General features: G+C 38.2%; 2 protein-coding genes across 3 annotated transcripts in view; one reads left to right on the forward strand and one right to left on the reverse strand.

The window, feature by feature from the left end:
* Window positions 1-19,748, forward strand: part of lrch4 (leucine-rich repeats and calponin homology (CH) domain containing 4) — a 45,609-nt gene extending 25,861 nt beyond the window's left edge. The window contains exons 2-18 of one of the 2 annotated variants that reach the window (XM_057337446.1): window positions 1-134; window positions 3,496-3,625; window positions 3,815-3,920; window positions 4,461-4,707; window positions 4,837-4,933; window positions 5,066-5,174; window positions 5,272-5,366; window positions 5,487-5,545; window positions 9,223-9,360; window positions 10,826-10,906; window positions 11,183-11,237; window positions 11,316-11,379; window positions 12,658-12,753; window positions 12,829-12,926; window positions 13,035-13,172; window positions 13,305-13,382; window positions 18,170-19,748. The exon at window positions 1-134 is cut by the window's left edge and continues 11 nt beyond it. In XM_057337446.1, coding sequence (XP_057193429.1) covers window positions 1-134; window positions 3,496-3,625; window positions 3,815-3,920; window positions 4,461-4,707; window positions 4,837-4,933; window positions 5,066-5,174; window positions 5,272-5,366; window positions 5,487-5,545; window positions 9,223-9,360; window positions 10,826-10,906; window positions 11,183-11,237; window positions 11,316-11,379; window positions 12,658-12,753; window positions 12,829-12,926; window positions 13,035-13,172; window positions 13,305-13,382; window positions 18,170-18,337 — 1,893 coding nt within the window. In that variant the 3' untranslated portion in view covers window positions 18,338-19,748. Of the gene's footprint in view, window positions 135-3,495; window positions 3,626-3,814; window positions 3,921-4,460; window positions 4,708-4,836; window positions 4,934-5,065; window positions 5,175-5,271; window positions 5,367-5,486; window positions 5,546-9,222; window positions 9,361-10,825; window positions 10,907-11,182; window positions 11,238-11,315; window positions 11,380-12,657; window positions 12,754-12,828; window positions 12,927-13,034; window positions 13,173-13,304; window positions 13,383-13,903 lie in introns of both variants that reach the window. The other variant, XM_057337437.1, reaches the window with a different exon arrangement.
* Window positions 19,749-31,780: 12,032 nt separating this feature from the next.
* On the reverse strand, window positions 31,781-121,481 carry adam19a (ADAM metallopeptidase domain 19a). The gene is made up of 23 exons (XM_057343615.1): window positions 121,112-121,481; window positions 112,462-112,541; window positions 97,748-97,824; window positions 73,496-73,571; window positions 69,347-69,423; window positions 66,250-66,433; window positions 63,845-63,910; window positions 63,209-63,280; window positions 62,885-63,051; window positions 61,475-61,559; window positions 60,087-60,229; window positions 55,147-55,324; window positions 53,748-53,837; window positions 53,376-53,571; window positions 49,687-49,795; window positions 49,023-49,227; window positions 48,317-48,394; window positions 46,352-46,460; window positions 43,903-44,044; window positions 36,933-37,029; window positions 35,921-36,172; window positions 35,481-35,662; window positions 31,781-32,543 (listed from the first exon to the last, which is right to left on the reverse strand). Exons 1-23 carry the CDS (start codon window positions 121,233-121,235, stop codon window positions 32,492-32,494), a joined length of 2,841 nt encoding a protein of 946 aa, XP_057199598.1. The 5' UTR covers window positions 121,236-121,481; the 3' UTR covers window positions 31,781-32,491.
* Window positions 121,482-121,896: the final 415 nt, after the last annotated feature.

Raw genomic sequence — 121,896 nt, forward strand, 5'->3', positions numbered from 1 at the left:
AACCGGCTATGTGAGGTGTCAGAAGAGGTGTGCCAGTTTGTCTCTCTGGAGACACTCAGCTTGTATCACAACTGTGTGCGATCCCTCACGCCCAGCCTGTGCCAGCTGCAAGTCCTCACCTACCTCAACCTCAGGTACATACACACGCATCTCACCTGCCTCAACCTCACTCACACACACACTCTATCTGCAAGCCGAACCAAGTTCAGCTTCACATGCATTTCACTAAAGTATAGAGGGTTTCATCGGACGCACGCGCCTGGCCCGAAGCTAACTTCTGGTCTGTTTGTTGATTGGTCTGGCTAGTGGCTAATAATATAACCATTTATATTTTATATTAATTATTTTAATTCATTAATGAATTTAATGAATTTATAATAATATTTTATTGTATAATAATTGTATTTAACAAACAATTTGTTGAATTTTATTGTATATAATTTTATTAAATAAACAATTTGTTGAATAGGTTGTGGAACTTTGTTGCATCTAAGTTTAGCCAAGTAACGGTTCTTCTACTGGTAACCCAAAATAATACTGGCTAAACATACTTTTAACTTGCTAGCGAATGTAATTTGTTTGTTATTTTTTTTGCTTGTTATCAAATACAAACTGCAGGGACTCTTTTATTTGCAGAAGTGTGCCAGAAACTTAAGTTTGGGTCACAAAACCGTGCATTCGCAATAACGTTTGTTTATGTTGTTGCTTTGAAACCGTCTATATTAGTAAGGGCATCCCATAGACTTTAATCGGGCTAATGATATTTTCTAAGCTCTTAAACAAACATATTAACATTATTGAATCAAAAATAAAACATGATTTTTACCACACTATAAAAAACTAATTTCCTGAAATGTTACTCATTCATTTTACAGAATTTTCACATCAAATGCAATAAAAATATGTCAAATTAAAGGAATAAACTGCAAATTACAGTATGTAATTTACAAAAAATATATTTTACAGGCTTTTTTCTTGCTCCCCAGCTGCTGGAATATTATCGTTTTTACAGGATTTCTTTTTTTTACAGTGCAGTGAGAACTAGCTCAGCAACTAGATTTTTCACTACACCATTATTGTTGCCAAAAGATTTAATGCTATCACGATCTGTTGGTTTTTATGTATTAAAAAATGCTAGCAGTCAAATTAATCTTTCACTTTGTTTACATTTGTTTTCTCAGTTTTTGGCCAGTGAATTATACTCAAAGAAAGAGTGTTTTTAATCAAAGCAAATGTTAAAAAGGTTGCCAAAAAAATCTAATTTCAATATTATCACAGGCAGGGCTGTACGTTAACTTTTATTGCACATAGCACTGGTGCCACAGAGGTTTAAAATTTTGTAGCACGGGCCAAACAGTTGTAGTATGAAGCGCTTTGAAGTATATATAATATACAGTTGAAGTATAAAACGTCTGTTGTCATCTTTAAAAAAACAAGTGCAGTTTATCACACGAATAGGCAGGTAACTGACAAATTAAATTAATGTTACATACAGATGGATAAATTAGGGCTGTATAATTTTTAGTTTACCTAAATTAGTTTTCATTTTTCTAAGTTCTGTACTATACAAAAGTAATGTATTTGTCCACATAAAAATACAGTAGTATACAATACTATAGTATTTATTATAGTAAACTGCAGTAAAAGTCTAGATACTATAGTGTTTTTTAATCTTACTATAGGATACTACAGTTTTACAACAGTTTATCAATTTACTACAAGGGTACTACAATGATCTATTGCAAATACTATAGTATACTACAGATTTTTTTATCCGAGTGTTCAGGTTAACGGGACTTTTATTTTGACGGGTCCCCCCGAAGGCGTTTGAGTTTCAGTGTGGTTGACTGTAGCTTTCCTCAAACTGTGAAATGCTTGTGAAATAAACTCTCAGAGAAACGCTGGAGATGAAGTTCATGTGCTCATGTCTTCATACAGTGAACTGCAGACAAGTCCACTGTCACGCGTGTAGTATGTTCAACTAAGCAGCTCATTCACTCACACACGCAGAACAGCGAGATGACATATGTAAACAGCAGGATTCTGAGTCCGCATCTACAGTAGTTATATGGACTTAATGCAGCCGGAAAACAAGTTTCACTCGCAAAATAGACTAAAATGAAGTAAAATAGCGGTGAGCCATTGATTAACGTCACACACAGACAAGCACAATGAAAAACGCACTTCACACAAACACGCGGCTCTGTCACTGCACTTACCAAACTGTATCGCACGTGTGCTACACCGGGAAATTTGTCCTTCGCACAGACCGATGTTTTTGTAGCACGTGCGAGTAGGGATGTGCACATCGATGCTGCAGTATCGATACATCGATATTCAAAAGCTGCTATTTAGGTATCGATATTTTCTGAAAAGTATCGATTATCTTGTTAATTACAGTAATAGTTTCAGCATAACTAAATGTTAGCTCTGCGCATGTTATGAAAGTAGCTCTCGCGGCAGTTTGACGTCACACACGGATCGGTCTCCGGCTGCGCAGCGCCAGCGACGTGGTCACGTGATATTCAGGCACGTACACATACACAACACGCATGCATTGCACAATTCCGCATCAAACAGAGGAGATGTTGACATGTTGCATTTCTTAAACTCCAATCTACAATTTAAAGATTAGGAATTCTTAATCAGCAATTGAAGTGAAACACAAGTGAAAGTATGCACAGTTTATGTTGTTTGTAATTTTGTTAATTGTATTAAGATTTTTGCTAGTTAATCAATATATAATTTTTTTTAATACTGTATGTAATAGTACAAAAAGAATGTTAAAGCCTAAGAAAAATGGCCTGTTTAAAAATAAGACAGTGAAAATATGCACATTTTTTGTTCATTTTATTAAGATTTATGTTATTTATCAATATTTTTGTAAGAAGGTTGTTTAAACATTGTATTTATTTGTTTAAATTGCTTTTTTAATAAATTTGTTATTAGTAGCCAGTACAAGTATGTAATTTGTTTTTTTTAATTGTAATTAGATTTTTATTTAAAAAAAGCATCAGTATCGGTATCGGCATCGGTATCGGTAACATTTCAAGAAAAAGTATCGGTATCGTATCGAATAAAAAAATTGTGGTATCGCCCATCCCTACGTGCGACACATATGTTGCACTGAACAGCCCTGATCAGAATCAGGTAGAATTATATTGATAAACATGCTTTTTATATCACAGTTATTGTAAATACTGGTGTATTGTTACGCCCCTAGTGAGAACAAGTTGGTTTATCAAAAACGTTTCTCTCACAAGCTAAAACTGTACACAGCCACACACACTTTCCAGTTTTAACCTACCTCACCCTCAAGTACGACCAGTGCTCTCCCCGGCTTAAATATCTTCAAAAGAAATTAAATGGATTGGTTATAAATCTGTAATTTACTCTCTGATGTTTGATTGCATTAATTTATCACAGTGATACACACTGGTAAATTGCCTCTCTCTCTCTCTCTCTCTCTCTCTCTCTCTCTCTGTGTGTGTGTAGTCGTAACCTGCTGTCCAGTCTACCGCCATCAGTTTGTCAGCTCCCTCTGCTGCGAGTGCTCGTCGTCAGCAACAACAAGTTATCAGTCCTGCCGGCCACCATACACACACTCACACACCTACGACAACTGGTACATACAACAAACACACTTCTCACTGGTGCTCTCTACAGTCAGTGTGTAGCTGACTGTAATGTTGTGCTATTTGCAGTAGTTCCATAAATTAGTTCATCTAATTGTGGTATATATTCACACAACATTATTCGGTTCCTCATTTCTTTGTTTCTTTTGTGTTCTGGTCTGTTTCTCTCTTGGCATCAGGATGTGAGTTGTAATGAGCTGCAGTCTTTGCCCGCTGAACTCGGCCAGTTAGAATGTTTAAGGGATTTAAATCTGAGAAGAAACCAACTTACCACTCTGCCTGAAGGTCTGTATCCCAAACAAACTCCTTATAACTGTAAATGAAACCTAAATTAAAGGGACACATCCCCCAACTTGAAAATTCTGTCTTCATTTACTTACCCTCTAGTTGTTCCAAATCTGTGTAGATTTCACTGTTCAGATGAACACAGAGAAAGATATTTGGAAGAATGCTTGAAACCAAACAGTTCTTGGCCACCATTGACTACCATAGTATGTAAAATTGCTTTATACATTTCTTGTTGCTGTTGAACGCAAAAGAAGATATTTTGAAGAATGTAGGAAAGCAAACAGTTGGGCCCTTTTGTAACTTTTCCTACTATGGTAGTCAATGGTGGCAAAGAACTGTTTGGTTACAAGCATTCTTCTAAATATCTTTCTCTATGTTCATCAGAACAATTTTGGAACAACTCGAGGGTGAGTAAACGATGACAGAATTTTCATTTTTGGGTAAACTGTCCCTTTAAATGCTAAATTGTTATTGCATTAGGTTAAATACATATCGGATATTGTACACTCACTCCAATTGCCATTTCTTTCACCTCAGAGTTGTCCGAGTTGCCGCTTGTTCGTTTGGACGTGTCATGCAACCGCATATCACACGTGCCTGTATGTTACCGCCATCTACGCCACCTCCAGTCCATCATCCTTGAAAACAACCCCCTCCAGATGCCCCCCGCCCAGATCTGCTCCAAGGGAAAGTTTCACATCTTCAAATATCTAAACATGGAGGCCTGCAAAAGGACTCAGGACCAGTTTGAAAAAGCTCTCCGGCCCACCGCCTTTAACAGCTGGTGAGAAAGAATGCCAGGGTCAGATTGTCAAGGACAAAGAGTCTTAGGGTGTTGAAAATCTGTAATCACTCAGTTCATTGAAAACTCTACTCATGTTTCTGCTTGTGTGCTTGTGTGTGGTCTCTCCAGTCTTTTGGATCAGGACCTCTACCCGTGTCAGTACGGCGGCCTGGACTCTGGGTTTAACAGTGTGGACAGTGGGAGCAAAAGATGGTCTGGAAATGAGGTATAAGGAGAGCTGGGTATCTGTCAAATATTGAACCATTTAGAAGCTTTCTAAACGATTATCAAGAATGGGATGATTTAAGTGGCTGTTTTTGTGTGTCTGTGTTTCCTGATGTTGACGTTCATGCTCCAGTCGGCCGATGATTTCTCAGACCGGTCGATGCGTTTGACAGAGATTTCCCGTGAACACACAAATTTTCAAGAGGAGGAGGAGAGGGATACGTTACTAAACACACCCAAAGGTAAAAATGCATACAGGGCATCATAATTGTCAAACTTGGTTTTCTATTATAAAATGCTTTTAAATGTTCTATAACTTTGGTTTATCTTGCTGTGTAGTGAATGGAGACGTGGAGCAAGTAGATTTCATAGACAACAGCATAACAGAAGAAGAGGATGAGCGGTGTCTCCCTCCGCTTACGGAGACCCCTCAGGTCAGGGGTCTCACATCAGCAAATCTATTCAAGATGAAAAGCGTTTATATGTTGTATTCTGTATATTTGCTGATAATGATATTTAGCTAAATTAAATGATGTTCACTCTTTTCATGACAGGAAAAAAGCAAAAGTCCCAGTAGCACCCCATCCCAGAGCCCTGAATCTACAGGCACCAGGTGAGTTAACAAATACAAAACACATTTACTGCCTGTGAAATGTATATTCTTGATTAAAATACATAATACATATTAGGGAGACAACCGGGAATAGTGTTCATTCAGTTTTTTTAAACATTCTGTCAGGATACCTAATTTTAGCAAATATGTGATATTTTTTAACTCTGACATTCTTCACATAGGATGCAGTTTGATTTGTTGCAGTTGTCCACAGTCATGCAAATGCTGACTCTTAAAGGGATAGTTCACCCAAAAAAAGAAATTTCTTTCAGCATTTATTTACCATTTATTTACCATCATGTCATCCCAGACCTGTATGAGTTTTTCTGCGGAACACAAAAGAAGATATTTGGAAGAACGTTGGAAACAAAATTGCCGCCCCCGTTGACTTCCATTGTATAGACACAAAACCACTGAGATGTTTCTCAAAATATCACAAACAAATCACAAATTCTTCTGTGTTCCACAGAAGAAAGAGTCATATACAGACTTCGGACGACATACGACAGAATTTTAATTTTCGGGTGAACTATTCCTTTAAGATAATCATCATCTCTCTCTTTAAGATTGCATGTATAGCCTAGACGTAGACTGAATAGCCTATTAGGTCACTGACAGTGAAGCTTTTAGATACTGACTGATTTGCTTTTTATTATTTGGATCAAATATTTAACAATCTGTCAGACAGATGGAAGGGAAGTTTTGGCTGACATTGTTTCTACATAGATCTGCTCTTAGCATTAAAGAGTACCTAGGGATTTTTAAGGTCCTACTTTGGTTTATGAAGTGTCCAACAACAAGTTTATGTACATAGAATGTGTAAAAACACTATGATTTCGTTATAATAGGCAGTTATTCTTACCTTACTTCTTGACTGACTCTCAAATGATTCGTTCCGCAATTCATCTGTCTAATCCCCCCCTTTAGCTAGCCTAGTCTGATGTGATTGGTCAGATGGTCTAGTCTGCTGTGATTGGTCTACCGCGAATGAGGCTCACAGCTACAGTGTTTGGGGGAGAAGAGTGAAGTTTTCGCATGCAGTCCTAGCAAAAGTAGGCGGGGACTATATGTAGTGACGTACATCCGTGGCGGTTCACGAATCGGACTAGGGACGAATCGTTTGCGTGATTCGGAGTCGACTCCCTTTTTTCCAAGCCAATAACTTTGTTATTCATTCACCTTCGGATTTGCAACTTGGCAGACTGCTACCTTTCAAACACGGCAACATTACACACTGCATGAAATGTCATTTTCATGATCTCATGTTATGTACTCTTTAAGAAAAAGCATCATCAATCATGCATCACATAACAAAATCGGCTATGTTGACTGATAAGTATACAACCACACTGAAATTAGAAGTGAAATTCAGGCACCAGCAGCAATGTCACACATAATGTACAGAATGAATTCAAAGCAGAACATACACAACAAATAGAGAGAGTAATGAAGAAGTCAGTAGCTCAGAATTTGAATGTATTTGAATACAGCTGGTGATGCTGTTGACAGTAAGATCATCTTTTGTGTTGATATGTAACATGTACATGTCTCATTGGTGTAGATTAAAGATGGGATAACACACGCAGTTTCTGCCAATCTCATATTAATCTTGAGTACCTATACAATAGTATTGCATACGTTGTATGTTCGAAGAGTATTTTGTTTGCACAAATTTATAAAAGAGAGATACAGCTGTACGATTATTTCCGGAAAAAGACGAGCTGCTGGAGGCAGGCAAGGGGGACAGAACTTCAGCACGAGCACACAATACATCATTGCATTATCCCTTCGTGTTGTTTACATTATGCACGTACACGCCGATTGCCAACAAAACACAGAGATATGACTTAGTTTGACTTACCACGTGCAGTTCATGTCTGTCATGTTTTAGCACTGGGACCGCTCCATCTATCAGTTTCAAACGATCTCCAAATCCAGCGTTATGTCCACTGAACATCCATCAATGAAATGCCGTGAATAAACAAACACACCTCAACTTCTCTCACTATCGCAAGAGTAACAAGCTGCAGCTGCAGGCCCACAGCGCAGCCAATCTTGACGCAGCCCAGCCAATCTTGATAAGCGGGTCTTCCTATCCCTCGTCAGTTGGAGCGTGGGTGGGCTATTTCTTTCACCTTGCTGTGGGTGTGCTTTTCCGGGACAATACGCCCTTTTCACATGACGTCACGCATCTTCCGTTCTGCTGTGAAGCAGTGTATCGTTACTTCCGCTAGCACTCCAGTTCATAAGGTGGCGGTAATGCACCTATAAGCTGGTTTGCCAACCGGCAGTAAAACTCAAGAAGAAGTTACTTCCGCTAGCGCCTCAGAATGGAGTTTACCAAGTCCCTTGCACATCTGCCACAAATACGGCTAGATGATGTACAGTACAACGTCTTGCAGACAAATTTTCGCTAACGACAAGATCAAAGCTAGAGAAAGGATACAAATTCTTCGTTGAACAGTACCTGTTTGATTATGAAGGTAAGTGTTTTGTTTTCTTTTTGTGTTAGCGAAGGTGCTAGGATAAGTACTTGAATACGAGTTCTGTCAATTTTTTTTCACTGTTGTTAAATTCCAGCGCAACGGCAAAACGGAAGTTCTTCTTCTTCTTGTTTGTTGCAAGACGGATGTTATGATGCACTGCTTTGCGAAAAAGCGGAAGTTAAGTGATGTCATTGTGAAAAGGGCCTATTGCCCAATAAAAGGAATAGACTTGTAAAAAACTTTCCAAAACAAGTTGGAGTGCTGGGGGTGTGTATCGAGCACAGAAATACTATGTCATACGTCCAACTCGTTTTTTAACAAGTTGACCATGTTAAGCATGAGAAGCCAGCACATTCAACAGTGTAAAGAAGTCAGAATGCATGACAGCATTTATGTTATCCCGGCTTTAAGAAATGTCCAGTAGCTGTTCAGGTACAAATTAATCCAGAGAAAATGAAGGGCACATTAACAAAAAATTGCTACATTTCTGTTAACCTACATGACATATTGCAAATTGCTAACAATAGTTTGATAGTTTTGGAGTATATTATAATGTCACCATATGCTGTTGTTTTTCAACAAATGTGTTTACAGTATAAATGTATTGCAGTCATTGAGTGTAGAACGTTTTTAGCAATCATTACAAGTTTTTTGTTCAACTTTATTTCAGACAAATATAAAAATGTTGCTGAAACTTAAATGTATAAATTTTGTCCTAGAGATTAGTAAATATTGGCTAGATTTAAATATTGATAAGATGTAAAGTACACCGTGTTGTTCAGTTGATATATTAGATGTTCATGTCAAACAGTCTTTTAATTAACTGATGTTGGACATCCCATCCCACCGCTTTGGTTGTGCGAGGTCACTGTGAACGAGTGCTGGGAAAAGTCAACAGAATGATACATGCCAGCTTCCTCCCACAGTACAGATCAGTGTTGTTGAATCACTGTACTGTCTGAATCACAGTTACTCAGTAAACTCATCTGCCTGGAGCTTTACCAACAGACCTGATTTTTAACACATAACATCTGTCTTGCTTTCATAGTCATTCCATGTCTGTTGAATACAGTGTTGGTGCCTTTGACACTACTTTTGACGTGTGAGACGTCTCTGCATACACTTCCAATATGAGAAAATCGATTAAAGAGTACAATAGCTAAATGTCTCTCTGACCCTCTCTTGTGTCAGGATATTTGTGGTGGGAGATGGTTCAGATGCTGGTTCTCCATCCAGCCCCACTCTGGAGGAGAAGAGGAGGCCTGGAAACCTGCTCATCTGGCAGGAGAGAGAGAGAGCGCAGCAACAGCAGAGAGGCAGAGCCAGCACGTGAGTTTGAAGGGGGGTGATGGGATTGAATGAATTGAACAAAAAAAAATGTAAAGGGCCGGTCACACTTGTTTAGGCATGTGGAATGAACTCCATGCAGCTTTTTTAAAAATCATAAACACAAGCCTCTTTTTTTCATCCCAGAAGCCATTTTCTTACTCTGATATGTGTCAAAATAGGCTTTAGAATTTGTTTCATGCCGACTTTGTTTCGTTGAAATATTGTTTACTTAAGTTTCTATTAGTTTTCTTAAATAACAGGATAATGTGAATTGTCGATATGATATTGACCACTGAAAAGCAAACTTGAGGGAAACTGTAACACTTTAGTTTTTGTTATGTTTTTTTTCTTAAAGATTATGCAGGTCAAGAGTCACTGAACTTAAAGTCACCATGAAACGGAAGTTGCGATTGACTTCTTTTCCATATCGTGATGTATATCTGAGTGAAAGGGCTTCTGAAATTCGAAAAAATGTAGGGCGGGACTTTATTTTGCCCTTCCCTTTTTGATTGGTTTGTTGTAAGTTGACCCTGGAAGGGAGGGCTAAAAATGCCTGGCTATTGGACAGTCAGTATAGTCCAACCTCTTTTTTGTTGCTGACGTCATGTGGTGAAGCGTTGTTGTTGAGAGGGGGAGAGGAGCTTAACGTTTTTGATTAAAGATTACAAGGGCAAATGAATTTTGGAAAAATAATGCACGGATAAATCATTTATAATAATCACTGCAACACTGTAAAACACTTAGAACTTTCCTTTTTACTTAAGCAAACTTAATCAAACACACCAAACCTAAATCTATTTCTAAAATCACTTAATGCCTTTAAAGTACATAAAATGGCCTCTATGCTGACAGCTTTCATCAAAGGCTTGTGGTTTTAAAACCACTATTACCCGCCGTCATGCTATGACTTCATTAGTGTTTGAAAGCTCATTTAAAGTCTTGCTATGTCAAGTGAGATACAGCCCAGATAGCACAATCCTTCTGGTTTACATCTATTTGACGTCTGCATTTACATCTGCAAGACATCTACAATACATAGTTTGCTCATCTGCAATATGTCTCGGTGACGTCTGAACGTCTGTAATACGTCTGCTAAAGATCTGGAGATCTGCTGATTAAAAACATCTGCTAAACATCTTAGAAAGAGCTGTTGTACATCCATTCTAAATCATAAACATCTTACAGACATCTTCTAGATGTCTATATGACGTCTGACAGCAGACATCTCCGAGACGTATTGCAGATGAGCAAACGATGTATTGTAGATGTCTTGCAGATGTAAATGCAGACGTCAAATAGACGTAAACCAGATGTATGTGTGCTATCAGGGAGCCATATGAAAAGCACAGCCAGAGGAAGAACATCAGAGGGCTATCCCAGGATGCCTCTCTATAAGAACAAAGAGCGATTTTTGTTTCTCCTGCATTAGGAAGTTATTGACTAATGAGCGTTCGATGTCTTACAGTTTGCAGAAGATGACTGTAAAAACAGGAAGTAACTTGGCGACGACGACGACCAAGCACGGAGGAACAGGAAGTGTTTCAGGGTAAGAGTGAAACGAATGGGCTGCATAGGCTTTTTGTTTTGTTGTGGTAATCTCAGTCTCTTTAGCGAGAAAAAGCGAAATCTAATTTCGAGAATCAAATTATTAACTACGGTAGAAGTCAAATCTAACAACCATTAAAAGTCATTTATTTTAATAATGCTTTTTTGTCTGAAGTGTTATAATTTTTTTTGTAGTGTTATAGTTTGTAAAATTTCCACTCTATTTGGTTGGTGTTGTTTTTCGAGCTGTTTATTGTTGATCTCTGTCTCTCTCTAGTGGTGACAGCTCAGATAGCAGCTCTCCTCCCAATGGCTTGAAACAGAGGAGTGCTGTAAGTCCATTCTTCATATCCATCTGTGATGTGCTACATCTTAAACACTCGTTTAAAGTATCTTGTTTTTTTCCTCAGAGTGTAGATCAGCCGTCTCCCACCTCTCATGCAGCATCTATACAGCGCTGTGTTAGTCGCACAGGTAACGTCATATCAACATATTTCAACTTTCGGTTACATCACGGCTCAGTTTCAAGGCCGTTGCTAATGCTGGGTCCATGACTAAAATGCATGTCTGAGCTGTGCATTGACATCATCAGTGGTATCTTTTGTGTCAAGATGCTTTTATAAAAGCTATTTAAATGGCCTAATTTAGCCCTATAGCTGGCTAAACTTAAGCCCTGTCTGTGAAACCAGGCGTGTTTATAAGATCAATTCTGATTTATTAAAACATTAAGGCCCGGTTTCACAAACAAGGCTTAGCTTAAGGGGACAGTGCACCTAAAAATGAAAATCCTGTCATCATTTACTCATCCTTGAGTTCCAAATCTGTATACATTTCTTGGTTCTGATGAACACAGAGAAAGATATTTGAAAGAATGCTTGTAACCAAACAGTTCTTGGCCACCATTGACTACCATAGTAGGAAAAAAATTATATGAGAAACGTATGAACCTTCTGTTTTGAATCAGTTCTTTGCGTTTTAACACTTGATTGAACCAGTGAGTTTTAAATAAATCAGGCTGATTCAGTTATGTTTGGGATGATATACAGTCAATGATTGTAACATTTGCTGTCTGTACTGTATATCCTGCTTGTATGCACCCGAGTGGTTATAGACTTTGAGGTCAATAGAGGGCGGATGGTAGACATTAGTGGTCCATGACTTAGCACAGTTACAATTTCATACACATACTATTTTTATAGATTATATAAAATGAATAATGTACTTTTTACGTGTAAAGACAAATAATTGCAGCAGTAGCTGCTTTTGTATTTAGTTTTCCATTGCATTCACACATAATTGGCCTGCAGATGTCCCCATCGTGCAAAACACCAAATCCTTTCACAAAGCAACTTAGTTTCTATTTATAATTATAAATAAATAAAAATGAATAAATAAAGACATTCACAATGTACGGTCTTATATGCCCCATCTCCTTAAAAACTATATTTGAGAAGACCTGCATAAACTGATTGGTTTGTGAAAGTTGTTCCTTACTATGGGGGTGATGGCAGGTTGTTAGATGGAAGGCGATGAAAGGGGATTTGTGAACTCAGCAGAAAAGGAAAGTCATTTCCAAAGTAAAAGCAAGTTATTACACTTTGATTAAAAATAACCAAGACAAACGCTTTTTTATTTGGAACAGCATGCACCGACGAATCGTTCACAATATGACAGGATTGTGTATTAAGGAAAATGTAAGGCGAATGTTGATTTAATATTGACTTGAAGGAATTTTGTCGTGTCGCGTTCCAGATGCGTCATACGTGAAACCCTGTTCTCCCACGGGTTCTGCTCCCAAACCCAACAGCTTCTTGTTCCGCACATCCTCACGCTGCAACGTCAAAACAGGTACACACACACAATCTATAAGATCTATAATCTTAATCAATAGTGTCTGTTATAAATCTTTGCTCTTGATCTCAGGTTTAGGAAACAGTTTGGCTGATTCCGGCCGTAGTGAATCTCGCTCCACGCTTAAATCCCCACGCGAGGAAAGATTAGACGTCCTGCATCTGCGAAAGGTAAAACGACATTCACCACAAGTTCTCACATGCTTCACCCCATTGTCTTTCTCATAAATCTTAAAAACTTGGGCTCACATTTTCAATCATGGCTTGGCTGCGTTTCAGTCTCTGGAGTCACGGCTGAAGATCACCCTGCCTGAAGATCTGGCAGAGGCATTGTCCAATGGCACGGTCCTCTGCCAGCTGGCCAATCACGTGCGACCTCGTTCTGTGTCAATCATCCACATCCCCTCACCGGCAGTGGTGAGCTAACGCTTGACTCTTGTCTCATAAAACAAAACGTGGATCATTGTCTGAGATGCTAATTTATGGCGATTTGAAGAAAACTGATTTTAAGTGACCTGAATTTCTAATGCATCTTTTTTATTTATTCAGCCCAAACTGAGTGCTGCCAAGTGTCGCCTTAATGTTGAAAACTTCATTGCTGCGTGTCGTAGACTGGGAGTCCCTGAGGTAAACCTAAACCTTCTTTTATTGTTAGATTTCATTTTCTTTTATAGGCTCTCAAAAGTACCAAGGTATCAAGTCAATACTGAATAAAAACGTAACAATACAAGTATTTCCGAGTATTAACTTAATTCCTCACCCACACGCCCGTAATAACAGACGGCTTCTGTCAAACGCTTACAAGCGTATCCTCACATATAATTTTACTTTTTGGTAACGTTCCAACCCTAATCCTCTATATTATTTGTTTTCTTGAGTCATGTTTGTAAGTGAAAAAAGTACCCCTATTGACTTGTTTGTGACTGTCTTACAATACTGCCTTCGCGTTTGTTTGCTTCAAGCTCGATTTGCTCCGTTTTGTGCTCTCTGTCAATTTGACATCAAACGATCCTGCCTTCTCTGTTCAACCACGTGTCCAAACATCTTTGTTTGTTCTCCCTGCATTGCCCTTCTTCTCTTTGTACGTCTCTCTCTCTCTCTCTCTCTCTCTCTCTCTCTCTCTCTCTCTCTCTCTCTCTCTCTCTCAGATGGAGTTGTGTTTAGCGTCTGATATCCTGTGCAGTAAGCTGCCCGCCGTGCATCGCTGTGTGAAGGCACTCCTGGCAAAAACAGGAGAGGAGGAGGTGATGGAGGACAAGAGCGGCACCTCTTCCTCTGTGTCTCCTTCCTCGCCCTTCTCCACTGGCTTCCTGCTCTTCTATTCTCTCCTCATGGCTTTGCTCTATTTGTTATACTGCCAGCTTATAGCATAGTGTGTGCGCGTATGAGAGTATTAATCTGTAAATGGATTTTAAAGTCCATCATCTCTGTTTTGTGTACACGGTTACACACAGTCGAAACCTTGCTGTTAAGAAAAATCCCCTTTAATGGCTATTAGCAAATTAATCTTATCATAAATGTATATGAGCCACATACAGCATATCAGATGAGCTCCTTACCCATAATGCTGTTCAGGTTACATATTAATACTTATGGAACATAATGGTAGTTTAGGTTAAGAACCTGTTTTTTCTACAGTAGATATGGTTATGTATTGCTGAAAATAGCTATGTGTGTTTAAGTGATGCTTTTTTGGATTGCAGTCTTCATAGAAAATCCACATTTTGTACCTCAGTTTGCCAGTGGAAAGGATAATAGACTTTAACTGGGCATATGCATGGTTTCCACAATATGAAGGGCTTTTCCACATGATTGCCTTAGCATCACTGTTAATAATGGGATAGATTTGTATACCTTTTAGCAGGAAAGACTTTATAAGGGTGTATTATTATCCTTAGAGTTTTAAGCACTGGCACAAACTCCCCTCGCCAACCTCTTTTCCTTGAGAACATAGGGCTTTAAAATGACTAGTATTCGCTCTAGCCAAAGTGCCTCTGCAGCGAAAAGTCAAACAGAATGCTTGTAGTCTCCAGTCTGCATCTGGGAAACATGTTAACAGGGTGGTGATGGTACTTCTAAACTGTATTTTGTTTAATTCACACATGTAATGGATGAGGGGCCGAGTTGTTTTTCATCTTTGTCTTGTTGACTGTGATCACCAGAGGGCAGCGCTGTTACAAAACTGCCCAACACTTTTGGACGGTACTGATATGATTCAAAGCTGTGTTAACTGTTACATTTTTGTCGTTGAATGTTCGTTTTGGTCTTCTTTAAAGCAACTTAATATAATTCTTGTATACAAGCAGTTCCATATAAGTTATTGTTTTATTTATGTTTGCTTTGTGTGTTCTGCTGAATCTGCATTGGTGGAAATATGGTCTGCCTTGAGCAAATTATCAAAAATCGACTAATGACTTTTCCTGTCGGTCAGAATAATTGCCTAATACAATTAAGAGCGCTTGCATGCTCATTTTGAGCCGGAAAGATGATGGAGAATTCAATAACTGGGCATTGGCCAAGACAGACAATTACATTTAAATATTCACATTTGCCCATCTGCCACAGCTACTGTAGGCACATTGTGGATATGCAGGCGTTACCCAAAAGATATATGTATCCAAAATAAACCAGTTGTGAGTTATGCGTCTCAACAACCTTCTGTTTCCCGATTCTAAATGTGGCCATAGTGTTTTTGTCGTTCTGTAATGTGCCATGTGTACCAGCTTCCCCAGTGCTATATGTTGATGTTGCTTTTGTGTTCTGTGCCTACTTAATGTGATTTAGGAGCTTTGCTGACAGTTTACTAATGAGCAACCTCTCATCTGGAGAGAACGATAAGAAGGAGAGAAAGAGACAGAGACTGGGAAGAAAGGGAAGGGAATACGCTTTAACTGGTTATGTTACCACACAATTCCGAAGGCTGGGATGTCTTAAACATGTTTTAAGGGGGTTTGTTGTAAGTTGAGAATGTTTTGTAACAGTGTACATTGTTTGTTGAGGCTAAAACTAATCATATTAGACATTACGATTTTAAAGGCCACTTTATAATATACTCCAGATGACAGACTTCACCAATAGAGTAGATCAGTCTCCTCCGTCTTTTGAAGGGAATATTATGAAAAGAGGATGCTCTTACAGTTTATGAGCGTCAAAAGGCTTTTAAAGGAGTAATTCCACCCTCTTTCTGATAAATACACTAAATGAAACGCTGACAGTTTAGTGGGCAATAGCATTTCATGAATGTTTTCCGTCCACGTGTAACGCAACACACAAAATGTATTTTGTAATATTTATAAAATACTGTATTTAAGAAGTTTATATTGATATAAAGATTTTTTGTCTGTAAAGAAATGATTAAAAAGGAAATATTGATTCTTGTCACGTGCTGCTTTACCTGTGCTTTTGTTAAATGTTCGTGACTGACTGTGTTGCTGTTGTTCATGATTAATTCTGCTTTAGTTTTATTTTTGTCTCTCTGTTGGGGATGAAATCCTCATGTCAGCTCATCTGTGTCGCTATTCTGTGCTTCCTACCGGAAGGTGAGTATTCATTCTTTGCGGATTGTGGGACGTATATACAGTACTATTTAAATATTTTAAATATACAGCTGCGGAAAAAAATTAAGAGACCATTACAAAGCACCATTTCAGTTTTTCTGAATTTACTATTTATAGGAACTCTATGTTTAGGTAAAAAATTATCCTTTTTTTGGATTCTGTGAACTACTAACAATATTTCTCCCAAATTTAATTCTATTTGCATAAGTTGAAAACTCTAGAAACAGGTCAGAATAACAGAAAAGGTGCTCTGTATTTTTTCACGCCTCAAATACTGCAAAGAAAACAAGTTCATGTTCACTTTTAAGCAGTAATATGTCAATCAATCAATCAGGCTTGATTTTGATCAGTTTTCATGTGTCTTGTCATGCCATGTAATTTCCGCGGCTGTATGCTGTACGTAATTCAATATGTAAATAGTTATAGAAATTTTCGAACCTTCAAAGCAAAGTTCTGACATATGAACTAAGAAATATTGAAGTTTATGTGCTATTTCTAGATCACTAATGACATGTAAACAAATCGGTGACATCGGCAAAAGGTCAGATTTTCTTGCTTTTAATGAAGCACGTGGGATTCTCAAATCATGGTGGGTTAGTGTAGACCATGAGGTTTCGTGCACTCTTTACCGTTCTGTTCAGTAGCTGCAATAAGCAACACTGCCATAAAATCATCTGACATCTGACTCCAAATAAAACATTTGGAAATATAAGTCACAGATCAAAAGTGTCATTGCTTTGAGCAATCTCCAACGGAGATTTTTAAAATAAAATATATTCTTTTCATTACCAGATTTAAATGCACTAATGAGGATGTTAAATTGATGTGTATTTTTCATCTGCATATGGGTGTTCTCTATTTGAGACATTGTATGAGAAGAGTTCCTTTAGAACTCATTAAACTGTCTTAAGTAAGAGAGTGTGTTTATTGTTTTTAATTATTTATTAATCAACTGGCAGGCTCATTTTTACATCACAAAGTACTCTGCATGGCAAAGGTTCTTTGTTAAATATACATCACATTTTTATTTTCAACTGCTATTAACCTGGGGTGAAATTTATATATATTGCACATGCGCTGGATCGTTTATGCGGAAATAACAGACGTGATCATATACAACTCGTCCGTAATCTTACCGTTAGGGTTGGCTGAATTGAATAATTGGAATGCATGATGGATTTTCAAGATGCTGAAGTGTTTGTTTGTTACAGTAAGCTGAACTCAGGCTGTACTTCACCTTTAGATGAAATGACATTCTCCCTGTAAAGTTCTATGACTGCATGGCTGCTTTGTTGAGACACTGTCTGTTAGTCTGTTAATAAACACTGGTGCTTCGTTATGAAGTTGGCAATTTAAAGGAATGATGTTGTGATTGTGTGTTGTGCTGCATGCATGGCTTTGCCCTTTCTGTGACTGAGCTGATGTTTGCTATTGCTTCTGAGTTGAAGTGTATCGAGTGCCATTCAGCCTTGGTTTACGCTTTGCGCACAGAATTGCATTCTGTTTATATGTGAGGAATATTTGATGTTTAAAGGATCTTGCGTGACAGATGCGTTCCTCTTTAAACCGTAGTCTTTGCATGCCTCAAGCACATGTGGTTTCTAATGTGCATTGAAAGCGTTTTGAAATCCTGTTTACCCAAAATACACTTCACCCTGGAAACGGAGTTATGTCTCAAAGGTCTATGTTTGCAGATTTTTTGGGTCTGAAATAAAATATGTTCCTGGAGCAGTTTGTTTATGCCAAGATGTTTGTTTATTGCTTTTACTGCGTTTTATTGTTTTACTTCTCCTTTAGGTAAGCAAACTTACAGTGGAGCTTACTTGTTTTCTTTCTTCCCCCACCAAACCTCACCAGGATGCACTTTGTCCATCCCAGCTGATTCTGGAGGAGGAGGGACTCACGCGCATCGCTCAGACCATTCAGACCCTGTTGGAGATACCTTCATCTGGTGTCCGTCGCTCATCCCGTCAGGACCCCTCAGGGTTGCCCTCTCAATCCACGACTCAAGACGGCACCTCCTAGTTCACTCCAAAAAAAATCTGGCTTGTTTTAACCCATGGTTGGGTAAATATGGACGAAACCAACGGTTGGTTTAAATGAATCTAGAAAATATCCATATTGTACCCAACCATAGGTTAAACCTACCTAGAGTGTATTATCTTCAGCCCATTTCACATAGCAATGGAGATTTTTTTCAAATGTCAGAAAAAAAGAATCTATCATGTATTATTACAAAAAACAGAAGTGATATTTTATAGTTACTTCCAGTAACAAATGTACAGAGGCTTTTATGTAAATGACACAATTTCTTCTGGAAATCGTGTGCATCTATGGCCGTCGAAGCATAAAATACCAATGAAATGAAGCACAATAAAGTGAGCTGAGTTTGAAACATGTTTTTTTGACGTTACGTTAATGAGTGTCGATGCTGAGGTAGTTGGCAGTTCCTGTGTCATCATTCTGTTGGTGCTTCTTCATAATTGGAAATTAATTACGTTTGTAATCTCGTCGTTATTACAATGCAAATTTAATTGGTTTTTCGCAGGTAATTACTCTTGCAGAGAAGCGAAGGCGACAATGTGTGGATACGCCGTAATCCTGTGATAAGCTAGCGACGGCTCATGGGCTTCGGTTGTGACATTTTGGGAGCGCACATTTGGAGTGTTGGACAAACACTGTGGCGCTCTATTGCTCATCGCACCTTTATTTAGCAAAACACACATTACACAACACTGCTCTGATCCCAGGAAATAAATATATGTGAAGTGAGCTATTTAAGTATTAAATTTAAAGTAATTTGGTAGAATTAATTAACCTTTTTTTACTTAAAGGTAGTTTGGGGATTTTCAAAAACAAGAACATTTCCACAGGGACAAGAGTTGAGAACACATTTGTGTGACCCAGTAAAAAAAATCATTTTTTGTGATTTACTGTTAAAAATCATCCTTCATAATGTAAAGAACATTCTTCGGAACATTAATTGATATCTTTAATATTAACTAGGACATGACAAAGATTGAAATTATAGTGAATTTCAAACTTTGATACTCATTATCTCAGATTTTGAGACTTAAGCCTGGGTCACATTTGTGAAATCATTTGTATTTCTGCATGGAGTTGATCTTCATATTGGTCATGATATTATTAAAAGGCTAAAATAAAGATCACTTCACAGCACTTTAGTTGGAAGGGGTCTAGTGGTGTCACTGTGTTTTGTATAATTGTTTCATGACTCAGACTTTTGTTTTGATGTTCAAATGTTTTCCTGATATAGTTTGGAGTTTCAGTGAGTGCAAACTTGTTAGGCCAGAAAAGCAAAAACAAGCACTCCCCACAGTACCGTCACCATTTACATGACCTCACACCGGCATGCACTGGGATGTTTGTTAAAAGCAAAAATTGCCTGTTGGTGCATCTAAGTGAAGGTCATATTACATTTATTAGGCACTATATATAATAATGATCCTTTGTTGCAATGTTACTTTTAAGTTGCCACACTTTCTAGTAAATATTTTTTAGAATATTTTAATTTTTTGAACTTTTAAACATACTTGAGGACATTATTAAATATGTTTGCCATTATTGCCCAACAAGACAATACATTTAAACGCTGACTGCACGTTTGTCCCCAGTGCAGTCAGATTTTCAGACAGTCGCACAGATTTTAAAATGCATTTGTTGTAAAAATGATTTGTTTTTATCTCATTTGAAATTGCAATGCGGCCGTACGTTTCTTTATGATATTTCTTTAAGAATTTAGTACAATTGTGTTTTAAATGTCCAGTGTATGAAATTTAGCAGCATCTAGTGGTGAGGTTGCGAATTGCAACCAATGGCTCACTCCACCGCTCACTACTCTCTTTCGAAGCACATCGGTGGCTGACACAGGACAAAGATGTCATCAAGTTTTTGCTTTTTATGCTAAAGGAGATACGCTTTTTTACAAACGTGCTCTGTAGAGCTGTTTGTCCATTTAGGGCTACTGTAGAAACAACATGGCGAATTCCATGCAAGGGGACCATGTAGATAGAAATAGCTCATTCAAAGATAATAAAAACATAACACTTAATTATGTAAGGTCTTTATACACCTCTGAAGACAAAGTTACGTATATTATATTTCATTTCTATCAGTAGATCCTACAAAAAATTACATACTGGACCTTTAAAACATCAAGTATCTGCATATTGTGGCTAAGAAAATTCCCAATTTTATAAAAAATAATTTTGGGTGTAGGGAGGCAAAGAGAGTTTGTAACTATTGTGGTTGTTGGGGTACATTTTTAACTGGTGCGGAATTATTTATGATGGTAAGTGCTTAAAGGAGTAGTTCACATTAAAATGAAAATTCACGATAATTCCCTCACCCACATGTCATACAAGCCATCCATGTGTTATTTATTCTGTCGAAAGCAAATTGAGGCTTTTGAGGAAAGGTTTCAAGGCTTCTTATCTATATAATGCACTTAAACGGGGGGCTGTTGGTTAAGGTCCAAATTTCCGTTTCATTGCAGCTTCAAAGGGTTTAAACGACACTAGTCAATGAATAAGGGTGTTGTATAATGAAACAATTGGTCATTTTCCAAAAAAACTAACAAAAAATGATATACTTTTTAAACATAAACATATGGCTTGCTCTGCCTCGGAGGTCCTCCAGGATACACGTCAACAAATTCCGTATTACGTAATCATGTTGGAAAGGTTACGTGTGATGAAGATTTCACGTTTAAAATGTTTAAACATCCCTGATACACACGACCATTTTAAACCATAATCTTGCTGAACAAAGACATATAACGTGTCATTCAACATCCAAGAACTTTTAAACGGTCTTCTTTCTCCACACTCATAAACACTAGTCAGGACTTCCGCTTACGTCACGCGCGATCTTTCCAACGTGATTGCGTAATACGGAAGTTGTGGACGCGCATCCTGTAGGACCTCCGAGGTAGAGCAAGCCATTTATTTATGTTTAAAAAGTATATAATTCTTTTGTTTTCTTGGAAAATGTCCAATCTTTCACTAGACAACACACTTATTTATCGGCTGGAGCCTTTTGAAGCTGCAATGAAACTGAAATTGGGACCTTTACCAACAGCCCCCCGTTTAAGTGCATTATATGGATAAGAACCCTGGAAAGCTTTCCTCATAAGCCTCAATTTGTTTTCGACAGAAGAAATAAACACACGGGGGGCTTGTATGACATGTGGGTGAGTGAATTATCATGAAATTTTTATTTGAAAGTGAACTACTCCTTTAACATGGTTATTGTCAATACTGTTTTATATACTGTATGTAAACCATACATAATATATAAAAATGTTACAATTCCAAATGGCCTTTAAAGAATATTCATTATGCTGAAAAAAATTTTTCTTAATAAATACCCAAGTACCTAAATATATTACACTATTGCTGCGCCGGTCAATGAAGCCACAAAACGTTGCTAACCTACTCCATACTTCTATCTTAAAAACAGTTAAAGAATGAAGAGTCACCCTACAGAGGAATCATGGTAGATCTTACATTTGCTGCTGATGATCTGGGGGAGGTTGAGGCTCAGAAGTAACATATCTGAGCTGCTATCCAAAGGATTAAAGGTTTGATTCTGAAGCTGGGTAAAACAAAAGCCAGCTATTGAGATCAATCTCGTCCTGTCACCCTTGAGCGGGAGATCTTAAGTTTTTAATTAGGGATAGGGCAAACTGTTTCTTGTATGTGGCTTTGATTTCAAAAGAATGCGAATTTACATTTGGCACCAAAACAGTCGCGGCAAGAGCATGCTATTTTACATTCAGCCTCAAATGGAGCTCTGTTGAGTCCAAAAGCTGATGTGTACTATGTAAGACGGACCAAATTGATTACAGACGGCTTGCATCAATTATTAATAAGAGGCACTTTCTTCAAAGTGCATCTTTAATATGGAACACACTGCATCTTCCAGACCCACCTGACCAACAGTGGCTAACACTAGCTTGCAAAAGCACGCTTTATGGTGCCAAACTTGTCCTTGATGAGGTAACGGGTGGTTTTGGTCCTGCGTAGAATCGGCAGAACTCAAAAGGAGCAGTCAATATTTCAACCAACTATAATACAGGTTGATTCATTGATATTGTAGATGTTTTATTCCCTGACAAATGGAATTAAAATCAAAGCTGAGTGCCCTGCCCGTGAGCCACTGAGGACTTTCTGATGGAATATCCAAATGCTAGTCTTGTGAATATTACTTTGCATCAAGAAAAAATGTATAAGCTGTAATGCTCATACTCGACCATTTCCATGTTTGACCCGAAATGTAATGACATTTCTACCCTTCTTACCTTGCAATTTGTTCTAAATTCTTGTATCATGTTCTGTTCAATTTAGTTGAATGCCAATGCATTACACTTAAATGCAGGTTTGCTTCGTTCTATTGAATTACTTCTTATGTTCTACGGCTTCTTAGCACAAAGGTGGTATAAAAGAGATTTGACTATTGCCAATGATATCATGAGCATCCCTCAGTGCATATCCTCTAATTGAAGACACTTGAACCAAGCGGCTTATGTAGGGTCTTCTGTTCTTGTGCATTCATTTGTGCATTGGCCTTTATGGGATATGATATAAATCCGATTAGAATCAAGTTAAGTGCTGTTTAATTTTGGTGTGCAAAGGCTTATCAGAGCTGGGCGGCTACATCTGTACGGTCATCAGGACCTTAAGAATACCAGGCAGTAAAACAATTCAGGACACTTTTTAAGAATAAGGGTACAGTTTAGTGCACAATTTGAATTGTTTGCACAGCATGGTATAACATGTTCTCACTTTTTACACAAAATGTAGTGTTGGCTGTATTCGAGTTCAGGTTATCCTTATTTTAATGGAAATATGTTCACAGCCATTATCAGCCCCCAAGCTATCGCTAAATGTCTATTGGCATTGTTTAATTTGAATGTTTAATACAATAACATACGTCACAAAATGTAGGCTTTTAATCTGTATTCTGTGTTAAAAAGAGTTACGGTCCTTGATTCTGATTGGTTGAGCCGCATTACATCAGCAGCTGCGCCACCGCCTCTGTGTTGCTGCCATTTTATACAGTCTATGGTTGCTGCGTACAGCGGAAGAATATTTTTTATTAATATCATTTCGTTGCCGTGGGTTTGCTGCCTTCACGTGCTCTCTGAAATTCGATAGTTCCCACTTCAACCCGGAAATAATTTATGGAACTCATCATTAAAAATATTAATGTTGCTAAATACTTTTAATGTTACTAAATCCAGACGTTACTTCCCGGTTGAAGTGGGAATTATAGAATTTCAGAGAGCACATGAAGGCATACAGGTATACATGAAATCATATATGGAATAGTTTTTGACCGTACATCCTGTAAAGTTTTGCTGACTAATCTGGAATGTTAAATACATGCTATTTTTGCAGCGTATAAAACATACAGTATAGGCTATGCTTCAATTTATTATTCACATATGTAAATATGTACTAATTTACGACAATACAACGAAGTTGTTGCGCTAAAAAAACTAATAAATCATATCTGTCACAGCTGAAATCTGTCTCCCATCCCCCATGTTTAAAGGTTCTGGCCCGCCCATCTCGGGAACTCTGGTATCAAAACTATTTCCCAACTTCCCAGTGGGAACTGCCACACTAGAAGGCGTTGGTGTGCGATTTTTACCTCAGAAATTCACATTTCCGATAATTCCGAGAGCACGTGAAGGCAGCATAAGTAGGCCTACAGCTATGGTGTTAGGCACGACGTGGAGTTCACGTGCTTATTTAACGTATTCATTGAGATTTGTCATTTGTAAATAACGTCATAGTTGGTAACAGCAAAAATATAAACCAGAATAGAAAATAAAACAGCTTGCACAAAATATAGGGAACTTTTGTGTTTCAGGCCCTGTGTGCCCGAAAGCGCCGCAGACCGTAATTTGTTCTGAGCATTTTATGGCTGTCTCATGGTTTAAAGCCCAGTAACTTAAACTAAGAGTTTAAAACGTCCTCTTCAATTAAAGAGGTGCTGATACTGAAGTTGATTCACTCGGATTTTCTGCCGCACTGCTCGATTTCCTCCCGACTTAACAGTCTTTTACCTTTACGTCCATAATGAATCACACAAGATATCTCCTCTTAAACTCGCGAGCGATGGACTCAGGGCAGGAACTCGGGGAAGCTAAATTTAATTAAAACCAATACAATGCAACGCACATGTCCTGCCTGCTCAGCAGACTACACCGAAAATGGCCATGACACCCTGCAGGTTTAATCTAAAGTGAAAACAAAAATTGAAGCGTAACGGTTGCTCGTCAATTTGGAGCTATGCTCGTCCGTGCTGACACACTGAATGTAGCAGCCACGGCTGTCAGCGCAGCTTTTATTGGGCCGTATGAGGAGCTGAGGAGTCTGACTGCTGCAAATCAAACACACGTCTCTCAAGGGTTTGTTGTTCAGTTGCCACCATGAGCCACTGTTTCATGCAGGTGGGTACTAACAATTCAGACTCGATTAACTTGTAAACAAACTAAACTAAATGTTAAGAGTCATTGACCACAGAGGCCAATAATGTTGCACTCTGAAAGTTGAAAATATCCTTTGCTAAACCAGATGATACAGTATGTTGTGGTGTTTTGTCAGATATAAGAATTAGACTTCTATTTATTATAATCATGGGGTATATGTATATATGAATTCAAAATAAATTCTATAAATGTATACTAAATTTACTTTAAGAATATTGGCCCTGCTTCTGTAGGAGCACACAACAAAACCAGTCATAAGGGTAAATTTCTTGAATTTGAGATTTTAACATAATCAAAGCTGAATAAATAAGCTTTCTATTGATATATGGTTTGTTATGATAGGACAATATTTGGTCGAGATACAACTATTTGAAAATCTGGAATTGATGGGTGCAAAAGATCAAAATATTGAGAAAATCGCCTTTAAAGTTGTCCTTCAGAGGTGCTGTAGCAGGCCATTGCTCAGAAGAAACAGTTTTTATAACGCTCTCTATTGGCCTACAGCTGTAATGACGTTGTGGAGAGTAGATGAACCCGAAAGCAGAAATTCTAAGTTCACTTTCGAACATTCGCTCGGTATGTCACTATGGGAACGCCTCTGGCACGACAGATCCTGGAAGCACCAATGACACCAAGTCTGTCAGCTGACAGACCAATCACGACAGTGATGCGGGAGTCCCGCCTCCCTGATACAGTATATATACCACTGCCAGTGGCCCCTACTTCATTCTTGATCTCTTCCCTATGAAGATCTAATTTGGAAGCTATCGCTCAGCAGGCACCATCAGGAAGAAATTAGCTGTTTAACTGCTCTTAGACGAGCCATCAAGGTACGTCGCTGAACCCAGCGATTTTTTCACAGAAAATTATTGCTGCGCTTGATAATTGTAAACTGCACGTTAAGGCGTTTTTCTAGCTAAGTGGCATGTTGTGGTGAACTATGGCAACTTCTGGGTCGGCAAGCAACGGGACGAAAGCGACTTTGCGTCGCTGCGCATGTGGATCTATAATCTCCGGCAGATATTCTCATCCCCTCTGCATCGTATGCCTGGGGGTGAAACACTCGCAGGCGGCACTCGCTAACCCCGAGTGCTGTACTCACTGTTCTCTCTTCTCATCAAGGATGTTAGAGAGAAGAGTGCGGGTGGTGGCCGCTAATAAAGATGACCCCTGCCTTTCTGCGACGCCTGCGGAGGAGACTAAACAGCCCACTGTGTCAAGCTGCCTCCTATCTTCGGATCCTTAACAGATGACGGAGAGGAGGATTATGATGATGAAGCGATCGCTACTCTTTTGGAGGAAGGAGAGGAGGATGAAGATGACATGATCCTCCCACCGACTCCCAGCCAGGCAGCGCGTTAAGTGATGGGGCCCCCTCCCCAGCCCAGGTGGAGTTCGACCTGCTCGAAGTGTGCTGGAGGGGAGTGGCAAAACTCTCCATTGACTGGCCGTTACATCAGGCGGACCTGAGCGGAGAGAGATCTGTATGACAGGAAGATGCTGCCGTCACGCCGGCCGTTAAGCAGCTTTTTCCCGCAGTCCCAGCGTGCGTTTCAAAAATGAAACATTTCTGGGATAAGCAGTTTTCCCATAGAGTACCAGTAAAAGGATTTTCAAGGCTGGATGTTGGTAACATGGACGAGTTAGGGATGTCGAATCCCCCTCCGGTGGAGCCGTCAGTGGCGAATCACCTTAACCCCACCCTTAAAGCAGCCTTGTCTTCTGCCTCAGCCTCACTGCCAGGATGCACTGAACGCTTAGCGGCCTCGGTTTTTCAGAAGATCTACCGTTCTTCTGCCCTGGGGGTGAGGGCTCTTAAAGAAATGGATGCTGGGACACCTAACCCAGCTCTCTGGGAAGAGATCTGCATTATTGCAGATCTCAACCTGAGAACTTCCAGAGGTGCGGTCGCAGAATGGGCCTGGCAGTGGTGGGGGAGCGAGCTCTCTAGCAGGGCTGTCAGACAGAGAGAAGTGGACTTCTTGGATGCTCCGGTTGAACCTGAAGCTCTGTTTGGGTCGTCAGTCACTGCTCTGCGGCAGCGGTGTGACCTCAAAAAACAGGAGGGTGAGGCTTTCCACACCTGCCTCCCTCGTAAGTTCCTGCACGTGCAGGGTTTGAGAACCCCCAGAGAAGCACTCAGTGTTCAGGGGTCCCAGACCTGCTCAGCCACAACAGACTGAGCCACAGCCGAAACCAGCTCAGCCGAAGGTAAAGCTGTCCTTCGCTGCAGCTGCAGCTCTGGCAAACCCTCAGGGAGGGAAGAAGCGGTGTGCTACCTTACCTGTTGTTCGGGTCAGGACAAAAGGATTAGCATCAGCACTCACAGAGTATATGATGTTATCCTCCATCAGAGACAGTCAATTTCTCCCCCTCCTGCCAAGAGAATACATCGGACTCGGGAATTGTTTGAAGAAAGTTCTCTCTCAACCAGTTTTCATGTGAAGTTGGCACCAGTTCCCCCAATGCCCCACAGAAAAGTTTTCCTCCCTCCACCCACGGGGTTGAAACAGAGTTCAGAGAGCAGTTTACACAAAAGCATGTGTGGTGTAAGAATAAATTCATTCCCTGTGCATCCAGGCAGTGTGCCGTGCCACTAGTGAGCGAGAGTTACAGCGGCCCGCTCGCTGATCGGGCAGTGAATTGGTGCACATGCGCAGTTCACCCCTGGGTTTTATCCACAATAAACCAGGATTATCGCCTGCAGTTTACTGTAAAACCACCACTTTTCAACAGTGTGTTGATGTCAACAGCAGTTCAGATTTTGGAGGGGGAAATAAACTCTTTATTGAGCAAAAGAGTGATTCGGAAGATAGCCATCATGGCTTTTACTCCCGGTATTTTGTCATTCCCAAAAGTGGGGGAGGTCTCCGTCCCATACTGGATTTGCAGAACCTCAACAAACACCTCAGGAAGTACACATTCAAAATGCTCACGCTCAAAGCCCTGTGCCAATTTATTCGTCTCAGAGACTGGTGTACATCAGTCGATCTGAAAGACGCATATTTTCACAAAAGCATCCATCCGGCACACAGAAAATTTCTCAGGTTTGCCTATCAGGGCACAGAGTTTTTGACAGTTCCTTTCAGCTCTCATTAGCCCCAACAGTGTTCAGCAAATGTGTCATAGCAGCGCTCACTCCGCTTAGAATAGCGGGTCTCAGATTGTCAGCCTATTTGGACGATCTTCTCCTCTGTGCCCCATCACGGCAACAGGCAGAGTTAGATACAAAAGTGCTCATGTCCCATTTGGAAAGCTTAGGCTTCAAAGTGAGCGAGACAAAGAGCTGCTTAGTGCCTACATAAGAAATGATCTACTTGGGTCTCAGACTGGACTTAGTCCTGTATCAAGCGTTGCTATCGGAGGAACGCATCAGGTCAATTCACAGCTGTATCTCCCTTTTTTGGAAAGAGAGCAGAGTCCCATTCAGGCTGTGTTTACGTCTACTGGGGCTGATGGCCTCGACAGTTTCGGCCATTCCACTGGGACTGTTGCGAATGAGAGAGTTTCAGCACTGGATAGCAGCGCAGCGCTTGTGTCCAAATCGTCACCTCAACCGCAAAGTAATAGTGACATCACTTTGCATGCGCGCTGTCTGTCACTGGAGAGATCACCCCTTTCTCGAGTCAGGGACACTGACAGATGTGTCGCTCACAGGTTCGGGTGCAGTGTGCGAGGGCAGGATAGCGAAAGGGAAATGGCCTGTCTCGCTTCAGAATGTGCACATAAACTTTTTGGAACTGTTAACAGTTTTTCTGGCAGTGAAACATTTTGTGCAGTTCCAAAGAAACCACCACGTTTTAATCAGATCATACAATATGACTGCGGTGGCATACATAAATCGCCATGGGGGCACATGCTCCCCTTAACTTCACAGTTTGGCTCAGAAACTGATAGTGTGGAGGGCAACGCATGTCCCGGGAATAATGAATACGGGGGCACACCTCCTATTCAGAAGAAATCTTCTGTACGGAGAAGGGACTCTCCAACCGCAGGTGGTGAGCCAGTTGTGGGAGAGGTTCGGCCGAGCTGCCGTAGATCTTTTCGCCTCGCACGAAAACAATCATTGCCCTCTGTTCTTCTCTCTGGCGAGAGAGCACCGTCTCTGGATTCTCTGGCACACCCATGGCCAAACGCACAACTGTACGCATTACCTACACTGAGTCTGATTGTGCCTACTCTAAGAAGGGTAAGAGAGTGCGGTCATTCAGTAATTCTGATCGCCACGAACTGGCCGGGGAAATTGTGGCTGACGGAGATAATACAACTCCTTTATGGCCAACTTTACGGCCAACCTCTCCCGTTGAGCAGGGACCTCCTCTCACAAGCATTAGGGGAGATTTTTCACCCAGCCATGGACAAAGTAGCTCTCTGGGCCTGGCCCGTGAGAGGTTGAACTTGAGCGTTACGAGTCTGCTCCCGAGGGTGATTGAAACAATTCAGAGCACTAGAGGTATGATTGGAAAAGGTGCGTGTTTAAGTAGTGGTGCGCGCACAGACATATCGTTCCTTTTCTCTGCTCGGTTGCGGATGTGTTATGATTTCTGCAAGATCTTATAGTCAAAGGCAGATCCTTTTCTACAATAACGCTATTTCTGCGTGCCATGTGGGGATTGACAGAAATACTATAGGGCAACACCCGCTCGTATGCAGGTTCATGAGAGGTACGCTGCGTCTGAACAGGGTTTCAAAGCCGCTGATTCCGCAGTGGGATCTGTCTGTGGTCCTTAATGCATTACCTCCAGCCCCATTCGAGCCTATAGAGACTATTGATTTAAAGCTTCTTTCGCTAAAGGTGGCTTTATTACTGGCTCTTTCAACTGTGAAGCAGTTTAGTGGACTTTGTGCGTTGTCAGTTCATGAGTAACTCTCAAAACTGATCCAGCGTTTGTGCCTAAAGTCAGCAAGTCAGCTCTCACGTGTAAGCAGGTGAATTTGCTGTCTTTTCATCCACCGACTTTTTCCTCAGCGGAAGACAAGCGGCTTCACTGCTTGTGCCCTGTCCATGTGCTGCGTCGCTATGTGGATAGAACGAAGGCACTAAGAAAGAGTAATCCGTTATTTGTGTCATGGGCTGATTCTCATAAGGGCAAACCTATGTCAAGTCAGCACCTGTCCCACTGGGTAAAGGAAGCTTTATTGTGTTATTAAGCAAAAATGAGCTATTAAGCTAAATTATATTGTGTTATAATAGCATGGGTCTAGGAGTAACCTAACGTTTTACATAGATACCAAACTCCCAAACAGGGGGCAGTAGTGAGCAAAATTTGTAGGTGTGTTTCTGGCCAGTTTTGTTCCCGATTTTGCTGCATTCACTCACAAAAATAGTTTTGATATATTTACGGTAGAAAATTTACAAAATATGTTCATGGAACATGATCTTTATTTAATGTCCTAATGATTTTGGCATAAAGGAAAATAGATCATTTTGACCCTTACAATGTATTGTTGGCTATTGCGACAAATATACCTGTGCTATTTATGACTGATGTTGTGGTCTGTCACATATAGGTGTGTGACCCAGTCTTTGAGGTCTTTTTTGTGATTTATTGTTTTCTACATAAAATCACCCTACATAAAGGACGATATCCTAATGATATATAAGTAATGCCATTTCGATGCCATTGATTGAGATCAGTGTATAGAAAACTAACTTCAGGATTTTTTGCAAAATGATAGTCATTATTGTGATAGTCAAGTATTGTATCTCTACAGATATATTTTCTGGATTTTTTGCCTTTATTTAGACGAGATGACAGGAAGATGACAGAGATGACAGGAAGTGAAATGGGAGAGAGAAGGGAAATTAATACGAGCCGGTGTCATGACAAATCGAGTCCCCTCTCGAAATCGGTCCCCTTTAGAACCCCGCATGATTCTGTTGCTTAAAATAACTTCTAATGGGTACTCTTTTTGGTGCCTCATTGCAATTCTTACAAAATTACATTACGACTTATGTCGCTAGTACTTTGTTAAAATTATTATTGTCATTATTGGCTTTTTTCACTAAATGCTTCATATAATAGTAAATAAATGAGGCTACGGGTAGTGAAATAAAACAAATCTTGTTCTTAGTGTGTTAGTTATTTACAATAATAAAACCATGGTAATTTTAAAATATCAAAAGTGATGTTTTTTGTTTGTTAAGCAGATGTTGACCCAGAAATACTGGCGTGTATGTTACATCAAGCTGAGTATATTCTCATATGTTTTTCATAAACCTAAATTTTGATGTGTCATTTTAATGCTTTTATTCTACCCAGCGTATTTAGCTCGCTAGAAGCGAACGCAGCTTTGGTTAGCCATACAACAACATATCAAGATAACAACTTGATCAGGCATTACAACTACCTACTAAATTGGGTCCTAAGCGGACACAATTCACACAGGACCGAATTTGTTACCTTAAAACGCAACCGTTCCATATGTCAGAAAACATAGTCCACTAGGCCATCGGCTCCAACAAGTATTGCATTTCTAAATCTATAAAACTAATCTATGATAGTCAATATTCAAATGATTAATTTCAGTATTTATCATATCATAAAATATAAGTATTGTATCTATTTTTGTCATTTCTAATTCCTAATCTCATAATTATGATTAGACTATGCGATTTAGATAATAGATTATGTGCCTTTAGCCAGGATTTCAAAGACGGGGTCATAGAAAAGGCAAAGTAAAGTTATTTTATCAGGTCTTTTTGGACATTTGTTTGCAATGACTTGTTTTAAGACTTGGTGTAGTTGTCTAGTCGATTCTGCAAAATAGGTTTTCAAGGGTGAATCGACATTTTAGTGTAATCTCATGCAAAACTAAACCTAATATTTATTTAATAAGAAATGCTTTGTTTAAATGTTTAAAATGCTCTCAGTTACTCTTCAATAATTCATTATTGTTAAACAATATCACTGCTACCTTTAAAGAATCTTTTATGATCAAACATGAATCCAAATCCAAGAATGCAAGTAGGGTTGTTCTTTTAGATTTCACCATTATAAGGCTATTTTTACGACATTAAAATACTTTCACCTAGGCCAGCTTAATGTGCACAGACAACTATTAGAAATCCATTTGTAGACTAAATTATCCCTCTAAAAGTGAAAACACCGTGGACCAATGGCAAGACTATCCATTTTTACTTTCATTTAAACACCCCTTCAAGTCTCTGTTGACTTTTGACCTGACCAATTTAAGAATAGGGCATTATGTAAACCCTCTGATAAAGTAATGGCAACAACAACATCGTGGTGTCTTTACTAAAAACATATAACATTATTATTTAATGTAACAAACACAAATAATCGTACAGCACAGAAATGAAACAATCAGAGCATTAAACAAAACATCTTTGGCACAAATAAATGAAAAAATGTAAACAAGACAGATGCATAAAACAAAGTACATAGTACAAAAAATTGCAAAGTGAGAAAAAGTCGAGATTTTGGCAATGTGATGGTCTATCCGAAACGTCCTGTCTAAGTTTGCATTTGTTTCCATGCAAAACCGCGTCAGTTATTAAGGGCTCATTTACGGACCCATTCACAGACCCTTCCGTGGACCCAGAACCAATAGTGGACAGCTCAATAGTACCAGTCGTCAAGGGTCCTTATATAGTGCAAATAGGCTGACTGCAGTCTTTCAAAATGAATCCAGGGTCATTTTCGGAAAGGGGATGGAACAATGAGTGGTTTGGGTCCTGAAACAGGCCTGAAAGAGAAAACAAAGTATAAAGTACAATACAACTACCGTACATGGATTCAACGCACTTCATATAGAGTACACTAGTGTCTAAGTCTGTGATGTTTATTTAAAATCGCTTTAAAAGCATAGATTTGATAGTCACTGCATCTCTTTGTCTCTTTCGCTATATTGAGTGACTTTCCAAGGTTACCCATCATTTCAAAACTACTCACGTGCGCATTAGTTTTCGTGTGAAAAATCGTGATAAACATAAGCCTTATAAAAACACAATGCACTGCTGAGTCCGTAAAGTACAGTTTTCTGAATATACCACATTCTTCACCTTTACGTGCTGAAAATGTATGTCTCTTTATCACAACACAAGACAGAGCTTTCCACCATTGGGAAGCTACAGATTCCTCTTTACGGGTATAAAATTCAATTCTTAGCTCTTAGAGGAGGAACGTGTGGGCTACAAAAGCAGAAATCAGGCTTGAATATACTGTGTACACAGTTATTTAGTAAAGAGGAAAATTGATGCTTTTATGTTCTGATAACAGACTGACACTAATGTCTAGACTCAAAGACACAGAAGAAAGTTTCAAATGTTTTGCTTCTCACAACATTCCCCCCAGGCATCAGGAATTCTCTAGGTATGCATGACCACAAAACTAGAGATTGCAGTTTTCTTTGCCGATTCCGGTTTCCGATTTTATTACAAGTGAAACTTGCCGATTCCGATTTTTGCCGATTCCGATTTTCTATCCACAAACTCAGAGGTGGGTAGTAACGCGCTACATTTACTTCGTTACATTTACTTGAGTAACATTTTGGAAAATATGTACTTTTTAAGTAAAATTAAAAGTGTGTACTTTTACTCTTACTTGAGTAAAGATTTTGGCTACTCTACCCACCTCTGCACAAACTATAATTGACAGTATACTGTATATAAAAGCATATGAACTTTTCTTCAATACACATTTTGTTTTATTACATAAATGATTGAACATTACAATTTCCCCAAATTTCCCTAAATGCAGTTCTCCAAGCTGCATTAAATTACAGAATCTTCTCTTTCCCAAACAACTCTTAAATTGAAGCACTCTGTGACTGAAAAGAAGTACAAATAATAAAATATAACTAAACATGTCACTTAATTTACCTTTTTCATTTTTGTACTCATCTCACAAAAGTCTAAGATAACAATAAAATACTTCAACTTTAATCTCGTCTGTTTCCGTTTATGAAACTAACATTGCTTTATTTCATTTTTTCTTAAATGTAAAATAAATTTTCTTTATCTTGTGTCTGTAGGATTAAAAGAAGTGGGTTGATTTTTGCTGCAACTTCAATAAAAAAATTAAAAATCTTATGAGTGAATTCTACTCTAAAGATGTATACAGTATGTATTTGCAGTTTTTTGTTAGTAAAGAACTCAATCAGATATATATCACATATATTGGTTGATTTATTCATTTTTTATATTTTGGATTTTTAAAAACAAGTAGAAGTCGTGTTGAATGTCATTTTACCTAGGTGAAATGACCACAGTTTTAACGTAAGACAAGGAGTCAGGTTGAATAGAATTTACATTTGTTTTACACCGAGTGAACGACTTCAATATGAGTTTAGCATGTGTCAGAGTTTAGCATGATGCTAATAGCATCACTGTTAGCATACATACCCCATGTAGACGGAGCAGCGAGAGATGAACTACAGTGCACCTTTTTGTCTGTACAGTACATGATGCGTGTGCACGCGCGTGCAGTCAGCGGACATGAGAGATGCGCGTCAGTCAGCAGAGACACACATGCGAGTATAAATGAGCCGTGAAAGACAGGCTGTGCGCACACACGTTTACACATTTACTTGCGGCTTTGAGTGTACTGATGGCTGTGACGTTCTTGCCCGCATCACGGGCAACAGAAGATCGGCAACATTTGAATTTAGAAGAAAAAGAGAAGAAAACTGCTGTGGTGTGTGAAGATAGGAAGCATTAGGGGCGATTCACATTTCGTGTCCAAAAACCACGCGGAAAACGCGAGCCGCACTGCTTTCTCATTTGGTGCGCGTGCGGCATTCTGAAAAGTTGAACTATTTTCATCTCAATGCGGTGCACCGCATGCGCGTCGCGACCGCGCCGCTCCCTATTTGCACGCGCCTGCCGCGTGTCTACATTTAAAATAACAAACTGAAGACACAAAATGTGAATCGCCCCTTAAATAATCAGAGCAAATAGTTGCTATAAGCATCAAGCCTGTGTATAATGTAGGTCTCCTTTTTGACTAAGGAATAGCCGTTTAGTAAACAGTTGTATCTGCTTTCCGAATCACAGTTTACACATTTTGAAAACTGTCAAAAATAGTAGCAAGAGGAAGAGATAAAGCACGGATAGAGAAGCCCCCAGTCTGCTGTTTGGGAAATTGAATGTCAACAGTGATGAGCAAAACATTGCTGACACCTGTGGCATATGCTGTAAGATTTGCTAAACCATTTGACATCATCCAAAGCCAACAGTGAGAAATCTGAACCAATGTGGCTATACATACGAGACAGAAGAAAAATCTGATACTGTTAGCAGAGACACCATTGTCATCAATTTATCCGAATTACACAAATTGAATTAAACGTTAATGTGGGGAGCAAGTGGATATTTGCTTTGCAAATGGAGATAAAAGCATTTATTCCATAATTGTGACACCAATAGAACATCTTTCAGGTAGTGATTCATGCATATAGTCTGCACCAGTCTTTACATGCAAATTGTTTCACTCCAAAATACACTTCCTCAGGTTGGGCTGACTCACATTTGTTTTATGCAGTAAAATGATTAGAGCCCTTGAAGCTGAAACAACATCAACCGATTCTCAAACATTTAACTCCTGCACCAGCCTCACAACATTCATGATACTGACCACTGAAAATATACATTTTTTCCTGACGCTATGTAACGTGTTTGCTCACCGGAGTGCCCTCAGAGGGGGGACGGCAGTGACCTTTCCCATTGGCTTTGGGCTAACTGCAGGGGGCATCATCACCAGGAGTCCCCCACCGGAGGCTTTGGGTTGTGCTCCACGTGCAGGGCTGAGAGGAAGTGGCCTCTGGGGAGGTGTGGAAGGGGGTCTGGTCTGTTGTTTTGATGCCATCTGTACGATGACGGGAAATAAGAACGCATCAGGGAATTTGTGTCGTGCTGTTTTTGCCACAACAGGATATTTTGCAAAAAAATCTTCATTTGTTATTTAACATCAGTCCACATATGAGTTTACTGTAGTTGTGAAGAAGCAGGAGATTTAGGCAAAAGTCTTTGAATAAATCCCAATTTTCGTTTTCTTTTCTATGAGATCCAATTACTGTACCTGTGATTTTGATCAAATCAAAGAATAGCAGGACTAAACTCTCACCAGTGGTGTGCGTGAAGGGTTCAGAGGCAGAGGCTTCTTGGGCGGACTGAGTTTCTGAGGTGACGCTACAGATTTGGGTGTGCTGGGTGAGTTGGGTGGCTTGAAAACAGGCGGGGGAGGACGAGATCCTTTGGCGGCGCTCGGGGATGGAGAAGGAGCCGGCCGAAGAGGACGGACAATATTAACTGGCTGGGTGCCGTTGGAGACTGGGTTTGGCCGAAGAGGAAGCACCTCCTTGCTGGTGTGAGGTAGCTGGAGAAAAAAAGTAAAAATAAATAGATTGTTACGTTGTAACTAGGGCTGTCATACGATTAATCACATCCAGAATAAAAGTTTTACTGTAGGCTACTGTACATATTAATTTTGTATTTATAAACACATACACATACCTGCATACATATATAAAATATATATAAAAATATAAATGATAAAAATGAATAAACGTTTATATAGTTTTAAAATTATTTTTCCAAATATATACATGTATGTGTATGTTTTTGTGTTTATAAATACAAAATCAATATTCACACTACATAAACATATTATGTAAACACTTTTACAACTTATATTCTGGATGCAATTAATCGCAATCAGTCGTTTGACAGCACTAGTATAAACAGTTCCATTAAAAATATCTTATTATTAATAATAATACTTCTGACTTGAATTTGTAAATATGCACTTTAAAATACCATCATAACTACTAAAGATAATCAACATTACATTTTTCTCTCATCATAAATGTACAAATTTAAAAAGCCACATAAGGCCTTTTTAGGTGGAAATTGAATATCAAATGGTTGCTATCTATTTATTTAACCATATCTGGCATCATGCATTTTATTTTATGATGTCTGTTAATAATGCCTCTTTATTGTACTGTGTGTCTTGGTACTTTTTACCATAAGTCTATACTGTAGTTCTATATGGAAACATTCACATTGCGATAAAACATTCATACCTAAGTGCATATACAGTATGAAGCTTCTAGTGTCATATTAGCTGTCTATACCTTAAGGTTAGCACTTCTGTTTGATGGCCCAACCACCTTTAGATGGAAAGCATGGTTTAGGTGTCCATTCTTCCCCTTTTCAGTGGAGACTTCATTTCTGTGAACGTAACAAAATCACAATTCAGATAAACATTTTGTTACTATGAGGTACAACAGTAGGCATTATTTAACAATAAACATTGCAAAAAGTAATATTCTACATTGTTGGTAGATGCCCTCCTCACTACATTGACCCATGATCACATTGCACATTTCTTGACAATCCGATCAATGAAATACTCAAGTGCTAAAAAAAATGAATGCCATTAAGCCTTATTATATCCAACAGTGTTGTAGTCGAGACCAGCTCATTCGAGTCCGAGTCAAGTCCAAGTCCAGAGTAGGTCGAGTTTGAGTCAAGACCGAGTCCAGAGTAGGTTGAGTTTGAGTCAAGACCGAGTCCAGAGTAGGTTGAGTTCGAGTCAAGACCGAGTCCAGAGAGGGTCGAGTCCGAGTCAAGTCCGAGTCCTAGGACAAGAGATCTGAGACGAGACCTATAGAAATCTTCAAGAATATGTTAAATGTTTGGTGGAAACAGTAAAACTGTTTGTGTCCTGTTGTGTTACACGAGGTTAGCATAACATCAATCAGCTAGCTCATAGAGTGCTCAGTGCATTAAATATACTGTACCATGGCATGTACACTGTGTTTTATTTACTAAAAATATTATTAGTTGAGGGCAAAAAAGGCCACATAGTAAGTGTTGTAAAGGTAATTTTATTATAATTATGACTTCCCCCTGACCAAAGATATGTCCAAAAGACGTCTTTTCTGCATCTTTCGATGTTGAAAAAGACGTCCCTTTATTGGCCCATTATTAAGTTTTCTGAACGTCTGATAATGACGTACAGGGGACCTTGGTACAATGTATAAACTGGTTCAAATCTGGAGTTTATCAGACTACTTTCAGTTTTCACATGGAAATAAATGAAATGAGACTCTGTGAAATGAGTTTTGTACCCACAATAATAACCATTATTGTGATAAGTGTTTGCTTTAGTTGGGCTCTTGATCCTTGACTTTTGTTAAATTAATTCATACAGGTCATGTAATAGTGTTAAACAAACACTGGTGCACTGTGAAAGACAGACATGCTTTTACAAAAGTTGGGGTTGTTCAGATGGAAATTGTCAGGCTGTAATAAAATGTATTAGTTTTAAACATTATTGATCAATTGATGACTGGTCTGAGTGCTCTGGCTAGTCAATGCACAAGTATTGAGAGAAAATAAACAAACATATTTCACTGACATCAACCCTCATCATACAACCCTCAACAATGATGACAATCGTCAAAATAATTCCGATGAACAGATCACCCAGCATGCATTGCAGCATGAAGCTTTCTTTGTTGATTGTCACCATTGTTGAGTTTCATATGCAGATTCTTGATGTCGTTGTGTGTTAAAGTGGTTTAACAGATTGCGAATATGTTAATTCCTAAAAAATCACAGTATATCAAACTACAGATCCCAGAGCTGACACATTAATAAAACAAACCCAATTATTAACAGTGATCTAAACAATTTCAAAATGCATGCATTACCATTCAGAAGTAATCATCTCTTTGCTACAACTAATTTATTTTAACACACAGTTATGGCTGAAGGAAACCTAATTTAACATTAAAATAGAAGAGCTAAGAGCTCAACTAAAGCTAAAAAAAGATCACAATGATGGTGATTTTTGCAGGTACAAAAGTGATACTGATTCATTGCAATGAACATTGACAAATCATAACCTTGATTCAATGGTTGCTTGCTATCTTACTGCACTCAAATCATTCAACTCAGTTTATTTCAAAGAGTCTCACTTAATTTATTTCCATGTGTAAACTCAAAATTTCAACCAGTTTTTACTTTGTACAGACTGGACATTAATATTAGACAATCAGGAGACGCCATGAAAAGCTATAGAAACAACTTTCATTTTTGGCCCATAAAGGGACGTCTTTTCAATGTATTTAATATTTTTGATGGGACTCGAGTGGACTCGGGCATAAATCCAATTCCGAACATGTTCGAGTACGAGTCGAGACCGAGTCAAAATGCACACAAGTCCATGACAAGACCAAGACCATTAAAATAGGGTCTCGAGACCGAGTTCAAGACCGAGTCCGAGTCTCGAGACTTCAACACTGATATCCAAAGTCAACATCCAAAATACCTCCTCCTCATTAATATTCGGGTCATATATCTATGTAACTGCACAGCTGCTGCCCGTGTCCCAGCCTCAGTTCTTCCTCTCATTCATACAGTACAAGCTTTGTCAGATTGGTGGCGGACTCCAATCTTCATGTTTCTAAGGGCTTTGTGTATTTGGCTGCATCATTCAAGGGTTTTGGAGAATATTGTCACAAAGCCGCTCCAGCACTCTTGGCTGTGTGCTCTGGGTCATTCTCATGGCGAAAGGAGGATCTTTGCTCTTGTCAAAGGTTGCGTGTGCTGCGGAGCGGCTTCTCCTCAAGGATCGCTCTATATTTGGCTCTATTCAACCTCAGTCCTGTTGCCTGCCAATCCTGCGAATAATCCCGTAGCGTGATGCTGCCAACATTGTGCATCACTGCAGCAGCAGTATTAGCTGATGGTAAATAGTCAAAATGCTTACTGGTTTTCTTGACGTTGAAAAAAATCTAATATAACAGGGTTGCCAAAACAAAAATATTCGAGTAAAATTTAAGACTTGTATCTTAATAAAAAATCTTTCAATTCTTCTGACAATTTGAGTATTGGATAAAGTAATGCTATCAAGAGAGCCTGCCATATGCCCCAGCTACAAAATCCCCCATCCGCGGTTTCAGCTATGATACAATAATCTACACAGCTTGATTCTGGTTAGTGCAGGTAATGAATAGAAACAGATCTGTAATTAAATTCATTCTCCTTCAGCTAAACTGAAATGAATGAGTCATCTAAGAACACATCCTGAATCCTTCTGATCCCTTTATTGAACCATAGCTGTAGAAAACTATTAGTGAGGCATAGATGCATGGATTGGCTACAGTAGTCATGAAGGTCAGAGTCTGCTCATGCCCTAAATAGATTCTGCATTGAAATCGTCCTTGTAGAGCGCTATTGCTTATTGGATTATTTGTGTCCTGCTTGTTCAGGGGAAGCTATGCGAATCTTAAAGCAACCGATAGAAGATGAGTACTATAATAACAAATAGTTTTCACTGTGTCATTATCAAGTAATAGTAAGTACGGCATCTTTAAAACGTGCTTTTCAAACATCTGTGGAACAATTGTAACCGAATTATTATTATTTTCCCCCACACTACTCTTCTTTGATGCAAAAACATCTTAAAGGGACAGTGAAAGATATTTGGAAGAATGCTTGAAAAATTACAATGGTAGTCAAAAGTGCCCCTGAACATTCTTCAAAATATCTTCTTTTATAAAGAAATGTATAAAGTAACTTTTTCTACTATGGTAGTCAATTGGTGGCCAAGAACTGTTTGGTTACAAGCATTCTTTCAAATATCTTTCTCTGTGTTCATCAGAACAAAGAAATGTATACAGATTTGGAACAACTTGAGGGTGAGTAAATGAAGACAGAATTTTTATTTTTGTCCTTTAAATAAACTAAATCAGGCTGTTTTCGGGATAAATTTGGTGCTGGATGCTTTTCAACCTGGAAGTGACTTTAATGCCCAAAGGAATCATTTAAATGAATACCGCACTGCTCTAAATGGATAAAGTTGAATCTACATCACATGTTTTTTAACCTACTGTAGATTTAGGAGCACCGGAACTAATTTGTCTTACTAAACAGAAGTTAGTTGTATCACAATGTTTCACATTAAAGCGTATAAGGTCATATATCCTTCATTGTGTGTACATAGAAGTGATTCTGTTATTCTGTTTTGTTCTCTATTGGAGCAGAAAATGGTTATGGATCAAAGATGCCTTAATCATTTGATAAATTGCAAACTGAAAATCTACCAAGTCGGTGGTTTAAGAGCAGTTCCTTGTGAACAGGAATTCAGACTTTATTGTGGATGAAAAAGACATTTTGAGACACTCAAATGTATTATTTAAGAACTGTCACTACTGTCATAATGACATTATTCAGCTGAGCAGTGGCAAAGCCTCAAGGATCAATGGTTTTCCAAAAGAATTTGATAAAATATTGAAATACATTATGCAATTTCTTAGTCTCCTTATAAAAGCCACAATAAATGTATTACTGAAAAAATGACAAAGATCGCACCAAAGTGTAATATGTAACAACCAGTAAATTTTACTAAATCTCATAACTAAAGGTGCAGTGTATACTTTTTTGGAGGATTTATTGACGGAAATGCAATATAATATACATGTCTATGTCTTCAGAGGTGTATTAAGTCCGTACATAATGAAGCTTTATGTTTTTATTACCTTAGAATGAGCTATTTTTATCTACATACACCGCGGGTCCCCTTACATGGAATTCACCATGTTGTTTCTACGGTAGCCCTAAACGGACAAACTGCTCTACAGAGCGTGTTTCATAAATACGTTATCTCCTTCAGTAAAGAAGCGAAAACGTTACGACATCTTAGCCTCCGTAGTGCTTCGAAAGGGATGGGTGAGCGGAGGAGTGAGCCGTTGGTTGCAATTCGCAATCTCACCACTAGATGCCACTAAAATATCCACATTGCTCCATTAAATACCTGACCACAGTTTGAAAATGTCCCAAATATTACAGACATTGACTAGTGAGGTTTCATTTCTATCAGGCCAAAATTGCAATTAATATCTTAACTTGTCATATACAGGAGATTTACATCCATTCACTGGATGATTATGAAGTATCTGGTCATTTTGAACAGTGATACAGTAAGTATTTAAATTATATCACAAGGTTGTTTATAAACTTATTTTCCATCAGCTCTGGCTTAAAGAGCCCCTTTATTGTGAACATCACGCATAATTCATACTATTTCTAAGAATTGTATTACATCCCATGAGTTAAAATGAATTTATCAAAAACTTCTCCCAAACAACACTGATGAGTGACAGATGTTATTTGGAAAGCAAAAAAAAGTAGTTTTGGACAAAGTAAAACTAGGATTAAAATGTGTCCCAAGGCTACACCTACTCATCTGAAGTGAATTACACATCTGCAGAAAAATCTGATAGAAGATATTGCAATAGTCAAATTATCACAGGGCCTCTGTACTGGAAGCAGTCTGCTATTCAAGAGAAAGAACTTTATCCTTGAACATAACTGATGGTTTTGAGGAAAGAAAGAATATTATATTATTGAATAAAGTCTAAAATACTCAACATACCCACAGGTGGTAATACAGTAGAGAAGTGCAAGGTCTAGAGGAAACGGAAACTGCTCATTTGTGTAGTTATTTACTCACACACAGTATGAATTCAGTGGGTGCTGGTAGGATCTAGGACATATGCAAAGACTTCATGTTTTGAATACGTGCTCTGCTGTGTGCAATATGTACGACAAAAAAACAGGTGTACCTTTCTAAATTATGTTCAATCAAATACATTTGCACAAGGGAACTGAACGAGTTCAGGGAAGTTTAAAAGCAATGATACGTGTGAAATCAACATGAACATAATGTAGAAATATTAGCCCTTCATGATATGCTCCAGTGTTGACAAAGATGGGGGCATTCTGTTGAGATGTCTAATGATATGTTAATTATGATGATAATGATGATAAATGATGAAAGTTTTCGGCAGGCTTTTTACCCAAAAGAACACAAAAACTTAACACAAATTCTCTCTATATTATTGCCTATTTTGAGAACTACAGTATGACATTAAGATTTTTATTTACAACAAAATGACAAAAGACAATTGTACTAAAGACACAATGCAGTATTTCAATGTTTTTCTTTTTTAAAAGAAAGGTAAAAAGTAATTGCTGGTTGTACAGCTGTAATTTAAAATCTTGCACAGGATCTCTGAGAACAAACTTTGATCTTTCCAGAACTATGAAAAGATTTGAGCACTCTAAGGATGAATTGCTTAATTTTCACCTCCTCTTTTTAACATGATCTTCCCAGGTACTTCTCATTCTGTGCTATTGTTTCTCTTTCTCTTGCAAAAACACATGACAGACAGCAAAGAATGGAATTTTCTACAATAACACCACTGCCATTTTGCTTTACTATAATGCTTTGAGATGTCCTTTGGTAGTGATTTCGGTCTTTATATTTTTTCTTATTGTTGAGTCATGAACACTGAAACTTTCTGATGCTAGAGATGTCTACAGTTCTTTCAAAGTTTTTCAGGGATCTTTTAAAACTTCCAGCTTGAAGTGCCACTATGCCAGTGAAGAAACTTGGGACGGTTGGCCACATCTAAGCAAAATAACTTTGAGTCATCGTCAATGGTAAGGCCTTATACGCTGGTTCAATGAGGTCCAAGAATCTAAATAATGACTTTTTAACCCTTTCTAAATTCACGTTTTAACCACATATTTTTTCTTCAGCTGTCTTGGAATGTTCTTTAACGTTCTGTGTACTCTTTTAAGAAGCCACTTCTCTTTGATTAAATGGTTTAATATATAAACCGTTTCAATTCACAGGACTGACAGCAGTAAACCCTGCTTGTGTTCAGTCTCCTAAATTTAACTACCAACTCAAATTTTCCTGCAAGCCCTTTTTTTACAGGGGTAATACGGATAATTGGCGACTTTTATCTATTAAATACATTTAGTGTTTTATCAGATCTCACCAGCCAAAGTATTTCATTAAACATTTTATTTCATGATCAAACCTTCCCAATCAAAGGGAGAAAGCAAATGCTTTTTCACTGCACCATATAGAAATGCGAAATGTTACTTTAGTTCAAGTTTCCACCTTTTAACTGTGGAAGATGCACATAAATGTAATTTGTAACAAATCAAACAGAAAAGGTCTCTAAAGGCCTTTAAATATTTAAAGATGCTATATGTATGTGAGTTTTTCTCGAGTAATACCTGCTCGCTTTCCTCTTCTCTCTCTGTGTTCTCCACTTGTGGTAGTAGGAGCTTTTTATCCTGATGCAGTAGAAAGCAGTAAGTACAGCGGGGAGAAGCACTAGAAAAGCAAAGAGCAGCCCAACAACCAATCCCACCTGACCTGAGAACAGATATAGAATGTACAGCGACTGTTAGACAAGGGTCAAGAACAATCACACAGAGAAACGCTTACCAAACATCTCTCCTCTTGAATAATTGATACAAGACCCTGCATGTGTGCAGCACTGTATTCACTCTGGACTCTTATAATATCTAAAGCTGTCTTTGGAATAATGCACTTTTATACTACTCTCTGAAGTATACATTATGTATAATGTGCATTGTATGCGATACGACATTTGCCAAAATGTGCTTTATGACTGCGCAACCAGAACACAATGAATACTGCATCCCACAATGCACTGCACTAGACCTTGACCTTTATTGTCTAGATTGTTCATTTCTTTCTTCTTTGTTTTGCCAATTGACTAATTATTTAATTGGTTAACCAAAGATTAAAGGGATATTTCACCCAAAAATGAAAATTCTGTCATCATTTATTCAAACCTGTATGACTTTCTTTCTTCTGCAGAACACTGAAGAAGATATTTTTAAAAAGTTGGTAACCAAACAGCGCCGGCATTAATATACATCTATTGTATGGACACAAAAACAATGCAAGTGAATTGGTGCCAGTTAACAACATTCTTCAAAGTATCTTCTTTTTTGTTAAAAAAAGAAAGAAACTCATACAGGTTTGAAATGACACAAGGGTGAGTAAATGATGACAGAATTTTCATTTTTGGGTGAACTATCGCTTAAAGGCATTTTTCTTTTTTTTACTTTTTGTGAGTTTTCTTAAAAAAAGTTTTATTTCTGAAACGATACCTGGACATAATGTGCCTAGTGAGGTCAAGTGAAAATAATGTAGCATAATAGTGTCTGAAATATTTGTAAATGCATTTAGTATATTATTACAAATATGCTATATATATATATATATATATATAATATGCAGTATTCAGTATTTAGTGTGCAGTATTCAGTATTTTGAACAGAATTTTTTAACACATCCTATACGACTGTGGCAGAAGCAGTCACGTGTTAAATCAAACGAGCAAAATTAACAAAATACCAACCTGAATTCGCAAATATTCGCAACAAGAATTCGCAAATATTTTACAATTCGTATGAATTGTACAATGCAGATTGTACAAAAACATGCCATTATTAGAAAACAAACATTGAAGCCCTAACCACCACTGACGTGAAAGCAAACCGTACCAAAACGTACAAATAAAATTGCACTAACTCAATGAATAAGCCATCTGGTAAAATAGTTACAAATTCCTACGAGTTTGTGTTGAAAGCACTGTGTTTAGAAATTCTTAGATTGCTCTTGATTCAAAGACATCACTGGTCTGGGTTTTAAGAGGAACAGTCTTAGAAGTCGGACAGCTGAGATTAATGATCAAGGTCACATCATGAAAGATGTGTGATATAGATATAGTGCCCTATTGTACACCCGGCGCAACGAGGCGCAAGGCGCAGCGCATGTGTTTTTACTAGTTTCCGCCCCACGCAGTTCTCATTTTCCCGTCCTGCGCTGCGTTGTTTAAATAGCAAATGCATTTGTGCTCATTTGTGCGCCCATTGGCGTGTTGGTCTAAAAAAGAGGTGTGCTCAGGCGCATTGTTGGCTCGTTGCTATTTTGAGGAACTGAAAATAGACTGCGCCATAGACCAACTCAAACCTGGTCTAAAGTCTAAAGCAATATTTTTTTTGTTTAAAAAAAGAGCGCATTAGTAGAAAATGCGCCTCTGGGCGGGTCCACATACAACGCGCTTTCACTTGACTTATTACACAGAGGGAAGCGCAGCAGCACACAAACATGCCAAATATAAAAAATAAATGGATTACAATGTAAAAGATTATTATTGTGTACATAAAGATAAAAATGCGTTTCGTAGATGCGTTTCCTTTCTACAGAAGCGTCCAGTCTTTGCTCTTGCAAATTCCGCCGTGTAAGTAGCGAATCCGCCATGGCGCGAGCGCAACTGGCTCTTAAAGGAAACGAGAGATGAGACTCAGATTGGTTTACTGCACGTTACGCCCAAAAAACACCCATTACTCATTAAGAGAATCGGGACAACCCATTTAGACCATGCGCCTGGGCGCGCCGACCGTTTTCCCGTCGTTAAATTAGCAAAAGTGGATTCGGACACGCCCTGAGTGCACCTGCGCCGTGCACTTTAAACCATGCGCTTAGATCGTGAAAATAGGGCCCGTAGAGTGAAAACAGAATGAGCAAACAAAATCTCAACTGATAAAATCTCAGATCAATCTGTCTTGAAGATGGATAAAACGGAATAATGTGAGAAAAAGTGAAGGCAGAATCATTCTCACTGTAAGCTGAAGGTTAACTTACTTTCGTACTGTATAGGACCACTATCCACGCTGCCACCCAGTCCTGGTTTCTGACAGTAGGGTGGAGCCCATCCACGGTTACAGTGACAGTTCCCGTTACTGTTACACATCTGCATGAAAACCACAGGAAAAGATATTTAACAGGGAGGTTTTGGGTGTAACTTCAACATGCCTTTTATTTTGTGAATTGTGTTCTTAAAAGGAAAAGTGATTTTTTTCAATCATTTACTGAGCCTGATGTCATGTATAGTGAAACTTGTGACTGCCAACATTTTCAGCTGACTCTAGTTTAAACATCAAAGCTGGAGCTGTTATCTGGAGCACCATATCATTTCTGCTCTATGTCAGAAGTCTTCCATACGACGGTTTTGTGTCCAGAACTCTCAAATGTCATTCATATGGACCAGATTTATTTCAGGAGTCCCTGTGACTATCCACCTTTGTTGTCTTGAAAAGAGCAGTCTGGCATTTAGACGGATAATTATTTTGCTCTACAGAAGAAAGAAAACTATTCCATGTTCTACTGCATTATATAACAAAATATTAAGTCAATTGGTATCCGCAAGCAAATATATAGATATAAAGCGTTTTTGCGATTATTACAATTCATTGTTTTATATTTTTAAATGCAACACTTTTTTTGCAATGAACTGCAAACATGTGCTTTTTGCTATCTATTGCAATGGCATTCATATATTTCTTTGTCTGACTTCAAATACTTTTCGCAACCAATGTACTGTAAATTAATCTTTAGTTACAGTAAAATCATACGCTCCCATTTTACCGATCCCTATTTTCACTACGACGCATGCAACATTTTTCGACAAGCCTTTTAGAGTACAGGGCAAATACAGAATACACCAGCTTTCATCTTAATGGAATTTTTTTAACGTGGAATATTTTACACGCTTCAATCTCACCCAGAGGCAAGACAGGCAGAGCGGACGGGAAAGAAAATGTGCTGTGTGCAAATACCACGATCACTCACTTTATTCACCATCCACACACTTCCCTAAGCCATACAATCAATACGAATCAAATGATAATGCAAATGAACAATAAAAAAAGCACTTTCTGAATCTCTAATCTCCCCTGAAAGACCTGCTGTATTTGGCTGCCCTTTCAAAAAGCGTCTGGGTAAATAAGCAAGAAATAAAGAAATCAGAGAAAAGCCGACAAAAGCGTGAGGCAGAGAGGGCAAAGGGATTAAGAAAGACAGGATCTGAGTTTATACAGCTCGGAGGCTGTTTACGACCGTTTGACCAGAAAATACACAAATCAAATGCTATAGCCTTGCTAATATAAGAAAAGCATTGGTTTTATTAGAGGCAGTACGTGTCAGAGAGGAGTGACCCGGAGGGCGGCTTTAAAGGAATTAAAGGTGTGAAATCGGCTATGAGTCAGTCTGCGTTAAACACGAACTCTTATGAAAGGCGTTGTTAATATTTTGTGATTCACAAAATGAAAAATAACACTTTTTACATCACTGATGTTTTTAAGGTGTAGTTCTGACATAACCCAAAAAATGTTTTTGTGACCCATCAATTTATTTAGGGGGGGGGTCTCTTGGTTGAATAGATTTAATATTTTTTGGCATATGGTTATGATTTTAGTTCCTCAAAAAGAAATGTAACACAAAAGAAACTGTCCTGCGCCTCCCTGTTGCTCAGTTTAAAGGCCAATTCACACTGATCCAACAAACACATTATTTATAAATCAGAATATGGTGTTTATTGGCGTTTGTTGGATCAGTGTGAATTAGCGTTAACACATTATCACGTCTTTCCAAAGAAGGATTCTGTATGAGCCTGGTCATCAAACTATCCTGGTATCTTTTGGATAAAAGCATCTCCCAAATACGTTCATGGAAATCTTTTTGCAGCCATGCCATCCTTTGCTACCTTTGTGATCTGGTCGTTTAAAGCAGTAAAATAAAAAATGTATTTTACAGTATATGACCACTCACCCCTTGCCTGTGGCAGCGAGCGATGCAGGTTTCTAACTCGGTGAAAGAGGCATTTTGACATCGACGGTCCCTGCACACCTAATGGCAAGCGAAACAGAAGTCCATTTGATCACAAATGCAAAACAAACACACTTTCATTGCACAGCTCTCTAGATCTCTTCACTCTTATGTGAAATATTTTTCTGCAAATTTTGTCTTTGGCAACCAGTTTCCCAAGTCTCTTTTCTCACATAAGAAACCATTTCAATTTAAAGCAATATTTTATGTTTGTATATATATTTTATTCTGAATTGTGACCCTACACCACAAAACTAGTCATAAGGATACATTTTTTGACATAATCTGAAAGCTGAATAAATAAAAGCTTTTCAATGATTTATGGTTTGTTAAGATAGGAAAATATTTGGCTGAGATACAACTATTTGAAAATCTGGAATCCGAGGGTGCAAAAAATAAAGTTTTGATATATTAACGGTAGGAAATTTACAAAATATCTTCATGGAACATGATCTTTACTTCATATCCGAATGATTTTTGGCATAAAAGAAAAGGAAAATTTTGACCCATACAATGTATTGTTATAATTACCACAAATATGCCCATGCCACTTGTGACTGGTTTTGTGGTCCAGGGTCACATATTTCATGTGTGTTTATGTGTTGTATACTACGTTTACAACATGAACAAATCCAAGAAAAAAACTTGCCTTCCCCTCTCCACATTTGGTGCCAGTCATGACGAGTCCAGGGTCCGGGAGATCGCCCTGTCCATCCTGAGTGCTGTAAACATACGTGCCCCGGCACTTGAACTCACTGTCATCTGTGCGAATGGTGGTGTCTATGGACACAGCATTGGTGCCCTTTGGCTTCTTGGCAGCACTGTGACACTGTATCTTGCCACATTTGGCATCTCTGTAAGATTTCATATGAGAGTTAAGATTCCTGCATAAATTCAGCCATGGCAAAAGCAAATATGACACTTTTCCACCATGAAAAAATAATTAGGGTTATTTTTAATAAATTTAATAAATGGTTATTTTAGGCGACTGATATGATGTCAGAATTAATTAAATCGACAGGCTTTTCATTTAAACATTTTCAAGTCCCTAAATAAATCTCTTTATAGACTTAAACATGTGACTTAATATGTTTTTGACCTAAAATAATCTCACTCAATTCACTGATATCTTTTAGGCTACAGGGACACTTTCTGCATGCAATTCAATTTCCAAATCCATTTCTTCAATAATAAAGTGTACAGTTCATGACTGCTGATGTGGACTTTGTGATTTGACAGTCCTCATGTCAAGTCAGCAACTTAAACAGGAAACAGCACAGGGCTGTTTAATGCAGAGAAATCCCACCTCTCACCTTTTCTCACACTTCACATAGTTGCCATGACTGTCCTTGCCACAGTTTCCAAAGGCGTTTCCTGCCGCGTTCACATCCTGAAAGCAGGCGTCATGCGCTGGCTGTGCACCTGGACAAAATCACTTACTCTATTAAACCCACATTATCTCTCAGAAATGCCCATTTCAATCACGTTTTCAAATAGACTCTTACTGTGTGAATGGGAAATTGACCAACTGGCTTGACGCCAGTAGCTAATATTTAGGTTAAGATAACATCATGGAGAAATATGTTGATATCAACAGTCACCAAACCGTGTTTTAACTGCAAAATGTTTAAGGTAATGCCATCGTTTTAGTCTGCCACGTATGTGTAAAAACACCAATTATTTTAAGTATTCCAAAATTAAACAAAAACTGAAAAGTGTTCTATGTGTAAATATGAAAACATCTGTTACGTGCATTTAACCTCAAACATGTCACTCCACCTCCCCACCTGCAACTGCACTAATGACAAAGTAAATCTACTCTGAGACAGCCAAAAAGCCTCACTGGACGTGAGCCCAGAACACACTGGAGGTGTACAGCCAACTGCATTGAGCTCTCAGTAAATAATCAACATCAAGCACTATTTGATCATTAGTGCTGACTAAACACTGAAAGAGCTCAATTAGCATTCATAAACACAAGTTTTGAAAGGTTTGTTTAGGGATAATAGAAACAGAGACGTTTGGCATCAGATTCAGTCTACAAAAAACATTTTGAACATGTTCCCATGGTAAGACCGTGTTTTTGAAGTATCTTGAAATAGAATTCAACTAACATGCAAATGATGATATAAATCAGGTAATTCAGCACCATGACATACCGAATCAAAGTACAATAATATTACTATTTGAAAACGTCATTGTACTGCCGCATTATTATTTTTAGTCATTTTTAATAACATGAAAAATCTTATGTATATAAAAAGACAGAGCTGTACTGTGAAACTTGCGTAACATTTGAGATTTTTCAGATGTAAAAATATCTTCATTGAATCCTATATATATTAAATATATTGCTAGTATTAATTTAATATATTTATATGTTTATTAAATTCATATTTCCTGAATGTAATTTTATTTAATCATTTAATTGATTATTTATTACTTTATTTTATTATTATTTGCATTATTGTTATTATGGTAACACTTCACAATAATATTGTATTTGTTAATAGTAGTTAATGCATTAAAGGGGGATGCAACAGTGTTTCATGCATTCTAACGTATTTACAATGTAAAACGTGCTGTCTTCTCATGCTTAACATGGTCAACTTGGCAAAAAACGAGTTGGGCTTATTACGTAGTATTTCTGTGCTCGATACACTCCCCCACCGTCCGTACAGGTTTCAGAAATTGTTTTTCGAACATGAAAATCCGTTTCATAACAACTTTTCTTAGTCCCTTATTGGACAATTCTCCCGGAAAAGCACGCGGCACGCCCACTCGTCAACCAAGGAGAGCAGGAGAAGGAGCATGTGCACACGTCACTTTCACTTGTGTGCAGGAGAGAGAGTGAACTACGTTCGTGATGTTCAGCTGTGTTTGTTTGTTCACTGCATTTGGGTGATGAATGTTATATAAACGGTGGATATAACGCTGGATTTGGAGATCGTTTGAACATGAACCGCACACCGAAATTTAAGGGTATTCTACTGATATTTGAAGGGTACGATACTATTCTGTAAATACTCAAGATTAACATGAGATATAGATAGAGTTACGGCCACTTTAACTAAAATAAACTAACAATGAGTAATATAGCTTTTCAGCATGCATTAATCTTTGTTAATGTTAGTTAATGTCAATTTAATTGTTCATGTTAGTTCATGCATGGTGCATTTACAATGTTAACAGATACTGCTGAAATTAACATGAATGATGAATTAATGCTAAAAAACGATATTGCTCATTGTTAGTTCATGTTAGCTAATCAATTAATGTTTATTGTTGTTAGCAAATACAACATTATTGTAAAGTGTTCCATTATTATTGACTGATTATCAGAGGTGGGTAGTAACGCGCTACATTTACTTCGTTACATTTACTTGAGTAACATTTTGGAAAATATGTACTTTTTAAGTAAAATTAAAAGTGTGTACTTTTACTCTTACTTGAGTAAATTTCTCATAGAAAATCTGTACTTTTACTTCGTTACATAACTTACATTGCGTGACGTTCCTTCGTTCCTTCATTTTAAAATATGCTTTTTAAAACGCATTGTTTATTTCAAGGTTGTCGTCTCTTTTTACGGGCATTCCCGAGTGATCGATTCTTTTGAGTCGATTCCTTTGAAAGCTTTAATTGAACAATGGGCAAAACCATTTGAATAGGCTAATGAATCAGTTCAAATGATTTGTTCAGTTCGCAGCACGATCTGAATCATCTGAAGCAGGATTACTCACTCCTCGTAGCGCGAAACTTAAGAACACGCAGAACACAAAGAGCGTTGGATGAAGTGGATATTAATCTATATCTATACAATCAAAACTGCAAATGTGTCATATTGTTTGCCAGCAATGATAAATGCCCGCCATATGCGCGCACCCGCGCGACCTGTTCGTCAGACACAGCAACATGCGCGTTACCTGTCAGACACAGAGACGTGGGCTTGCAGAAATATACATTTGAAGAACAGAAGGAAGAAAACGTGTTGATGGGCGTGTGGTTCACTGTTTACTGTTTGTTTACAAGTAAGAGCGCTTCACAACACACACGTGACACAACACGAGAAAACACGAGCTTTGTTCAAAAATGTGTATTTCATTTAAGAGAGCACTGCAGATGCTCTAGATCATCTTAGGAAATGCTCTGAGTTTAGTTAATGCTTTAGTTTGATATGGTCTATTATTCTAAATAAGTTGTGTAAACTACATTGACATCAGGACTAGATGAAATTTACAGAAATGCTTGTCTCTTCTGTGTTTGTCTATTCTTTAGTCTCTCTAGTATATTGCAAAGATATCCGCTTATGATAATTAAAAATATTGATTCAAATGTAATATTAAAACATTGGCGTTAATATTAATTTAATGTAGTAGGCCTATATAATCAGATACAAAGTAACTAAGTAACTAGCTACTTGAGTAGTTTTTTCATTGCATACTTTTTTACTTTTACTCAAGTAATTTTTAAAATAGTGACTTTTACTTTTACTTGAGTAACAATTTCTCTAGTTACTTGTACTTTTACTTGAGTAAAGATTTTGGCTACTCTACCCACCTCTGCTGATTATTGTAATTATGTGCAAAAATCGAACAGTGTGGTGTTTTGACACTCAAAACTAAAGGAACCCGCACTTTAGATTAGGGTCCAGTTCTCACTATTAACCAACTATTAACGATGACTTTTGCCTCATTAAACTCTAATTACTGTGTATAAGGTAGTTGTTAGGTTTAGGTTCTGGGTAGGATTAAGTGATGTAAAATAAGGTCATGCTCATGCAGAATAAGGCATTAGTATACGTACTATTAAACAGCCAACAAGCATGCTAATAAGCAACTACAAGTAGTTGATAGTGAGAATTGGACCCTAATCTAAAGTGTTACCAGGAACGCAAATTCAACCCAACTGATTTCCAACGAACTCTGAATAACCTGGATTCACTGAATGTAATTTCTCTACAAACCAAAGGCAAGAGCACAGAGTAAAACAGCGTGTTTCTCACCGTAGCCCCATAACTGCAGGCACTGCTGCTCATGGGTCAGACACATGCCATTGTAGCAGTAGGCACGACCGTACTGACAGGACGACCCGTCCAGCTGGTAAACATTAGCGGGACAGTAGGGTGAACCTCCTGTGCAGTATTCTGGTAGATCGCAGGCGCCGGCCTGTCCACGGCACATGGTGCCAGCCTGCTTCAGCTGCGGACAGAGGGCGTGATAATGAAACTGGAGGACTTTGATAAAAGAGAGAGAAAGAGCAGGTGGTGGGCAGACTTGAGAAAGAAAGTGGATATGAAACACACTAAGTGAGAGTCACAATACAGAGGGAGGCGGGGGAGAGAGAGAAGTAAATAGATAGATAAATAGTTAGGCACCTTGCAGTCCTCACAGCAGACCCCGTGGGCACACTGCGCATCTGCCTTCAAAGTGCAATTGCTGGGGTGGCAGCAGTCATTGGTGCACTCCTGCCGGAGACGAAACACACACACAAAAACACACACAGTTTATAAATAAATTGAAAGTAAATCACCATATATCCTTGAACTCAAAGTTGTGAAAGTACTATTTTAATTTGTATTATTTTTATATCCATTCATCCAATACACATCAAATATGAAAGCCTGCTGTTCATAAATGTCAGTTTCTTTTCATAGCCAGTAATTAATATTTTTATATAATATTCATATTTTTATAACACATGGCAGTTTCTCTTGCAATCAACATATGGCTTTGAACTCATGCGGTCAGTCGCTTAGTGCAAGCCGTGAACACACACGCACACACGCACGCACGCACGCACACACACACACACAAATATAATTATACCATACAGCTGAAAATGAATAGGGGTTGGGAGCAAGTGTCTGTGTGATATTTTTGTGTGTACACATACACACACATACATCAACTGCTACACGCCTTGACATCATTTCAGAGCAACGTACATCAAGCGTAACAGACAGCTATGATTATCGTACGGGCAATAACTAAATGCTGTGATTCACTGAATATAATAAGAGAAATACACTCATTGGCAGCAGTCCTGCACCACCTATTTTTGAGTATTCAAAGTGTAGAAGGTTGGCAAATTAGGGAGGTTTGCATTAAGATTTTCTGAAAGGCAAACCAAGTATTGTTTTATTGAATGTACGTTTGGCATCCAGATGTTTACATACTGACTAGAAGTTACAGATGATACTTCAGTCTACCGCCAGCAGATGGCAAATCAGCCACCCATTATATGAGCAATGACAGGCTGTCAAACACAGCTTTACGTTTCTTCCCTCCACGCACACACTGACACGCAAGCAGATGTAAAACGCAAACATTTTTTGTGTGTCACTCTTTGTCATGCTATTTGTGTTCTGCAAAATTTCTGCCTACCTTCCAGCTAATAATAAAACAGTTATCAAAAGTTGCTTACACACACACACGCACGCTATGATAATTAATAATAAAGAAGTCAACTGTATTATTAATAATGTTTAAAATCAATAATTCTTTGAGTTAAAAATAGTTTTTATACTACTCATTTCAAAGCAAGGTAGCAGTCATAGGTGTGCAACAGTCATTTTCCTACACCGCTGAATGTGGCTCATCCAATCAGAAAATAAATCAAATCCATTTTAACAATGCAGATCGAGTTTTGATTTATTTCTTGTATTACAAACCCTCCACTGATCTCTGAAAATGATTAATTCATGATTGGTCTGATTCAATATTCTCTAAATCAATAAGTAATTCTATTCAATAATTCATTTAGGCACAAATCACCTCCGGTTCTCCGCAGTCACATTCCTCCCCATCCTCTACAAAGCCGTTTCCACACCTTTTGCCCCCGACCAAATCCTTCATGTTGGGCATGTTGAACAGACACATCCCGCCTCCCTTCTGGAAGTAGTTGTCCAGGTCTTTTTTGCTACATCGGCTGAAAACTTTCGGGAATGGATGTCTGTGGACGATCATAGAAAATAACTTTTTCTTGAATAACAAGTGACAATAAAACAACAAATAATAAAATATCTGCACAAACATTTTTTAAATTATGGAGGAAACAACTTAAACCTAAAGTGATGCTGTCAGCCCTTAATATTTATTTAATTAATTATTTTTGAGATTAATGGTTGATCAGTATGTTTTCCAATACCAAATTCTTGGATGGTTATGATTGTTCCCCACAGTTCTTACTATGTGGTTGCAGATTTGCCTCCAATTGTTTGTGTTAAAGGGATAGTTTTACCCCAAAACAAGAATTTTGTTATTTATTCATCCTCATGTCATTCAAACTTGTATATGACTCTTTCTTATGTGAAACACACACACGCAAAAAGATCTTCTGAGAAATGTCTCAGTGGTTTTGTGTCCATACAATGGGGTCAAGGTTTGGAACTATGTGAGGGTAAATAAAAGAATTTACATTTTTTGCTGGACTATCCCTTTAAGTCCCAAAACAACAACAATGCCATAGCTTGATGACGCTGTGAAGGAGCGTGGAATGATGGGATCTGTTGTCTTCAACTCCACCGCTGATGGCCATCAATCAGACGGGAACGAGAAATCATGTTAGCGGATGAGGTAAAGTAATAGTTTTATAAATGTTGCGTATAATTGTGGTCCATAAATAAGTGACTGCTCGAAACAAGCTAGTGGCTTGCTAGACGCTAGACACTACTTCCGCATTTGTCCACGACACTGTTGTCATGCGGTTTCTACGTCAGTAAAGGCGGTAACAAAGGGGAACGCGGATATGACGCCATTGACAGGCGACTGCACAGCCCCGTGTCACTGTTTAGAATGGCGATTTTCTCACGATTTACAAGTAGTTGGAAACATTTGAGATAATGTAAGTACTCAGCTGAACAAAATATATAACACTAGCTTAGTGGTTTTGGGATATTTTACAGCAAAATGGTTACAAACTGCACCTTTAAAGACGGAAGAGATTTTGTCAACCTCCATGACATCTCCTCCGATCATCTGCCTTTCCTCTCTTCCACTGTCAACACATTCTTATCTAGCAAACGTTTCTCATCAGACCTCAAGAAAGTCCACATAACCCCCTCCAACAAGAAACCCACCTCTTAACTTAATCTCACTTTTCCCATTTGGAATGTGCTGTACTCAACCAAACGTTAACCTTTCTTATCAATAACACCCTACCTGAACCCTATCCATCGAGCTCAATTCGCTCTAAACTCCTCTCCTTGAACAAAGCGCATCAGCATATACTTGTACTAATGCTGTCATCAACAGCACCTGAACAGTATATTTGAGGTTTTCTTAAGACATTAATAGGAAAATAGCCAAAACAGAACATATATATACAGCCGCGGAACAAATAAGAGACCATTTCAACATTCAAAAACAGATTTTCCAGTCTATGTCTGCCCTGAGTATCATGGACTTTTATGTTACTTCCTGTCCTGTGCCATGTTTTGTAGTCCTTTGCAGTTTTTCGTGTTAATTGGTGTTTCTTGTCATCTTGTTAAGCTTGTTCTTCCCTATGTATATATAGCCCTTGTGTTTCATTTGTGTTTGGTCAGTCGTTGATGCTTCATGTTCTTTGTTATCCTGAGGCCTATTGCACAAAGCTGGTTTTAGTTTTTACCCAGGTAAGTTTGCGTTTAGTTTGTGCATACTCTGTGTTTTCGGGCTCAAGAAGGTGGGTTGGTTTGGAGCGGGTTTCGTCGCCATGGTAACTTACGCCACACGGCTAACTTGCTCCGGAGCAGTTTTTATTCTGGGTTAGAGATCGCAAACCAAAACTGGACCAATCAGCTGTGAGTAAAGTGACATATATCTGAGGCAATAAAGCCACTCCCCTCGTATCTATTGCTCCAAATTAAAGAAGTTTAAAGTGATAAGATGTTAGAGGGAAATCTTTTGCTGCTAATTGTTTATATTTATATTTTATTGATTATAATTATGTATAATTCATATTACTCATATAAATATGAATCAATTAATAATATACTATTAAAATGTCAATTTAAATAACTATACACTGTAGGTATAAATACAAACTTCAGCTTTTTAAAGTAATGAAGCATACGTGTTTTCATTTGACCTTTTTGTGAACCTATATCAAATATTTAAATTTGGTTAATTCACTTGCATTGATATAGTCAGTAGTTGTCTTCTCAAACTTCCACTGCAGCAGTGTTTATTCCTGCCTGGTAATGTGTTTTTAATTCAGGAGATTTCTTCATCTTTAACAGAAAAGTGAATTGCGCTTACACTCGTGAGAAGTCAATTAAACTGATGCTTTGTGTTCCGTGTGATTGGCTGTACACTTTCAGGTGCACGTGCCTCACAAACTCTGGATCTAACCTGAGTTGACAGAGAAAGTTTATACCAAGCGTTGTGCAACAGCTGAACCTGATCTAAACCAGCTTGGGTTTGTCTGGTTTTGTCAACCCGAAACTTACTCTGCAACCCGGAGTTTGTTCATCTCGCTTTGTGCTATAGACCTCTGGTTTGTTTCTTTTGTCTTTCTTTTTGTTTAATAAATGTTCAACTGCATGTGGATCCGATGCCCTGACTGGTTCATGCATTGTTACAGAACGACTGACCAAACACAACTGAAACACAAGGGCATATATACGCAGTGAAGAACAAGATGAGAAGAAACACCAATTAACACGAAAAACTACAAAACATGGCACAGGACAGGAAGTAACAAAAAGGCCATGATACACAGGGCAAACATAGACTGGATCGTGACAGAAGACATAAACCAGGTTTCCATTACAGATTTGCGCAAAATTTAAGCGATTTTCTAAATGTCAATTAAAACTATCGCGGAATGACTGAGTTTCCATTAAATGATGTTATGCGATTAAAGTGTATTTTGATTCTTCACACGATAATTCATCCTGGCTGAACTTCTTCTTTGTACGTTTAATGGCAGGTTGCAAACAAGCTTTAGTGTCACCTACTGTGATGAAAGAGTGAAGAGAAATGTCTATTTTTTCATATTACCTCACTGTTCCTAATAACTCTCCATACTGCACTCACTTGTTTTCCTGCATTTGAGCCATCATCTAAGATATTACTTAATGTCAATTCCTTACATCATATCTTTCCAAATGTTCTGCCAAAACATACCGTGAATGGTCATGTGACTTTTTGTATACGCCAGGTGCCTTGTAAATACGACAAAAAGTGTTTCCATTGCAGTTTTTGCGTAATATGCCTTTATCGTATTGCCTCAAAAAACACCTCATACGAGCGTGAGAACTTTTTTGCGATACATGGGAGTTTTTGCGAAATTTACGCGATTCCATTGGGCATATTTTCTCAATTTCAATTCGCGCATTTTGAAGGGCAATGGAAACCTGGCTATAGACTGGATCGTGACAGTAGGTATGTGTTTAGGTAAAATATCATTGTTAGAAGAAAATGAAAACTGGAAATAACAGAAAAAACAGAAAAGATGTTTTGTACTTTTTTCAGACCTCATATACTGCAAAGAAGACAAGTTCATATCCACTTTTAAGTAATACAACAGTAATATTTCTAAATGTATTTAGGAAAAGTAAAAAAAAAATGTAATGTGATAACCTTGATTTTTATCAGTTTTCATGCGCCTTGTCATGTTGTCAGTCTTTCGCATTGCTGTTGGATGACTTTAAGTCACTCCTGAGGTTTGATTTTATTGATATTCAACAGACACTGGACTGGAATGGCCACAGTACATCTAGAAATCCTGATTAAATATAAAATTTGGAATGGTCTCTTCATTTTTTCTGTGGCTGAATACATACAATTAATGACAGCAAAGCCATCATTTTTGTCCTGTTGCAAAAGTGAATAAGCTTTAATGAATACACAAACTGTATGATTTATTTATGCATGATATCTAAAGATAATTACTTCATTTGCATAAAGCAAACCATAAAGTCGTTAGCTTCACATTAGTGGACTATAAACTCTGTCATATATAACAAATGAATATGATTAAAAACACCGCTCTAAACCTAAAACCATTCTCTATCATCTATTGCACAGTTGTTTTCTGCTATTTCCTATATGAACACCCCACCTCCAATGTCACAACTTCGCAACGTGTCCATCATTAACAACTCACAAGTTTCATCATTCGTCATTCATGTCACTAACTGTTCATATCTAAGCTGGCAGCTTTTTCCTTTTTATGTTTTCTGGTTCATAATATGTCTTGGAAAACAGTTCTCACCAAGTCAGCAGTAGTGTAGCGCTCCCCCAAACACTCTCAAAACGCGAACCCCTGCTGCTTCCCATTTGTATTAGAAATATTCCAACAAATGCACAGGAGTCAACTACATGCCCCCCCTTTTTTTTTCAAATTTGAGGTTTCGGAACGGATCTCAGCGTGCCTGTCTAATATGTGCTTCTTTTGTAAATAATTTAGACAGAATCTTCATCATATGACCAGAACTGGTTAAAAGTTACAATGGCGTCATTGATAGCAGCACACAAACTCAATGTCTACCCGTCACCTCAAGCTAAATCTTAACAAAGCTGAGCTCTATTTCCCTCACCGCATGCCCCTCGCTCAACATTCTGGTTAAAGGTCATGCAGTCACTGCCATCGCAAGCATTTTCATTATCAGCATATAGACTGGTCCACTCTGCATCTTATTCTGTCCACTAAGAAAGAAACTCAAGTAAAGTACTCAGTCATGCTGCAGATGTTTTTACGAATGTAAATGTAGAAAAATACCCATCCTTACCCTGTGGCTGCTGCCATCACACATCCACCCTGCTCAGCAGTGGCTTCCACACAACAGCCTTCATGGTCGTGGCTCATGCCAAAGTTATGGCCGATCTCATGTGCCATGGTGGCAGCCGCCCCAATGGGCAATTCCGAATGATCCTGGAGGAGAAAACTTTTTAATATACCACCCATAACAAACGTTGCAATAAATGAAACGGCACGTCAAAGCCATTAACTACTTTTAGGGTCTGTCTAAAATGACGAATTGAATACACAGCATTAAAGTATTTACAGTTCTTTTGCTTTCCTGCTACAGATTAATTGTTCTTCATAATGGAAAAAAGCCTATTTATAGCCCACAGGCAACTGTTTCTCTATACCAAAGTGCATCAGTTCCAACACCACGGTAAGTAAATGGCAGAAGAAGCCCAGAGGACATCTCTGATCTCCTAAGACATCTTGGATATGTTACAATGATGCCATAAATTGTAGAGTATGTCAGGTTTTTTTACCTGCAGGTGGTAATTTAAGTACCTTGGCCGGGGAAACGGCCTTTCCTTTATCTTCATAACGCAACACAAACAAAAACACACACATCAGACGCTCATACATATTTTCTCTTCCCGAGAACAGGAGCATAAACTGATATCTTTGCAAAGGGCTTGCCGTGTTGATTTTTACAGACAGCGCTGATAATACCTCCACCGCAACGACAATAATGAAATATGACATGCAGTTGTATTTCAAATTACTTTGGATGGATTTTCCATCAGTTAAATTCCACCTTAAATATCACATTGTCCTTGTGATGCGGGATCTGAGGCTTTCGGGGGACCAGCGGGGGTCCGCTTGAGATAAGCACTGCATTCTCAAACACGGATCGACCCAGACAAGACCAAAGTCTCACAGCGGGCATTTTCAATGCATTACAGTGTATATCACGTTAAACCATTTCTTTGTTTATTTTCCTATTTAAATGTGACAATTTATGTTCAAATGGATTCGTTACACAGAAATTTCTTTTAGCGAGTCAATATTGAAAATACTTTAGTATGTTATATAGACGAAATCTCATGCTCAAGATTTTCACTGAGCAACCAGTGATTCACGTCAAGCATGCATTCAAAATATGCTTCTCATGTAACTCAAAGATCTAAGCGCGCTATACTGATATAATGTAGTACGACCCCATCCGTTTGCTCATATTAAGCTGGAAGGCTTCAAGCCTCATTAGCATTCCGCAAAGTGTCTCTATCCGGTCGCACAAACTAATAGTCAATAAACGGCTAATCAGATGTGTGTGAGCTATTGATCCTTTATCAAAGCCCCTGCATGTGCCACGTACAAACCCACGCACACTATACACACACTGTTTACAAGCCCGTTACAGAAGCGCTTTCTTACCACGTTGATGCCGCCCGAGTTCTCGTGACTGCACATTCCCTCCAGCGGCGCCATGCCAATAGTGGTGCCCTTGAAAATCACACCACTTAGGAGAGAATGACAAAACGGATAACAAGTTTAGATATACACGTATATCAAACAACTATTTCATTCTACAGCATTTTTAGGGAAATAGCATGAGCACATGTAAATTTAGTATTTGAACATGTCAGTCATACTATTCCTTTAATGTCATTGCATTAGACAATAAAATATTAAACCAAATGAAGGTTGAACAGAGATATGTCAAGCAAAGTATTTCTCAAAAAACAGAAACGAACGATGCCCAAACTTGACTTCCGGTAGACATCCACAAGGAATTTTTAAAATGTCATTTAGTTTTATTTAATTTAATATACAATAAAATATTAATATGAATTATTATTAATATAAATTAACTATAAAATAAATTGTTAGATTATAGCCAAACACAGACCGCAAGTTAACTCGGTCCAGTCGTGTGCATTTGATAAAAACGTCTATTAAAATTATATTAAGTTAAATAAATAATAAATTAAGTTACATTTTTAATGTTAATTAATTAAATTAAGTTTGAAATTATATATTTTTATTATATTTTTTCATTATTTCAAGTATTTAAGCACTTTCGACTTAATAATAAATGCTACAGAAACTGTTAGGGGCCATTCACACAGAACGCATTTTTCCATTCCAATGCGTTACTTTCCCATTGTTTTTCTATGTAAACATGTGTTTGACGGAGGTGCATTACCATTACGCTCGAGTCTTTTGAAGCGCCTCGTTTTTAAGACGCAGTGTCAAGTAAAAAAAATCAACTTTTACATGCAGCGCTGCTCATCAATGTCAGTTTCAAAAGCAGTGAACCAATCAGAAGAATTTGGAAGCGGGGCAAGCGTTGCCAGCTTCTGTTTACAGTAGCAAGTTGGCATGACAACTGTTTTATTTGATGGTAACATGACGGAGGAGGCGCATACTGGCAGTGTCCGGATACCCGCGTCTCGAGACTCTCGCACTCTAGGCTGCGCTTTTTAGAAAACCATATCTGAGCGCTGTGTCTCGCATTTTTAGACGCAGAGACGCGTTCTGTCTGAATGGCCACTTATATGTACACCAATTAAAAATGACTGTAGCTAACAAAAGAAAAATGAATGAAAAAATGTTAATTTTCATGTAGATCATTTGTATGCCATTTGGTTTAATATTAGATCCAAAGAAATGAATATTATATCATTATTTTCACCTTTTAGTTTCACAGCTTATTAATTAAAGACACTTTTTTTTATAAAAAACAATAATAATGCAAAATTATGAATTAAATAGCTGTTGGTTAAGAAACAGTCCTCGTCAATATGTGTATATGTATATGGTAGTTGTGCATTGGCAACTAACGTAAGCAGTTGTGCATTGTCATGTTTCTTGCGGGATTTCAGTTTCTGTCTCCACTGAAGGAAAGACCAGAGAGTTGAGTTTGGCTCCTCGTTGATGATGCACTGATCGTGTTCTGTCCAAACCTCTAAACCGATCAGAGGTACACGAATGTTCAAGTCTCTGTAAAACTGATTAGACAAAAACAACACGGTTAAAGGTGTTTCCTCGTAAAAATTCACTGCATATATTTACACATATTATGATATTCCCATTTTGTATTCCAAAAGCAAACACGTTGTGCAAACAGTCCTTTTACCCAATGAAATGTACCCAGGCATGACATACCTTATCTACATAATTAGCAATTTCCATTATCCTCTGTTTAGTTTTTTGCAGGTCCTTGTTTTGCTTTCTGAACTGTATAGAGACAAAAGGAGACGCCATGAGGCAAATTCATCAAAACTGAAATGCACATATTCTATGTGAGATATTGCAACAACAAAAAAAACTATTCCTGAGAAATTTGATTAACTAAATCCATTCATAATGAAATCGCACATGACCTCTAGTCTTTTTCTGAGTTTTGCTGAATATGATTCAGGTTTTGATGTAAAGTCATGAAAGAAATTCAATCAGAGAACTCAATAGAATGTAACATTAAAGGATGGTCTGCATGGCCTTTTAACGTGCTCCTCATACCAGGAGACCAGAAATTAAACTATTCTATCACGCTAAAGTATTAAATGCATTGGACTTTTTGATAACTCCTTAGAAGATATCAGAAAGGAGGGCGATAAAAAAGTGGGCTATAGCTAGATAGAGATGGAGAGAGAGAGATTTAAGCAGCAACTGCCCAGTGAGCACATCTGAAGGAGAACGTAACACTACAAAACACGGTTTGTATAACTCTGCCTGCATTCTTGCTGTTGTTAAAGTGTCTCATTAGTGAAAGTGTGTGTGACACAAGTATCATCAGCTTACCAGTGTGTTGTCAGCTACTATATACAGTTCCATGTACTTAGTAGTACCCCAGACATTTCGTCTAACCTAAGGGTCGGGAAAAAATAGAGAAAACAAACAAACGTCAAACAAAAAACAACGTTAATTGCTGGGGGGGTAGGATTCGATGGATTTTTCTAGTCTCCCGGTGCTCTTTTTACATACAACGTCTGCATTCCACAAACAATGTGACAGTAATAAAGTGACAAAATAATTATATCACACACATTGATGTTACTATGAAATGAATATTTAAATGAGTATGCAAATGCTAATTGTTGTTAATGCAGACAGGTTAGGGATTGTCAATGAAGCATTTTTTTTCCTGTTTCTGCTGTTCTTCACGTTTAGTTTGATTTGCATTTTAATTGGCATGTCCAGTTTACTCCAATAGCTGTTTAGGGACGACTGGACACCTTTCAGGTTTACAATGCCATTGCCTCATTTCCTTTAAGCGACAGCTAGCTCTGTATACCAAGTAGTCACACGTAGAAAAATCTTTTGTAAATAAAATGTAAAGTGAGACTGAAAATATGTTTGGATCATTCAAAAGAACCAAATCTGTCATTTTGTGAATAAGACTTCATACTGCATGGCATGCTGCCAATGGAGATGTAATAAAAAGATACAGTATGCGGTTTTCTCAATGGTTCGTATCATTTTGCGGCTTTTACTTTTTCTCTCATCAGACCCAATTTGGTCTGAAAGCTTATCCTCTGCTAAAGCAATATTTTTGTTGCGATGTCTTTTTGATTTGATAATGGTGGTAGTGATGAAAGTCAAATATTTATTAAGAGTTGTACTTTGGAGGACACACAGTCGATAACAAAAAGCCCTGGAGAAACCAGGTGGGTTACTGGCATTTTAAATATTTTGGCTATGTAGCAATATTTTTATTCCATGTTGTCAAAGTGTCATTTTTAAGTCCTACTTTGTGACATTACACAAGTCTGAGAAAAAATGTATGACTAGAATGTTGCTTTTTCATTGCTCGGGGGACTAAATAGAGTCCATACAGACTGTCAAAACTAACTGTGTTCAGACTTGCCAAAATACCAAAGTATGCAATCAAAAGAGACCGAGTCCGAGACATTGTTGAGATGTTTTTGAAACTCACTTGAGATATCTGGGGTCTATTTTTGGGGAGGAAAAACTGAGAAGCAGGATATGTCTGACTATTTTTTTAAGATATGTTTTAGGGGCATTTTACCTTTATTGGACAGGACAGTATGATAGGAGAAGACAGGAATGTATAGAGAGGAGAGAGGGGAATGGGATCAGCAAATGACCATACAGTATGCGCATTGGCACCATATGTCAGATCACTGCCCACTAGGCCATCGGCTCTGATGACTGCTCTGATGACTTAGATTGTTCTTTCAATGGAACATGTACCATTGCATATACTGTATATACAGTATATATATAAACTACCCCTCCCCAACAAACGCAGGGACAAACTGCACTATTTTTGAACCTCAATATTCAAGAGCTTTATAATCCAGTTGTAGGGGGAATATTTCATCACCGAGGAGTGAGAGCATTAGTCCACACTGCTCTTTAAATTTATGGACCCTCTAAAATCTCATTTGTAAACAGCACGCCTGTTAGAAGTCTTCAGTTCTCAGCTTTAATGAGAAAGCGAGCGCAGGCAAAACAATACCAGGAGGAAGCTTCCGAACTGCTGCTAATAATCTTCGAGAGTTTTATAATAAATCCACATTAGGCACTTCATCAGTCTTAATACTTAACCTGGCCTTAAAATGGCTTTATTTCTCTACACTAATGAGTCAAAACACACACTTTACACGCACATTACAGGAACAAATACCTGACCTGAAACTGGGTAGAAGTGCAGAAGCACAACGAGACACAACAGACCTCAATGAGAGACTTTGTTTAATAGCTATCCATTATAGAGTGGAGGGAACGGAACATCTTTGCTTTTGCGAGGGAGAAACTAGCTCTTACATCATACACAATTCAGTCATGAGATCAGAATGCTGAATAATGATGGTAATGAGTCTTTATTTAATGACTTTCATACCTAATAACATTCAAAACAAGGTGAGATTTTTTGAAGTATTGAAGGATCAGAAAGATCCTTTTTTAGCTTAACTCTGTAATTGCATATTTACCCCAAAAAATCATGAATTTGCTCTTTTTACCTTCTATGACTTTAGGACCCCGAGACCTCCTATCAGGAGCCAATGATACCATTATATTGATGGATTTGGCAGATGTTTTTATCCAACTTGACTTACAGTGCATTCACGCTACAAATTTTGTAAGTGTGTGTGTTCCCTGGGTATCGAACCCATGACTTTTATGCTGCTATCGCAATGCTCTGAGCTACAGGAACAGAGGAACGCTCATTACTCACTGACCCTTTGATGCAAAGGTTTAAGGTGACCACTGAACAGGCTCAGGTGTCCAGTCTGATGGCCGTGTCCACAGGTGCCGCTTTTGATTGGCAGGTGTTCAGTGCGATAGAACGTGTGGTGGAGAACCTCCTGTCCTCCTATTGGCTCCAGGTAGAATGTGTCATTTGAGTTCAATACTATCAGGCCTCTGCAAGAGAAAATTTGGAGCAATGTCAGTTAAAAAGCTCTCCAATAGTCAACAAGTTCTGCAATAGAGTATAAAAAAGTCCAGACTCATTGGAATATAGTCCATGAAATATCAAAGTCCTATGAGATCATATAATAGGTTATGAAGTTACATGGGTTTGCATTGACATGAGGGTTAGTATACTGACACGATTTTCATTTTTGGATGGACTATTCTATTAACAATCCCAACAATAACAATCTCATTTCCATTTTATCTCTCTACCATCTCACAAACACACATGAGTGGAATTTCAATGGCTCTTGATCCTTTCATTGAATTGAAGGTAGAGGAGGTTTTACACTCAAATCCATTGAGTGATTTTAGAGGCAGTGCACACAAACATATACAAAGAACAGATTGTTTCGAAACATTTACTAAAGAAATAGAGAATATATGCAATTTTCCCACAGTAACAGTAACGACAAGCAGCTCTTAATTTGTTTTATATTGTTTACAAGAAAAATATACAGGAAATGTTTTGTCTTTACATTCACAACTTGTACAAATCCATTTAGCTGCGTAACCATTTGTTTACACCCCAGGGCATCCAACAATTATCTTCTAAATGAGGATTGTTATTTTTCCCAAGCTGACAACAATTTCAGACAAAATGCCTCTGATATTAATTTCATAATGGCTCCTGACACCCCAACTGTAGACAAATTTGGCTTTGATTTAAATAGCCTTATCATAAATATAATGATATTCATCAAAATAAATATTTAACAATACAAATTAAACAACAAATAACACGACAATTTAGACATTAATTGATGTCTTTGTTAATTGATTAATTGAAACAAATATCATATCAACCCAAGCTCTAACAACTACGCAAGAGTCGTCTCGAAAAATAACAAAAAAGCAAAACAAAAATGTACAGTGCTTAATAATTCAGCTCATAGAAAACCTTTCAACAGCTGTTTAATGACTCGATCGGTCTTCGCAAGAAATTCAAGACCATTGGTAATATCAAGAGACCCCTGGGATTTAGCCTTGACAACACACTGCAATAAGCACAAGAGTCAGTTACGAGAAAACACCAGCGAGCTCTCTTCTCAGACTCTGCGCTTAATGATCTGCTATGCAAACAGATGATGGGGAACGTTGATTCATCTCAGAAGCATCTCAACGGCTGCAGTCTGGTTTCAGACTCTTTCCAAAGTAAACAGAAGCTTCATAGTTCCTCCACATTCAAAATTTAACCAACCATGTACCTCGCACCGGCATAATTTACCCAAGCAAAGGAAAACATATAATATTTTTTGTGATGTTCATCTGCTATGGTAAATATATGAATCCAGCACCTTGGCACGTGGCTTGTGAGACAATGTATGTCAAAACCTTTGATTTAGTCTGTCAGCATTGTGTGTGATAACCTTTAAAAAATAGAGAGGTCTGATTTGTATCTAAGCAGTCAGTTTATTCAAATAGAGAACAGACACGAACTCAAGGCTGATATTGTTTATACACAGACAGGAAGCAGCTCCTAATGTGGAATGTGTGCAACAAACTATTAACATTCTGGTAGGGCTACAGTATTAGTCATCAGGGCTTATATTCAATAACATCCCAATATCCTGGCCAAAGCATTTACTCTCTCCACAAATTAAGCACAAAAATCTGCCAATTGAAAAATGGCCGACACTATTTACGAGGCGTATTGGATATAAAGTCCTCCCTTGTTAAAGGGACGGTTCACCCAAAATCTTGAGTTGTTTCAAACCTGTATAAATTTATTTGTTCTGATGAACACAGAGAAATATATTTGGAAGAATGCTTGTAACCAAATCAGTTCATGGCCACCATTGACTACCATAGTAGGGAAAATTACAATGGTAGTCAAAAGTGCCCCAGAACTGTTTGCTTTCCTACATTCTTCAAAATATCTTCTCTTGTGTTCAACAGAACAAAGAAATGTATACAGATTTGGAACTTGAGGGTGAGTAAATTATGATTTTTGGGTGAACTGTCCCTTTAAATCATGACATAAGGAATATTGTTACTGGGTCCAAGATGCTATTCATTTCAAGTGAAGATACTATTTAAACAACCGTTTATGAGCATTGCTTATTCATATCACACATTTAAACAAAACTTTCCAAGCTCACTGAATCTGCTGCATTCATATTTTAATAAATCGTAAAAATAATAATTCACTTTTCAGTAGTTTTACATCACGCCATGAGTGTACATTAGAATTTTTTGTTTATTGTCTATGGCATCTGATAGAGCGGTTGGACCCGGAAGCAGAGGTAGGTGACCTTTGTCCTATGACAAAACATTTGTCAAGTTCAGTAATGGAAAAAACTAAAATCTTGGTCTCAAGATTTATAAAGACAAATAAAAAAATCTTTAAGAAGATATGTGGACATCTTTAGATTTACAGATATTTACATCTTTACCAATATATCTTTTAACGATTTCAAATGTTAAAGAAGACTTAGTAGAAGCATAAAAAATGTTTTTGTAAAAAAAAGGTGTTATGTTAATGCAGTCTCATCTGTAAACAACTTTGGATCGAAGTGTTGTCTAAATGAATGAATGCAATATTGTAAGAAATAAATGCAATAATAAATGTAGATCCATATAGTTAAGCAGAAAAAAATCATTTGGTGGCTTTAGAGGGTTGACTGGCAAATAATTCAGATCACACTCAATGTGCCTGTTTTTCTCCAAATGCATCTATGTCAAATATTCCCATTGTGGATGAAAAATGTAATTAACAAAAACAATACAATAATATATGAGATGCTGTGCATATATATCACACTGTGGCATTTCAACATTCCTAAGACATTCGACCAAATGAATTGAACTGCTTGTGCTCTGGAGTGACCCGAGAAAATCCAATTATGTAGGACAACATACCTCATTCCCAAACATGTGCTCAGAGCGACCCAGGAATCTGTATGACCCCTGACCTTCCCGTGATAGAAGCAATGATCCTGCATATAAAGGAAGAGAATATGATTATTTGAGGCAGGAAAAAACAGAAAATATCCCCCAAGAGATGCAAAAGATACGATACAGCAGTTTGCAAAGACTTGGGCATTAATGTTGTTCATAAACCGAGCAAAACTAAGTTAATGGCACATCTATCTAATTAATAGTAAAAAGACTGTAAATCACAATTATGTTTGATACATTTTTGGTGTTCAGGTTTATTGGACTTAATTAGTCTAGCTCTTTTTCACTGAAGTGTCATATAACTCCCCTCCCGAGTTTTCCGAACATTTGGAAAATAATCGCTCCATTTAACTACTGAACCAAACTAGTATAACTGATATTCTTTCAGCTATTAGACAAAAGGCTTATATGAACGGTCAGACCGTGAAATTAGTTCATTTATTTGAACAGACCGGAAGCAAAAAGAGGGATGGCCAAGCACGGTTGACACACAAATCAATTGACTCTGGAGACAACGGCCGATAATCTCGCCGGCTGTGGATCACCCAGACAAATAATGAGATACAGCATCTAAAGAAGCTGTAAATGTCAGGAAATGGCTGCAAACTAGTGGAGGTTTCCTCAACTTTACACATTTAAAGTAACATCTGGGAATATAAAAGGTAACATTAACACTGTCTTGGAAAATATATCATAAGAAAAGTAATTATTACATTTTTTAAATTATGAAAATCTACACAAAGTAAAACAAATAAAGATTCATACATAAATGTCACATTTATATGTGTACTTGTTTTCTAATTGGTCAGTGAAGACCATTCTTGATATGAAATCAATGAATCAATAATCATTCATCATTTCCAATTATGTTGAGGTTTGGTTAATATATGCAAAAAGTGTTAACATATTTAAATGTATACTGCAACAATGTTCAAAGTAAGGAAGGAAGGAGGCGGGAACCGGCGAACATTAAATAAACTTTTAATAAAATAAACCAACCACAAAACGAAAGTAAAGGGCCAAACATAAATAAAACTTAACACAATGTCCAGGCCTGGTCCTCTCTCGTCCTTCACTCCTGTCGCTCGTCCTTTTATGCTTCCGCTCCTCTGTGAGAGATGCGAGACCGGTGCAACGCGCAGCTGACACTCATTATCACTCGTGTCACCGGCCTCGCACCGTTCCCTCACGGCTCTCGTCCCGCCTTCCTCGTTACATATACATTTAAGATTTAAGCCATGAAATCAGTCTTAAAGGTCCAATGTGTAATTTTTTGAAGGATCTATTGACAGAAATGTAATATAGTATACATAAGTATGTCTTCAGAGTTGTACAAAGACCTTAAATAATGAAGTGTTATGTTTTTATTTCTATCTACATACACCATGGGTCCCCTTACATGAAATTCATCATGTTGTTTCTACAGTGGCCCTAAACGGACAAACTACTTCACAGAGTGCGTTTCGTAAATATGTTATCTCCTTCAGCAAAGAAGCGAAAATGTGATGACTTCTTAGTCCTGTGTCAGCCACCGTAGTGCTTCGAAAGGGAGGGGGAGGGGTGGAGTGAGCCGCTCGTTGCAATTCACAACCTCACTACTAGATGGCGCTAAATTTCATACACTGTACCTTTAAATGTGCAATCTGTAACTTTTGCATTGAAACATCTGAAACTTTTGTTTGAAACATACAATTTGTTGCATGTTACTTTATTTAACTTCAGCACAAAGATAAGTGCATAATGTCAAACTAACATCTTTTAACAATGATCAATTATATATAATTATAAGCGGGGTAAGATAAAGAGAGCTTTCAACACTGGTTTTTATACACAGTACTTGCTTGACCTTTAATTCTGGTTTATTTTTGACAAAAAAAAAGAGTGCTGTTGTAACTAGACAAAAGTGAATTTGATTTTTATCTAAATAATAGCACCAACATCATTTCCACCACGTTACTAAACACAGTCAGGTGGGTTTAAAAGAGTTTATTTTATAAAAGTCTCGTAACCTACAGAAGAAATGCCCATATATACTGTATATATATATATATACACGTTTCTGAACTCAGCAGATTTTCATTTTCTTCCTGTCTTCTTCCTTCCTCTTTGTGGTTGTCAGTAGGTTTAAACTGCCCAACATTTACACACACACTCGCTGCGTGTCATCATTTCATGCCATCACAAGAAATATTTTCATTTCCAATAAACGGAACTAAGACATAAAACTGATCTGCTATAACGTGAAGGAAGCACACTGACAGTTTAATCTTCCCGCTGTAAGACTCATGCATATTTGATTTTCTCTGATTTGATAGAACTAAGGTTTGCTTAATGACTTTTTTATGAAGTTATAAATACGGCGCTAATTAAACCTCTGTGTGTGCGTGTGGGCACCTAAGGGCAAATATTTCACTCTGTTTGTAATGCACAGTTAACCAGCAGGATCACGGCTCCATCACTGTCATGTTTTCCGTTGCAGATGTTGATATTCTAAGGGAAGAGAAATCCTACAGATTTTTCCTAGATCGAATTATCCTGTCTATCACAACAGGGAGCCGGCGGCGCGCTGTGATCTCCACAGCGACTAAAGCGAACTGCTCGTTCCCCTGAAAAGCCCTTTGTGTGTTGTTGCACAGTGGCGAGATTTACGCCCATCCAGCGCTGCTCACTCAAGGGGGCAGCTGGAAGCTGTTAAAGGGGCTCAGAAATAATCACGGGTGTGACTTTTCTCCCATCAAGTCTTGTCAAGTGATGGAAACGTAATTATAAAGCTCGGAGCTTGCGCGGGGACCGCGTGTGGATACGAGATCTTTCGTAACAGTCTGGAAAGGCAACATGGTGAGGAAAATCACTCGTGGTTTTGTGGTCGTTCTCTGGCTGATCAATAAGTCGGATTTTGGAGATGCGTGGAACAAAACAAGACAGGCGGTGGGAAAAATCGAGCAATTTTGTCTTATATTTCAAGTCACGCTTTTTAATATCACGTTCCTCTTGTCCTTGATAGAAGCTGGCACTTCACCGCATTCAACAGAAGCGTATAAGTGACAAGTTTTCGAAACTTTTTGCAAGAGCTAGCAATAAATTATCATTGCAAAATCTGCCCTTTTCAGCTAAAATATATCGGAATAGGTACCCCAGAGTCTTTTTGCCCTTGAATGTTTTGCAGAAGCAAGAGAATTATTTATAACAGAAAATATATCTACTGCCAGCATTACACTGTTGTATTGCCTACATTGTGCAAGGCTGTTTATTTGTGTTTGCAGTTATTTATTTAATTGCCCCATATACCATTTACATATATAGATATACTGTATATTATAGATATTGATCATATGTATATACACTAGTGAGTCTTGCAAAAGCTGTCAAGAATATGTCTGCGTCTATGTTTAAAATGGAAGGGAAAACGTCTTATTGCCATTACTGGAATGCAAACAAAAATACACTGTTTATATTTTTGAAATTGCAGAGTGTACACCATGGCAGTATTAGACATATTGCTTTAAAAGGGATAGTTAACGCAAAATTAGAAATTCTGTCATCACCGCCGTTGTTCGGTTACCAACATTCTTCAAAACATCTTCGTTTGTGTTTTGCTGAAGAAAGAAAGTCATACAGGTTTGAAATGACAAGAGCGTGAGTTATGACAGAATTTTGGGGTGGCCTATCTATTTAATTAACGTTAATTTAATAATACATTTATATTTCAGTTTACTGTTAAACAGAAAAAGCACTCCACTAAAAAAAGATAATCATCACCGTCATCGTAGAATAATGGATTATAGGAGAGAAAACGTCCTTATCTGTCATGAAAACAATGTCACAATGGGAAGAAAAAACCCCAATTGTGGTTCACTTTTTTATGCGAATACATAATTTATAGGTGTTTTCTTTTAGATATGACCTAGATATGTTTGATTCACCCCATCAATTATACTTATAACATTCATGAGAAGGCACTACCTTTTGTAATAGAGAATACCTTTACATGTCATGCAAACAAAACACCCTGGACCCAAGTCTGAAGGTAGAGAAGCGACAGTGACAAAGAGAAAACAGAGAGAGAGAGAGAGAGAGAGAGAGAGAGAGAGAGATCTCAATCCTGCTTACTGTGTGATTGTTAGTCTGGGTGATGGGAAGGCCATTCTCATAGTGAGTCTCAGAGAAGTCGTGAGCCAGTAGCTCCCTAAAAGAGACAAGAACAAGCTGTCACTGTGATTTCAACACAAACACAAACAGTTCTGCTTTTTCCATCGCAATACTTTCTTTTCTCATGCAATACTTGGGAGCGTGCGGCCAGACGCTAAAAAAAAGATGTTTAGTAATTGCTAAATTGCTAAAATGTTTCCTCTGTCAACAAAATCTGGATGAAAAACAACTGACAGTACAAAATTATGATGTGAGCGCGGGTAATGAATAACAATTTTTTGTTCAAACAGTGAAACACTAGTGGATTATATATTAGAGGGAGAAAGGGTCTTTATGCCTCTACTGAGTTCACTGCATTCTCATAAGGTCCTAAAGCATGATTTAAACATGAGGGGGTAAATATAGGAGAAAAGTCACTTGAGTGTAGGCGGGGCCTTCAAATCACAGGCATTGGCCGATTACCCAGTCAATGTGATTATGCCCAGCAATCTTGCTAGCAACCATTCCACAAATAGGCTTAAATGTGTCATACAGGTGGAAATAGGCAGACTAACTACAAGGTACAGATTTCACCCATTCAAACATAACTTTGGTCATGTCTAAATCAAAACGAATTGGAAATTATTTGAAATTATGATCGATGACTGGGTATTTGTGGTCAGTCAATTAAATTAAAGGTGAACCTCAGATCATATGTCTCAACTGAGCATTTCCAGACTAATGGTCAATAAAGGTAAGGTTTAATAACAGGAAAACTATTAATAGAAAAAAACTTAATTTATATATAAGCATCAAAGCGATATGAAATATACTTTTTACTGTATTATTGTTTTTTATATTAAAATTGAAATGCAATATATGAAATATGCAGTATAAAAAAAACATAAATAAGACATTAAAACGATTACTTTTAAAAAATAGCAAAAAAGCACAACAAATAAACTACAATGTTTTAGGTAAATTGTGTTTTAACTCTTTAACATATGCGAACATGAATTCACAATTCACAATGGCCTTAAAAACACAAATAATTCTGAATGATTCTAGAAATCCACAATTTGGACTTTCCAATGGTTGTCTTTATGTCAACGTCATTTAAAATCACAAATTGTCCTCAAAATGACTCAAACTTAATATAGGCCGTCTCAGACTCTCCGAATTGTTTCCTGCCCAGGCATCACATGTTTCAAAGTACTGTAGCTCAATGAGAGAAAATAAAAACACATGATCTCCACTGGCCATCAATCCAGCTCTATTCCATCATTCCTCTCTGAAGTGAATCTTTCTTCATCACAGCATTTACTAGTGGAAAATATCAGGCCGATAAGAGGCCGGCTTTAGCTGGAGTGTTATTGTGTGGCTTCAGACAGGGCTGGTGGTCAAAGCCGTGATCTCTTCAAAGAGAGAGGCAATGATTAGAGCAGGATGGGGAGGAGGGCGTGACCAGGATGTGAGGACTGACTCTGTAATCTATGGCACTTTTCCATTGCATGGTACCGTCAGGTTTAGTACGACTCGGCTCGGTACAGCTCACTTCACTTCGGCTCAGTTTGCTTTTCCACTGCAGTTTAGTACCACTTCAAAGTGGGTGGGATTACAAATGTATCGTCATAGTTGTGCTGCCTCTACTGCCGTAGCATCATCGTAAACGCGACACAAACAAACGCACAACACATGAGTAATGGAGGATATCGATGGCGGATGGGAGCAAAACAAAATACTGCTAAAAATACCGGAGAGTTTGCGAAATCTTACAGCAATGAGCAGACAACGATCATTTGGTTTGCTCGACGGCGCTCGAGGGTAAACTAATCTTGCATTTAGCATTGCGTTAAGGGTCTCAATCTCTATATTACAGTCACAAAGCATATAACGAAATGCCAACATTACATATTAAAATGCGTATTCTTGTGTTGCAAATCCAATGACGCTGGTAATGATTCTCTCTGCCCTATCAGTGATCTGTATGTAAACACGTCACATTTTGGTATCAGTACAGTATGCTTGGAACCTCAACCGAGGTGGTACTAAAAAATGTATCAGGTACTGGGTATTGTACCCAGTGGACAACCCCCCAAAAGTGAGATGTACTGCGTCGTACCGTGCAGTACTATATGCAGTGGAAAAGCGCCACTAGTCTATCCAATGAGGGCATAGACACACACACACACGGCATCATTTATAACCATTAAACTGAGATAAGGTTAAATTATTTAAAGAGTTCATAAGAAACAAAAGTAAGCCAAAATAAGGAAATCAGAGTTTTCTGAAAGGAGCTGAATATTCTGACTCAACTCTCAATACAGAGTCAAGAGACACTCCAAACAGCAGGGATGGATTACTGACCGGGCCAATGGGGCCAGTGCCCAGGGGCCCTTGACTACCATGAGCCCGAGGGGGCCCTGGGCTTCAAGGCTGCGCCATCCAGTTTGGTACAGAAAACCCAACAACAATGAAAACAAATGTTTATCTATGTTTAATATATGGGTCCCATGGGCTATACAAGGCCTCTGTGGATACCCTGTTGTGAGACGCAGACATACCCTGAAACGATCAACAAATCATGGCAACACATGTTTTTATGTTAATAGCATTTTCTGAATCTTTTGCTTGATGATTTGATGCATTAAATACGTGTATATTTGACAGTTAATTAAAAGCGTGTGTTTCACATGCCTTAATTTGGTGAATTGTGGATTTTTCACTGTGTAGCTAATATTAGACTTCTATAAACCCTGTTCATATTATTTTTAGCGTAGCGCAGGCATTTTACGCAGAGCGAGAGCGGTTTTAAAATTCATTATCATCTTAACTTTCACTTTCTATAACTGTGAAGCGCAGCTAAGGGAAAGAACGGAAAAATTGTGGGGGGGGGCCCTTGGAGGAAACTGGTCCCGGGGCCCTTTGAAGTCATAATCTGTCCCTGCCAAACAGATAATATTAAACAGTCCAAAAAGGACTCGAGGACGAACAATTTGCAAGAAGAGTCACAAGCAAAGTGGTAAAAAATAATACTGCAGGGATAAAAAGACCAGACTCAGGCGAAAAAAGTTAAATGAGATCAAAACTTGATGGGTGGCCACTGGCTATTTTCTTAAATATTACCTGCGAACAAAATACAGCTGCTGTAATAAATGAATGAATAATAAATGAATGGATTTAATTGGTGGGTATGTCTACAGTGATTTTTCCCCTCATAATGAGACGTTTGTTCCTACTTCAAACTCATCCCATTGATTTGACCATCCAAAAAAGGTCACATTTTATTTGAAGATATTAACAAACCATTTACTACCACTTTTGCCTCAACGAACACGTAATTTGTTGCTTATTTATCGTTAGTAAGGTAGTTGTTAGGTTTAGGTATCGGGTAGGATTAGGGATGTACAATATGGTCATGCAGAATACGTGCTATATAAGAACTAATAAACAGCCAATATGCTAATAATAGGCAAGATAATAAGCAACTAGTTCATAATGAGAATTGGTCCCTATACTTAATGTGTTACCAAAAAAATATAGACAACACTAAAGGACACTTACATTGTTTTAACATCTCCTACTCCCCCCGCCCCCCCCCCCCCCCCTTAAAATGATCACTTAAAAGGACTGTTGACCCGAAATAAAAATTCTGTCATCATTTACTCAACCTTGAGTTGTTCCAAACTTGTATAAATTACTTTGTTCTGATGAACACAGAGAAAGATAGTAGGAAAATTACAATTGTAGTCAAAAGTGCCCCAGAACTGTTTGCTTTCCTACATTCTTCAAAATATCTTATTTTGTGTTCAACAGAACAAAGAAATTTATACAGATTTGGAACAACTTGAGGATGAGTAAATGAAGAGAGAATTTTTATTTTCGGGTGAACTGTTCCTTTAAAATTGTAATACTTGAAAACTTTTTTTTAAATTTCAGGGTACATATAACATCCAAACTAATGAAAAGAGAACAGGCACAGAGTACAAGAGTAACCTTGAGAAATGTGTATGTGAACACATCTGCAAGACATTTTTATTCCTAGCAGATCTGAATCCAATATTCCATTGAGAATAAAATTGCTTTTAAAAGAGATGAAGCTCTAACATGGCAATACCACCAAAACAGCAGATGTGAGCCATAAGGACCACCATTTTGGAAAGAGCTGTTGAAGAGTGAGAAATGTGCTAGGAAATGAAATCTTGAAACATGCATCAGAGTGACGACCCTTTCCACCCGACGAGAGTAAAATGACAGCACGTATTCAATCTAAAGTTGATGTGGAGGCTTCTGCTGAGATAGTGGAATTGGAGAGGAGACACTGTCGCGTCCGTGTTTGCGGGAGGACCAAGGGTCCATTACATTTTAATGACCGAACACATCTGACAGTTTGATTTTGTGTATTTATTACTAAGAGCGCACCTTCATCTACACATTCTACGGTTTTCACATTTCATGAGGCTTCAATTCCCAAACTATAACAGCACAAATGCTGAAAACCCTTGCTTTGCCCAACTTCTTATTTTCACTCCACATTTAATCCTCCAACAATGCACTCTCCTTGCATATTATAATGAACTCAAATAAAACAAACCTGACTAATTGGCCAACCTCACATCCACATTCATCGGTCAAGCAAATAACTGCTTTAAGACACACATTCATTACGTCCTACAACTAGGTCACGCTTAACCACAATGGCTAACGTGCGGGTTGTGGTTGAAAAACACAAAGCCTTTATTTATGTGATCAACAAGGCATGAGTCACGTTGTTTTCATTAATTTGGTAAACTGCAATGTTCCTGTGGTGCTAAAATCCATTTTAACTGTTCTTGTTTAAAGAAACCTGCAGGCCTAAGCCCTGTGACAAATATACCGTATTTAAGACCCTGCACACCAATGGTCTCGATGCGTCTCCCAAATAACTTTAAAAATGAAACGTACACTTCTGAAATAAAACACAAAGCACTGTTTGCATTGTTGTTGAAATTCCCCGGCACAGAACCGTGTGGTCAATTAGTTTAAAAGAACAGATTATTCTTCTAGAGGTTTGCTTTGTTACTTGGAGCGTTATGGGCAATACGCAACTGTAGCTCTGTTTGCCAGGGCTGTAATAGGTTTTGTATTGAAATCAATATTGGCAGTACGGTTTGTATATCAGAGTCAAAGAGCATTGTGGCTGTTTTCTTATGAAATATAAGGAAAGGTTTAAAGTAAAAATATAAGGTTCAAATGTAAGAGAATAGCAACAAAGTTTAATAGCTCTATTTCCCTCATATTATAGATCTGTGTGTGTGTAAAATCACACATCACAAGACAGCGGTCTCAAAGATAAAGAGAATTGAGAATTTGGGTGTCAAGCCTTTAATCCACTTACTTCTAACTACAAGTGTGCAAAAATTATACATGACAATTTTATATTCCAAATTAACGAGAATAATATTAGTGGTAACGAAGTCTTGCACGTTATCAGAGATCTGATGGGATGGTAAAGTATTTGACTAGTCAGGTGACAGACTAGTCAATAAATGAGGAAACACTACAAAATGCTGGGTTATTTTCAACAGGAGGGCCGGGGCCCACAAGGGGCCTCAAGATGACTCATGTTGACTAAAATTAGACAAAATGAGCATTGAAATACATAAAAAAATTATATATTTCTTATTATTTAGACATTTTTATAATGAATAAATATTTTATAGTTAATGACAAGCTCCAAAATATTTTATTGGGTAGAAATGGTGAGTTTTTGTGAGAGAGAGGGGGGCCTTTGAATATTATTGAATACAATGGGGGGGGTCTTGGAATCAAAAAGGTTGAGAACCCCTGCTATAGGTTGTCTTAGGGTCATATATAATGTAAGCAGCAAGTTAATTCATGTCTTTGTTTTTAAAGGGATAGTTCACCAAAATTTGAAAATTCTGTCATCATTTACTCATCCTCTTGTCATGTAAAACCTGTATGACTTTCTTTCTTCTGCAGAACACAAAAGAAGATATTTTAAGGAAAGTTGGTATCCGAACAGAGCCTGCACTGCACTGCCGAACAGAGCCTGAAGTGCCGTCACTGTTCGGTTAACAACATTCTTCAAAATATCTTCTTCTGTGTTCTGCAGAAGAAAGAAAATCAGACAGGTTTGACAAGAGGGTGAGTAAATGATGATTTTTGGGTGAACTGTCATTTTAACAATAGCTTATTAACAATATTGAGATGAAAGTAGTTGTTATCAATCAATTAATAAAGCTGAAATTATTTCATATAATATATTTATAATTCTAGATCCACTTTTCAGTAATGGTCTAACATCAGCACATTAAAAAGCTCTCATAACAGAAGTGCTGTGTGGGTGAATTTCAACAAAGTGTGAAAAACCGCATACAAAACAGCATTTACAAGATTATAATAATACATCAGTGATATTTGACACATCTAAAAAGCATCCATGTGCGGACTCCAGACCTAACATTAACATAACCGTCTTCATATCACCTGCTGAGAGCAATGTTGCCATTATTATGTATAATCTGTAGGCTTAATTATAGAGGATCCTCTAGTCAAGCAGTCATTGACACATCACGCCAACATAGTCAGTTTTTAGAAAATGTTTTGCACAACCCTAATGGGGCACACTTGGGTTAAAAAAGTGGTTATTTTAAATTTCAACGGTGCCACTGCTGACAGACGAGAGGTAAGTTGATATTAATAATATTTATTAAATGTGCGTGTGTGTATATATATACACATGTTTGTATGCCGTGTATTTTCAAAGCAACATAAACATACATCTCTGTCGACTATTTTTATAATCTGTATGACTGTCGACACCAGCACTTGCTTTTATGACCAACCTATTTCAAACATAGATCAAAATAATTGTTTGTGACGCCCCCTCGCTTTGTTTTTCTTTGTCCGAAACTTTTAGGTAAGTCATAAACTTTTGTGGAAATCATATTTTAGATATTTGGCGGCGTACTCAGATTTTAGGACCCAGCGGAAGCGTCAGGGTCTCGACCGCTGCAGCGCCACTCAGTCAAAAGCACCGGAATTCAAATGACGAGTGATTTAATTTCATTTCGTTACATTTATTACTTTTATCATATTTTTAAAGCAAATACATTTTTTGGGCGTTCATTGACCAAAACAAGAGGGGGCTTGCCTCAGACGCAGTTTCGTTTTCTGGTAATAACAGACTTGCAGCAATGGCCTTCATTGACAAGCTTTCTTTTATCTTTTAGAGAGATTATATCTGAAGGAAATCTTCAGAAGTGGGAGCCTGAAGCCTTAACTGACAAATTTGCAGGTAAGAAATGAATGTCTAAAAACTTCCTGTTAGTGCAGTCATTTGAAGAAGGACCTAAAATGTTTCATTTTTGACATTAAAACAAATATGTAATGAAACGAGTACAAAATAATAAATTAATATAATCTATGATATGACACATGAAATTAACATTGTGTACTAATTTTCACAATTAAAGTCAATAGGAAAAGTGTGGCCCCTACAGGTCATCCGGCTAAAATGTAAAGACCTATGAATTCTTCATCAGATTGTGTGCTTGTACTTTTTTCCACATGACTGTACATCAATTTTGACAATACAGTTTTAATTATAAATAATTGTTGTAATAATAATAATAATACTGTGTATGTGTGCATATTTACAAAAGAGAATATCTGTTAACCTATAGGTTGGAACAAACATCATTCAGTATCAGGAGGAGCAATGGAAGACCTTCATTGTTCTGCAGCTTGGGGATAAAACCAGTTCCGCTTAAGTCTTCGTTATTGTGGGAAGAATGATGCTGGAGGAAGACCGTCTTTTACAAGCAGTTGATATGTGTTGTTTATTTACATTTAATAAATTACATTTAATTATGCCAATCCTGGTGGTGCTGCTATTTGGTGGCTTTTGGTTAGGTAGTTTATAATTGTATAAGCTAGACTAGCCTCTGTTATGTTTTTTTTAATTGATTCTTGTAAATTGATACTTAACTGCTAGTAACTTTATGATAAAAGGAAGTACAACTGCAACCAAAACCTATTGTATTGGAAATAAAGAATTATCAAGTTATTTTATGTTGTGCATTATTTGTTTAAACTGCAATAAAATAATAATAAACAGGATGGCCAAAAATAATAAACAACAAATATAACAATAATAATAAAACAAGAGCTGCAAGCAGCACCACCGGGGCCAAGCCCACACTTTGCCCAGCTAACCCACCCAGCCCACACTTCCCCCACATGCCCACACTTCCCCTAGTGTACCCACAGCATGCCCACACATCCCCCAGTGTACCCACAGCATGCCCACACTTCCCCAGTATGCCCACAGCATGCCTACATACAGCCCACACTTCCCCCAGTATGCCCACACTCCCCCAGTGTACCCACACTTCTCCCAGTATGCCCACACTTCTCCCAGTGTACCCACAGCACGCTCACACCCAGCCCACACTTCCCCCATTATGCCCACACTTCCCCCACGTGACAAAATCGTAATCGTACGATCCGGCATGACATGAGAAATCCGTAGACACCGAGATCTTGGTTTTCTGACAAACATTTCAAAAGTTACGAGCAAAAATAGCCATTTTTCAATTCTCGCGACCCATAGGTGGCGCTGTTCCCCATTTTGGCAAAGACCCCCAGTCCGAGGTGTCGATGAAGCGTACAACGTTTCTTACCGATAGATCGATAAATGTTTGAGATACGGCCTAAGATCCATTTTTGGGTCAACTTTGAAAAGTTTGTGGTGTCGTAACTTTTGAGCAACAGCAAAAATCTCCATTACGTAGCATCTCTTCTACGCGGCTCAGTCCAAAGATCGTTTCAGCCGATTTTCGTGACAATCAGTCACAATTTCTAGGACTAGAAGCGAAAAAACGCAATACTGTACTTTTCAAGATGGCCGCTACTGTAATGGGCGGAGTCTTAGTGTAATGCATGGAATGCGATAAGCGTGACGAGTGCATGACATGTGGTGAGTAGAATTTTTGTACATCAATGGGTTCAGAAGTTACAGCCGTTTGAAAAGTGCATTTTTGAACTGCTGGTGGCGCTATAGAGTGAGTGCTAGAGACCCCATACTTGGTCACATGACTAATGATTACCACCTCTACGAGTGTGCCAATTTTCACCATTTTCCTAACTACGGTTCATAGGGCTACCATAGACTACCATTGGTTAAGAATAATAATAATACTGACAAGAACAATAGAGGCCATAGCCCCTTCGGGGCTTGGCCCCTAATAATAAATAACATGTTGGCAAAAATAACCCAACAAATTATTTCATAACCCAACAGTTGGGCTAAACTTGTAACCCAATATATTGGGTTAAAAAAACCCAACAATGGGTCGGTGCTATAGTAACCCAGCATTGGGTTATTTGTTGGGTCAATTTTAACCCAACTGTTTTTAGTGAGTATGCATTTGCTCTCAAAATGAATGGGTAAGATCTGTACAATCTGTTTACTGCCCTTAAAGGTCCAGTGTGTAATTTTGCAGAGGATTTATTGACAGAAATGCAATATAATACACATAACTATGTGTTCAGATGTGTATAAAGGCCTTACGTAATGAAGCATTATGTTTTTATTACCTTAGAATGAGCTATTTCTATATATATACAGCGCAGGTCTGCTTGCATGGAATTTTCGCCATGTTGTTTCTACAGTAGCCCTAAACGGACAAATTGCTCTACAGAACACGTTTCGTAGATACGTTATCTGATTCTGGAAAGAAGCAAAAATGTGACAACATCTTAGTCCTCTCTCAGCCTCCGTAGTGCTTTGACAGGGGGATGCGGGGATGGAGTGACCGGTTGGTTGTAATTCGCAACATCACCGCTAGATGCCGCTAAAATGACACAATGGTCCTTTAAGAAGGAAAAAATGCAAGCAGACTTTTCATCATACCCAGAGATTTTATTTGGAAGGATTTGGGTGGAATTCACACAACAATAAAACTGGAGCGTTAGAGAATGTGAGAATGTTTTGTATTTGGTGGCAAAGCTTCTCTTTGTCTTACCGAGGCAGAGAATATTTGGTTTGAGAGTGCAACAGAGAAATAAAATTTTCTTAAGGAACCACATTCACAGTAATCTAAAAATGTGAGCGTAAGTTTAATTAATTTCACAAGGTCCCTGTGGTCAAAGTACCACTTGGCAAAAACCATTTATTCTTTATCTTTAAATAAACTGGTAGCCAAATCACCTGGTAGTCATTTTTAGCAGGTAAAAGCATTGAGCTGCATGGTAGTCCGGGCAGCCCAATCAGCTGAACCTCGAACGCTCATTCATTTCTATAGTGGAGCCCCCGTAGGCAAAATATGGAATAAGGGAACATGATTTGAGATGGTTTCTCGGCAGGAGCCTTGCTGGTTATGGAGTCACAATACTTTAACAATGCTAGCTCTCTCATTGGCTTAAGCCTTCTGTAGAGTGAACAATGCATACATGTAAGTTACACACTGCCTTATTCAAATGCATTAAACGCTACATTGTAACTCTATATTATCACATGTTTACAAAGCACCAGCTTCAACAGTACATGTTGCACAAGTTTGCTGCCAAATGTAAGCAAGTGCACATCCATCTGCTTCCTCTAACTAATGTAGCATATCCATCGTTTTGCTCCCACTCTCTCCAAACTGTTATCTCAGTGGATGAATAGCTGGCATGAGAATGTGTGAGACTCTTTAGGAATCATGCTTCACTGGGATTATGTAATTCTTTTCAAAGTGTGTAATTTTTTCAATCTTTAAATACTTTCTGCAATCGCATCCTAATATGCAGAGGCAGCTATAAGTAATCCATTCGTAGGCTGATTCCCCGAAGAGCGTAAACACTGCGGCTCAGTTTTGAAACATTGCTCTGTTTGTTTTGAGTGCTTCCACGTGCTAACGTTTGGCTCAAACAACAGTGAAGTGGTGAAGGCAGTAATACTGATGAAAATGAGATGATGATACTAATGAAGACACTGATGATGAGGTAATAAGTAACGAATAAAGTAGACACAGACTCGTTAGGCTTCGTCTTAAAATGAAAAACATAGACACAAGACAGAGGACATGCAATGGAAAAAGAAAATAACTGTATGTGTGTGTGTCTCATTACGCTTCTATTTTCAACCACCCGAGTCTGCGATAACTGTCCCGTGGACTTCGTCTTAGATTAATGTGCTTGTTTTATGCACAGCTGTAGAGGAACAAAGAGAACGGGACTTGTGTGTGTGCGTGTGTGTGTACGTGTGTGTGTGTGTGTTTCTCTCTGAGGTAAAACAGGTGCAATTCAGCATCAGCAGTAGTGAAATTACTCATTGCTCTCTAGTTGAAAGACAGCCTCGGACAAAAAAGAGAGAGGCCACAACAGAAGCAAAAGCCATCGTTCTAAAACATTTCCTAATGAAAATACTACACATTCACTTCTAAATCACACATTTATACAACCCCTATCTATCTGAACTGTGCTGTCTAATAAAACGTAAGGTCAAATAAACATAACTCTTGTAAACCCTAAGACTTTTTTCTGTTAGCCAGTAGTACCATATACAATTTTTTACAAGATAACAAGAGAAGCCGCCATAGATCGTTTAAAGATGTTTACATTACCAATTCCAAAATGTCTTGTAAATTAATAAATTGTTTGTTGTATTACCATATCATTAAACACAAGCCATAAACCAATTAACAAAATCACAGTCCTATTGTAAGATTTTTTTAAATTAATGAAATACAAAATAAACATTCTAAAGTAAAAGCCCTTTAAAAGACATGTATTCACACCATAACATGCATAATCTGCTCAGATTTTTTTCTTGACTTCTGTGGGTAAAAGGGTGTGTACAGGATGTTTGTTTGATGGAGGCGCATAGCTGTGAGGCCTGGTTGAAAATGAAACCTAATCTGCCCTTAAACCTATTACCAAGAATGTGCCACCATCTCAGTGCAGTTTTGGCAGTTTAGGGTGTGAATCTTTAGACACTGGTGTTGACCAAGGAAGTAACACTTTTATTTTTGCCCATACTTGCATTGATTTAAATAAACTCTTAACCTGAAGTATTAAGCGGTCATAAATGATGCATCAAAATGTGCAGTTTGTTGATAAGAGATGTTTATTACATCAAAATGCGATCAAACACACAATTTTCACCTTCCCTTACGAAAATTAACCATGTTTTTTTTTTGTGGTACAAGTGTAGTATCCGTGTTTTTTTGGTGCATTGATTACTTAGGGCAAAACCATGGTTTTACTACAGTAACCATCGTTTACTATGGTTTTAACAAAAAACATGGTTATTTTGTGATAACAATTGTTTTACTACAGTAACCATGGTTTTTCAGTTTTAACTGTAGTAAAACCATGGTAAATTTTCGTAAGGGTTGTGAGTGATAGATCCAGTGGAAAAGAGTGAAGACTTGCATTAAAGGTGGACCACATGTCATATCCCAAAAATGATAGAAATTTGTAATATTGAAATCATTTGACTTGGGCTGGTATGCAACTACCCATCAGTGAAGAACACCCCTTACATGACCTGGCTAGCAACGAACAAATACAAATAAATAAAGTAATGGACAGATACTGTATAATGCCCTGGCAACAACCAAATGGTGGTATTTTTTGCATATGCAAGCACCACACACAGTTTTTTAAAATACTGTATGTAAACATTTTACTTTAAAGGGCCTCTGCAATGCCTTGGAACGCGCACAATTATTCGATATGTTGACGTAATTTCAACTGAAAAATGCAGAGAGGGCGAGACATATCGTGTGACCCCTCCCCCTTTTAAAATAACCAATAGCGTTTAGTTTACAGTAGGGTTGCACGGTGTACCGGTGCTACGGTAGCAGCTTCAAAATACCCGCGATGCCTCTCTATTTTTGAAACGGTAGTATCGTAGTACCGTAGTTAATGTTGCATATGCGCATTAATATTTATTTAAACACTTACATCTGCCTTTTTGCGGTGTTTATCTCCTAAATGAATGTGTGTTTTGAATGTCTCGGACGAGTTAATGATTCAAATTGGCGATTTGAACAAGTTGGTTAAATGATTCACTAACTCAGTGGAAAATTGACGCCACCTACTGGCCGTTTTAATTCTGCATTTAAAGTAAGCCTAATATTTCCCTTTATAAAGACTGCTGTATCAATTAAATTTGTCCAACATTTGAATTAGTTCCTACGTGAAAAATAATCTAGTGTACTTTAGTATTTACTACAGTAAACTACTAAAACTCATAGATACTAGTGTTTTTGAGTCTTATCATAGTAAATATTTAAGTATACTACAGTATTTATAGTATTTATAAATGACTAAATGTAAATGTATTTGCTACAATTTATCCAATTACTACAGTTAATACAACAACATATTCTAGTACAAAGTATAATGCAGTTTACTATAGTAAATACAAAATGTTTAATCTAAATCTGTGTTTTTTGTATAGATTTGAATTATATGGCACAGCATCGTGACACTACTTGGTATCGAAATACTTCAGCTGGTATAGTATCGTAAGACATGTTTATGGTACCGTGACAACCCTAGTTTAGCACAGTCAACCTCAGCCAGGCAAAGCTGCATTTAACAGCATGATAGCCACAGTGACAGTAGTGTAAGTCTATTGAGCTCTGAGCTATAGTGTCTCTTAACTGGAGGACACTAACGCAAAATTAAGACTTTAATGTAAATATTTAGACTGTCTGGATCATCCCCTATCTCTCATCTAGAGCATTATGCGTAATTCACCATGTAGGACATAATAAATGTGCGAACAAGTGGCTGATATGAGGCGCTGCTTCCGCAGAGCTCATAGGGAAGGGGGCGGGACTCTTCTGATTCTAAAGCGGATTTGATTGGATGAGAACTTTGACGGGAGGCTGATGTGTAGCGTGATGTCATAGAATTTCTAGATTTGTTTGAACGGTTATATCTCCTAGAGCGCTTAATAGCATATCAGTTTATTGACGTTCCCTAAGGCTCACTTATTTTTAATAAAAGGAAAAAAACTTTTGTTTTGATTTCACTATGTCTTTAATAATTTTGGCAATTTTTCTTCAGTGTAGGTCAAGATTTGCTGACAAAGCACCAACCACAATGCTCATTTTACATCGTACAGCAAAACTTAATAATAGCCTTACTACCCCGAAAGAGGGAAAAGCTTAAAGAAAAAATTATGTGATTACACATGATTACCCTAGTCTGTTTCCCTTCTTAAAAGTTTACTACGTCTGAAGGTCTTTGGGGACACAAAAACACAAAACAGGTCTGATGTGTGTGTGTATGTGGATGAGAGCCAAAGGTAGACAGAAAGAAAGCGACCATGGCCCAGTGACCTACTGCTGCAAAACATTCCTTGCCCTTTTAAAGCGGCACCATCTGTTACTAATCACCTCATTCAAACCAGCAGTGTACTGTACATGAGACAGAGAGAAAGAATGAGAGAGAAAACACAAAGGAAATGGGGGAAGGGTGCGGAGAACGAATTTAAGACACACAAGAGAGAGAAGAGATAGACGAAAATAAAGAGTAAGACGGTATGTACATTTTCTGGAAATTAGTGACTCATGACAAGGCAAGATGTGGGCTATAAATATTTCAGTGCCAACAATACATGACATATGCTCAAATCTAAAATCCGTTGGCTTCATGCTAACACAAACATCCCCGTCACTCCCCTATAAGGACTGTACTCATACTGACTGTTAACACACAGCATGCTAAAGATGAGTTGCGCAATGTTCAAGCATAGAAGCTTTGGCAGTCTTTGCGCTAATGGCTTATAGTACAGAAACATACGCTAGTATGGAAGCGCAGATGTGAAAGCTTGGCTGACACACTGCAGGTGGATTTTGCGTTACTGTGGCGATAATAAATCTTACTACTATAGATGGGGAAGGAGATCAAATGTGTGCTGATAAACAGGATGTGTTATTTGGACACCATCTTTAACCAATGTCCTAAGTTAACCTACTAGAGAAGAGTGACTATACATGCAGTTCATGCTAATGCCAGCTATAGATCCCTTTTGCGCAGACGTCACGCTTACGTCACGGCATTAGCTGGAGGCAAAACAAAGGGAAAACTGGAGGCGGCCAATACAAACCGGCACAGATTCGGCTACATAAGGAGTTTAAAATATCATCTTGTTGTGTTGTTTAGTGCCACAATTGACAGAATACAGTCTCCAATTTGATATTTTAACACATACCTGCTGCCATTGACAAACAAAAACACTGACGACAGCTGAAGTTAAACACAATAAAATGAGTGGACTGAACAGAAACGATCATCAAAAATGCTCGCGTTTCACTTCATAACAATTAAGATTAAAAAACGACTGTCTTTTGTTGGTGTGGATTATGATTTAGGTATGTGTCTTAAAATATCTCACGTATGCCCAATTCAGAAACTGGGGAACAAGGTTATTTTTCAAGTAGCGTTAACTTTTGAACACATAGGGTATGCTAGCTAACTTTGTTAGTTATACAACTAGCAGTTAACTATCGGCCAGAAACGAAACATAAAGGAAACTGTGTGTCATCTCTTCTTTAGTTGTCACAAGTGCATTAGTATAAAGGGAGAGGGAACAGTGAGAAGGCTCATGTTATGTGTCAGGTTTGTGTTCAAGTAAATGCATTTGCTAACTGTTAGTACACGCAGACCTCTATAGATGTATACGCTCTCAGTTTATCTTTACTATACACGCTTGGTTTCTCTGTCTGGTAGGTGTAATAGGTGTAGATGTCAGGCCACTTAACTGGAGGTAATCCTGTCAGTTCATCCCTGGATCCATTGAGTGAGCGCGGACAGGTCGGCCAGGTTCATGGCGTTAAAGTTAACTTTTTTTAAAACAATCGTGGTCCTAGACAATGAGTGACCTTACATGTTAAAATTTAATCAGACTTTTTTCTAGTCATTGTCAAAAAGCAAGCCAACAAAACGTGCTACCTAGCATTAGTAATGCGGTCAGGGGCATCTTTCTGCCTCCACATTAGCTCCACCCACAAAAACGTGTCACAATGTTTACTAACAGGAAAGGCGCCTATAGTTAGAACGCTGAGGATACATCACACACTTGTATTGTGAATTTAACCTTGAGACTTGAGGAAAAACAATGTGTGAAACCTAGTGTGTATGCATCAGTCTTAAGCATTATACATCCGCAGAAAAACATTAAGGGACCATTTCAAAATTATTTTCAGTTTTTCTGAATTTACTATTTATGTGTTTAGGTAAAATGATTTTTGTTTCATTCTGTGAACTAACAAAATTTCTCCCAAATTTCAAATACAAATATTGTTTCTATTTGCATTTATTTGCAGATAATAAAACGGGAGAAACAGGTGAAAATAACAGAAAAGATGCTCTGTATTTTTTCAGACCTCAAATACTACAAAGAAAACAAGTTCATATTTACTTTTAAGTAATACAACAATCATATTTGTACAAGTATTTAGGAAAAGTTCAAAAATTATTTTTTTATGTGATAACCTCGATTTTTATCTGAGTTTTTATGTGTCTTATCATATTGTCAGTCTTGCTGTTGCTGACTTTATGTCACTTTTATATATGACTTTTGTTGGCCACCATACATCTAGAAATGCTGATTAAGTACAATTTTGATTTTTTTTCCACGGTTGTATACTGTGGAGAACACAACCTCAAAATACAACCAAATGAACTGAATGTAAAACAAAAATGCTCAACACAGCCTCCATGAGTTTTGAATCGCTGGGCCTTAAAAGAAATTAGGGGACTTTGGTAGACAAAATCCAACACAGCTGTTTATTAAAACAAGAGGGAATCTAGAGTTGTAATTCCAACATCTGGGTGAAATATGTTTCACTTGTTTCCTCAAAATGATTATTTCCACCAGCTTGTTCCTGCTACATGTCACGGTGGCATTAAATTCGACAACAACTGCAATATTTCCATTACAGCATTATGAAGAATCATCTCTAAACTAAAGTATAAATATGGATTCATCATTCTCAGTGATATGTTCAACGTAGGCTGAAGAGGGAAGGTTTCAGGATGCATGAGAAAGCAGATTACACAAACACTGGCTGCTTGTCAAGAGAGAACAAAACAAGCCTTCTGCAGATGGGGCTGCAGGGCCGAGGGTCTGACAACAGAATCAGTGTGAATCAGACTTGTGTCACGCAGGCATGCGACCGTTCCCACTGCTTATAAATGCATAATCCTATCATGCACAATTTAGCTCAGTGACTTATTTCTACAAAATGTTACTGTACATCCTTACGAGATGTACTGAATCTTTTTCTAAGAATTTGCAGTTTTGTTTGGCAGTTACCCAGAAGTTGGCAACATTTGGCACCTTTTTCGAAGTGCAACTTTTTCAAGTAATGCTTATACGTACGTGTCAATATACCAGTAAAGCAACTGTAATGTAGCTTTTTATTGACATAGAACCAAAGACTAAAATACAAATGGACCTTTTTCAGAAGGCTGTGATGACGTATGACAGTCATCAGCATCGTACATTTTTTAAATGTATGTATGTTTATAACACTATACTGTAATACATTCCAAGAATAGGAAGGAAGGAGACGGGAACCGGCGAACGTTAAACAAACTTTTAATAAAATAAACAAACAACAAAAGTAAAGGGCCGACAGCTACCTCACGGCCAACTGCCGGCCACACAAACATAAATAAAACTTAACACAATGTCCAGGCCTGGTCCTCTCTCGTCCTTCACTCCTGTCGCTCGTCCTTTTATGCTTCCGCTCCTCCGTGAGAGATGCGAGACCGGTGCAACGCACAGCTGACACTCATCATCACTCGCGTCACCGGCCTCACACCGTTCCCTCACGGCTCTCGTCCCGCCTTCCTCGTTATATGTACAAACCCGATTCCAAAAAAGTTGGGACACTGTACAAATTGTGAATAAAAAAGGAATGCAATAATTTACGAATCTCATAAACTTATATTTTATTCACAATAGAATATAGATAACATATCAAATGTTGAAAGTGAGACATTTTGAAATGTCATGCCAAATATTGGCTCATTTTGGATTTCATGAGAGCTACACATTCCAAAAAAGTTGGGACAGGTAGCAATAAGAGGCCGGAAAAGTTAAATGTACATATAAGGAACAGCTGGAGGACCAATTTGCAACTTATTAGGTCAATTGGCAACATGATTGGGTATAAAAAGAGCCTCTCAGAGTGGCAGTGTCTCTCAGAAGTCAAGATGGGCAGAGGATCACCAATTCCCCCAATGCTGCGGCGAAAAATATTGGAGCAATATCAGAAAGGAGTTTCTCAGAGAAAAATTGCAAAGAGTTTGAAGTTATCATCATCTACAGTGCATAATATCATCCAAAGATTCAGAGAATCTGGAACAATCTCTGTGCGTAAGGGTCAAGGCCGGAAAACCATACTGGATGCCCGTGATCTTCGGGCCCTTAGACGGCACTGCATCACATACAGTAATGCTACTGTCATGGAAATCACAACATGGGCTCAGGAATACTTCCAGAAAACATTGTCGGTGAACACAATCCACCGTGCCATTCGCCGTTGCCGGCTAAAACTCTATAGGTCAAAAAAGAAGCCATATCTAAACATGATCCAGAAGCGCAGGCGTTTTCTCTGGGCCAAGGCTCATTTAAAATGGACTATGGCAAAGTGGAAAACTGTTCTGTGGTCAGACGAATCAAAATTTGAAGTTCTTTTTGGAAAACTGGGACGCCATGTCATCCGGACTAAAGAGGACAAGGACAACCCAAGTTGTTATCAGCGCTCAGTTCAGAAGCCTGCATCTCTGATGGTATGGGGTTGCATGAGTGCGTGTGGCATGGGCAGCTTACACATCTGGAAAGGCACCATCAATGCTGAAAGGTATATCCAAGTTCTAGAACAACATATGCTCCCATCCAGACGTCGTCTCTTTCAGGGAAGACCTTGCATTTTCCAACATGACAATGCCAGACCACATACTGCATCAATTACAACATCATGGCTGCGTAGAAGAAGGATCCGGGTACTGAAATGGCCAGCCTGCAGTCCAGATCTTTCACCCATAGAAAACATTTGGCGCATCATAAAGAGGAAGATGCGACAAAGAAGACCTAAGACAGTCGAGCAACTAGAAGCCTGTATTAGACAAGAATGGGACAACATTCCTATTCCTAAACTTGAGCAACTTGTCTCCTCAGTCCCCAGACGTTTGTAGACTGTTATAAAAAGAAGAGGGGATGCCACACAGTGGTAAACATGGCCTTGTCCCAACTTTTTTGAGATGTGTTGATGCCATGAAATTTAAAATCAACTTATTTTTCCCTTAAAATGATACATTCTCTCAGTTTAAACATTTGATATGTCATCTATGTTGTATTCTGAATAAAATATTGAAATTTGAAACTTCCACATCATTGCATTCTGTTTTTATTCACAATTTGTACAGTGTCCCAACTTTTTTGGAATCGGGTTTGTACATTGTATTATATTACCATTGCATCAAATTACAAAAAAATTGTTAAAGGGGTGATTTAACGCTGTTTCATGCATTCTGACTGCTTTACAATGTTAAACGTGCTGTCTTCTCATGCTTATTGCTTAACATGGTCAACATGGTCAAAAATCTCATTTTAGGAAGAGCATTACTGGAAACAGTGAATCTCTGGTAACATGGTATTACGTAGTATTTCTGTGCTCGATACACTCCCCCAAGGTTCGTATAGGTTTCAGAAAGTTATTTTCGTACATGAAAAACCATTACGTAACAACTTTTCTTAGTCCCTTACTGGGCAATTCTCCCGGAAAAGCATGTCCATGGCAAGGCAAAAGAAATAGCCCGCCCACGCGACAACCGACGAGCAATAGGAAGACCCGCTTATCATCAAGATTGGCTGTGCTGCATCAAGATTGGCTGCGCTGCGGGCCTGCAGCTGCAGCTTGTTACTCTTGCGATAGTGAGAGAAGTTGAGGTGTGTTTGTTTGTTCACTGCATTTCAGTGATGGATGTTATATAAACGGTGGATATAACGCTGAATTTGCAGATCGTTTGAAACTGATAGATGGAGCGGTCCCAGTGCTAAAAGATCCCAGACATGAACCACCAGCGGTAAGTGAAACCAAGTCATATGTCTGTGTTTTGCTGGCAATCAGCGTATAACTTACGGGCATAATGTAAACAACATATATAATTGTTATAGTGAATCAACGCAATGATGTATTGTGTGCTCGTGATTCCCAACCCCCCCTCCCCTGCACACCCCCAGGGGGTCATATTTTTCCGGAAATAATCGTACAGTTGTATCTATCATTTATAAATGTGATCAAACTAAATACTCTTCGAAGATACAAAGTATGCAATACTACTCTATAGGTACTGAAGATTAATATGAGATTGGCAGAAACTGCGCGTTCAACCGGACATTTAACGCCAATGCGAGGGTGTTTCTTATACAGCGTCTATGGAAGTCACTGTAAATTTGACATCATTCTCTCTTTTGACTCCCGTTATTCAGACTTTTTCTTTTTGTTGAAAGTAGTGAAAATATTATAGTTGAGTTTTTCTTTTGCTATTTGAGCCGGAAATATTAGTGAAACCAAGTAAACTTTTTTGCCTTGTTGAGTGATGACTGAATTATACAGGCAGCTGCTGTCTTAATCCCGAACATGTGTTTCACTTTCCTCAATTATTTAAAAAAATATATTATATCCTCTGGAGTGAATACATTAAAAATTCCTATTAAAATATGTAGGTCACTTCAGCTCTGATGGGATATGAGGTCAAGCTCCTGGGAGTTCAGCTGCCACGGGATCTTAACGCTCAACCACCTGTTCGGACCCTTTATGTTCTCTCTTCCTCATTTTTCTCAACCTTCCATCCACTATTTCTCCTTATCATTGCTCTCCATACCCTAAAGCCTTCTTGTTCTCCCTCCTTTATCCCGTCTCCTTCACACCATCAAACCATTTAAACCTCTCCAATACTTTCTCTCTCTCTCTCTCACTACTCCCCTCCTGCTTCTCTCATTCTATAATATTATATAAACTCTATTAATCTCCTTCAGCCCTGGTACGCCAGCATCTCTCCCCCTCCCTCTAGACTCCCTCTGCAACAGACTTTAGATGCATGTGAAGTACCCAGGTAAAAACAACCTTTTTCAAACCACTTGACCTTATAAGAAGTCTACTCCACAATGTCACCTCTAACTATACCAAATGAGATGATTAACATAATCACCGAAGTAGTTTAAAATACCAAATGTTAAAAGACAAACTGCTGCATAATTCACTGCAATTCAATAAATAAATGGAATTAAAATTAAGTCTATTTAACACGTTAATTTAGTGATTATTTACATAAGAGCTACAATGATCAAATTAAAAACAGATTCAAAAAGCCAATCATGATTAGTTAATTGGGAACGAATTTCGTAATTTGTGTGCATAACACTCACAGCAAAATATATAATGATGCACAACAACAGTACATTCACATCACATGTACAGTATTCTATATTGCATTAAAACCAAAAACTGCATTAAATGTATACAATTAATCACGGACACCATACATAAATATGGGGTTTGTTCAACTATGTGAGCTGAACCTAAAACCTATGATTTTACACCTTAAACAGCTCAAACGGTTTGGAGGTCACAGATCATGGGTTTTGGTGGATCTTTAGTGGCAGATAAGGTTTCATATTCCGCTAACCAAGCTGCACAGTTACACACCTCTCAAACCAGCTTCCTGCACACACACACATCTGTTTTTTACCAAAGGAAGTGGCTTTTACAGAGTTTATAGAGCTGTTATTCAATCTGCTAATTTAATGTGAATATATATATATATATATATATATATATATAGATTGCNCTGTCATATACAGGTATTTTTTGCTTCTATATATTTACAGTATATATAAATATATATTAATCATGTACAATTCTGTATTATCCTGTCCTGGCTTCTATTCAACATGTTCCATATCACCATAATAATGTGATGTCTTTAAATTATCTTCATTCAGGTTTTCTCAGTTATAATGTGAGGCAAATTTGTCATAAACGATGCCTGTCGTTTGCCTGTATTGGCTTCTTCTTTAAACCCTCTCTCTGCATTTCAAACACAGTAAACACCTGATTTCGCTGATTTATATCACATATCTCTGAAAAGAGTATAAAAAATGCCAAACTGAAAATCTAAACCCAAGCTAAAAAATATGAAAATAAATAAAATTGGAACCTCTTTTTTCATTGTCAACTGCATGAATAAGAGCAAACCAATTATTTTTTATTCTTACTTGCAAATATATGATAAATAGGAGCTTGCAGTCTGCAATACACAATGGAGCTATTCAAGAAGACCGATTAAAGTATCCCTATATACTAAATAGAGACAAAACCTTTAAAGACTGAAAATTAAGTACTGGGGGGGTTTCAAAAGGTATTTATGGTCATGTTATGGGTCATTCATAAGAATGTAACCTCTAACCCAGCTGTCATAGGTCAAAATATCAGCCTTAATGTTAAACTCTTAAATGTTTTAAAATGAGCTCAGTGTAAATCGAAACATTTTTCAAGTGCATGGTGACAAAAACAGATCAGAAAAGCTTTCTGCACAGACCGAGAGGCAGTTCCTTTCTTTATTTTAAGACCATCCTACGGATGCAATTTATACTAAGAGCGACCTTCAGACTGTTATTTTTTGCCATATACTTTAGGGAGGGGTAATAACCAGGCATAAGGACCTCAGCTAGTCTAACATTACCATCAGCAGCTTCCTCTTGTCTTTCCCATTCGAGAAGAACCTCTCAGTTCAGATAGAGCTGCATGCACAGCTTCCTGTTGTGTATTGAAAGCACTCCACTGCAAGTGATGCAAGAAATGTAAAGAGGCAATTAGACAAATGTACTCAAGTAATGCACCTCCTTTTTATCCATTTCAAGAAGAGCTCAGTCTATACGTTGAACTAATTCATTAAATGGTCCTTGGGCTATTTTCCATTTCTTGGGTCCATTACAATGAGGATGCGATCTAGATTCTGCGCCAGTCCTCTAGCCCAAACCCTTCTGCTTGTTATGTTCACTTTGACCTGCTTTGGAGAATATTCGGTCTCGTACACAACCCCAAGAAAAGATTCTCACACTGCTTCGAGCCTTCTTTTGAGTCATATACAATAATCAGGAAGTAAGGCTGCTCTGGGTTTATGTATGTGTGTGTCCATTCTTCTGACCTACATTTTGAGAACTAGAGGAGCCAAGACTGCAAGGGAATGCAAAGTTCATATGTTGTTAAAATAAACATAAGCTCTGCCAAAGTACAGTGATGTGGATCTAAAATTGCTGAGGACATAAAGTCACCGTCCCCAATGACTTCCAGTACACGGCTGAGGATGTAGCATTTGGCCAAATATTCTGAGGGTGATTGAAATACCTGTTCTGCTACTATGTTAGCCAATGGTGGCTAAGACAACTGTTTAGTTACAAACATTCTTCCAAATATCTTTCTCTGTGTTCATCAGAACAAAGACATTTGTACAGATTTGGAACAACTCTAGGGTGAGGAAATGGTGACAGAATATTTATTTTTGGGTTAACTGTTCCTTTTCAGTTAGTCATCTTCCAACTAGCCAAACTCCACACTTCCTGAAATGGTTAAGCTACCAGTCACAGACTGTTAGTTCCAATAATTCGTGCAGCGTCTAAAATGTATTTACAACACTTGGTGATTACAGATGAATTGATCAAATTTACCTGCCATAAATGTTCTAAATTATTCTTTTTCATATCCGTATCTATTAGTGGATCTACTTGCAATTGAAGAGCTGCTTTAGTGAAAAGAATTCCCTGCCAAATATTAAAATGACTACGTATTCAACAATGACAAGTGACTGCATAGCAATTTGAATAACAATTTGTAATAAAATCTTTCAGCGGCCCATTAAGGTATTGAACTTTTCTCTTCTGTAATCTAATATGCCTGTGCTGCAATCTTTAATAAAGGCTTTTTATTTACTCCAAGCCATCAGCTTCATCACAGAGGAAATGGGCAGTATGAAATCTGCCTATCAGTCAAGGCACCCTGTGACTCCTTGTGTCAAAGCAGGAAGGGCGAAAATAATTTGAATTTATAAAAACCATAATTTCAAAGGTTACGAAGATGCAAATCACTCAACACTTCGAAATTATATACATTTATATTTTGCACAACTCAGTAACTCAAAAAGGTCACCTACCGATTACGTTCAACTTCAAGAATCAGATTCAAGTCCTGGGCTGAGACCAATATCTCCCCCCTTTCTGGAAACTGGTCCTGATGAGAGAGAAAACCCCAAAAGAGAATTAAAAAGATCATGCAGACAAAGATATTTTATTTATTATAATGTGCACCGTGCACAGGACTGGAGGAAGAATAAACAGGGATGATTCAGGTGATTTCTCAGAAACATATCGTTGCCCATGCGTTCTGAGAAAGTAATTTGGTGAGGGCACATCTGTTTAGAAAGGAACACAAAAACAACTTTGTATTGAAGAGGAAAATGGCCTGAATTAATTCTCTGCAAACATGAAGTTACTAAAGATGTTGTGATTTCGCTGCCTGTTTTTTCTTACAAAATTTTGGTGGCTCTGTACAGTAAATGCAATGCCCTAGCAACCATGCAGAATACCCTAGCAACCTCACTCAGCACACTTTGTAATGTAATAAGAATGGCCTGGCATTCTTTAGTTTCTTCAGAAAATACAGTTTTTAGTTACTGTGTGGGGTTGTCAAACGATGACAGCATATCAACAGAAATGGACGTTTTTGAGAAATGCATTAAAAACCAGAGGACTAGAGATGCAGACATCTGTCAAAATGTTCTTGGCTGAGGGGGAGTTCGGCTCCGTGGGTTAAAGAGAGAGTGAACGAGGAGGTCTCAGACAAGTTCACATCTCTCAAATCAAATGGGGGAAAAGTTGAGATGGAAGAATTGGGAGTTGGAGAGGAGGGTCACTCTTCCTGAACATGTAATCACTTACCAACCCTGAGAGCTTCGTGCCGCTGTCAAAGAGACAGGTGATGGAACGAGAAGGGAAGTCAGAGGACAACAGGAGAAATGGACATTAGAAGAGGGGAGAGAAAAATGAAAGATGAAGATAAAAAGACAGAGCGCCTGAAAGGAATTGTACGGACGTGAGAGATTGTACGCACGCCAGAGATTGTCGTGGCGTTCTGCAAACAGTCTGGTAGCTAATGCCGTTGGAATTCAGATCTCCAGACTTGGCTGTTAAAACATGTCAGGGAACTCTTAATCTGTTATCACTTAACATTTCATTCCTGTCGTATTCTTGATTTGTGTTGGGTTTAGTTGCACTCTATGTCATAACCACAGCCAATTTACTAGGTCACATAATATAAATAGCGTCGATATCAGGGTATGTACAAATAAAATTAACGTTAAAACTGATATCTTGCCTTTAAAGGAATAGTTCACCCAAAAATGTACATTCTGTCGTTCATTCACCCTCATATCCCACATGAGACTATGACTCTCTCTCTCTCTACTGTGAAACGGAGTCAAGGCGAATTTTTGAAAACTACTAGAAATAGAAAATACGCTGTCTTTTCCAAGTAATAAAAGTGAATTAGCACTGGGGTTTTCAAATCTAAAGTCACCAAAAACACCATAAAAATGTCAGAAAAACACATTCCAAGACTGCTGATAAAAAGCAGAGACAGAGATTGTATGATAAAAGCATAGATAAACAGCATTCCTGATGAGACACAGTCAGACAAACATTTTCGGGTGAACTGTCCCTTTAAAAAAGTTAATACTACACGAGATCCTTTGGACACTTCTCCAGACTCTTCATCACCTCGCTTTAAATATTTATATCAATGGAATCAGTTGTTCCTCTTTTGACATGATTACATCTGAATGATAAATGAAAGAGCAACACAAAGCCAGAGAGGTGCACTCAGGCGCACGATTGTATCCGCAGTCGCAGAGGACTCCTGTTGTTTCCTGAAGGACTGCACCACACTGGGCTTTAAATGTGTGCCACAGCATGCAAATTAGTCTGAACATGTTCATGCGTAATACAACCACACTGCAGGTTACATATTAAAAATGATGTTTGTCTTCATCATGTTGCTTCACATCGCCCTGACTTATGAATGCAGATCATGAATTTTCATCATAACATGAGGGTGAGTAAATGAGGACTTTTTATTTTTGAGTGCACTATCCCTTTAAATCCAGCCAATGTAAAGGTTGGCTTCTTAATGCACTCTCTTATGGTCGCAATTACTTTTCCAAATGATGTAATGATCTGTATCAATGTCTTCCAGGCAAATAATGAATTCTGGATGCAGCAATGAGACCTGCGAGGACTGAGGTAATGCAAGCCTTTGCTGTGAGGTTGTTTGAAAACACTGCCGACATTCAGATTTGAAGTGTTTTCACGCTCGGCCTGCTTCATCTCACAAAGAACTTGCACTTTGCTTTTGTTAATATTCTTGGAGTATATGAAACGTGGCATAATTTTTCAAAGATGGGGACATGATAGCACATAATAGGAGACCGAGACCACAGAGGAACCTTATCAAACAGTGTTTACATCAACCAGGGGAATCAAAGCCAATGTGATTTCACATTACATCCACTCTCTTTTCAATTTGATAAATTGTCCCGATTTCAAACCCACTTTGTAAGGAAGATCATTTTCAGTAAGCGTGTGTTTTTACCATGCGTTTTCCTTTGAACATGCCGGGCACTTTTTGACTAATGGAGGTGATGAAATTATTGAGCTCCTCAGCGCCACACGTACGAGACCTTCGGAAATGTGGTCATCAGCTTTTTTGTAGACGGACAGCTTTGAGATACGGCCAATCAGGCATGAGGACAATATTTAATATGACCTGTCTGACATTAAGGGAACTGTGTACTCCAGATCAAATTTACCACAGTCTCAGTATGATACTTTGTCCTCTAGGATTCCTCATCTCTTATTCTTTGTGTATGAGGGAGTCACAAGGCTGGGATATGCAAAAATGCAAGTCAATTTGTAGGAAATTAACCGGGGCCAAAAGGCAGCTTTCCATATCCTGATGTCCCAAAGCAACATAAAAAAATAACACACTGAAAGTGCAAATATTGGACTTTGATAGACGTTTCTATTTTAGACTTATCAAAGACCAGTAGCATTTAAATCTGTCTCAAGTAGCCAGACTTATGAACAGTGGCGTAACGCAAACTGCGGGGGCCCCCCCGCAAGAGTGGACGCAGGGACCCTTTCCCATATGATCAAATCAATGGAAATCATGCATTCAAAAATTACGTAACTTACCAGTGCCTAGACCATATTTTGTGTCAAAACTATAGCACGTAGCCTCGTGACGTACATCCAACTTGAAATGGTACATCTCACTAGGTTCTGGTTATGTATTTACAATGAGCTGTTGCTGCAAAATTAACACTTTGTCTGTGAATGCACGTAGTTCGTTACTTAGACTGAACTTTGCGCTGCAAGATACCAAAATAATAATAAAGTAATATAACCAAAATCACTGTATACAGCAAGCACGGCGCAGACTTTTGGAACTTGTCATTCTCTGCACTGAAAGCAAGCGTGCGTGTCAGAAGGACGGAGAAAGAGTGTGCAGGAAAAAGGTGAGATGGACTTTTTGACTGTTTAAATGGTAAGATGCTTTATTGCATACCTCCTTTACATGCTGGTAAATAAAGTAACTTTATTGGTAGTTCATTGGTAATGATTAATGAACGTGCTGTATTCCCGTTGGTAAAAAAGAATTCATTATTATCGAGTAGTTTTAAAAATAGTCTTGAGGCGAGATCTGGTCTAGTAAGTGGCATTTTTACGTGATGTTTAAGAAAAATGTCCATTAATTTGACTATTTGTAGCTTGTGTTTTTTATATGTTCCCCTGCATTTCAGACATTTTGCCTAAACACATTAATTTTGCACACTGTGACTTGAATCTGGTTTACTTCGTTTTCTTATTTATTATAAAGGTATATCCTGTTATAAAAAAATTCTGTAAATTAATGTTTGATTGTTTTGGTGCATCAATGTTGCGCTACACGCGCTGTACCCTTGTTAACCACCTGGTGTTGTCTCCACATGCACGCGCGAGCGCAGACGCGCATGCGATTTGACTATCAGTCGACTATAGGCAAGGCGTGACAATTCTGATTCGACTATGTAAATCCTTAGTCGTGGATACCCCTATTAAAAAGTAGTTATAACGTTTAAGGATAAATTCCACAAAATTTCACGCAGTTAATGTATTAACGTTTTATTTGGCAATTGGCATTAAATCTGCTCTATGTACATTGCTTTTCTTAAAAACTTCCCAGCGTGAATGAATGTCTAATTTATTCAAAATCCACATGGAACATTTAACAATTATTGTTTGTTAGGCTATAACATTATTGTCGTTAAACGTGTATAAAATATGATCTGACACTAACGCGTAGCGCTGGACTTCTGCAGGGTGCATACAACGCCTTTCTTATTTGGGAGTTGAGTAGGCTATAGGCTACGTGTATTAAATATACTAAGAGGATCTTCAGCTAATTTAAAATCCGTCACAAAAAGAATACAGCGAGTTCATGACAATGTACGCAATAGAGCATCTTACCATTAAGACTGTCTAAAATGTCCCTTTCGGCATTTTTTGTCTTTCACAATGTCACAATTCACAATTTTAAAGCGCGCGCTGGCTTTCGATGCTGAGAATGGCAAGTTCGGAAAGTCTCTCTGGCTCATTGCACTTCTCAGACAAGTTTAAATTAATTTAGAAAATGACATCTCGATCACCACTTGCATGATGATAGACAGGGATGGTTAAGAAAACTTCAGAGCATAGCCACATCTGTGACACTCGGACAACATTTTGGAGATATTTTATCTTACTTATTTAGCAAAGAATGCTAAGATTGTTACATTCCAGGACATTTGTAGCTATTCTCCATTACGAATGGATAACAACAACGACGACAAAGGATACTGTGATCACCAAAATAAAAGTCCTATTTATTCACATCAAAAATAAAAAAAATTGGGGGGCCCAACCACGCAGGGTCCCCCTCCCCGCAGTGCGTGCCCGTCCGTTACACCACTGCTTATGAATATCAGTAAGTCAGGTTCACTCGGCAGGTTACTCTGGCCGAGACTGACATACTAAGCACAGACAAACTATTTGTTTTGGTTTTGCATGCAGTTTATGTAAAATTGGTCTACAAAAAACATGTTCAGACTTTATAATAAGAATATGGCTCTGGCTTTTAAGTAAAATGAGATAACATATACCAGACAACCATATATACCAGACATTAAATGAACTGCATGGCCAATTAAAAAAATTTATGCGGCTAAGACTGCATTTAATTGTGTAGATTTACAAAAAAAAAGACTTGTTGATTTGCTTATTGGTGTTTTTATGTTGTATATAACTTTCATTAAATGTGATACGTCACCTTCTTAAAAACTGTTTTTTTGCACCTGTATTTTGTTGTAACTTTAATTATTAATCTATTTCCATGCCATTGAAAATGATTGTCTTATATTAAATACCTGATTCTCAGGATGTATTTGATATGGCATTCAAAGACATAGACTTCAGATTGGTAGCATTCATTGTAGAAGCGCACAAAGCATAAATATACTCACACAAGCCTAACCTTGGCTCACTAAGCTATAAAAACATGCAGACGACTCAAAGCAAAAAATGAAAAGCCACACCTGGGTAAAAAGTAATGTAGCATAATAATTTCTTCTATGACAAAAACATTATTTCAAACCAGACTCGATTGAAAAAATCCTCGAGCAATAATTTTCCACATAAGTATGTGGATACAACGAGAGCTGGTTTACACGTTTTCCCAGTTTCCCTCACAAAGAACTGCTAAATCTAATAAAGCTTTTTAAATTTTCACCTTTTTGAGAATGTTGTAACCATTTTGGATGCAAAGTATGACTCACAATACTTAAATGTCATCACTCAAAACTCAGATGTACTGAAAATAATCATTAATAGCCTTCAGGTTGGCCAGATGTCCGAACACTCAACCTCACCAAAAATGAGTCAAACACTCTCACCAAAATGAGTCAATCGCCCAACAAAACAAGCCTGAATGAAGAAACACGATTAAATATCAACACTAGCCACGTCTCAGCTGGGTTCTGTGAGCTGCCTGTGTTTTGAGAGTATGTGCGAATGTCTGTGCATTCAATCCTCTTTATTCCACACTCGCCACATAATTTTTTATAAGATTTGCCGAACTGTACAAAAGCCGACTTTCAGCTGGAGAATGTGGAATGTGCCAGACGGTTTTATTATGTGGCTTATCGAATCCCATTATTGACTAGTACAGCATATACAAATATATTTTTTATACATATCTACCTCTAGACTGAACACGCACGCACGCACGCACGCACACACACACACGCACACACACACAAGGTCTATTAAACCTGTCCTTAATCATATATTCTTTTTAACCTCCAGGTTTACTTTCTCCATTGTATGTGACCCTAATACCGAAAGAGTTCATCTCTGAGAGAGACAGCAAATGAGGTCTATTCCATCATAGCTGCAAATTTAGCAAGTTCAGCTATTTTACTTTTTAAAGTGGGACTTCAGACTCAATTCAATTCAAAGTGGCCTCACTTCTGGAGGTCATTAAAGTCTGGCACTTTGAGTGCAAAACCGGAAACAAAAGGGAGTTCATGGACAGAATAAAAAACATACATAAAGGAAAGTCACTGTGATGGAGTGGAGAATGAAAAGGAGGAGAAAAATATTGGGAGTGAAAGCCGGAGAGAGACAAAAGAGGAATGTAGGGGTGGAGTGAAAACAAATCTAATTCTTTGCAGGATTGCTGGTGTCAAACGTGTTTATTTTCGCTTGGCCATCCTCCCATGTAACCTTGCACTTTCGCTCATTTTGCTGTTGCTCTCTGACTGAACTTTAAGCATGTTCTCACTGATAAATGTTGTGTTTCACATAATCCTTGACATATATAGGGCTCATAATAAGACTAAGAATGATTTAGTGTTTGTATGAGCAATCAGAAGATGCATTCTAATATTGCTAGTAATTTTTTTGTTTGTTGTTAAAAATACATAAAAAGATCTAGAACGATCTGAGAAGCTCACACAGGGCTCCAGACTAACTTTTTTTACTAGGAGCACTGTAGCCCCTGTCTGAAATTTTTAGGACCACAAGCAGAAAATTTGGGGGCACATTATATCAGAATGCAATGCAAATATTTACATTTTTCCTCAAAATAGCTCTATTACTGACACACACTTTGATAATAAATAGACTTAACTCACAGAAATTACAATGTGCCGTTTTATTTTCATTTCAGAGGGATATGACATTACTCAATACCAAGGGTCATACGGAATCTGCAGACTTTTTTTATTCTGTGCAAAACTTTGGAAAAATCTGCAGAATTCTGTGGAACAATTTTAAATGTGTTTACATTTGTACAGAAATGTAAATAATGTGTGTAAATGTTTCAAAATAGTTTTAAAATACTACCTGTCTATGTATTTAACTGCAGGTGACTGTAGTTTGGTTCTGTTCCTCATTTAAAAAGAGGCAGAGTTTACAGAGAAGCTTTAAGTGCTAAGTAAAGATACGGTTTAAACTCTGAAAACACCAGACCAAATTAGTACTGAATTCATTTGAACCACAGAAAACGTGCATGTCATTTTGTATGAAAAAGTATATATTTTATTGTTTATAGTGTTAAAGCAAAACGAATGGTTCATCTTAATGCATTCTTATGATGATTTTATTGTGTATTAAGGACACTTTTCATCATGTTCACGGCACAATGTAAAGATAACTTCACATAAACTTAATAAGAGCATTCCGCCTGTCGTTCATTCTTGTTGTGAACGGATTGGAATTGATTCAGCGCCGTCTCAAGTAATCAACAGATAAATTACGTATTCTGAACTCCTCCGCAGGTAGTTTCACTTTAAACATCTCAAATATCAAATCGTTCGTCCTCAAGCTCAAAAAATCCGTCACAGGAAACAGCGAATCGTAGTAATGCGCTCACGTTGTGTCTAAACTACCCGTTCTCACTCCCGACTCGTCACATATTTACGCTCAGTCAGCACCCCACGGCGTCACTTTTGAATGCGCAGGGTACTCCTTTGGCGTCGTTTTTCGACGAACGGGGAACTGCGTTGCGTTTTCTAAACGCTCCAGACCGAGATGCGTGCAATTCTTAGCATTTCATAATTATTTATGGTTTTAATATTTTATAGCACCTAACCCCAACCTCACCCTAAACCTAACCACTTCTCAGCCATATAAAACACAGCACACGAATAAAAGTACAGTCACGGGTATTTATTGCACAAACTGACCAAAGCATTACAAAATATAACAAACAACTCATTTCAAAGTCCTTTTTGCACCAAAGCCGTACGATAACTTTACATGAAGATGCCGTGCGTGTCCGTGAAAGCATGAGGTCGGCACCCATTTAAAGATAAACCGGAACAGCTAGATGTAGTCGGTTGCAGGAGCCAATGCCGATTCATGTTCAAAGCCAACAAAATGACGCGATCAGTCACGAGATACGGACAGCCAATGGCATCGAAGCTGACGTAACTTCCTCTGGTGGCAAATTTTGAACGTCGTTTTTCACTGGATTTGAGATTTACGGCAGACGATGATCACTTCGCATCTGTTCCTCATACAAATCGATCATTTCGCGTTGATACCCTTGGAATATCTGTATTTTTGAACGACATTGTGACTGCTTGTATTATGTGTTTTATATTACGATAAATAAACTGTTACATTACATTTACATTTAGTCATTTAGCAGATGCTTTTATCCAAAGCGACTTACAGATGAGGGAAACAATGGAAGCAATTGGAACAACATAAGGACAACAAAAAGCTTAAGTGCAATAAAAGAAAATTGGTCTCTTATAGCCTATGACAGTATACAGCGCTAAGGTTTTTTTTTTTTTTTGAAAGTAGAAAAGAGATAGAAGTCAGAACTGATCAGTCAGGTGTTGACTGAAGAGATGTGTTTTCAGACGGTTCTTAAAGATGGCTACAGAATCTGCTGATCATTCCATAAATGTGGAACCGATCCCGAGAAGGTACGTGAGAGAGATTTTTTACCTTTTTGGGATGGCACCAGAAGACGTCATTCATTTGCAGAGAGCATAGGGATCTGGCGGGTATATAAGTCTGCATTAACGAGTGAAGGTAAGGGGGTGCCAATTCAGTGGTGGTCATGTAGGCCAGGAGCAGAGTCTTGAATTTGATTCGAGCGACTATAGGGAGCCAATGTAACTTAGTGAAGAGAGGAGTGACGTGCGCTCTCTTCGGTTCATTGAAGACCACTCTTGCCACCGCATTCTGGATCATCTGGAGAGGTTTGGTTGTGCAAGCTGGAAGTCCAGCCAGTAGCGCATTGCAGTAGTCCAGTCTGGACAGAACAAGAGCCTGGACTAGGACTTGTGTAGCATGCTGGAATAGGAAAGGTTTAATTTTCCTAATATTGTAGAGGATGAATCTACAGGACCGGGTGGTGCTGGCAACATGATCAGTGAAGTTAAGCTGATCGTCGATCACCACTCCCAGGTTTCTGGCTGTTCTGGAAGATGTAATGGTTGATGAGCCCAGTTGAATGGAGAAGTTGTGATGACTCTTTGTGTCGGCCGGGATTACAAGCAGTTCTGTTTTAGCAAGGTTCAGCTGCAGGTGATGGTCCTTCATCCAGAGCGAGATGTCGGCTAGGCATGCTGAAATGCGTGCAGAAACAGTCGGATCGTCAGGCTGAAATGACAGGTGGAGTTGTGTATCATCCGCATAGCAGTGATAGGAAAAGCCATGTTTCCGAATGACAGAGCCTAGGGATGTCATGTATATAGAAAATAGCATCGGACCAAGCACTGAGCCCTGAGGCACCCCTGTGTCGAGATGTTGGGACTCAGAGACCTCTCCAGGATACTCTAAATGACCTACCTGTGAGGTAAGATCTGAACCATTGTATCACCACTCCAGAGACACCCATAGCCTTGAGGGTCGACAGGGGTATGTGGTGGTTAACAGTATCAAAGGCAGCAGACAGATCTAGTAGGATAAGTACAGATGAGTTAGAGGCGGCTCTTGCCAGTCTCAGGGCTTCAATGACTGAGAGCAGCGCAGTCTCAGTGGAATGACTGCTCTTGAAGCCAGACTGGTTGCTGTCCAGGAGGTTGTTCTGGGTGAGAAAAGATGAGAGCTGGTTACATACCACCCGTTCAAGAGTTTTAGCCATGAAGGGGAGGAGTGATACCGGTCTGTAGTTCTCTAACAGTGCAGGATTAAGAGTGGGTTTCTTCAGTAGCGGACAGTTACTTGCTCAAACTGTCTGAATAGTGTCATGTAAACACAATTATCCTGGCCATTAAACTTAAATTAAACCCCGAAACATCATCATTGCAAATTATATCTAATATACATTTTCATAATGACGGTGAAATTCGCGTGCCCTTCACGTCGAAAAACGACGCCAAAGAAGTACCCTGCACGTTCAAAAGTGATGCCGAAGGGCGCTGACCGAGCGTAAATATGTGACGAGTCGGGAGTGAGAATGTGTTGGTCAATAATGAGCTTAGCTGTGACCGACGCGACGACAGTGAGAAACATCAATCACCCAGCCGAGCACAGTGCGCAGCTCCGGACTCTCCCCTTCACACACACATAGGCCTACACTGGTGGACTCGCGATCTACTTGTTTTTTAACATGAGATATAACAACTAGAAAAAAAATCAAAATTGGCAGGTCGCAAATGCGAGTACTTGTAAAAAAAAACCGCTCGCGCTGTCTCAAAAACTGGTTGCAAAAACATTTAGTCGCAGTCTGGAGCCCTGTCACAGGTTGTATATTCAGCTATAGGACTTTTTTTTAATGGAAAGAATATAAATAATATAGACTTGTTGCACATTTCTTATTGCAAACACGTTTTAATTTTAATATTATATTACTATTGATTGAAGTGTACTTTTTGAATTCTGGGTCACTTGGATGAAAGCCATAGTCCATTGTCTTGATTTTAGGAAGCACAAAAGTAATCTGCGAAAACTTTTCGCTGACAGTTGGCATTTAAGCATGAATTATACAGTATTTGCGATTTTGAAAAGCCGAATGAAAGCATTTTTAAATGGGATTTTATCCAATCTCAGCTCTTGAATAAAAATATAAAAATGCACATACCATCTAAATAAAAAATCTTATTCTCTTAAATTGCTGAACTAAATTGAGTGATGTATACACACACTTTAAAACCCTTTTAATTTTAATAAAAAAAAAGAAGAGGAACAATTTCCAACAGGACCGTGTAAGTAAAAATCTGTAAGAAAAAGTTATAAAAATGATTATAAAATAATGTTTACATAACTCAAAGGTTTATGAACCACTCATTATGAATATGACAATGTTTTAAGACTTCGCTAAAACAACTACAAACTAGCTATCATTTCATGAATAAACAAATCTAATTAAATGATTGGCCATGACTCATGTTGGTTAAAAAATGAACTGAGCATAGGATAAACAAAATAAATGAACACTTTAGGACATCTTGGGGAAAATATGTTCTGTCAAATATACAGTGCCAAATAATAAATAATAATAATAAATGATCTATTTTTATACTTATTTACAATTTACAGCCAAACCAGAAAACAACAGAGCTCAGGGATATATAGAGGCACTGGTGTTGTCTGGTTTGAATGTCTTATAAATAAATATTTGTATATATTTTAATATTTTAGTCACAATTAAAAAAACATATTACAAAATCCAAATCTAGTGGAAGACTGTAATAGATTCACTAGACATTATCAATGAGGTGAACTTTGAAAATAAAACTGACAAAAGCCAGACTATATGCTCAAAGCAGACAAAGAACACGAGAATTACTTCTTTTTCTAGAAATATCAGACATTTTACCCTCATACGCTGTGACGGGATGAATGATGTCCTGTCACGGCAGTCATTGCTGCCATTGGACTGTGCACTTTTAATATTATGTTTTGTTTATAAACATTTGATTTTCAACTTGAAACATTGTTTCTCGTATATAATAACCTGATGATTTGGGGAACTTATGTGTAAACTATGTGTTTAATGGTACTTATGCAGATATGCGTTTATTTGGTTGAGTGCACCGACTAAATAGATGGCAATGAGAGAGAACAAACTTGCATCTACCATTTATACCATATCACAAGTGAACACTCTTATCAGTTAAAATAACCACTCCATATACGGTTTTCATTTGATAAAATTGCATTTATTGAAGGTGAAGCTGTTTACGTATTTGCATTGTCTTACCGTCATGGTTGATTGTGAGTAGGTCTCATTAAGGGAGCACGCCTCTAGTGAGCATCTCTTATATATCTGCTACCTCCAGGAGGGATAATGTAATTTCATTAGTATTGTTATATTGTTAAGTTGTGCTACCATATTCTGTTTATTGAAGATGGTAAATGTCTAAGTAGTTGTTCTAGGTGTAGTAAATTTCTACTTTTGTAATATGGTATTTTACTAATGTTTTCAAGTTAACACAATTCACACACCCCCAAGATATTTTGTCAGTGGTTTAGACCAATTAGTGTGGCAGGAATTTACTCTATTTAAAAGAAGCAGTTTGACTGTGAAGAAACTCTAATGATGAAGGTCACATATGTGATGTGTGTTTCTGGCTAGCATGATGCCAAGTTTAAACATGTTATGGAAGTTGATTTATTTTGTTTTGACTCACATGTCAGTTTTGTTGGAAAAGTTTAGTTAAGCATGTTTGAATATATACCCTTTTTTGTTGCCTTTGGCCTTAATTGGGAAAATAAAAAGTCCCATCATTAAGTTTGACTCTGACTGTTTTGAGTGTGTTACAATATCCACCTCTAGACGCATTGAAAACACCCTACAACATACGCTCTGTATTCTGGCAGGCAGCATGCTCCCCTGCCCCCATCCTTAGGGAATTGTGTGTGTCTTTGTTTCAGCGTATGAAATTACATCCGCCTGACATGCATTCAGCCAAGTTCCAAACTGCACTGTGACTCATTACATCATCACCAGAACAGCCAGAAATCCAATCAAACGTCCAGCATCTTATGGCCTGTGTGAGGATGGATTATGGTCCTGCCGGGCCCCGGGGCACCAGCGTCTTTGAAGGCCCCTTGTTGTGTGATTTAAAGTCCAAATAACATTGCAAATATGAGAAATAAAGTTGCAGTTGGGTAATATAAAGTCTCAAAGCGGCAATTACGAGAATGAACATTATGAAGAAAAACAAACAGACTTCTGACACTTAAGACGCCGGTGCCCTTGGTTCCACTATGGGTCCCAAAAAAACGGATTTAACTATGGCAAAGTGATCATTTCGGCTACAGACAACACATTCCCAGCCTGGACATACTGAAGATATCAATAAGCTGCCACCGCATCAATAGTCAGGACCCGTGGCAGAACCAGATATAATCTGTCTGCACTCCAAATATTCAAGAGTCAAGCCATGTCAAGTGCGACCCACAATGACAAGAGATGCTGTCCCCATGTTGAGCCAAATATAAATATCACAGAGAACGACAAACTTTCACACGAGTAGCACGCACAAGACTGGCATGCATTAACCTTCTGATTTATCGAAGATAATTGGCAAAACTGACAAGTTGTATATTTATACACAATACCCATGTATATTTTTACATGTAAATATGTGTATTATTGTTTGTTCATTCTTGTTCTCAAACCGCCTTAAATTGGATTGGGTCGGAGACATTTGGCTTGACATTTCCAGACAGTCTCAGCATTTCACAACAGCCAAGCAGGTTAGACGTGTCCGCGGGGCATCGAGATCGAGACTGAGTGCAGATGTCAATACAACAGGGCTTTGAGCACGAGGCTGAGAATCAAATTCTGTGGATGTTTGAGAGGAGTGCACAACCATGTGTGGGTGTGTATTACAGTACAAGAACTACACCAGAGTACGACTGTGAGAAAGATCAATTAAGGTTGAGAACAGAGAGCACTGGGAATTAAACCCAGCCAAAGGTAATGTACTTTTCCAAGTAGACAGGCACTTTCTTCGTAGGGGTTCAGCAAGTGGTGAACTGCTATTCGTTTTTCAATGCCATTTTGATAAATAGACATCTTGATTAACAAAAGCGATCCGCAGTCACAAAAAGCAAAGATCTGTTCTGCATCCAGCCATTCCTTACTGTATAGGAATTTACAAAGCACCAGCACAGTTCCCTTGCAAGCTTTCAAGACTCAACACAACATAAAAAACGCTCCCTAAGGTGCTTATCAGTGAGCTGCTTCCGGGCAGTAGTGCTGCCACTGCGACCACAAAAAGGAAGAACCACATCATCATCCTAATGACCCAATGGACCTGCACGGAAGACACTGGCTTGACCATCTTTGTGAAGAAAAACAAATAAACAGCATATGATGACTACCTCATCAATAATCCTTAAACATTTTTGACACAGTGCTTAAATCAAGAAAAAACTGGGGAAGCTACACCAACTGGACCTCACAAGAAGTGATAAATTCTTTTTCTTTAAAGTTGGTGTGTGACTTGTATGAAAACATAAGGTTTGTGTGTGAAGCATTAACATGAAATCCCACCTGTAAACGGTACTGCCAGGGGAGCGTGAGCAAGTTGTATTAAAAGACATTACAAATTCATAAAATTAGTCAAATTGTGGTTACAAATTGCCACGAGTTTCTTCATCCATTCTTGCTCAGTTTAACCTGTTCTTGGAAAATTTTTTTAAGACCAAGACAATGTGTCTTTCATACACTACCAAAATGTCACCCTAGTGTGGTGTGTCCTACCATAAAGTTTGCATGAATAAACTGGTAAATATTTTATGTGAAACATGTAGGCTTTATTACCTTAAATGTCGTTCCATACTCCTGTTGTATTGTGTTGTGAGAGATCCAGTGTGCCGTCACTCTCTGCCCCTTGTCCTCCACTGAAAAGCACATACATACACAGCAATGACCAGAGGGAATTGAAGTTTACTGACATTTCAGTCTCAATTTGATCCAATAGTTTGGCTGCACCTAAACTTTGATTTATTGTTCATCGTAGCTTGTTTTATATTCAATATCTTAGACAAAATCTCTAGGTCGGCTCTGTCATTTCTGTTAACGTGTATACTGCTTCATAGATAAAACAGGCACTAACACTAGGGCTAACCGTATTTATGATTTTATCAAAGCATCTTTTGGAGGCATCCAATAAAAAGCAATCCTGAAACATAATACAGGTTGAACATGGGTGTGTATCAACAATACAATAAAGGTTTGGCAATATGGGCTTGGTATTATGTAAATCAATTCTAGAGAGACTGCTCAAAGTGGCCAGTGGGTCAGACTATTAATCTCCCTCAATCACTCTGTATTAAGAGGAATAATCGTCCTCATAAATCTTTTAATGTGTCTCAGCTTTCATTTACTTGATTTAAACCACTTTGAGCTCCAAAATTAGTTCTTATAATTACAAGCTTTGTGTCCTAACCAGCCACGACCGCTTGTCACATCAGCACCGGTTAGGTGTGCTAGACCATTATCAGTAAAACTAGCCATTCATAAAAATAGGTAGGGGTGTGAGAATTCCTTTGTGTTTTTCCTCTCTCTGTTCTTCATTGACTTTCCTTTTTTCTTTGGAAAAAAACAAAACCACACAAGCGTCCCCTCACAGCTTGAACCAGCACTTTTAGGGTATCACACAGAGCTGTCATGCACACAAATGTGGAAAAATAACATCATTACTGACCTCGCCATATCCATTATGGCTGAGGTTTATAAAATATGACGTGATAAAAGGAAGCGATAGAATTGATAGGGGGTGGAATGTGTTGCCATGCTCCTCACAAGATGGTCCGTTTTTTCAATTTTCTTTTCCATCTCCAAATTGTAATGGTGTCATCTCTTCTAATGCTAAAATATTGGTCTCGCCTGAAGTCGGTTTGATCTAAATGGCTGTGGCTTGTCAATCATAATGTAATGCACTGCAAAGTCTATACTGGCTGTATACAGTTCTTTTGCGCAATAAACATCATCAAAGCCAAGTTAGTGTTCTGGGACTTAAAATAATCAGTGGGTCGCCTGCACAACATAAATCCAGAGAATCCATCAACACAGACGATGGGCCTCTAGAGAAAACCATTTTCCAAAACTAATAGGTTTAGAGAAGGCATTAGCTGCAAGCCAGCCTAAGACATTGTTCCCAAAGAATGATCTGAGAATGCCGGAGTTGGCTTGAGGGCAGTTGCTCTTAAAAATGAGTGAAATTGACCTTTCTCTGGTTGACAATTATCTATCCATCTAGTCATTCAGCTGCCACGGGGGTCCCAAAGAGCCCCACTTTTTCACTTGCTCTCTTACCGGGCTTTTTAGGAAAGAGCCTTAGAGAAATGTGAGGTCTGAAGGAGAAGAGGATTAGTAATCTTCCTATTTTTGGGGGTTTCAATTCACTTTCATCCTTCCTCCCCTTTGTTTTCTTTATTATGGGTCTCATCAATCTACACAAAATGAATCACCATTTCTATATTTCACTTACCTAAAGGGTTTCATTGTAGAATACAATTTTCCCTGATCTATTATTATATAAGAGCTCATTGTACAATACAAATATTCTTAAGATCTCAAAACTCCCTTTTCAATGCAAAAAGACTATTTATTGCTTATTTGGATTTTATGATGTCACACGGATGAATAAAATAGAGAAATGACCCCAGCATCACCCCAGGTCTTATGCCGATCTCTAGCGCATCACAACTGGCTCGATATACTGTAGTCAAAACTTTTACTGTGGCCATTCCACAATATGATAATGGCTCTGCACAGAAAATGTTATTAAAAGATTTAATACATTTAAAAATTACATTAGACTGGACTGCTTAGGGGGCAACTTATGCTATTTGGGCTTGTTGTCTGCTTAGATGTATGAACCCAAGGAGGAATGAATATTGAAAAACACTGCATTTATATGGATGTCAATATTGAGTTATATTTTAAAGCATCCGCACAGGAATTAGTGTATATTCATAAAGCAAGATGTAGAATATTACAGGCCGCACAGAGGATGCCATATCTGACCTGATGTTTGCTTTAAAATGTCAAATACACACTTTGAAATTTTGAACCAGTTGACCCAAATACAGGTTTTATCCAACCAGTGTCCTAAATAGGATAAATGAGTGTATGCAATTTAAACATTGCTCAATAAATTACAGAAATTAAATTGCACTAATGACAATTAAATTGTTATAAATTGTTTAAAGTTTATTGGCAAAGTCATCTCTAAATAGTGGAAGTGTAAAATAACAAAAACTTCAGCTAACAGCTGAACAGCAAAATGGCTAAATATTGGCCAAAGAAGATAGATCAGCCTATCGCAGCAGCTGTCTGAATGCGTGAGCACTTTCACAGACACCACAGCCCTCATCGGTAAGATTGACCAATCTACAGACAATCACTGAGAGACAGGGACTCGTTTAAAAAAGGTAAAAACATGTCAATATCCGATACAGGAAGCATCTGCAATTTGGTAAGTCCAAACCAATCAGAAAGGTGCAGCAGAGTGCAGTTTACGGACTCCGAGTGTGTGCGTGTGCGCGTGAGAGATAAGCTGGCACAAGATTGAACGTTGCTTCTGTGTGGGGAATCTCTTCTCTGAATTGCTCCTGGTGTGTGCGCGAGGGAGAGACAGACAGAAAGAAAGAGAGATACAACGGTTTGAATGAAACTGTTTCTATCACTGTTTGCAGGGTGCAGTTTAAACCAAATGCAATCACAAAGCACCATGGGGACTGCTGTCTACAGTGACAGCTCTAAACAACACTGCCAAACTCCTCCCATAGCTTCCAACTAACAGCTCTGCCATGCTCCCTATCGCTCCGATTCACTATCTGATTACCTTTTGTCTCTCTTTTTAATCTCTCTCACCCACACATACACATGTACATGCACTATTCTTCTCCGTTTTCTCTCTTTGTCTCATTATATAGAACCTGAAAATATACATTTATAATGCAATCTGACTCATAAAGCCTTGGATTTTTTTTTGTTCAAATGCTACGAGTGTTCCTTGTGTAGGAGGGCACTTAAGTGCCCCGCATTTCAAACTGTTCTCTGATACATGGACATATCTTGAGCCTTCATCAGACAAAGAATGGAAACTTTATGCTCTAGCTGAGGGCATTCATGCAATTTCACCAAAACAGTTTAAAATACCAGCAACCTGTGCCGCACGCACTAAAATCTGAAATAATACACAGAATTCCCACAGAGCGTTTAAAAAATATGTGGTATTTACAATACATAATAAAAAGAGGATTTATAATGACACCACTGCTTGAGAAAAGATGATAGTGTTATAATAAGATTTCGCTTTTACAAAGAAAAACAACCATTATCTGTTGTGTGAGGCAATTTATGAAAAGTCATTATCTTGATAGAAAAACTGTAGTCCAGGGACTAATGGAACATTCCAGGAACAAGAGGCTTTTTAGACATACTGATGAAATCCAAAGTCATCCATCTTTCTTCTCATCGCATAAACATAAGGCGTATAAATGAATAATGGCACTATAACTAACCCATGCAGCTGTGGAGAGCACAATGCGCTGTGGGTAGACCACTGCGAAAAGCCTGCCTTATTTATACCTCCTGTGCTATTATGTGCATATTTCAAATAAGTCTACAATCAATAAACCTGTGCCTTCTTCCATGAGAAGAGTTCTGTCGACTTTTGTACTATCGCTTAGTTTGTATTTGATTCAACACAACCACTATAATTTCCTTGCAGTATTCATCTTACAGTGGCTTGCAAAAGTATTCATCCCCCTTCATTTTATTCACATTTTGTTATGCTGCTGCATTATCTTAAACTACTTTAAATTAAAAATAATTTACATTAATCTACACTCCACGCACAATAATGACAAAACAAAAAAAACAGGTTTGTGACAACTTTGCAAATTTATTAAAAATTAAAAACTGAAGTAAGTACATTGCGTAAGTATTCATACCCTTTTCTGGGACACTTGAAATTTAGCTCAGAAGCATTAGTTTTGCTTGTTGATGTTTCTACACTTCGAGTGGAGTTAACATGTGCCAAATTCAATTGAATAAGTATGATTTGGAGCGGCACATACCTCTCAATAAAAGGCGCAACAGCTGAAAATGCATATCAAAGTAAAAACCGACATGAGGTCAAAAGAACTGCCAGTAGAGCTCTGAGACAGGATTGTATCAAGACACAGAAAGGGGAAGACTTCTGAAAAGGTTGTATTAAATTAAAGGTTCACAGAAGCGTGAAGACTCCATTAATCCTTAATGAAAGAGGTTTGGAACCACCAGATCTCTTACTTGAGCTGACCTCCTGTCCAAACTGAGCCATCCATGGAGAAGGGTCTTGGTTAGAGCGGTGACCAAGAAGCTGATGATCACTCTGGTTGAGTTCCATGATCATATATGGAGATGCGAGAAACTTACAGAAGGACAAACATCACTGCAACACTCCACCAATCTGGGCTTTATGGCTTAGTGGCCAGACTCAAGCCTTTGCTCAGTGAAGACACATGAAAACTTGAAATATGCAAAAGCGTACTTCAACGAATCTTTCAAACTGTCAGAAACAAGATGTTCTGGTCTGATGAATCTCAGATTCATGCATCATGTCTGGAGAAAAACAAGCACTGCTCAACTCCTGTACAATACCGTCTTAACAGTAAAGTGTAGTGGAAACAGCATCATGATGTGGGGGTGTTTTTCAGCTTCAGGGACTGTACACAAAATACGGAGATAATGATCATGAAAACCTAGCCCAGAACATTCAGAACCTCGGACAGGGCAGAAGGTTCATTCTCCAACATGACAATGATCCTAAGCACACAACTAAAACAATGCAAGAGTGGCTTATGGACAACTCTGTCTATGTCCTTGAGTGGCCCAGCTAGTGCTTGAACCCAACTGAACATCTCTGTAGAAACCTGAAAATATCTGATGATCTCCATCCAACCTGACAGAGTCTGAGAGGATCTGAGGAGAAGAATGACAAAAAATTGCCAAATGCAGATGTGTAAAGCTTTTCACATCATACCCAAAAATATTTGAGTCTGTAAAGGCGCTATAACCATTTTCTGAGTTGAGGGTATGAATATTTATGCAATGTACTTATTTTTGTTTTTTATTTTTAATAAATTTGCAAAGCTGTCAAAAATCAGTTTTTTGTTTTGTCATTATTGTGCATGGAGTGTAAATTAATGTAAAAAAAAAATCATTTAAAGTAGTTTAAGATAAGGCAGCAGCATAACAAAATGTGAATAAAATGAAGGGGGATGAATACTTTTGCAAGCCACTGTATTTTATACTTTTAAAGCTGTCAAATTCAGCTCTCAAAGCATTCTGTCACAAACAGCAGAGTATGCTGAAAACACTGAGGCTGGTCCTATCTAAATCCAAGAACAAGACCTCTGAATATATAGAACAGTGGTTCCCAAACTGGAGCATGTGTACTCCAAAGGGGTACAAGACAAAAAGGTGACGATAGGGGTATGCAAATCTTTTTAAAATTCTAACTAAGGCTAAAATATCATTAAAGTTCACATTAAAGTTTCTCCCAAACAAGAAATAATGGCCACAGAAAAGGCTCAGCTTAAGCCAGGACTATGCCTTAGTTAAATTAGGATATTTAAGTCGCTTTTATTAAACTGGTGTGGCAATTTATTTTCAATTAAGACAGCTCAAACTTTCATTTTAGTCTGGTGACTAAAGTGATACTTCACCCAAAAATGAAAATTCTGTCATCATTTACTTACCTTCGAGTGGTTCCAAATGTGTATAAAATTCTTTGTTATGATGAACACAGAGAAAAATATTTGGAATAATGCTTATAACTAGTGTTGTCACGATACCAAATTTCGGTACCAGTCGGTACTAAATGTGACGTTACTTGCATTTCCCGCTATCATTTTGAGCGCTGTTGAACAGATTATGAAAGACCTCTGATTGGCTATTGTGTTTCTAAGGTCATCGGATATGTCTTTGAATGACTCCTTACCGAGCGCTTGCGCAACCAAACCCGGAAGCGTGTGAAATGATCATTGCATTGCACTCTCTACCGAGCACTTACACAGATACACACGGAAGCGTTTGATTTTTCTTTGATTGGGTGAAGTATCCCTTTAAGCCTTGTCTGTGAAACAGGGCATATGTGTTCACACTTTAGTCTAAACGCAACACAATGCTAGTGTCAATGAAAAAAAAATGGTGCAAAAATTAGCCAGTCAATATTTTTTGAGCTCAAGCTTAAGTGTATGTTACTGCATTTACATGTTACACACTAGATTTGCTAAATATTTCTACCACATATCTGCTGGATCATGTGATCATGCCTGTGCCACTGTCAATCCCACAATCCTCCTCAAGAGCCTGACGCCTGTTGCAAACTTTTGTTTAATAACGTGTCTGTGGAAACGTCTGGTTTTTTGGAATTTCTTTAAAATTTGACTTTAGGGCAAAGTATCCTGCTTCGGCAAATAATGCTGTAAAGACATTATTTTGTTATAGGGATCGATTTTTTATCACTATTGCTGCGTACCAATTCGCATACTTATACTATGCACTAAAAGTATGTACTGTTTTTGTTATGGAAAAGTATATACATTTTAGTGTGTAGCAAAACAATATGCACACACTGGGACATACTAACAGGAAACGGAAGTGGCCGTTGTTGCCTAGACAACTTTGTGGCCATTAACTGTCACACACATCAAAATACAGCTCTTCTTTCCATTTAAGTATTTATTCATTCATTGTTGCTTATATTTATTAATTTAGTGAGGCATCAGTTATTTAATTTTATTAATGCAGTGGAGCGTCACTTAACTCCGCCTACTCGCGGTGAGTTGTGGGTAATATTAGCCGTTAGAGTGTGCATCATTCTGCACTTCGAATGTCTACCGTAAGTAGTAGACCATCCGGGAATCTTTGGAATACTCTTTTCAACATACACACTAATTCTATTTTCGAATACTATTTAGGACGGATAATATGCGAATTGGGACGCAGCATATCATTCATACCACAGCAACTACAGAAAATGTAGCACTTGATGAGACAGACAAGTTCTTATAAATCGTACTGTTAGCAACTGCAACGTACGTGTTTGGAACACATTTGCTTCAAAAGTTGACGTTTTCGTGTAAGTAACATTAATGCTTTAAAAATACCTTATTTTACTCACGACAACCGCCATTGTAAAAATCCATACCGAACCCGTTACGAATTATCCTTCCGGTGTCACAAATTGGCGTCATATGACTGGATAGCTTTACATGCGTTTTAAAACTTCATCGTGCAAAAGAATAGAGGACAGAGCCCTGGTTTTGATCCAACATTTTACCCACACAGCGACCAAGTCTTTCTAAACCAACAAAAAAACGTCTGACTGCTGCCCTGCAAGCACTTTCTTCAGGGAATAACGTTATATCACCAGAGATTTTAACATCGTCTCGTAGCTTAGTCTGGTTTCAGCTACGCAGAATATTTACTCTTACTTATAGCTCTAGTTTGTATATAATATCGCTAGCCTTGTTATAAATGTATTAAAGGTTTATCGTGCAATATGGAGACTGCAGTTCAGCGCAGGTCCCAGAGTCCCAGCTCAAATCTCGTAGAGATGTACCTACTTTTTCAAACATCCAGAACATGTATGAGTTCGTGTCGTGGTTGTTGGAGCAGTGACTGATATCTTGAGAGCACGCGTTGGTGTGATTTCCTTTAAAACGCTGTGTTAAAAGGAACATGCTGCCTTTGATTTTTTTTCTTTACCCTGTGAAGATTTGATCTAACTGGGATTAAACTTTTTGGATGCGGTAAAGTACCCACGTCGTAGGCTAAACTTCTGCATCAGCATCAATCAGAGTGCGTTGGCCTCGCGCTGATGCGACTGTCACCTTCGGTCATGTCTTAGCTTGCCTCTAGTTTTATCATCGTTTTGCACAACTAACAAACTCATTTATAAAGACTGAATCGGTGGTTTCATGGAGATTTTATGCTTTTACTGTAGATGTGTTCAAAGCATTTGGCAGAACAAATACAACATTTTATAGTAGCCCATAAAACGTAGCATTTTCTCCATAGTCATGTAAATTACTTTCTTCTGAGGTCAGTTAGTGGCTGCTTTATCCCATCTGACTTTTTCACTTTTGATAAAGTGTGCACTTTCAACATCATCACTAACAGCCTGCTGAGAATAAAGACTTCTTGCCATCGTGTAGAACCGCAACACCGCGCGGTCATCCATCCTTATATGGTAGAAACCCAGAGTGATAAAGTATCGCTCAAAATCAATATATAGGCCTATATATTATACTAATATACTATTAATGCATTAATTTAACACTCCTCGAAGCGATTTCTTGATAACAATGCGTTTTTCTGGCAATAAAAGTTATTCACGGCAGCGCGCAACTGGTTGATAAAAGAACAACTTTCCAAGTAGGTTACAGTAAGTAAAGCCGCTTCTTACCTTCTTCCCAAGATTTTCCGCCAACAATTTCCAGTAAGCCGTTACACAGAAAAACGGATAGCATCACAACCAAATGTCGTGTCGAAGAAATCTGTCCGTTTTTCTGCCTATGTTTGGTATACATCCCTCTGACGGTCTTTGCTGTCGTCCGTCTCGCCGCTCGCAGTTTCGCTCGCCCGCTGCCAGCGCAAGAGAAAACAAGAAATGGATCTAATTGAGTCGTCTAAGCTCTACCCTCTCGGTTTGCGTGAGCCACGGGAACCATCGTTTATGCGTTCAGCTGTACTACTATGAACAGAGAAACGGACACGGTGGGTTGGATCAGATTCGTGAACCTCCGGGCACTCGGAAGCGCACGCACGTACGTTGGCCGGGCTTTTCTTTTGGCACAGTGAATTTATGACTCATTGATCATTGTACAGTAACAGCACTGCGACCCAAGACTTGGTTGAGAGGCTGGTGACTTAAGATCTAAAACAACCTCGTTGTATGACTTGTTGGCCTATATTTAGCCTACCAATTCTTTAAGTTTTAATACCATTCAGTTTAATCAAATCAGCATACAAACTGTTAACTTGAACACAACTGGCCTTACAGCTTTGTAAAACCAAGTGGATTTTACAATGTCATGTAGATCAGACTAACCTATGATTTAAATATGAAAAAAATGAAAATTCTGTCTTCTTTTACTCATCCTCTTGTCATTTCACACCTGAATGACTTTCTTTCTTCTGCAGAACACAAAAGAAGATATTTTGAAGAATGGTGATAACCGAACAGCGGTG

The sequence above is a fragment of the Triplophysa rosa genome, linkage group LG1 (genome assembly GCF_024868665.1).
Source record: "Triplophysa rosa linkage group LG1, Trosa_1v2, whole genome shotgun sequence".
NCBI classification, from domain to species: Eukaryota; Metazoa; Chordata; class Actinopteri; order Cypriniformes; family Nemacheilidae; genus Triplophysa; species Triplophysa rosa.

Bases quoted from the DNA above. Each gene is read 5' to 3' on its own strand.
- adam19a (XM_057343615.1), bottom strand. From the start codon at position 121,235: ATGTATACCAAACATAGGCAGAAAAACGGACAGATTTCTTCGACACGA. The intron at 112,542-121,111 runs GTAAGAAGCGGC...TGTGCTTTTCAG, and splicing joins CGGAAAATCTTGGGAAGAAG to TGGAGGACAAGGGGCAGAGA. The intron at 48,395-49,022 runs GCAAGTTTTTTT...GCTTGCCATTAG, and splicing joins CCAAATGTGGAGAGGGGAAG to GTGTGCAGGGACCGTCGATG.